The sequence below is a fragment of the Podarcis erhardii genome, assembly GCF_964252035.2.
Source record: "Podarcis erhardii genome assembly, chromosome: 5".
Taxonomy (NCBI): domain Eukaryota; kingdom Metazoa; phylum Chordata; class Lepidosauria; order Squamata; family Lacertidae; genus Podarcis; species Podarcis erhardii.
This window is the reverse complement of record NC_138509.1, coordinates 35,201,611-35,335,559: the sequence shown is the minus strand read 5'-3', so window position 1 is coordinate 35,335,559 and position 133,949 is coordinate 35,201,611. Positions and strand designations below refer to the sequence as shown.

Here is a 133,949-nt window from a genome sequence, read left to right as displayed (position 1 = left end):
AATCACATCCCTATGTTATTTAATATTTGCATGGAATTTCTGGGAGAGATCATCTAGGGATTTGGGGTGTGCTGTGTTCCATCTGCTTATTAGAGACATCTCTCTCCTTTTCAACTTGTAATTGTGGAATTTCCTTCCAGTTGAGGTTAGAAAGGACCCCTCTCAACTGATACTCAACTGATACTTACTGAAGACATAAAAAATAATAATATAGCAGGCCTTTTAATAGAATTCATATTTTATAGTTTTCTCTTGTTTTTGTTTTTATTGTGTTTGATCTCCTGTGGCTAAGCAATATACCAATTGCCAAAACAAGCAAACAGTAAACAATATCAAGGAAGCTGTAAATCTTACGAATCAATTCTTGGAATCAGTAATGGATTGGATATGGGCTAACTTAATCCTTCAGGACAAGACAGAAATGTCATTGGTCAGAAAGCGTTTGGACTCTGGAGTAGGAATGTAACCTGCTCTGAATGGCATAGAACTCCCCATGAAGAAGCAGCTTCACCATTGGGTGGGGGGGGTGTTGCTACTGGGTTTGGATTTAGAGTTGCATGATCAGTGGTGGCTGTGGGTCAGGGGTGCCTAAATCTAGGGAGTCTGTCACACCCATTCCTGAGGCCAGCTTTGGTCATGCCTTGGTTGCCACACGCTCTACATTAGGCTACTTTTAGAAAATCCTTGGACGCTTTAGCTGGTCCAGAAGGCAGCTGAAAGGATACTGGTGAGCAATCCATTCTCTGCCACTTGCAGGAACAAAGAAACTCAGTGCAATGACATTGAGTCATGCATATATCTTTTTTATTAGGTTTATTTATGGTGGGAGAGAGGGAGGAGATGCAGGGCTGCTGCTTTTGGCATCAGCACCACAAGCCTCTCATAATATCTAGTTCCAGCCTTGGGAGCAAAGTTGTCGAACTGGGTAATTGGTTGGGTAGGCAAGAATTTCAAGAAGCACTAATGCAATTAATCCAATAAGAACGCAAATAGGAGTTCCAAAAGCCAACTACTAATCTGCCATTCAGTCAAGAACGCTGCCTTTGGATCATCCCATGTAGTATTGTTTGTTTGTTTAGCTTTATTACAGCTTGCTTGCAGTCATGTAGCCAAGGACATGAAGTCTGCTGGGGATTTTTTCCTTTCTTCTTTTTTGGTGTTGCCTCCAAGGATTCATTATTCTGAAATATAGAGTCAATAGACTTTCCCATGAATGTTTCCAAGCCACTTTTGACTTCACACACGCAGAAGGGGGCTCTTGCACAACTGGGTGGAACTGGTGTCAAAATTCAGTGTGATGCTGGCAACTTGAAAGCAAGGTCTGGGTCATTCTGGGGGCTTATGCAAAGCAGAGGAGAACGTCTTTCAGGTTTAACAGAAGCCTTTGTTATTAAATGAATTTTTAAAAATAGGAATAACAGAGCTCTTTAAAATGTGGATGTTGTTCTTTGTTGTGAATAGTCAGGAGGAGGTGGGATTTGTGCTTTGGGATTCTGTAGGGTTGGACGCTGTACCTGTGCTGTACAATATCTACTAGAAATTGCTGAGCAAGGTTCTCCAGGTGTTTGAAGTGCTTTGCCATCAGCATGCAGATGGCATGGAAGCAATGCTATTTCTCTTATTCATCTGGCTCTGGTGAAGTGGAAGAATATGCTAGACCAGTGCCTGGCTGAGGTCACGGGACTAGACGAAGGTGCGATCCAAGCATTTATGACATAGCACTGTAAATCTCTAGAAATGGTTTAAATGGTTCTTTCGATTGGGGGGGGGTATTTTGTTTAATTTTGATCTTGTACACAGATGCCATGAAGTGCAAACTGAAGCTCAATCCACATAAGACAAAGGCACTGTTAGGAGAGGCTCCTCCACCCAGATGGGGTAGCTGCTTCCTCCACCAGCTTCAGCTGAGTGGCCACATGTCCAAAAACAGGTCACTTCAAGTCATTGTGACACCAGTGACTGACAGGTGGATGACCCCACCCATCTGTCAAACTTCACCTATTTAGGGCAGAGCAAGAAAAAGATCCAATCTGCCAGTTGGATCTAGTTCACCCACCTTAAAGGATCGTGTTCATGGTCGGGGGGTTCTTCAGCTCGTGGATCCATCATTGTCACTGGAGATGCAACCAGCCACAATGCCAGTTACCCCCTCTTATTCTTCCAACACCCATCAGCCCCAGATAGCATAGTCAACATTCAGGGAAGATGGGAGTTCAACAACATCTGGAGCGCCATAAGTTAGCCATTCCTATCTAAAGGAACACCTCTTCCCATATGTATCTCTAACTGTGCCCTTAGGTGGTCTTTGGAGGCCTTGCTCTGAATGGTCCCTCCCAATGAAGTGCAGAGGGTAGCTATGGGGGAAATGGGCCTTTTCAGCAGTGGCTCCCTGTCTGTGGAATGTTCTCCAGTACTTGGAATGAAGGGGATGTGATATTGGTGAGATAAGCACCATGCCTGAAGGAGGCACATCCTATTGCATCTGCTTCCTGCAGCAACTTGAAGCTCACAGAAGAAGCAGCAGCAGGGAGGATACATGTGGTGGTGAGGCAACTGAGCAGCAGTAGGTGGCAAGGCCAGCAAGCCTGTGCCTGTATGCCATGTGGGTGGGAATTTTTGTTGTTGTTATTGTTGCATGCGTGGGAATTGTAGCCGGGCAGAGAGTGGCAGTGCACCAGTGAGTTCAAGCAGCAGCAAATGGCGGTGCTACTTGCATAGATAGGTCACAAACCACCCACCCGTTGCAGGAAGAGATCCAGCGTGGTGTAGTGGTTGGAGTGTCACACTAGGACCTGGGAGACCAGGGTTCAAATCCCCACAAGGCCATGGAGCTCAGTGGGGGATCTTGGCCCAGTCACTGCTGCTCAGCCTAACCTCCCTCAGAGGGTTGTGGTGGGGATTAAATATGGAAAGGGATAGCCACATACACCACCCTGAGCTCCTTGGAGGAAAAGGGTGGGATTTAAAGACCACAAATAAATAACTAGTGGCCTGTATCTGGAGTCTGGAAGAAAATTTGGCCACCACCAATGCCTCTTATTCCAAACTCAGCAACACACCCCAAAACCACTGTGGGGCCCAATTATTCACCTAACACTGTGTGTGTTGGTATCTTTTTCTTCTTCCTGTATTTTTTATACTTTAGCAGGGCAATTTGTAAAATTCTGACGGCTGACAAAGATTGCCAAGCACCAAGACTGTGAATTTAACTCGTTCCCTTTTGGAGGAGGTGAATTAAAGTGAAACTAATTCCTTTTTGAAGAAGGTGAACTGGAAATGGAACTACTTCTTTTTTAAAATGAACTTTCCAAGCACTGCCTAGGACCGAGAAAGCAAACACACATTCCTATCTGAGTACAAACAATAACTATTGCCCTCTTCCAGTTTGCCTCTTTGCAGACTCAGAAAACCACTAGTCCTTTCTCCATGGGACTGGCACCAATTTCCAAAGAGCACCAGCTCAAATTCAAAGTCAAGGGAGTGTAAGTTGAATCAGAAGGACCATAAGCTACATGTTGTTTGTGAGCCACAGATTGGCAGGCACCATACTCCCAGCCAGCTCCTTTGGCAGGGAAGCAGCAACCCTATTATTTGCATTTCATGCCCACACTGTTGAGTTTGCTTGCTCATCTTCAGGATTACAAGTCAAAGCAGGGCACATGCTTTTTAAAGGGCATTTGATATTATCTAATGCAATCTTACAAGTTTCAAACCACAGCTTCAAACGAATTGCTTCCCGTAAGAGATTAACATAATTGGGCTAACTAAAATGTGGCCTATTTACCAAACATAGGGAAACCCACTTTTATTTTCCTCCAAGAAACAAATGTTAAAAAGGAAGATTTTTTTGAAATCAGACCACGTGTGCAAAATATGTAAGTAAAGATGCTTCAGTTGATAATTAGTGGAGACGCATAATTCAACCTACTTCAAATCCGATAGTAGTAGAGCTCCTGGCTTCTATATAGATTTCAAGTATCACGCAATCTGACTGAACATCACTGCCCAAGCATAATTTCCCTGGGACTAGCAGAAACTTGTTAATATATGACACCCATATCCAAAGGTACCTGAATAAATAAAGTACATTTATCAGGGCCAAATAAATGTCTTAAAGTACTGAGCAAGTTTTGAAGTTCCCCATAATGCTTCTTCAGGCTGGATGTTAAACAACTTGGGGCCAGGAAATCTAAGGACCACATCTTTCCCCATGAAGCTTCCCATCAACTATGGCCTTTTTATTATCTGAAATGTAGCAGTACAATAAAATAACTTCTATTCCAAAGGTGTTTGGTCCACATGGAAATTTCAACTCTTCCCACCCCAGGTGCACCCATGCCTTATTTAGAGAAGAGCTAACATGGTGCCGTCCATATGTTTGAACTACAACTCCCATCAGCCTCAGCAAGCATGGCCAATAGTAGAGGTTGGTGGAAGCTGTAGTTCAAAATGTCTGGAGGAGACCATGTTGGCTATCCCGGTAAAGACCTTTAAGTATTCTTCCACCCTCTGAAAGTCCTATCCCTAGAATGCTCAAGCCTCAAAAGGCACAACTGACTAAATTAGCAAACAAATAGTGAAAGAGAAGCAAGAGGGAAGAGAGAAATATAATTATGATAAAATAATAGTAACAGCACCAAAAAAGGGAGAAGGGAATGTCTGATATTCTCAGTTAGCCACTCAGTGTAATCAGAAGACCAACAAGCCCTCTTAATTCCTGAAGAGGTCAAGAAAGCCCTGCCAAGTATCTTCAGATACAGCTAGTTTCTCCCGTTTCATGTAAATCAGTATCTCATTGACTGCAAGGGCTAAGACCTGACCAAAAAAAATTGTCAGTTTTGGTTCCTCTCCATTTCTAACTTTTTCATCCTTAAGTTCAGCTTGCCCTCGGCAGTTTAAAAACTTTTCTTAAAGTTTGCATTAAAATGTGTAAGTATTTTTGAGTACGTTTCTTCTAATATACACATTTTTTAAGCAATTTCCCCAGTAAAATGCATTTTTGCATGCTGTTTTCACTAACACGGGCATATTTGTACAGACCTTTCTGTAATATACCGGTACTTTTTGTACACTTTTTTATTTTTGGTGCAAAATTGGGGAAAATGTGGATTTGAGAGACTAGCTATGTTTTGGTCCATATATGGTTTCAGGAAGTGCACAATAGATACATTTGCATTTAAATGTGAACAAATTCCTCCCCCATGAGACCAGCGATCCATATCTCAGCCTGTTTTTCTTTCTAGCTTTTTCAAAATCAGCCTCTTGGACAATTGTAACAATCTCAAGCTAGAATGCAAGAGGAGTTATACAAACTTAACTAAATCATGCTGGGTGAAGACATACCAAGAGCTTGCTCGCTAATTTGAGATATTTGAATAGTCATAATCAAGGTATTACCCTCCATCACATTTAGATTGCTATTGTTTTTCTTAAATGGACCACAGGGTCACCTGCAATTTTTGTGTCATCCTAAAAGTATTTGAAAGAGCTTCTGTCAGAAATGGAAAACTTCAATATAGCATGAAATATGATTTTATAAATGGGAAATTAGGGGTGGGAAGACATAAACAAGAATACATACATATGAAAAACAGAATTTTGGCTGGTTTCTACTAAACCAGGTTACTGTCCTAGAATGACATGATCTGAACTATGTTGTGCAACCAGAACGGCAAGTTCAGCTAGCTAGAGAGAAGTAAAATGATACCATCATTTTTATGATTGCTTTAAAAGAATTTGGCAAATTGTAGAGATGACAAAATTGACTAATTTTGTGTGAGTCAGAAGTCACCAGCCATCTGAAAGTTTTAAGGATTATGTTCAGCTATGACTTGCTAGTATTTGACACCTGCTGGATTTCTTCTTGTTGTTTTATGTGCCTGGTATGGGCACGTGTTTCTGTGCGTGATGCTGAGGGTGATCCTGGCATATCTGCCCCACAAGCCAATCAAATGTCAACTGTGTTCAATGCTTAAGTCTCCCACCAAAGTCAATGGGACTTCAAAAATGCCTAATTTTGGCTAGATAGTGCTCTTGGAGTTATATTTGGAGTATTTCCTTTCTTGATATAATGCATTCCACATTTGGATTCTCAAGACCTTATTGGGATGAAGTTATATAATAATGTTTTGACTGCCTGGAATTAATTTGCATTTGACTTTCTTTCATGCCTCCTGTTTAATGGCATTTTATAACTACATTTCTGTTGCCAGTGTGTATTCATGTGGTTATGTTGCATTCCTATTATTAAGAGTTCTTGCTTTTGCTCTATAGCTCTAACATGGCTGTTATGTGTTTATTTATTTGTTATTTAATAAATTTCTAGCCTACCCTTCATTGCTGTCAATACCAGGATGGGCTTAACAGCATGAAATCACAACATAAAACAAAAAAAATCAGTTACAACAGACAGGAGCTTCTGTGGCATCCTCCCTCCATAAAGATGGGAGTGAGGTAATAGATTTTTGTGTGGTTTTAAAAAAATGGACCCTCCCTGTCAGAACACTTGAGAAGTCTGTTATTAACTGTATGTGGTAGCATTTCTTGATAATCAGCAGCCAGGTATGGCAATTGTGTGAAAGGGAAACTTGTGACCACTTATCCTTGACTCAGAGGCTATGCTTTGGCACTTTTGAAACTAAACTAGAACTTTACTTTATTTACACTCCAAGAGGGTTATAGCTTCATGGTTACATTGAAAGGGCACAACACTTCATTTCAAGAAAACACTCTTTACAGAGATAGCTAATAACTTTCTTAAAATACACACTTGAAACCTGTCTCTAATTAGACGAATTCCTCATAGAATGACTATAGGTCTTACACCACAATTAGAACACCCCCAGCCACTTCTAGGGTCTTTACTTTCCCCTGAGAGAAATAATCTGAGTTGCCCAGTCTAGCAAACCCCTAATTCAGCCCTAGTCAGGTTCAAAACTGATCCCCATCAGCCCTAACTTGGAAAACACTCAGTGATCGACAAGCCCTATTTGGTAGAAGAACTAACTCCCTACCATCTTCTGATTGGATGACACTACACTCAGCCCTGATTGGTTTCTGGGTCCCCAAGAAGCTCACCCAGGGTCTGGCTGTGAAAGCATCATTGATACAACATTTATTAAACAATCTCTAACCTTTCCACAACACTACACAATTGCACCAGTTTCCATAGGTTAACAGTCCTCAAAGACCTGAGCAGATAAATGTATCTCAAATTGGAAAAAGAACAAGTGCCAACAGAGGGAAAAGGAGTTCAGAAACAGTGGGGTGCCACCACAAAGGAGACCTTTTTTGATTCATAACATTACAAATGTCTCCCCATATCTGGAAGTAGAGAAGGGCCTCTCATGAAAATGTTAAAGATCTGGTGAAATATTTTATTGAGCTTGTGAGAGTTGCTTGATTTCAGTGTGTGCGCGCACGTGTGTGTGTGTGTGTGTGTGTGTGTGCACATGCACGCGCACGCACACACATTGTTTCCCATGAAAACATCTTGAAGCAATTAACAATAAAAACACCAACAATTTCAAATCCAATACAAATACTGTCTGGGGGGCAGGGGAAATCCGTTTAAAGGCTTGTTGAAAAACAAAGCTCTCTAACAGTAGAGATGGTTCCTATCTGCCTATGTATACCTCTTTTGTAAAAGAAACTGTGTTCTTCTACATCCCAGTTAATGTTTAATAAAGAGGGTTTGAAATCCCAAATGTTAATCAATTGGAATTGGCAGATTAATTAAGTAAAGCTGGATTAATCATGCTTACCTAGGAGTCAACCACACTGAATACACTGGAACTTATTTCTAAATAAACATGCAAAGGATTGTGCTGTTATTTGTTTATTTGGTGAGGTCAAATTTTAAACTGGAGCCAAGAGCACTTTATTATTAAAATCAGAGGCTAATTTATCTCTGGTGTTTTATTATGAGAGGGGATGAAATACTAAAGATTGCCTTTCCCTCTAATAAATGAGGCTTAGGTTCTCATATTTTCTTTACTCTACATAAAAATCACCTACGGTATATTGAGATTTGTATAGTACAGAGATTTATTTAAATGTGATTTGAAACAATTCTCTGAAATAAAAGGCAGGCAATTAATCAACTAAAATAATTTTATCTGTAGGCACCATTAAGTGATAACGGAGCATTTGCTTACAATACAGTATTCCTATTCCATAGTACAAATAGGACCATATAAAGCAAGGCATCATCACCTTCCCAATATTTCAAACAGCTGACGCTACAAAGGATCTGGCAGCAGCTTGAGCATTTTACTCATAAACTTGTTTTGGACACAGATTTTCAGAGTAGCCCATGTCAATGAGAGCACCTTGTGCCAAATGGCTGCAGCCTGTAGGAAATTATTCATCTCTGGATAAACACCACCACTTGGAAAAGACCATTCAGGGATTGCTTGCATCACAATGTGAGGAATATCTGTTGTTGGCATTTGGAATTTGGGGATATTCCTTAACTGTACTGTTTGGAATTTTGACACGGCCCCTTAGGGCAAAGCAATTGCTTTAGTTCAGTTTAAGTTTCAAGCCTATTTGTTAGTTTGGTTGATAGTTGTGCCCAGGCAGGAACCAGAAGATTCTTTCTCTGGGTGTAACTGAAGTTCTCAACTCTTGTTCTACTGGGTGTTTGTGGAATTATTACTGTTTTTTAAGGACTTCCATTCACATTGTGGCTCAGGAGCTGAACTTACACTTGTTCCACATGGTATTATCTTATCCCTTAAATACAAAACAAATCTCTGTGCCCTGCAGATTCCACCTTCTCAAGAGGTCCGTCCCACACAATGTCAGAATTGGGTTTTGAGTGTGGCACTACCTAAGCCTTTTGAACTCTTCCCCATTACATATCAGACAAGCCCCATGTCTGCTGTATTTTTTTCTGGCATCTGCTGAAGACTTACCTCTTCCAACAAGTCTTCTAAAACGAGATTTTATTTTATTTTTTGTGTCCCAAGCAGGATATGTGCGGGATTTGTTTTCTATGTGTGCACGCATAATTGTTTTAAGTGTTTTTCTGTACACGTTAAATGTGTTCTAAAATTGCATTGAGGTGCTTCATAGGGAGAGATGCATAAATGAAATGATAAATAATGTGTAAAATCAACTTCATTTATTTGTTTCTCACACTTACACCCCATTCTTCCTTTGAATAGCTCACAGCACCTTAGGTCTCCATGGCCATCTGAAAGCATTTTGCCATGTGAGGGAGAGGAAGAGGAAACATGGTGGCCCCTCCCATTTCCACATACAGAAGTCAACTAGACAGGCAAGCAGGTTTTACTTCACCACTGCTACTAGTGCAGCATCTTCAACAGCATCAGAGAGCAGGTGGCTTACTTAGATACCACAGCCAGGCTATGTGTTGCACACAGTGCTCTAGCCTCCACCAGTCCCTGCCGCTCCCATTGAGACAGCTTAAGACCATTTTTTTATCCAAAGAATAAAATGACAGGTGCAAGCTTATATAGAGAAAGTAGGCTCATGGTAGTAGAGCTTGAGGGAGCAATCCTAATTTATCATACCGGCTTGGTGGGATTTTACAAAGCTGCAAGGCCACTGGCCCATCACACATGGCAACTGGGACAAAAGTTGGGAGCAGGCAGCTTTTTGTGCCAGACTGGAGCTGGTGCAGTGATCAGGCCCAAATAGATGGCAATGGGGCAAATTTGGGATCCGGTGAGAACTAGGGCAGCTCAATCATTTCTCCTCCCTGACCCCAGAAAGCCTGGGGGTTTTTTTGGTGGTGGTGGTGGGGCTTTCTACTGGATGCCACCAGTCAAGATCTGCTGGAAACATTTCTGGAAACATCACATCATAGCTGGCAGCCAGCTGGAGGCCAATGGAGCCCAGCACAGTTGGGTGAAGAGACCCCACTATCCTACCCTACCTCCCACAGCCCAGCATAAAGGATAGAGGTTGCATTGCTCTGCCCAATGGCCATTGGAGAAATTCTGGTGCAACCTTTTCTTTATGTGTCCCTTTCCTTTATGGGCTTATCTAGGCCCTGATCGGCTCCTAAGCCCAGCATTCTAATCAATTTTGAAACTGTATGTTAATGTCCTGAGTCTGGTCTGCAAGAATACTGAACATCACGGCAGCAAGGCACAATGTTTCTTTCTCCCCTCTGCTTCCCCTTCTTCCTTTGGCTCCCTTCTTTCCTTGTATGTTCATTAGTCTGCTCTACAAATCACTTCCTGGGTACTGCTAATCCTACCTCAAATCTGCTCCACAAATGGTAACAGACACTGTCCCAACATGACATGCACTAAGTGCACGGTCGAAAGGGTAAAATAAGGTTGTTCTGAATACACACATCTTTCATTCCCTCGCTTTAGCTATTCTCCCTTCGTGTTTTCACATCTCACCAGCTGAGTTTCTTGGAAGCCTCTGCAGTTCACTTCTTATCTCCTGTGTTCTTTATAGGCTATGATTTGTACCACGGCTATTTTAAAGAGGCAGAGTTGAGCAAGACTTACCAGACGTTTTATGATCTGTTTCTTAGAAAGGTTAAGTATCTCTCAAGAAAATGTTCTGATAAAGTCAGAGAAGCGGATTAGGATCTCACAAGACTGGATGCATTTGAGGACTCTCTGCCTTGCCTCCTACATGAGTGCTTATGGTGAAGTGTCCCAAATGCTAAGGAGTTGCTCTGCAGTCCTGCTCTGAAGGGGAGGCCTTGCTCAAGAAGCCATCTATAAGAGGACTGGGAGTTCCAGTGGGTTTTCCAGAAGAGAACAGCCCTTTATTAGTCTTATTTAATTAAATTGGGGGGTGGGAAGTTCAAGGTAAGAAACATAATGCTGTAGCCACAAAGTTAACTTGTAGACTCAGTTCCAAGATGGAGACTGCAGGCTGAATAAGTCCTTCCCAGGATCCTGGATTGCCATGGATTCGGTGAAGGATGGCAGCCATTTTGTCATCTTCTATCAGGCTAGATAACCGATCAAGGCACTGAACCCCTATGGCAGTGCCTAAGTAATAACATTAATGACTGGGTGTCCTTAATAGTATGCCTCCACTATAAACATCTAACATAAACTTCCTCTCCAACTCTGTTAAAAATGTCTTGCATAAGCATGATCCAAGATGTTAACATCCTAATAATGATGGTTAAGGAAGTTTTCTTCTGCAAAGCAGGTCTCGAGAGTTATTAATCCATTGGTGAAGAGCTGGGGTGTGTATGTGTTTTAACCACTAAAGCAACAAAACAAAACTTTTCAACCACCTGGACTAGCCTCTTTTCAAGCCTATCCCTGCCTCTGATACTGCTTGAAAAGTGACATGCAATCAAAGAGGTTTTTTATTTATACATTATTATAAACAGGATAATCGGCTGCATAAATGGAAGTTAATGGGAGAAAGGACTATAGGCTTTCACTTTGAGAGTTTACTCAAATCGTACTTTGACTGTTTTCACTAAAAAAAAAAAAAAAAAAGACCTGGTGTATGTATACAAATGCTTTTCCTGAGTTTATTTCTGCTGGTGCAAAGTAGGCGCCAATTAATAAAAACTATTGGCTAAATCCCCATGTGAATACTTGGGTGGGTGGGGAACTGGAATATGCTTCTCGGCAATGATGGTAGCAAGCATTAAGCAGCTGCCAAAATGCTACTGGTTTGCAAAAAGGTGCTGGGCAAAGAGGAAGGCATTTTCCAACCTTTCACTCCACCCTCTTAGCCAGGCTCATGGCTCAGTGCTACCAGCTCCAAGAATAAATCAATACAGCCCTCCGCCATGCCCCAGATGTCATCTTTATGGTGCATTCATTATTATTTGTGCTATCATAGAATCAGGGCAGTCATACGGGATCCCACTTTCAAAACTGTGTGTGCGCGAAAGTATCAGAGGTGCTGCTCCGTTTCCAGTCGGTGCACGTCCTTTAACCTTCTGCTGAAATCCTGTAGCTTTCTACACCACAGATATCCCTGTTTTAGTGCAAGAGTGCCCCTCCAGATGGCAAAGCAGTAATGTTGGGAAAACATAACAGGACAACTCATAAAGTGGAATGAGGTGTGGCCAGTCCAATATAAATTCACCACTAATGTGCTACAATTGTGCCAGTGCTGCTGCACTCCCAGGAAAAGAAAAGAAAACCCAGTCTGGGTTGGTCCTATACCTTCTCTACTCAAACCAGAAGTTCCTAGTTGTAGGGGCTCTGAGAAGTCTCTTATGGTGGGGGGGGGGATTTGACTTGGAAGAATGGATTGGCTGCCACAGACAATTCCCCTTACCTTTCAACTGCTAGGAGATACAGCAGTACCTCGGGTTACAAACACTCCAGGTTACAGACTCTGCTAACTCGGAAGTGGTACCTCAGGTTAAGAATGGTTTCAGGTTAAGAACGGACCTCCGGAACGAATTAAGTTCGTAACCCAAGGTACCACTGTAGTTCTCCTCACTGCAGGAAGTATTCTGTTGGGTGGGAAATTGGGTTCAGAGCTCCATCCTCCCCATTCATACAAACCCTGCTTCAGCTCCCTCCCTCCTGCTTCCCTGAGTTTCCTCTTCCCAGTTGTTTAAAGGTACTGCTGAACTTCCTGCCAGGGAATCAAATGGTGTCTTTGTGTGATAGGGTAATTGCATTTTGGCAATGCTTTTGCCACATACCTTAGCATTCTCCCCCACCAGAAGCAACGACATCCTGCGTATTCCTCGAGCTCTTTGGCACCCAGTGTATCTCCATATGGTGCACCCAGTTTAAAAATGGCGGGAAGGGTGATAGAAACACAAATCTGGCCATTCCTAAAGATCCCTTGCTCAGTTTTGAAACATCCAGAGATAAGATGGCCTTTCTTTTCATTAGCTTCTTGTTCTAGAGGGACATTGATCTGTAAGAAGCAGGGCTGGGAGGTCTTCAGTGTGATTCATTGCCATGTAGCCTCCATAAAGTGTAGGTGGCAAGAGCTGACACGCTAGGGCTTCAACATATGTTGAGGAGCAGCACGGAATAATAATTTAAACACATCTTTCATCCCTCTCGGCAGGGGATCCATCTGGACCTGGCACTTTCTCACAGTTCTGGTTCTTAATGGTGGATGTTATTGATCTAGCTGCATAAAGTGAAGTCTAAGACCTGTCAAGGAAAAACTTGAAGATCATCCGTGATACATTTCCCTTTGCAACGGTCCCATACGGGACTTCCAAAAATAACATAATTGTATAAATCACTCAGATCCAAAGTGTCTCTCTCAAAAAATGGGAGAAATAATTCCTTGCTTTCTGGAGACCTGGCCTGGAATATACTGGACAAATCTTCATTGCCCAGATGTGAACAAGTCAGTTTAACGACAACAAAACCTCCAGCTACTGTAATTGCCAGGTGAATGGATTCCACCCTTTGTTTCTTTTTCTTTTATCAATCTCTCTGAGGGTGACTAGACTTTTAGTGGCCAAGGAGCCTCTTTTAATAATAAGTTGAACTTTTAAAAAATTTGGTCTGACACAAGTACCCAAAGGCCTCATATGGTCAAGAAATGGAGACTTCATGTGCTGATATTTAAATGCTGCATGCAGTTTCTGCCTGCTGCTAACTTTGTCCAGATGCGGGTACTCTGTGTGCCCATGGAAATTAGACAGATCTCTTTCTTTTCAGCTTGTCCAAGAATCTTTGCACTCTGACTCACTCCCAAAAAGAAAGAAAAAGAAAGAATGGAAAGAATGTGAGGCAACAGCATTCAGTACATAGTATTTTATTAGTGCAAGGTCTACTGGAAAGTGGGGATCTCAGCACGCAAACAGCAAACAATTGGATATTTTTCAAAACAATTGGATATTTTTTTTTCAAAAAGAAAAGAAAAGATTATGACATGAAAAATATATTCCCTGAGATGGGTAGTCCCCAAGAAGGAAGGTGACGCCCAATTATTGATTTCTTATTCATGTTTTCTTACTCCTGTGTAGAAAAAAAATTTGTATGGAAGTCCCCTTGAGACTGTATTGAATATTGAATGTATTTGCCCTTCCTCCCAAAGGAGTGTATGGCAGTAAGCACATATTTAGGAAGAATTTGAAAGAATCTTAAAAATATTTCCAAACAATAAAACATTACAACAAGTGTAAAAGCAGATAGGCTGCTAAAACCTAGAGGTTTTACACAAGCATCTATAACAATATTGTGAAGGTGCCTGCCTAATGTGAAAAGTGCAAGAAGTGAAAAGGTCAAAATGGACCTCCCCATTGAAAGTGGCAGCTGAAAAGGACATCTGACTATTCGTTGCCCGTGTTATGATAAGTGGCCTGGGGAGGTGGGCCACAGGTACAATAAGGTCTCAGGTGATGGTCTGAGCATGTACATTTCTATGAGCAGTGGCAATCCTGCAGATATCCTGCAGGTAATTATTGGCTTCAACAGCACTTAGATCAGTGGGGGAACACCAAGAAGTAACAAGGAGTTACTGAGCCCTCCACCCCCCAAATATTTCCCATTACCCAATTTGCCCTCCCAGGTGCGAGTCACAGCATATGTATATTTAATGTACAGAGCAAATCCTTACTCCCCAAATCTGCCAACCTTTTACTCCCCTTATCTGCAACCTTCCCCATCCAGAATTTCTGGAGTTGCCGTGATAGAAAGATAGGTAGACACACTCACGCACAAGTATTATGATGAGAGGGGTCAGGAAAGTAGATGAAATGTCCATGTTACAAGTAGTTATCTATGCAGCAGACTGATAACCTATTAGAAGCAGGTTGCAAATGCTTTGAGGAAGATACTACATGGAACAGCAGGAAGATACATTAGTCACAGTCAACACCATCAAAAGTCTTGGCAGGGATTGGCGAGTGCTGGCTCACAATGAGTGCGGTTTGGAAAGCAATGGAAATCTAAAGAGTGCAGAGAGAGTCCATAATGAAACCGATACGCACACAAAACGCGATGTGTAGAACTTCTCGGTGTTACACTGCTTGAAAAAGAAAATGTGAGAATGATGGATTTGACTGAGTATAGCGAGCGAGCTCATTAGAACTACAGAAAATGTGGTGGCAAAGGAAAAGTACAAGGACGGTTCCAACCCGAAGAGCTTGTTTATTGAGCTCATGGCTTAGTTTACAAGTGCAGAGGCAACAGATACTAATAATACATAGCACTTACATAGTAGAAGTGTTTTATATACATTACCCTAGTGAGTCTTACAATAATCCTGTTATGGATCAGGGAGGGGTGAGTTTGATATATGGCAGCAACCTCAAGGTCATGGGAATTTTCCTCTCTGGAATGTCAAACGTCGACAGATACACTTCTATCGTTACAAAGGCCCCTGAGTAAAACAAGATCCAAACTGGTGAGAGGCAAGCCAACTGGACAATAAGCCCAAAGGCTGCTAGTGTCACCCAAATGGAGGGTGGTGCCAAGGACACAATGTGTAAACTGAGAGATGAACCCCAAGCATTGTACCTGAAACTGAAAAAGAGGACCTGCTGCTGTGCTGTTTAGAGGCCTGGGGTGAGTGGGTAGACTCTTCGAAATAAGAACCAGGACTAAAGCTATGGTTGTTGTCTGAAGAGGTTTATTTTAGAGTACTGTCTTTGCTCACAGCTACATGCAGACTGGTGTTTTTCCTTACAGAATTCTCTGTAAGATCTGGTTGGAGTCATCAGTGCATAGCCCAGAACAGCTTTTTCTAACCTTAGGTCCTCAGATATTGTTGGACTACAACTCCCATCAGCCCCAGCCAGCATGATCAATTATCAGGAATGATTGGTTCAAAACAGAGTACTTTAATTGCATAACACAAATATGTGAAACTAGTAATTACTACAGAATTGTGGACGCTAAGAGAATTGTGACTGCGGATTGAAATATGTTATTTCATGTGCGCAGGAGTTGCACCATCACTGCCAAGACCCTCCAAGTGTCCCCATTTTCCAGGGACAGTCCCAGCTTTACAAAAGCCAGCCTGGTTTCTAATTTGATCCCAGAATATCCCGTGTTTCCTTAGGATATCCCTATTTTTATCAGAGAAATGTTGGAGGGTATGTACTGCACCTTCCTGTGCCTGAAGTCACATCCAAAGCTGCTCATTTCAGAAGCCAGTGGTATCCCGAGTTAGTGAAATGTGGCTTCTGCTTAAGGAGGCACTGTTCCCATGTGGTCCAGAATGTCTTCTGTTGCCCAGGCACAGCAGCAAAAGAAAGAGCAGCAATGCACATTGAGGGAAAAGGCTGCATGCCAGTTCAAATGTATAACAGAGATCAAAACAGAGAGCCAGTGTGGTGCAGTGGTTGGCGCATAGGGCATGAAGTTTGCTGTGTGGCTTTGAGCCAGTTGCCTCAAAGGGTGGTTGTGAAGATGAGGGTGCAGGGAGAGAATCATATGCAGGACTTTGTGGGAAGTTAAGATATAAATGCCATACTACTACTACTAATAATAATAATAGAAATAAATCAAGCTGAAATACCTGCAGGAGATCCCCCATCCCCCCGCATTTAAATGCATGGCCCTCTGGAGTCATGAGAATGGTTTCTAAAGCCCCCAACAGCCCAACTGGAGTAGACTTTTATACATAGAATTTGGCCTTTCCTGCAGCCTTCCAAACATAGGGATATCCTTCTTTCGTCTAAAGCAGATCCATGAAATTTCATGGTAAACAAAAGCGCTCTTGTGCCTTACGAGTCAGGGCGAAACATGCCAGCTAGAAATCTGAAGGTTAAAGTGTAAATTCCTTTTGCACAGTCACATGACTAAACTTTTCTACAACCGCATGTGAACAAGCTCTGCAAACTCACGAGAGGCAGTTTGCTCTGACGGAACCTCTTAACTTTTCTGGGTTTTGCAAGGATAGGTTTAGCCGAGGGGCTTTGGAGAAAAGTATGGGGGGGTTGCATGCCTTTGGATACAAGATGTGAATCTTTCAGATGCTTGTGTTCAGTTCAGAATGTGAGAGATTAACACATTTTAATAGTGTGAGGGGGTTTTTTATTTAAAAGTTTATACATGAGGGAACAGAAAAATAAGGAAGAAAAGTGGTGGCGAAAAGAAGGAGAGGAGGAGAAAGATGAGCCTGACAATAATAAACAAGTGGATTAAAAATAACAGACGGCAAGGAAAACACCCCTGGCCCTTCCAAAACCACCATTACAGCCTCCTACACCCTGGCCAAATTAAAGCGAGTTTGACATAATGAAGTCAAATGCTGCATTTGTGAGAGATATTTTCAACAAAAGAAGCAGGGATTGTAGGGGGGCAGGAGAAAGCAAACAGGCTGGTTCTCAGTGGGGCTATTCCAGAATGAATAGTTTGGGGATCTGAATGTAAGTAATGAATGATCGGGTTCCCACATAAGTTTTGATGTGTGGGGCTATGTGGGGCTTTGAACTTTTCCTCTGAACCCAAATCGCTCTTTTGTAGCTGCACTACAAAGCGGCATTAATTGTATTGTTACATGCCACCCCTATCTCCACAGCAGTGCGAGATTCCAGGGGACCAGCAGAGACTTTGGTCTCTTTATGATATATGGTTTATGGTGCTGGAGGAGACTCTTGAGAGTCCCATGGACTGCAAGAAGATCAAACCTATCCATTCTTAAGGAAATCAGCCCTGAGTTGTCACTGGAAGGACAGATCGTGAAGCTGAGACTCCAATACTTTGGCCACCTCATGAGAAGAGAAGACTCCCTGGAAAAGACCCTGATGTTGGGAAAGATGGAGGGCACAAGGAGAAGGGGAAGACAGAGGACGAGATGGTTGGACAGTGTTCTCGAAGCTACAAACATGAGTCTGACCAAACTGCGGGAGGTAGTGGAAGACAGGAGTGCCTGGCGTGCTCTGGTCCATGGGGTCACGAAGAGTCGGACACGACTAAACGACTAAACAACAACAACAACAAGATAGAGAGAGTGCGGAGCATTCACATCCCAAGAGCATCCTGTTCCTCCTATTGCCACAGCCTCAGATTCCAAGAGGCCCCAAACATCATGTCTGACCCTCCCTGAAGCATAAAACTGACTGATTGCCTTGTGCTCTGCCCTCTCCCTCCAGCTTGCAAAAGGGGCTCTTTTTTCCTGTTCGTTTACTTTATTACCCACTGCAGTTCTGGAAACTTCCCTCTCCTGACTCTGGTATTATCTTTTGCTAATTACCCAGGTCTCAGGACAGGGTCTCCCTGCTCTGTGTCCGGGAGTCTCTTACTTTGTTGGTGGCTTTCACTGATGGGTTAATGACTGACCATCATCTTCTTTTGCCCTCCTAACAATCCATACTCAGCGAGCTCTACCAGGCTGGCCTGCTCATTAGCACAAACAGAGCCCATGGATTTCAGTGCTTGGTGCAGTTTAATCAAACCTTGATTAACTCTTTTACTAAATACAGGAATTATGAGGAAGATCTGGCACCCAGAAGCTTAGGAGATCCTTGGGCCCCTCAAAAACTTAAAACAGTATACATGTTTTAATTGTCATGGCTTTGTCTCCAAGATGTTAGAGGGTATGCAGTTATCTTTTCAGCAGTAAGCTGAAACCCTTCATTTGCCCAGAATGTTTATTACGACGGATAGGTTTATCTGGCTTTTAAAATGGACTTCTGTTGCAATTATGTTTAGTTGTACTTTGAGACAACACCATTTCACAGTTTTTAGACTGTTTTGGAAGCTGTGCACCTGAAAAGTGGTGTGTGTGTGTGTGTGTGTGTGTGTGTGTGTGTGTGTGTGTACTTCGAATAAGCAGATAAATTAAATCAAGCAGCATCGGAGTATTTTCAGTTCATCATAACTCAGTCTAAATGCCCAGGGGGCAGCAGGGCAGAATTATCTTCATGACACATCAAGACCCAAGAACTAAGTGATGAGTCACAGAGCCAGACAACCTTTCCAGGAAAAGGGAGTTTCAGGGACAAACTAGACATTTCTTAGATATGCAGCATTTAAGTACATATCTTAATTGCTGGCATGGAGGGTGACTCTTACTGGAAAGGCAGCATATAGGGGTGAAGCCTTATTTCAAGGGAACTGGAGATTTCTCACACACACCATGAGACTAGGAGCCTTGCCAGTGGGATTCTCCATTGGTGTCAATGGCTCTCTCCATTCCAATGGCACTTATTAAATAACAGATAGATATGAAGCTTCATGCTACATACCTAAGTGAACATCTTCTTTGGTCTCATGGCTGTGTGGGAGCAATCACCGAAAAGTCCCTGCCTAGCCTGTGTGATCTCCTGCCTTACATCAGATGAGAGGAAGGGGAGCATAAAGCTAAGTGAGGAGCTGAGTAAGCAGGCAGGCTCATATGGAGGCCATATTAACTCAGGGACTAAGTACATGTTACCTGCAAGTGTGTTGAAAGGCTCTGTGTGGTAAAACAACAACCATGATTAGTCAATTAACCAGTTCCCTCCTTAAGAACCCTCCTTAAACAGACTTTCTCATGAGCTATGGTTTGCTAAGAAGTCAAATTAAGTGGCCCATTTCTCAGCAGATCCTTGAAGGGAGTAAAAGGGATGGAATGTAGGATGTTGGAGTAGATGGACTGTCTAATACGCCATTCCATTCGCTGGAACGCCAATTCCCACTGCAGCATTTCGCTGCAGGCTCCACTTGTTGAAGTGCAAAATATCCTTACATTGCAACAGGAGGTTAGACTCAATTATTTTGAGCCATTTCTACCATTATATATTGCTTTTCAATCAGTTAGGATTCCTGTATGGAGCCTCTAAACCCATGCCGCCACAGGGAGAACCAAAACTCTGGGAGTTTAGGTAACTTGCAGCTTAACACACATTCAACTTTACACGCTTGGCAAAAAAAAAAAAAGTAAACAATTAAAAAGGGTCCGGAAAGGAGGGGTGTGGGTGGGTGGGTGTGTGCGCGCACGCGCCCAGGATGAGTTGAGAGTTGCCTGTATGATGGAGAGGATTGCCTGAATTGGCACTACTCATGTGTAGATGTACATGCAAAATATCCACAGCATCCTGCCCTGATGAGAGGCACCTGCCCCTTTTGTTTTGCTGTAAGATTCCTTGCAGGCTGTGTGTCTGAACCAACCATATATATATACGCCACTTCTGCCCATGTGGTTGAGAGAGAACAATATGAAAACCAGTATGCAGTGCAAATGACTGACTTCCCTCTAGGAAGTCATTGGCTCAGTGGCTCAAAGGCATTGGCTCAGTGGCCAAATATCTGCTTTACATTCAAAAGCTCTCAGGGTTAATCCCTAGCATCTCCAGCCAAGGTTAGGAGAGAACCCTGACTGCAACCCTGGAGGGGCACTGCCAGTCAATTGGGGGGGGGGATAGTGAGCTAGATGGAATAATGGACTGATTTGGTATAAGCTAGCTTCCTGTGTCCCGAAAGCAGGAATACTAGTAGTAGTACTAATAATTTAATACATGTATATAGCCGCAATAGAAATAGATACAAACACAACATTAAATTATGGTTTTTTAAAAAATATTTGCAACTGATATGAGATTTCTCTGGAAACTTTCCTTGTTATTACGACATCGTTGCAAGCTTGCGAGCAGATGGTTGTAAGCCTATCTGCTAATGAAGTTGCACAGGACTGTGGCGCCAGTCACTATTTAGCTATTTTTATATATAATCAAGCCCAAAGAGTTAAGATTCAAAAATGAAGAGGTCAAGATAACCTAACACTGAAGTGTGACACAGCCCAGCCAACTAAACACTCAGCTGAGATGCTTCAGTTTAATCCAGCATAATCCTACTGAAATCAATTATTTTGCTTAACTCGTTGTTTTTAAAGTGCTTTTATCATTCAAGAAAATTTCCAGTTCACCAGAAGTCTCAGTTTTCATACAGATCAACAAAAGGTATAGTAAAATGATATATTTATTAGAACAACCCAAAGTTCAGTGTTTTAATTATAAAGTTAAATAAGCATATTTCGCTCCTACTGGATTCAAAGGGAGAGAGAGGCGCATCTTTCCTCATTGAAATTGGGGGTTTCCAGCTTTGGCTCTTAAATCAAAGTATGCTGAATGTGAGCTTTTAGGTTACACAAAACTGTTCCGCAAGCTGGATGTTCAAAACAATTCAATAAGGGGAAAATATATTTCTTGATTTACAGTGGTGCCCCGCAAGACGAACGCCTCGCAAGACGGAAAACCCGCTAGACGAAAGGGTTTTCCGTTTTGGAGGCGCTTCGCTAAACGAATTTCCCTATGGGGTTGCTTCGCAAGACGAAAAAATCTTGAGAGTTCCCGCGGGGTTTTTTTGCTTTTTTTCGCCCTTTCCCTAAGCGCTAAGCCGCTTATCAGCTGTTCCGCTGATAAGCCGCTTCACAGCTGATCGCTAAAAGCCGCTAGACTGCTAATAGCGCTAATCCGCTAAGCTGTCAATGGGCTTGCTTCGCAAGACGAAAAAACCGCTAAACAAAGAGAATCGCGGAATGGATTCTTTTCGTCTTGCGAGGCACCACTGTAGTCATATATACTACAGTGGTACCTCAGGTTACATATGCTTCAGGTTACAGACTCCACTAACCCAGAAATATTACCTTGGGTTAAGAACTTTGATTCAGGATGAGAACAGAAATCACGCGGCGGCGGTGTGGCAGCAGCGGGAGGCCCCATTAGCTTAAGTGCTGCTTCAGGTTAAGAACAATTTCAGGTTAAGAACGGACCTCCAGAACGAATTAAGTACGTAACCAGAGGTACCACTGTATCTGTTGTGTACTATCTAGAACACACAATGTATATGTTCTTGCAGGATACCAGAGAGAGTGATATAGTTACTCCACACTGCTGAAAAGAAAGTACCAGAAGCCTGAATAAATTTTGTTGTTCTAGAGCAGCGATGGGAAGCCTTCCACGTGGTGTTGGGCTGCAATTCCCATCATCCTGTCCACTGGCTTGTTGGCTGGGGATGATGGGTGTTGGAATCGAACACATCTAGGGGGCCAGTGGTTCCCCACACCTTGTCTAGTGACAAGGTGGTGTTGGCCTGTTCTTATATATTGGTTTGAGACACAACATGCAGCTTGTTTCTGTCTCTTAACGTATTATGTTGTTTAGTCGTGTCCGACTCTTCATGACCCCATGGACCAGAGCACGCCAGGCACTCCTGTCTTCCACTGCCTCCCACAGTTTGGTCAGACTCATGTTTGTAGCTTCGAAAACACTGTCCAATCATCTCGTCCTCTGTCGTCCCCTTCTCCTTGTGCCCTCAATATTTCCCAACATCAGGGTCTTTTCCAGGGAGTCTTCTCTTCTCATGAGGTGGCCAAAGTATTGGAGCCTCAGCTTCATGATCTGTCCTTCCAGTGAGCACTCAGGGCTAATTTCCTTAAGAATGGATGCATTTGATCTTCTTGCAGTCCATGGGACTCTCAAGAGTCTCCTCCAGCACCATAATTCAAAAGCATCAATTCTTCGGCGATCAGCCTTCTTTATGGTCCAGCTCTCACTTCCATACATCACTACTGGGAAAACCATAGCTTTTACTATACGGACCTTTGTTGGCAAGGTGATGTCTCTGCTTTTTAATATGCTGTCTAGGTTTGCCATCGCCTTTCTCCCAAGGAGCAGGCGTCTTTTAATTTCGTGACTGCTGTCACCATCTGCAGTGATCATGAAAGTAAAAATCTCTCAAGAAAGTAAAATCTCTCACTGCCTTATAATGCAGTGCAACTAACTTGAAGTTTATTGAGAAAGAGAGAGAAAGAACAGATTTAAGAGCTTTAAAAGCACTAATATTTCATTTCTACTCATTTTGTTTGTTTGTTTGTTTGCAGGAGATTCTGCAGTTTCTTTTATAGCAATAATATTTCATTTCTGCTAATTTTTGTTTGAAGGGGAGGAGACTCTGTAGTTTTTTCATCTCCCTCCTTTGCATGCATTTGATCGCGACAAGCTGTTTTAAAACTGAAGAGTTGTACATAGCTATCCAGTGGGAATGATAACATCAAACTCAATCTGAACATTGATGCAAAACATTGGTTTTCAAATAGCCTAAGGAGTCACTAATGTTCTCGGCTGGATGGAATCTTGCAAGAAATTATGTACTGTCAAATGGAAAAAGAATAGACCGAACCTGTCTTCTGCATAAGCAGCTGTGAGATATTCTAATCTGGGCCTGGGCCCTTAGTGTATATGCAGATGTATCTTGGATAAGCAGCTAATTGGTGTGCGCATGCTCTGTATTTTGCATGTGGTTCTCCCTTGAGCATCCTGGCAGGTCTTTAAACAAGCTAGAGCATATGATATTTTGGGGGTTTTAGAATCAGCACTTCCTTAGTGTTTTTAAAATCAAAGAACTGAATTGCTGTCTCTGAATCCAGCCCCCCACCCCCAGCCGCCGCCAGAAACCAAACTTTGTTTGGGCATATCTGAACTGCAACAGAGAGAACCAACAGAGTGATAGATGGAAAAAGATCCGAGTAGGACTGTGGGGTGAATACATCAGGTAAAAAACCTCTTACCTATAAGCCTTTGGATTTAAAACTTTTCCAGGGAGAGAGCAGCTCACTATACACACCCAAATAGCAAACTTTTTTTTAATTAAGTTTGAATATTCTATTTGTTGATTTTAAAAAAAGAACCTCCTAGCTTAAGATCGGAGTTAAAACTATCTCGTGTTGGTTCAAGCCCGAATAAAGCACATTATTAGTTTTCACCAAAACTGAAAAGAAATGCAGAATATACTTTCTTAAAAACTTGGGGGGGGGAGAGAGGCTGTCATTTTCAGCACTTGATTTGCTGGATTGGGTTTGAAAATTGGCACTTTTGTAGATTTTAACAGGTGGGTCATGTCTGCCAAGTTTCAAGTTATTAGCCCAACAGATGCAACTCCTATAATCTATAGAATTTTTATCCTTACAGTGACAGAACTTGTTGTATGCTCCTAAAGCAAAACAGCTTTTCTTCTGGAAGCAATGCATCCACTACATATTAATTTCGAACTAAAGCCTTAGCTGTACTTGGAACTAGGACTAAAGTATTGTAAAGATAATCCTGTTGCATAGTGCCAAGTGAAGAAGAGATCATCAGGCCCTTGTTTAGGTAATAACTAAAGATGGGCGTTAATGGCTAGAGAATGCCATCTTTGTAGACTTTGACACCTACTAGTTACTGGACAGGGACGCCGGTGGCGCTGTGGGTTAAACCACAGAGCCTAGGACTTGCTGATCAGAAGGTCGGCGGTTTGAATCCCTATGACGGGGCAATCTCCCGTTGCTCCGTCCCTGCTCCTGCCAACCTAGCAGTTCAAAAGTACATCAGAGTGCAAGTAGATACTGTAAATAGGTACCACTCTGGCGGGAAGGTTCGCCAGAAGCGGCTTAGTCATGCTGGCCACATGACCCGGAAGCTGTACGCCGGCTCCCTCGGCCAATAAAGCGAGATGAGTGCCGCAACCCCAGAGTCGGTCACAACTGGACCTAATGGTCAGGGGTCCCTTTACCTTTACTAGTTACTGGACATGCAGCTGGAGACATGGAGACATGACTGGTCAGCACTGGAGAGAGGCTGAAACCAGACATGGCAGCTCCCAAAGCTTTCCTAGTGCTACGTTTTAGCAAGTAGCAAGGACAAAAAACATCAGCACTGCTTTAATTAGAGACTAGTTTGTTAAGCTATGAGCAGACTGACCTGGGTTAAAATATCCACATAGCCATGAAACTAACTGAGTGACCTTGGACTACTCATTATTCGTCAGCCTGAAAGGGATTAGACCAGGCATAGACAAACTCGGCCCTCCAGGTGTTTGGGGACTACAACTCCCATCATCCCTGACCACTGGTCCTGTTAGCTAGGGATGATGGGAGTTGTAGTCCCAAAACATCTGGAGGGCTGAGTTTGCCTATGCCTGGATTAGACAAATTAAATGGAGGACAAAGCTGTCACTGACTACTAGTCATGATGAGAATCAGTGGTAGTATGACTCTGAATGCCAGTTGCTCAGGGAAGTATTCCTTGCTCCCAGGGGAGGCAGTGGTGGCCGCTAACTTAGATGGCTTTAAAAGAGGATTAGACAAATTCAGGGAGGAGAAGGCTATTGGGGACTACTGGCAACAAGGGCTATGCTCTGCCCTCACAGGTGGAGACAGTAATACTTCCGAATACCAGTTGCTGGAGAACACAGAAGGAGAGAGGGCTTTTGTGCTCAGATTCTGCTCATGGGTTTCCCACCGGCATCCAGTTGACCACTGTGAGAACAGAATGCTGAAGTAGATGGGCCATTGGCTCTTATTATGTTATTAGTGTGTTCATATACCGCTTGTTGTCTTCCAGTAGGCACCTGGCTGGCCATTTCAAGAACAGAATAGTGGGCTAGAGAGACCTTTGGTCTGATCCAGCAGGGCTTTTCTCACATCAGGCAGCTAGAGGATTCAAGAGCATTGCCTTCATCCTTCGGGTGGGACTGAGGCCAATGGCACTGATTTGGGATCAGTAGCTGCAGCAGTAGGAACCCTGGTGTAAGCAGTAGAAAATGTGATTATAGCTACTACTGGTTAGGGAGCTTTAGGACATTAGAAGGAAAATAAAAAGGGAGTCAAGGGCAAAACTCAAAACATCCATAATGCAGATTATACCATTACTTCAATTGATTAAGGTTGCTTTATGGTCCCTCTGATGGTACCTATTTCTATTTGGCTTTAAATCCCCAACTCAAGAATAATTCGTTTGGCTAAAGTTTATGATACAGATCAGATCAATGTTTGTCAACTAAGTCCGCAGTCTTGGGGTTTTCTAACTTGCAAGCAAGTTCAACTGAATAGCATCATGATTTGATGACAAGGTGTGTAGGATCTTAATACAAGAGATAAGAGAGAGAAGGCAGCTGTACATGTGGCTGTGATGAACAGACAACATTACGCTGACTGAACATCCAAGACCTCATATCTACACCACACACTTATAAAAGTTTTATATCCATTTAATTGCCACCCATTCTCAAAAATGAATTATAGAAATTGCAGCAACAGACAGCATCAGAGATGTACAGGAGAGAAGAGACAGGATCAACTAAAACCCTCAAAAGGAGGGAAAATAGAGAAAGAATAAAGGTCAAGTAAAAGATGAGCAACTGGAGAAAAGAATCTCTGGAGGAAAACAGTCAGCAGCAGGTTCTTTGTGGTGCTTCTCTTTGTGGCAGAAGGAAGAATCTGGACAGAACAGAAGTTAGCTTGTCCTCTCAGCCAGGCTACGATTTACTTGCTACAGTGTGCATGTGGACAGCTGGTAATAAAGTCATATATAATTTTGCCAATATGTATCATTTTCACATGGACTGCTGGCAAAGCCAGGTATCCCCCAGCTTATATTTGTGCAACTAGTGATTCCTGCTTGAGTACCTAACAAACCTAACATTTGTCCCTACTGAAATCATTTTGTTAGTTTTGGCCCAGTTCTCCAATCTGTTTCTGGGGAATTTGGGAGAGAAAATGAACCAGAAATCAGAAGATGTCAAAATGGTGAGTGCTGCAGAAAAAACTGGACTCCAGGAATAAAAAGAAGCTGGAAGCTGCACTATATCAGCGGAGTGGGATGGGCTGACATTGCTAAACCTTGGCTTAAATATGAAAACATTAGCCCAGGTTTCAGGGGATGCATTTTTCCATATCCCAACTGTGTTTATGGTTAATTACTATTAAAGTTGCAGTTAAGATATTTCTGGGTGGGGAAGTCAAAAGCAGTTCTAGCAATCAGTTTAATTGCTGCTTTTCAAAAATTTTAATAAAAACTTGGTTTGTTTTCCCTTGGCCGGATGCCTTTCTTTTTCTTCTTCACCTCAGCCTAATTGTCTTAGCACACTAATACAGAAGCATAGCAATCCAAACCCGGGGGGGGGGGGGGCTGGGAGGGACCAAATGACAGAACCAGCACTGCATCTATCAGCCAGGGAGGAAAGTGGCAGTGTTGTTGTTTTTTTAAATATCTGCTGTGCCAACTCCAGGCTAGCATAGCCAAGGGGCCCAAGGATCAAACCCTTTGGAGAATCAGTGGGACTACAGATGACTATACTGTCTGGACTCTGTTGCCTGTGGGAGAACCACCAGCAGAAGCTTACCACTCATTTTGGTCTCTGCTGCAGAGAAAGCCATTCACTGGTGCTGTGCCTCCCTCCCAGTGAAGGCTAGCAGATAGAAACCTATTGCCCATCCTGACTTTAGTGGAGGCATGCAAGAACTAGCAACATCCAGTTGGTGACATCCAGTGAGAATCATAGATGGTGCTAGGTTAGCTCTCCAGTAGCCAACATGGTGCTCTTCAGATGTGGTGGACCACAACTCCCATAATCTCTGACTATGGCCTATGCTGGCTGGGACCAGTGGAAGGTATAGTTCAAAACATCTGTAGGGCACCACCGCATTGGATATTCCTGGATTAGCTGGCTAGCTTGCCTCCTGTCCTTCTTACTAGGCAGACTACAACCCATGCTGTCACCTCCCCTCCTTTTCTTAGATAGTGGTGAAAGCATCAGACAAGTTTGTTCTGCATCTTAGTAGCATGCAGTTGATCACTAAAACCATGTATTTGTTGCAGTGACTAACTAAACAGAAACTTAAAACCATGGAGAAACCTGGTCTGAACAAAGACCTTGGATTCTTATCTCATTATACATGACAAAGCCATTTTTCACCTTTTCACCCCTTGCTTTTTCCTGTAAGACCTATTGCAGTCGTTAAGAGTCGTCAACAGGCTCATCACAGCTATCTGCCAATCACCCATTCCCACCACCCTTCTGAGTAATACCCCTCCCCACCTTCTCACTATATAGAAGGGTCTGGAAACTTCTGTTTCAGTGTATCTGAAGAAGTGTGCATGCACACGAAAGCTCATACCTAGAACTAACTTAGTTGGTCTTTAAGGTGCTACTGGAAGGAATTTGTTTTGTTTTAACTAAACAGAAATTTTAAAATCTTATAGCAAAATGTTTTGGCTTTCACCTTTATCAGTTGCTCCAATAAAAATGAGGATAAATGATATACGTATGTATATTTTCAAATGGAAACCAAATCAGAAAATTCATCTTTGCTCGACAGCATTATAAGCAGCCTAGAGATTTTAAAGTTTTCAATACCATTCCATAATATAAAGCTGCACACGGAAGAGAAGTGCCATAATAAAATAGGTGCTACGAAAGCACAAAGGAAATCAAAATACATTTTAAATCATTCTTATTTTTATCTTTTTGCAAACTTTCCATGACCTGCAGAAGCAGCTTTAAAACTAAAACAGATCTTGCCTTGGATGGAATAATAATTTGGCTGACCTATATAGGCAGGAGGGGATTTGAGAAGAACATAGTATGATACCACAACCTAAATCTGGCACAAATGTCAACAAACACAAGGGAAGTATCATTCACAAGCAGATCCGGTCTACTATTTGAAAGACACACAGTGTAGACAGTCTTTTGAGGGATCGTGGCCAAGAATAACTGTAGGCTTCAAGCCGTCCAAAACACGAACTTGAAGGGCAAGTCATGCGCACAGCAGTAGTTCAGGGAACATTGGGGCGCCACTGAACCTTATTCAGGTTCCCCTGAGGAGAAGATCAAGAGCAGCAGAAAGCTGCCCTGAGCGTCAGCTTGACCAGTGCCCATCATTACTTGTCCTCCTCAGGGATGCACAGTCACGAGAGAATGTGTTGCGCCTTTTAGAGTGAACTCTCAGTTCATGGCAATAGTATCGCTTTCTGGCTTCTGCCATGTGTAATTGCAGAGTGTGCCCTACAGTGTTTACCAAAGTTCTCTGTAATACTCAGGCTTCCTTGGCGTATGTTTAAAGTGCTCCCAGAGAATAGGACATTTGCCCTGATCCTCCATCATTTTCAAAGTCAGGAGGAGCAAAAAGCTATTAGAAAGTAAATAGCAACATACTAAAAACTTCTTTAAAAAATTAATCACATCTCCTCACACCAATAGGCTTTCGTGACACTGCCCTTTTCTGCCTATTTCTCCTGCTCTTCATCTCTGTCTTTTTCTTCATGTGCCCTATTCTTTTCCTTCCACTTTCAGCGTGTACCTCTAGAAGTAGTTCAGAAACCACTTTTGACTGTGTAAGGCAGGCTTGAAATGGGACTGCATTTTTTCCTCCCATTAAAAAAGATTCGCAGCACCATCCAACTCAGACTGTCTACTCAGAAGTAAGTCCTACTAAGTGCCAAGTACGTGTGTAGGGGATTGCAGCCTTGCTGCACCATTATATGTTCTTTTAAAAATCGGATTATTCAGAGTTAACATCCCATTAATTGCCCTGTACCGTTTGCTGCCAGCTATTCAACTTTTCCATCTGAAGTGGTAAAGTGTAACCTATGAAAGTTGATGCTGTATTAATAATTAGTCGAAAAAGGCACAACTCAATTACTTTAATACTGCAGCCCAAAACTATTGTGGCTGTTGGAATACACTTCTGGCTTACAGTAATTCACTAGAGGTGAGACTGTCTTAGGGACAAACTGACATTGCCTCTAGTGTAACATGAGCACACGTAGGTGTATGGCCACTGCTTTAGGATCAGCATTTCAAAGCAAGGTATTCATTCATCCTAAAGCTGCAGGGGTCATCCAGAATAAGTCGGTTGCCAATGACAGACAAAACCACCCTCTGCTATCCTTCTGCATCTGTTTGAAATTGCCCATTCATCTCCATTACAGCACAGATTTCATTCAAATTATCTACGCAAGTATATCCGTTTCCTTTCCACAACAGAAAAATTTATTTTATTGCTTATTTGGGCTCTAGTTCTGCAAGTGTAAACCTAGACACTACGTGCCTAAGCACATAGCTGCAGCAGAAACACAATCCTAGTCTATTGCATCCATGCAGCATCTATTATCCCAAATAACGTTTAATTTGCACGCGCTGCTCATCTAACACCAAATAAATGCTTGCCAAATGACTGAATCTGTAAGTAAACGTAATTTTGAAGGGGCTACATTTGATCTTGATTATAATTAAGTAGACCGTTCCAAGCGATTAGGGCTTGTAGTGACTAGAGCCTTGGCAACCCACAGCTAAGGAAAACGCAAGATGTGTTTCATAATGTCTACTCCTCAAAGGGGTTGGATTAACCACAATGCTGAATAAGCTATAGTGGAAGGCCCAAGCCCAATCCAAGTTTCTGCTGTGGCATAATTGTGGGAGAGTTTCCCATTGTGTGATGATACTACTCAACCTTATCCTTTTTTCATCAGTCTCATGCAAAACACTCTGCAGCTTCCTTATTTATTTGTGGCATTACTGGGGTTCTCAGGGTGATGTACAAATGAGATGGGGGGCTGGGATAATGTGTGTGTGTGTGTGTGTGTGTGTGTGTTTGTGTGTGTGTAATGATTGGCTCCTCCTTCATTGTGAAAAATGGGAGGTGCAGCTGTTTGCACCGTCCTTCAGCTTTTCAGCTCATACATCCCACCTCTACAGCTAATAGCAATACTTGGGGTAGGTTTGGACTGTGGGGAATAAAAGTTAAACTCTCCTTTCCCTTATGCCATTGCCCCAGTCCAAATCCCCCCACCTCTGTAACTATTTTTTGGAGGGGTGGGAAAAGAGATGCTTCCAATGGGGCACTCCCTAGTCATGCCGCAGATGAAAGTACTGATCTGTGTACCTTTCAGGACATTAGATAAACAATGCTGGAGCACAGTTTTAATTGTGATAAGATAAATATTCATTGAGAGAATTGCGACCACCAGGATGATTGTTACAAGCAAGGTGTGGGATATGCTGCGGCAGTTAGTTGTTCATATTGTGAGGAGTGAGAAGGGAAATTGTGCTGTCCACAGCAATCCTCACGTGAGGCGGTCGTGGGGTTTGAAATTCTGCACTTGCACCTCACAAGTGCACTAACCAGCAATGGACATCGCTTTCAGCATCCTGGGGATACTAGCCTTCTTTTAAAAGTATTGGGCTTGTAGATTTTAAGAATGTGAAGAGGGTTTTCTCTTTCTTTTTCTTTTAAGCCTCAAAGTGAAATGCTAAATTCCCAGGGATACTAATTTATGTGCCTCTTCCTGAAGACTTGGGCCCTCAGCTATAGTTTATTCAGCAATGTGGTTAATCCAGCCCTGCTGAAGAGCTGACATTTTATAGGCAACACTTGCATAATATTACATGTGAAGTGTTTAAGAGACTCCGACAGCTTTGAAACAATTGGAATCTTACACAGAAACAGGAAAGGGGCTGTGCACTAAAATATATAAATATCTTGTCATCATATATCAGTGCTTTGGGATTAATTCATCGGGTTGTTTTATGGCGGGGTGTGTTTGCGGGCATTTGCCCTGGACTTGTAGAAAGCTCCATAAGGCCAGGAACAGCAGAAGGTTGGTGGGGGAGTTTTAATGTCCTGTTCTTCACCATCTCTCTTAACTGTCCTCCATCAAGACAAGTTAATAGCTTTATATTGAATGGCATAATCTGCTTTAAACTGCCTTGGGGATCATTTAAATACAGAGGCAGAGTATTCATCTCCGTAATAACAACTATTTCACAGTCAAATGGCAGCCGGGGTGGGGGTGAGGGGAGTGGAAATATTAGAGATATTAATCCCTAAAAGTATTTGGCAGTGCATTTTGACAAAAGAGGCCAAAACCAGCACCATGTATGAATATCAGAGTAATAATGTAAGTGACAGTGGATCAAATACAGACTTTCCACATTAGTGTACATGATCCAGATGGGGGAAAGGTTTTATTCATTGTTAGTCAAATGGTAGAAAATGCTTCTAGCAGGGGAGGTTTGGGAACCTCTGACCCCCCTGCCCCAGATATAGTTGGGTTGCAACTCTCATGATCCCTGACTATTGGCTGATGGGATTTGTAGTTCAACAACAGCTGGAGGGCCACAGGTTCCATTTATCTGTCCTAGACCCTTTATTTTTTCTTCAGGACGATATGCATGGATCTGTGTGTTCCAAGCATCTTAAAATGGTCTGGAATTTGTCACAAAGGTCACCATAGCTAGTAAAAAGCCAAATTCTGATTGTGTGGATTAAATTTATTTGAAGCTTTTTAAGTATTGTGCTCTGAAATATTTTGATGAAGGGGTAGTTCAGGAGTATTTTAAATGAAATAAAATACATAAAATAACTTCCTTGGTTGAAACATTGCTCAGTCATAACATGGTGTATTGCCAAAATGTAGAAAAAGTAATAAAATATACACATTTATGTGGCAATGCTATGCCTTCTTACCTGGGAGTAAACCCTACTGAACTCAATAAGACTTACTTCTGAGTAGACACATATAGGATTGTGCTATTAATAGATGGTAAGAAGCAAACAGACTTTTTGCAGGATGCCATTCATTTTATGAAGGTGAAGAATAAATTGGATCCACATATGCAAATAAGTCTTTTTCTCTAAATCTGTTTAATATTGGAGATATTGTCTTACAGTCTATATTTTCTGTTTCCTGGGAATTTTCCTACCTTGTTAAGTTCTCTTTAGTGCATTTTTTTTTTAAGAGTAAATGTGAGGAGGTGAGGGCTCCATGTGCACAGCTGTGCATTTGAAGATCTCAATTCCAAAGTTTATTGGTCAGCCAAGTTCAAGTTATAGCCAAAAAGGGGGGAGGGGAGGGGAAAAAACAAATGAGCAAACAGATTTTGACAGACAAGCAAAGATAATAAAAACATAATAAAACACACACACATAAAGCATACAAGCACGTTTGGAGATCCAGCTTGTGCAAGTCTAATCCTTTATGGATGGTGAATGAGTGTGTAAATCGCTCTGTGGCTTATAGTCTTAATGGCTGAAGTGACTTTGCGTGGCCAGCGTAGAGCAGCACATTCCACTGCCACCTCCATACAGAGGGCAACCAGGTAATAGTTGTTGCTTTGGCATCACATTCACAGCCATCTTAGATAAATACGTGGTCCCTACTGCACAGCATGAAAATCCCATTGTTCTTATTTCTTTTACACTCATTGCTTAAGATAGCATTTGAAAGTTCAGCAAAGGACTCCGAGACCTTAACACACAGCCGAGGTGTGCTGGCATGATTATTCCTCAACTAGGCCAAGATACAGATAGCACAGTATTTGCAAAGTTTTATGTAGTCCCCAGTCACTCCTTAAAGCCTACCTAATTTATATCATGCGTATCTTTCCCTCCCTTCCCTGTTCCTCTTTTTGCAAAAGCTAAAAACAACACACTGCATCCAGAGAGAGAGAGAGGGGGAGAAAGGGCAGCGAGGACTTGTGCGTTTCTCTAACCACTCCAGCAGCTCCCAGCAAAAACTGGCATCAAACCCCACAGAAGTATGCCCCTAAAACCCAGTGGCACAACTCAAGACAGTCCACGGTGCCTTATAAGCTGTCGGGAGGAACATTCTGCCCTCAATTTTTCCTCACCGGGTCTGTTCTAGCGCAAGAGCAAGCCACCAAGACCACAAACAGATGTCAGATTCTGGCATGCATTTTTCTGAAAGCAGCATCTGTTTGGCATCTTCCCATGCTTGTTGTTTGGCTCCACAGCTGGCTGCTGGGGTGGCTTCAGCCCTACCCATGGGGCTTCCACAAGCTTACCAAGAGTCCAGATTATTGTGCCCTACTGAATTGTCTATTTCTTCCCATTCCCCCCACCCTCTCCAGTGAATATGGCAGGAGCCTTCAGAACATTTATCTGTCCTTCCAAAACGGTGACTTGCCAGCTCATTCATAATTATGAATTCCCCCAACCCCCCCACCCCCCACAAACAAACTGCAAAGTAAGAATCCCAACAGCAGTTGGTTGAGCAAACACACGACCCCTTAGAAACTCAGGGCAAAAGGTTTAAGATGAACACTGTCACTTTAACAAAGTTTTATTCCTGTTATCAGACCCATGCCAAAAGCTTACAGCACTGGAAGGTTCGTAAACATTAACACATAATAGGCTTGAAAACATCCCTGTCCGCAAGCAAAGCATGGGCAGAACAAAATAACATGCGAAAGATTTTATAGAACAGAGGGGGAGGGGGGATAAAAGGCATGGACTTCCGTGCACCTTGGGTTTCTTGAGGACTCCAAGATCTAAAAACTGAGAAGCAAAAGCTTCATGTTATATTTCTTGGCTGAGTCATGTCATTTCATGCTGCCACTGGTGGAGGATCAAGTGTAAATTGTCCCCCACATAAATCCTTTCCACCTAGGCTCACCCAAGATGCCTGGGGAGAAGGGCAAGATGGGATCCTCCTCCTTCCCCTTTAGAAGGAGACCAGTCTGGCACCTGTATCTGGTGTGGGGAGACTGTTCTCCTCCATTGCATGTGAGGGATGCTGGCTGAAATAAGGGGTACAGACTGCTCTATCCCACAAGTCCTCACTCCTGCTGCCTGAGGCAACTGTCTCACTCTGCCCAATGGCCTGGAAAGGGTTACATTAGAAACTCCCCCCATTGTGCTAGTTTTGTAAGAACATCCAAACTGCCCGTCCTTCACATTCAGTATGAAATGGCAAAGCCTCGGATCACATTGTTTGGCTAAGGAACATATGCCTCCCAAACCCCCTAAAAACGGGGCTTTCCCCCTCTCCCTCAAAAGCTCAACAACTTTGACCTGAACCCCTAAAAAACAGGGGTAGATCACTGCCAGTTTTTAATTTTGTGAGTAGATCGCAGTCTATTGGAAGTTGTCCACCCCTGTCCTATGGTACCCACAAAAGGGCTTATTTTTCCAGTTCCAGCACCTCTCAGGTGGGCACCATTGCCATTCTAAAAGTGTCCAGAACCTCTAGCCTACCTGGCAGCAAGTTAGTAGGTCCAGTCCAGGGTTAAATCCACATGTCCAAAGTCCCGCAGAGATCCTGGCACACCCAAGCTGAAGTCCTTCAGCATGGGCTATTGAGCAGACACAGCACCTCAGCTCTGCTTCACTTTTGCACTTTGCCTGCTGATTGCAGCATCTGGGCTTGACGAGGCATATGACCCTCACCTGTTCCAAGCCTACTCCAACTGAGGAATCTCTCACCTGCTGCCAAAGCTAGCGAGACCCACCTGGCCAGCTAGGGAGCTGGGCTGTGGGCCCTTGCCTGCCTCAATCTACTGGAGTGCCCTGTCTGCTGCTCCCTATGCCTCAGAGCCCCTCTGGCTCTTGTGATGGGTCCTGCTGCCCCAGTTCCTGTGCACTGACACCCCCCATCCCCTTATCATCCTCCATCACCCTGTACTTCCTCTCCTTCCCCATCCCCAGCTTGCTCTGGCATGTCCCAGACTTGGCTACACCCATGGCTGGGATTCTCTTCCTCCTCCCCATTGTCCTGCCAGTTCATGACATCAAGGGAGGAGTTTGTGGTGATTTCCGGCACTTCTTTTCCTAGAAACGTGGCACTGGTTTCAGTAACTATCACCTCAATAACCCGCCATGCACAAGAGGCTGTTTGCTCCTCCTGCTCACTTCCTGTTTGTTCTGGCATGGCCTTTCTTTCATTAAACGTGCCCCTTAAGCATGTCCACATTTCACTGGATGCCAGGACTTGACAAGTTGCAAAGAACTTCTTTCTGCAAGTGAGCATAGGGATGACTGATGTAGATGCCTTTTTTACATGGGTGGGTGTACGCATTGAGTATAAAGACCCCCAAGACCTCACAAAGAAAGACACAGTTGACACCAATATTAGTTTAAGGTTATTGGCATAATGTTGGCCACAACTTTATTGATTAGAGAATGTGAGTGGTTAGGGTTAGGCATTGGTTCGACTAGCTGCACCTACACTGCCGGCAGGGCAGCACTGACAACTGGCAGAAGTCAGTAAGGGTAAACATACTGGGGGAGCATTGGCCCTACCACAGACGCAACCTCACCTCAAAATGCTCCCAGGTGCTCTGGTGTTACCCTAACCCCTGGAAAGGAATCGGACAAAAGCATGACGAGCACCTGGATTCCTTTAACGGAATACCCTATCACACATTGGGAGGGACAGGTGTGACAACCTTCCCTCATCACACCTTGAACCAATGCCTAACCGCCAAACCTTACAAAGTTGTGAAGATTTGCTACGCGGCAGGAGAAACCCAAGTGGCACCAGCCAATCAGCCAAATGGGAAAATTCCTACTGGGGCCCTGCCCCAAAAGCAGACAACCCACAACGGCATAGCAAGGTCATAATGAACCCTAAATATAGGGAGGGTGGGCGGGTGATCCAATGCACGATGCGAAAAGAGGAAGCTGGACACAACGTACAGCAGTATAAATAGGTCCCCGTCTGCCAATTCTCTCAACCCTATTGGCCAGAATTACCCCAGCAACCGAGGGACCCAATCGGGTTGTTGTGGCTATCCAAACGATCCCACCCACACAGACAGTGAGATCAGTCTTAGTGATCTCACCGCAACACGTGCCCACCATGAAGAGGACACGATTATTCACACCTTTTTGAGTCTCTGCTCTTTTTTGTTTTCTTTTGAAATGGGGCAGCCATTTTGTGTTATTCTGCTGTCCCCCTTAGCAGACATTTGGGGTTATGACACACACACACACACACCCTATGGCAGACATTTTATGTTGTGGCTCATCCCCATGGCAGCCATTTTGTGACTAGCACCCATAGCACTTTCTCAAAATTCCAGATATATCCACTTGTCCACTGAACTTGAAGCATAGGAAGCCCCAACAAAAAATTATAATTTGGCAGAATATTTAGACTATATGATATGTATTTGTATAATTTGGAATACTTAATGTGATTTGATTGGATTGTTAAAATGGAAAATTTAATTTAATTTTTTTTTTAAAGGGTGGTGAACCATAGCTTAATCAATTAAATGCCGAGATCCAGTTGATCCAAAACATTTAATTAACAAAATAGGTGTCCCTCATGGATTGGTTTGTTTGTTTTTCAATTAATAGCCTCTGTGAAGACACTATCATTTTAAGAGGGTTGTGCCTAAATAGTATTGCCGTGTAATTTAACTTGCAGCCTCTTAGTTGTGTGATCAAACATCATAGAATCTTAGAGTTGGAAGGGACCCCAGAGGGTCATCTAGTCCAACCCCCTGCAGCAGTCCTGTCTATTTTTAACCTTCATTAATGACTCCTTATTAATAATGTAAATAGTTAAGAAGGTTTTACAGTTGGTTTGCCTCCTTTTTGGATCCTGAAAGGTACAAAGGCAAGAACGCAACACCATGTTGAAAGAGGCATTATTCGCACCTCTCCCGCAGATCAAAAGAATGCCTCTTTTGAGATAACCTGGTGCTACAAACTAAGAAAGAAATATGCATCAGAAATACTTATACCCATATGCAAAATTTAAGTCAATGGGTTAATCAACTAAACCTCTTCTGACTGATTAACACTTCTTTAAATTGGGTTGAAGCCTCGTAGAGCCCAACAACAGATTCATCACCTGGGGCTTGTCAGCTGCAGCTCTTTATTCACTTTTCACTGCTTGCTAAACAGAAATGACCCAAATACTAATAGAAAAGCATATGCTTTGTATGCAGAAAGCTCAGGGTCTAATTATTATTATTCGACAGTGGAATTTGCTGCCAAGGAGTGTGGTGGAGTCTCCTTCTTTGGAGGTCTTTAAGCAGAGGCTTGACAACCATATGTCAGGAGTGCTCTGATGGTGTTTCCTGCTTGGCAGGGGGTTGGACTCGATGGCCCTTGTGGTCTCTTCCAACTCTATGATTCTATGATTATTATTAGAATTAGAATTTATATACCACCCTACACCCAGAGGTCTCAGGGCAGTTCGCAGAATAAAATCAAAATATAAAACCACAAAATACATAATCAAAATAAAAACAACAACCCAATAACCCCCCCCCCAAAAAAAAAAATCCACATTTTAAAAGGACATAGGATGTCAATCAAATCAACCAAAGACCTGGTTAAAAAGGAATGCTTTTGCCTGGCACCTAAAGATGTACAATGAAGGGGGCAGGCGAACTTCCCTGGGGAGAGCATTCTGCAGATGGGGAGTCACTGCAGAGAAGGCCCATTCTCGTGTTACCACCCTCCTGACCTCTCAAGGAGGAGGCACACGAAGGAGGGCCTTAGAAGATGATCTCAGGGTCCAGTTGGGTTCGTATGGAAAGAGGCAGTCCTTGAGGTATTGTGGTCCTGAACTGTTTAAGGCTTTATAGGTCAAGACCAGCACTAGGCCTAGAATCTAATTGATAGCCAGTGCAGTCAGACCAGGATCAGTGTAATGTGCTCAAACCGTCTTGCTTCAGTGAGCAACCTGGCCACTGAATTCTGCACTGAAGATTCCGAATCGTCTTCAGAGGCAGCCCTATGAATAACACATTGCAGTAATCTAACCCTGAGGTTACCAGAGCATAGACAACAGTAGTTAGGCTATCCCTGGCCAGATAGGGGTGTAGCTGGGCCATCAGCCAAAGCTAATGGAAGGCATTCCAGGCCATTGAGGCCACCTGAGCCTTGAGCGACAACAAAGGATCCAGGAGTACCCTCAAGCTATGAACATGCACCTTCAGAGGAAGTGTAACCCCATCAAGAGCAGGTTATCTCCCACCCATCTTCTCCCACCCACTAACAGTGTCTCAGTCTTATCTGGATCGAGTTTCAGTTTGTTGGCTCTCATTCAGTCCATTACTGAGGCAAGACACTGGTCCAGCACTTCCACTGCCTCACCTGCAGATGTAAAGGGGAAATAGAGCTGACTGTCATCAGCATACTGCTGACAACATACTTCAGACCTCCGGATAACCCCACCCAGCGGTTTCATGTAGTTGTTAAACAACGTAGGGGATAGGATTGAGTCTTGTAGGACCCCACATTGAAGCTTCCATGTGGCTGAAAAGCATTCCCCAAGCAACACCCTCTGGGAACGACCAAGTAGGACTGGAACCACTGCAAAGGGGCGCCATCCACCCCTAGTTTGGACGGTCACTCCAGAAGCATATCATGGTCAATGGTACAGAGAAGAATTAACAGGGTTGAGAAGAATTAACAGGGACATGTTTCTCTTGTCTCTCTCTCAAAACAGGTCACTATACAGGGTGACCAAAGGAGTTTCTGTGCCAACACCGGACCTAAACCCGGATTGAAATGGATCCAGAAAATCAGTTTCTTCCAAAAGCGCCTGGATCTGGTCTACATATCCAGCATCTCTGCTTAAAAGGCCCCATATTGCAGGGCTGGAGACTTAGCAGGCCTCCTCCCCATCAGAGTAGATGGTGCTGAGCTTAATGACTGCACACTCTGATTCAGTATAAGGCAGCTTCATGTGAGCATTTGTCCTGCAGTTGCTTCTTGCAAAGTAACTGCAACCACATGTGGTTAGCTGTAAAACTGATGAACTGATAAGGAGGATAGTGGGGAATTTGTAAAATCTGACCCACTTTGTGCCTGGAGCCTCCAGCTGATGACTGGCTCCTCTTACATTACCAGTTGCCTCTCGGTGAACTTTTAAGTGGTCAGCACGGGACGAGCTGTCGCCAGGATCGAGCAATTGAGACACAATGCTAAAAAATTGCCCCAGACATAAGAGATGTTAACATAGAATGCTTCAAGTTAAAAACTGTGCTCCAGAGCCAGATATTCAGTTGGTGGGGGGAACACTGAGAGGCAAATGAGCTTCTGGGGTAGAGTTCTGCCTCACGCATGCAAACTATTAAGAGAAACTCATCTGCTCCTACAGTAGCTGCCAAATTCCAGTTGCACCTCTGTGACTGTGCCATCAACCTAAGATACCAGAATATGGGAAGTGAGCAGCACGTAACGACAGCATAAGCAAAACCAGGAAATTCAGTGGTGTGGTAGCCACAGCTTGAAGGCTGGTTCTAAATTAGGGGTCCTGCCATGATCCATGAGTTCAGGACACAGGCTGGGCACTTGTTGTTCTAGCTCCATAGTTTAAAGTGTCAGGCAGCACTATGCTTGGATAATTGGTAGCAGCCAGTCTTCTGTCCACTCCTGATATGTTAACACACAGCTCCTAAGCCAGTATAGGCTCAGAAGTGTCAGAGAAATTAGGACACCAAGCACGCACACAGGGAAACTAGCCCTAAATCTGGAATTGGTATGCCGCACACACTAACTTGGAGAATCACGGAAACATCTGTCCCTGTCAAACACCCTCCAGAGAGCAAGCCTCTTGGTTCCAGCCTAGCTTACCGTGCATCTGTGACATCAGAGCAGCTAAGCCAATGGCAACAAGAGGGACTTTGAAATCTATCTGCTGATTCATCACTATGATCAGTCACTCTTAGATGACTCTGTTACCCCACTGGCCTTTTCAAATGGCACCAGAAACATGACCCTTTTTTAAAAATGGAAGAACATATATGTAGCCCACTGACTGGCAGCCCCTTCGCTAGTAATTAATGCCAGCTGTGCCACAGGGGAAGAGGTCCATACTGCATAATTGCCTGCTACCACTTCTGAAGCACCAGCGCCTTTGCCAAATGCCAGGCATGTCATGTGGGCCCCCCTAATACTCCGCTGGCCAAGGCACATAGAAACATGGAGCCAGGATTGGTTATACAGAAATCTCATGCATTTCATGATATAGATGTGTGGGACTACAATCCAATTTGGAGTTCAGTGAACTCTTAGGTTTGGGAAGGAAATTGCTGTTAATGAGTTGCAGCAAAGACATAGGCTCGAGGCCAGTGCAAGGAAAAATCACTTTAATGGGCAGAGCAGATGTTGCTTAAACTCATTGCAAAAGTTAGGCAGGCTAAGAGCCAAGAGCTGCTTGGAGAAAACAGAGAAGCCTGCTTTGTTTTGTTTTTGTTTTTTAAAAAAGTAGTACTTTGTACAAGGAGTCCTTTGATGTGAAGCATGATCAGATAGGATGACTAGAAAGGATGGAAGGCTCAGCTTTCTAATGTCACTGGACATACTGCAAAAAGTTGTAGTGCAAGCACAACAATGCCAACTTGGTTGGTGTGCCTAGAAGGAGGACCTCCTGTGCATTCAACATCCATCTCACGCAGAGGTGAGGAACATGTAGCCCTCCTGTTATTGTTAGACTGCAGCTCTCATTATCCCTGATCATCACTGGTCACGGCGGCTGGACCTGAGTGGCAATGGAGTGTAACACTATTTGGAGGGCCACACGTTCCCTATCTCTGCTCCAGCACAAGTCTATACATTACTAGCCATTGCTATGGCACTCTTTACACTCCCATCCTAAAGAGGTTATTTGGGAAATCTTAGTCATTTCCATGGGATTTAATTTCAAACAACATACTTCCACCGTGTGAAAATTTGTCCCTACAATAATCCTGTGGATTGAGGTCATGGTTTTCCCCACATGGCTGTTATAAATCCCAGGTTTGCCCAGAAGGTCTATGGGTTGGTTCCAAAATGCAGGAAGTCTTAGGGAAGTTCACTGGAACACACAGAGCCATAGCTGGGCTTGAACAGAGGTGTGAACAAGCACCAACCCAGAATTTATTTATATGCACGCATCTCAATCCACAAAATTGCTTTTGCTCACATTTATGGCTTCTTCGCTTTGCTACTTGCAAACTCTCTTTTGGCTTTATTTTTTTTCTCATCTGGCCCACACTCTCTGGGGGTAATGTGCTGTGTGCTGGTGTGAGTCAGGCCTCACCCAAAAGTAGGTGGGGCCAAAGCCCAAAGGGAGGATGCCGTTCCCTTTATCTCCTTCACCTTATTTCCTCTCCCTCACTCCACCACTTTCCCCTCCATTCTTCTCTCCTCACCACCCACGTAAACTGATCTGAACACACAGTGTGCAAAGTGTGTTATTATGCAATCCTAACAACTCATTTTACTGCAGCCCACAAGGCCTGAACTCAACATAAGTCATTACCCAAGGGAAGACTCAAAATGTAGTAATAAAAACATGGGTCTAGTTAATTAGAATATTAGACAAAGAACGGTACATATTAAGAGTATGACAAAAACAGAGAAAACTCCATTCCTTTAAGGCAGAGTTGCCTTTATTTTTCTCTCCTACTTGGGCAGGGGTGGGGAAATAGTATGTTTCAAAAAAAAACTGCTGCCATGACAAACGGCCGGTCAGCTCTTCTGGATTCCATGACAGCAGAACAAAACTCTTTACTTTTTACCACACTACCACAGCCTTGCAAATAATGGCACCACAATTTATCAGACCACGTTACTTGCATGTGTGCAAGTTTCACAGTGTCTTACAAGTTACTTTCCCACAAGGAATCCTTAGCATTTCACTTTCCTAACGAAAACAATATGCATGGCTGCTGTACTCAGTGAAGGATGCCCACAAATGTAACACACACCTCTTGTGTGTCTGTGTTTTCCACTTAACATTTTATTGATTTTGTTAAGAAATGTAAACATAACAAAAAGAAGAAAAACAAAGAATAAAAAAATTCTTGGAAGGACAAAAGTAGAAAGGTACAGGGCAGCTCCAAAGAAATAGTCTGATTCATAGAAACATTCCCTTTACAAGTAACAAAGTTATGTAAAAATAAAAGTATCTTCCACCTGTGAGTGACATCATTATTGAGAGCAAACGTTCCATTAAGTCTTGGACGAGCCAGGCGTTTGAATATTATGGTGACACTGAGAGACCTTGTGCCTCAATATTTTTATGAGAAATAAAATCATGCCATAAAGCAAAAAAGGAAAAGGGGATGAAAGGTCATTCGAGTCTGCCCTTTAGATATTTTTAGTTGATGCGGCATATTTCTAAGGAGGGCCACTTGTGAGTCATTGTGGACAAATGCACCCAACTAGCTATGGGTCTCCCCCTGCCAGATACTCAACATTCCCCTCACTTCTGTAGGTGCATCAGAAGCTGCCTTATACCAGGTCTGACTGCTTGGTCCATAAACCTGCTGACTGATCCTTGTGACTGGAGATGCCAGGGATTGAAGAAGGGACCTTCTGCATTCTGTTGTGGGAATGATAAAACTACAGGGCCAGGAGATGAGGTGGTTGGAAAGAGCCACAAACACTCTCCAAGAGAGAATGGAAGATTTGCATCCAATGTCAAGGTAGCAACCCTTACCATATAAGGTTTGAGGTTCCAACCCATGTGCCTGAGGTAGAGACATTACTTTTAAAACAGGGTTTGCAACAGGCAGTAGGCCTTCCATGGCACCCAAAGGGTACCTTCACCCTACTGAAATTGAAAGAAACATTCTGTTGTAGCCAATGAGTGTAGCTTGTGGTGCGTGAAGTATGCCCAAATGTTTCTCCAGTGCAGAAATGCGCCCATGGACCCAGAATGGTTGGCGGACTCTGCTTTAATAGCATTGCCCAACTTTGTAAGCAAACAATGCTGTTCTCAAAACACAAGGGCAATTCTTCAAGGGTGAAGAATGGCTTGTCTTCATGTGACTTTTAAAAGACCCAGCCTCAGAAGTACTTAGAACTGTTTACAGATTTGCTAATCTCAACTAGACAGTCCATTGGTGCTCACTGGAAATCGGTCAGAACTACTCATACTTCATACTCATACTTGGGGTCTTTTTTAAATAAACTTGCATATTTTAGAATAGATGTATAGTGTACAGACAGCTTAACAGAGAAATTTAGTACATTTATAGATGAAGCAAAATCATGATGTCTACCTGTATACTTTATTTTCCCTTATTTACTTGGCTTTTAAATATTTTAATCTTTCTGATCTAATTTCCATGTATTTGTGATTTCTCTGTATGTGTATGTAGGCACATTTGCCCTTGGTACATATCAATGAGATCTTTAAATATGTTGGCTAGTAAGGCGATATTTCTCAATATCTTAATAATAAAGATTGGTTTTAGAATAACTTAGGAGTGCTGAACCCACTCTAAGCACAACATCAAAGAAGATGGGGGGAAATCCACGCTGACCAATCTCAAGCCAGTACTTCTCTCTCCATTAAAGGCTGGGTAAGGACTCACTTGCATTCCTAAATGACTGTGCCTTTGATCTACTGTGTACTATTTGGTTTTGAGGCATTTGTTTTGTTTATTCATTTGTTTTCAACTTTCCTGGTCAAAAGGCATTTTCCCACATACCCCAATCTGCCTCCAATAAAAACCTGCCTGCTAGCATTCATTCCAGTCAATTTTTGCTCTTTCCCCCTCCCACACCCTTAAATCTAATTTACAGGTCGTAACTCTAATATCTTGTCTGAAATTGCCTGCATACATTGGCTAGGCCCATCTCAAATAACCACTTTCAACTTAAAAAACAAAACAAACAACAGCTAATTTAAAAGTATGGAAAGCTTGCCATACTTGAATCCTCTTGCCAGACAAGCAAGTTCGCAGTACTGAGGAAGCAGAACATTATCTATTCTGAGCAGCAACAAAAATAGGGACAAGGACAAGGAAGATCTTGGGAACAGATGCATTCCATGAAGTGTCTTCAGTGAGTGAGCTGGGATACTAGAGCTGGTTAGGTCAGGGTCACCGCCATTGCCATTTTTCTTGGCTTTATTATTATTATTTTTTAAAACCCTTGTAACTCAAGCATAAACCCAGCCTGAATCCTAAAATACATCAATATTCTCAAAGGGTTAGTGCCTTTCCTCTCTTGTGAGAAGTAACCTGAAAGAAAATGTATATGTGGTATTGAAAGGTCTCCTACACAACACACTTGGCCTCAGAGAAATACATTATGCCACCTGAGGCAAAGGGACAGATGTCACCTTTCCCATTCCACATCTGGACTGGCAGCTGAATTTTCCATTAGCGGTATTGAAGTGACACCATCCATCATACCTAAGGGAGACACTACCTTACAGGGCACAGGGAAGGCCATGGGGTACATATAGCTTTTGGCATCCCTACCCTCCAGTTTATGGCACTTTACTCTGCCCGATGTTAGAGGCTGGCCCTGTCTCAAAAACCAAAACAGCTATCAACACATGCTTATTGAGGAAATTCTCCCTCCTGTCAACATGGGGGGAAATGCAACCTCTGTCTTCTTGAAGTGATACAGTCTGAAGAGCAGCACATCTAGTGCAGAACCCAGTACACTAAGGCCTTCCTCTTTCAGAGATTAAGTGCAGAAGGGGCCTTTTCAGTGATGGCACCCCAACTCTGGAATAGCTTCCTAGGCTTCCTATACCTCTTACTGATTTGTGATTTACTTTGTTGCTGGTGAATCATTTTAGATGCTGACAAAAAGCTACTCAAATGTTTTAAAATGAAAGTCTCTCCGCAAACAGAAGTTTATCACTTCTTTTGCACATTCCTAATTGATAATAAGAGCTTGTGAGACAATGTAATCATTTGAGAAGTGTAAAATAAAAGCCCTTTGCAGTTTCCCAAGCATGTTTAGCCACTCATAAAAAGCACTACCGTCACTCTTTTTGGGGCTGGACTAATGTTGCCAAGCAAGAAACTATTCAAAAATTATCTGAGGCTGCTTTTGAACCTACCCTGTGCCATGATGAGATTTGAGGTTTCTTCTAGATTGCTCAGAGTTATACTGCCTTGCTTTTGTACTGGTTGGAAATTACAGCATAAGCAAGGTACAAAGGTGCCCCCCAAAAAAGGCTATTTGGAGCAAATTGCTAATAGATGTGCACAAAGCTGGGTTAATAAATGTCAAACCCTCTTCACTCAGCATGGACCATTTCCCAACCTCCTTAAGGTTGCAACTCCTATAGCAAAAGCAGTGATTTAAAAATAAGGTTAAAGAGTAGGATCTCTTGCTAACTAGATGTGATCTTCAAGCGATGCAATTTTCATCATTTTATTATTCTCAGGAATACGATTATGGTCTTTCAGATTACTTTTCTGAATTATCTGCTTATGCGGTGGGGAAAGCATTTACAGCTTTGAAACTCCAAACTATGCCCACAGGGGAGATATACTAAAATACCTGTAAGCTGGCATTTGTGCATTTGCAGTCAGAGGATTGGAAATGATTGTTCCACAATGCATTATATTGTTCTCTCCACAGCTTCTCTTTGAAAGAGATTCTTCAGACAGTTTGACTATGTACACATTAGCAGCTTGAACTGCAGCGAGGGCACCTGTTGCATTTCAAGTTGCATTTTTATACTGATGTTCACACCAGAGCATAGGTGGGGAGGCCTTCACCCAATGCCCATTCGCTGATTTATTTCCTTCACTGAACTCCAATTCAGCGGAATGCTGTGGACATAGTGTATCTTGATTTCAGTAAGGCTTTTTGACAAAGTCCCCCATGGTATTTGTGCGGAGAAGATGGCAAAATGTGGGCAGGACGAGGTTACTGTTAGGTGGTTTTGTAGCTGGTTCATTGGCTGACAAGTGTTCACAAATGGTTCCTCATCATCCTGGGGAAAAGTGACAAGTGAGGTGCTGTAGGATTCTGTCCTGGGCCTGTTGTTCAGCACCTTTATAAACAATTTGGATGAAGGAACTGGGGGAATGCTCAGCAAATTGCTAGATGACAGGAAACAGGAGGGGTAGCTACTGCCACAGAATGTGGAATCAGGATTCAATATGACCTTAACAGGTTGGAGAAGTGACACACACACCCCAACTAACAAAATGAATTTCAATAGGGACAAATGTAAGGTTCTACATTTATACAGGAAGCACCAGCTGCACAAATATAAGATGGGGGAAGCCTGACTTGCCAGTAGTACACGTGTAAAAGATCTAGGGGTCTTAGTAGATCATAAGCTTAACATGAGTCTACAACATGATACAGCAGCAAAAACACACAAAAACAACCCTAATGCTATTCTTGGCTGCATCAACAGAAGTATAGTGTCAAGGGAAGTAATAGTACTGTTCTATTCTGACTTAGTGAGACATCACCTGGAACAGTGTGTGTAATTCTGGGCCCCACAGTTTAAAGACACTTGGCACTTGGATATTGACATGCTGGAACGTGTGCCCAAGATGATCAAGGGTCTGGAAACCAAGCCTTATGAAGAACAGTTAAGGAAGTTTGGTATGTTTAGCTTGGATAAGAGGAGGCTGAAAGGAGATGTGATAGCCATCTTCAAATGTCTAAAGGGCTGTCACATGGAAGATGGAGCAAGCTTGTTTTCTCCTGCTTTGGAGGGTAGGACTCAATCCAATAGCTTCAAGTTACAAGAAAGCAGATTCTGACTAAGCACCAGGAAAAACTTTCTGACAAGAAGAGCTGTTTGACAGTGGAACAGACTCCCTCAGAAGGTGTGGACTCTCCTTCATTGGAGGTTTTTAAGCAGAAGTTGGATGGCCATCTGCCATGGATGCTTTAGTTGAGATTCCTGCATTGCAGGGGGTTGGGAGTAGATGAGCCTCAGGGTCCTTTCCAATTCTACAGTTCTATGACCTTTGGACTGTGACCAAGTACATCATGTGTTTTTTGCATCAAACACCAGTGGCAGAAGCATGCTGAAACCTGTGTAAGTAGCAAGGCATACATAGCCTTAGTTTGCTACTGGTAGATAGCAATAAATGTGTTTACATAGGTTTCTATGTCTGCTGCAGCGGCCCAACTTTGGGTTTTCAGAAATCACTTTTATGAAGGTGAAGGCTATAGCTAATAAAGATTTTGAAGACAGTAAAAGGAGTTCTGCTCACTTCTATATCACTTTCATTTTGCATAGCTCAATAGTCTCTTTTTCCACTATTCTTCCCCCGCCCCCATATTAAATATTTTGCAACTTATGAGAGGAATTTAAGTCAATTTCATGCAGCTTTGTTCAACCCTTTTAATGCTGGGGTCAAATTCAAGCGCTAGGCGAGCGAAAGTATGTAAACTGAATCAGACTGAATTTATGGACCTTGGAGTGGACAGTTCTTTCGCTCAAGAGATACACCCAAATATCTGTCAAATATGGTGAAGCTCTAAAATGAATAACGAAAGCTGATTGTACAAACTATCCAATCCAACAACAATAATTATCAGGCGTAAAGGAACAGTATATGAATAAAGCAAAACTACACAGGCAAGAAAAGCATCCAACATGCTTTCTGCCAAAGCTGGTGGTAGGATGCCTAAGTTTTCCTTTTCCTCTGGCCTGAGAAGAGCTGAATGGGATATAAAAGAACAGGGGGGGAAAGCAGCTTATATAATCCTTAAGAGGCAAGATGGCCTCCTCCATATGCAACTGAATGCATCAACTGAGAGCACAGCAACTCAGGTTGATCATTTACCAGAGTGGTGGGGAACTTCAAGCCCAGAAGTATGTCCCTCTGGACTCTTTCCAGGCCATGTCCTCTATTCCTAGACTTTGTCCCTCATGGTCCTACTCTGTACCTTCAAGTGCTTTTTTCTGGCTGGAATGTGTCCTTGAACTGTGGCAGTGCCCCTTGCTTGCCTGGCTGGAAGATGCTGAGGTATGTGTGGGATTTCACTGTATAAAGGTAAGACTCCTACCTAAAGAAAGGAATTTTTAAGATGAGACAGAAGGGATTCTATAGTAAAATAACGCTATCTGTAAAACAATAATGGCATTAGAACTCACTCACTACATCTTATCTAACTCAGCATCTCTCATTAGGTCTGATGGAACATTCCCAACATCAGTAAATTATGAAGTTTACTCAAGACAGAGGAAGGACTGCAGCATTTGCTAAAATCATGGTTAACAAAAGAAACTACCTTAGTTGCAGAGAGGGGAGGGAAAGCAGACCTAACATAAGAGCCAAGCTCATGCAGCAGCAGTGCAGGAGAGACCCACCAATTATGCAGGACTGTTGGCTGCAGTGGACTGCTTTGCTGATGTGTTCCTGCAGTGAACATGCCAGCATACCAGCATCCAGCAGGATTGAACCATTATGCTCTCTACGGTTCATCAGGAGGTGGGGAAACAAGCTGCAGTGTCATTGTCCCCCAATCCCTAATGAAACATTAGCCCCATTCCCAAACTGATCTGGAGCTGGGTTAATTATTATTATTACTTAGCTAATGTTTATTAAAGCTTTTTTTTTGATACAGCAAAATAAAAAAGGGGGGAAAGAAAAAAGGAGAAAAGAAAAGGGACTTCCGATTCTCCATCTGTCAATTACATTAAAATAATTATTCAAAACATTTGCTCCATGACAACATCCAACTATTGCATTTTCCATAAAAAAGTATTTCCCCAATCTTCAAATCCAAATATTGCACAAAAGGGTACCCAATTAATAATATTGATATGTCCCTCTAATAGTTTCTAATTAAACATAACAATCTTGCTGCCAACCATTTCAGCAACCATGCCTCTATGTTAAATTATGATAAATCTTTCCTGCTCTGTTCTGATAAGTCTCTCTGCTGTGAACACATCGAGACAATATTCCATATCCATTGGTCCACACTCAGTTCTGTATTGTCAATTTCCACTTCCTGTTGTATTTACCATGTTTTTCCAGCCTTCTCTTTTCAGTTTCCATATGCAATTCTTCCATTCTTTTTCCAAAAAGAATACCAGGGATTTAATAGCTCTATCCCCTGGGATCACTCCCAAGTCGTAGGTAAAACTCTTCCTCCCTCAATTCTATAGATGTCAGATTATCAAAATATCTCTCCATTTTTAACTTTGTTTTTCTTTTCCAGAATCTCAGCTTTATCATTTAGTTTCTTCATTTCGCCATACATTTGTATAGTGGGTTCTTCCACCTGATCAGTTGCTCCTTCTAGCTTTGCCAGTTTCATCCCTCAGTCCTACCTGTTCTTTATCATCTAGAGCATCTATAACATTTCTGATCCCTTTTTCCATTTCATTCATCTCCGGTTTAGTTTCATTGCTCATTTCATTGACTGTTCCTTCTAATCTTGTCAAATTTTTATCTATTTTTACCCTCTAAAACCTCCGTTTTTGCATTAAGAGACTTTGTTTGCTCTGTTGGCATCTGCTTAATATCCACAGTAAGAAGGGTCCCTGAAGATCTCCTTTCTTCCACCGTTATTCCTTTTGCCTCCTTTTTTCCTTTTCATTCTTGTGATATTCTGAACTTTAATGCTTTCCCTGCATTTTTATAGACCCCATATTTTTCCGTGTATAATACACCCCCATGTATAAGATGCCCCCTACTTTGGGGGACCCCAAATTTAGAAAATGGGCATATGCACTATCCGTGTATGACGCCCCCAGATTTTTAACCTTATTTTAAAGTAAAAAAACCCTAGTCTTATACACGGAAAAGTATGGAATATTACTTCTGTCTCTAAACAGCTTCCATCACTACAACAATTTCACAGCTTGCACCTGCCTCATTTTGAAAGAAGCATATTCCATTCCCAGGAATAGTGTCAGCTGGCAAAGTAACTTTCAATTTCCTAAACACACATAAAAAATAATCCACTTCAAGCTGCATAGATTCCCCTTGTCAGGTTAAAACTTTCTCATTCCACGCCATAAATCCAGCTTTTCGTCACTTTTACTTGACGCTATAAGCAGTAGCTTTTTCCTTCTCCTTTATTCCAGAAAGCAGTTAACCTACCAATTTTCACTGGCAGACGCAGAAACGCTTCCGAGTTGTAAATTATCTTGTTCTGAAGATAATTAAGAAAGGGACGTGTTTGCGGTCAGTGTCCATAATAGGACTGCAGCATGGTTTGGGCAAGATGAGTCCTTGGCCTCTTGTCACTCAAACCACAAGGCAGGAAAAATTGCAATCTCCCTATCTCACAAAGAACAAACTTTTTAAAGCAACAGTTCCATTCCTTCGTTTCAACTTCTTTTGACAAACGTGTATCTGGCTATCATCAGAGGCTACACTGATATGTCCATCAGTAAGAAGCCGATGAGAAACCTTCAGTCTGCCATAATCCCTCCCCTCTGAAACACCCCAGACCTGGGCTTTGTGTATAGCCCAGAAATCAACAAATTAAACAATCCATTAATAAATCTTGGAGGCTGTTGTGTTGTTTTGGTTTCTTACCATTCCCAAGCAACACTGGGTTAACTACCAGTTAATTTCATATATTTTGCATACCGGTATTTTATACTTGAAAAGTCTGCAATTTTATCGGGGCAAGTTGTTTGTTTACTGTTGCAACAATTGTTTTCTCAAAATGTACTTCCTGTACCATGAAAAACAAATAAAAACATTTTTTTAAAGTATGCAAGAACTTCAGATAAATGTGTCATCAATGTAGCCCTCTTCACACATTATGTGCATGCAGAAGGAAAACCATGGTGGAAATGGCAGAGTTTTTAGCCCAGACCCCCAGAATTGTGTTCCTCCTCCTGCTCCCATCACCGTGCTAAGCATACTTTCTGCAGCAGGGGATCTTTTCTGATGGAGGCTCCTTATAGGGTTTAGAACCTTGATAGAACATTCTGCAGTTGTTAATTTTTCTTACATTTATATCCCGCTTCTTCTGTCATGAAATTCAAACCAAATGTGGCTTCCAGGCAGTCACCCATTCAGACTAAGGCCTGCTTTGCTTTAGCGGAAGGTAGGCTTGTGCACTTTCAGACCATACTCTGGGAATTACATTCATCACAGTGGCAGTGGAAGCAGGAGAGGTGTGACTTTAAAGATGGAACTTACAGAGTGTCTGAAAAGGACAATTGTGTCCTCATTTAATTTAGAATGTATGTTTCCATATGATGAAAGGGGAAATGAGCAATACATGGGTCCTTTTTCTCTCTTCTTCAAGTGTTACTATCAAAAGCTTGACTACTTGTAGGAAAGAACTGAAAGGTTAGGGATTTTTAAACCAACAGATAAGCAAGCACTCCAACATGATTTTGGGACTATGCATCACAAAATGGAGAAAATCTGAAATGTTAGTGTATCATAAGGCTCAACTTTTCAGTTTTCATTTCACGTAAACATGGAACGGTTACAATACAAGACTGCTGTGAGCCTCCATTAACACTATTCTGTGGTTTTAGAAATACATTCGTATTATTCTGAAAGTATTGTACAAAGGTCTAGGACAATTAGGAGCAATCTTTGCCCCATACAGATTTTCACAACTTAAGGTATTAAATGAACACTAACATGGCAACACTAGAAATTAGACAATCTTGCCTAATTTAACAAAAGCATACAGTTTCCTTTCTTCACGCTTTATAAAAAATGGTAAAGCAATATATAGTGTCCACTGTAAGATCTGAATAGGCTATCTTTTGAGCAGAATAAATACAAAAAACTAGCATCAAAAACCATTCTGGACCAATGGGAAAAAATTGATTGTTCAGTAGCAGTCACCTCTGAAACAATGCATCAAAGCATTTGATTTCTTACACAGGAACAGGTTGATATAAATACTTGTTTCTGGTGGTAATATTTTTAAAGCTACAAAATTAACCCATCCCGGATGTTCAAGTTTCATTTACGTATTCAGGCTGACAGTTTACCATGAAAATAGCTAGGTGTGCAAATTGTCCTGTGCTAGATGTATATTAGAATGAACAGGAATAGTTTAATTGCTCTAGATCTGCACAGATATAAAGGAGCTGCCAAATAACCATTTTAGACCAATGGCCTATTTCATAGAATCATAGAGTTGGAAGAGACCACAAGGGCCATCGAGTCCAGCAGAGCACTGTCTTTCTTAGCTCTAAGGTCTCAAACAGGTTTTTCTCGTCCTTGCAACTACAGTACTAAAAACAGCCATTGAGGATATGCTCTGTATTAACCTAGAACTTTATTATGTAATGCTTGAGCTTTACCCCACTAAGCTATGCCCTCTTTCATGAACCAGAAAAAAGTTCACCATACTGAAGTTATTACAGAAGATTCAAAAATACAAAACCAAATTATGTAGTCATATTCATATTCCTACACTAGCCTAATCACAAATTGTCAAAAACCCACCAATTTTTCCTCCTAATGTAATTTGGGTATACTTTTGAACGTGTTCGCCTCTATTAAGCAATCACCGGGCTTTTAATCACATGTGCTTTTCATTATTTTACTGAAATATAAGTGATTTTATTCCATGTGCTTCCATATAATAATACACCCAACACAGTGACAAGAATGAGACTTTAATCAGTTTTAAGTGGAGTTTTAACACTACGATAAAGGGCTGTTAAACACAATAACAAACGGACATCTGATTTGTATGAGACATTATCCTGTACATGTCATTTTCTTGTTTTGTGTATCCTCGGTGCATAGCATTACACACAGAGCCACTGTTGCACAGCACAATAGTATCTGAAGAGGCTGAATCAGAATAAGGCTGCTTAACAGACTTTTTTTCTTAGTGTATATATATATGTATATATATATAATATTCTATATGAAAACAGACTGAGAATTTTGAACTGGCGGAGTAAAGAGGCAGCTCTACCAAACATTGCAGTTAAAGCCTCCTTTTAGTGCACAGTTCCACCCCTTCCATCTGCATGCATGACACATTTTAACAGTATTTTAAAAAGGTAAACGAGGCACTTTGTGGCAACCACAGGCATCGTTAACATATTGCACGTTTGCTAGAATTTTAAACATGGAACTGCACACTGGCACCCCAAACTCTTTTTCCTTAAAGCTGAAAACAATTGATGCTGCATGTAAACATCCCTTCAGTTTACAATTTGTGCCACAGCATATAACCTTGGTGCTATTTTATACAACTGCCCTTTAACTACTGTGACAAACTATTTTAAATAGGGCTACAGATGATGAGGGATGGCACAGGGCCTAAGAGTAAGCTCCTGTCAAAGTGATGCCTTCAAGTAATTTCAGACATGTAAGCTGATGCACATCCAAGAATTTAAGCACACAGTCCAGAAACTCAAGAAATTACCTACAAGAATGCATTTTCAAGCTAAATGATGAATACTGTCATAAATAAAGTTTTAATTAGGACTCAAACCTTTCAGTCATAGTAATTCTTGCCATGTTCTATGGGGATGGTAGCTGAAATAAAGTATAGGAGAGTATGCATAATATATATTATATATATAATATATATATAATACCATTTTCCTTTTCCAATGACTATACCATAAAAACGTAAGCAAGGCTTCTCAGAACCACTGACACATTCAAAATCCAAACCCTCATTCAGACCTTCACATTCCAAAGGAAGAACAGTGCAAAAGGCCACTGAAATATTTCCAATCTGACCCTCCCATGTTACACAGTAGAACTGTACAAGACACCGAACACTGTCAACATCCAAACATTTTAAAGCACAAACTTTTTAGGTGGCTAATGTGGCTTTCAAATTGTCTTAACACAAATCAGGCTCAACGTAAGTTGCAGGAGAAAGTCAACGGTGACACGGTTGTCACCTCTCGCCAAAAAGGTCCATCTATGCTATGGTACTGTAGAACTGGATCGAATCTGAGGAAATCTTAACATTAGCTTTGAAAATAGTTTATGTAATAGATGAAAGCTATGATCCTGTGCAGTTACACGCAAGTTCCACTAAAAATAATATGAAGTTATAGGCACGCAACTACACAGATTAGAAAAGGGAGCAAATTTACCAATGAATGTTGAAGCAGCATGCTGCCCCTTTGTTCGGTATTCAGCCTGAGTTCTGCCTTGACTAGTTACCATATATACCCTTGTTATCAATGCTAACAGACTAGGAAAAATGGATTATTCCAAATTCTTTTACTCAAATGGGACAATAATAAACAAGTTTAACTCCAATAAACCAATGGGATTTTACACCATGAAATTCGAAATAGCAGTTCCAAATGTTTGAAAGACAAGGATTTTTTTTATTTTCTTTTTTTAGAAAAAATATTACTTCAACATTTATCATCCACAGCTGGGGGCATGGCAACTGTAACACACAAACAACTGTGTAAGCCCATTTCTGGTAGACAGCCTCCACATTTGTATGGTTAAGTCATTGTTACGGTGTCTCACATGTAACCAAATTTTCATATCCCTTCATTTGTAGATCTTTTAAGATGCTGTAGAAGGTTCATTCCTGTACCCCTAATACAGAACCACTCCCTCTAGCTGCCTTTTCTAGCACCATTATGCTTTAAAAAAAATAAAATGCACAAACAAGCAGTGACAGCGGCGATTCCTCAAATGTCCAGGATTTATTACTGTAGCATGCTAAAGAGGTGCATGTAAGTAAGCTGGAAATGGTACACGGTCCAGGGTCCAGCACAAAACAATCCTTTCTGAGCTTCTCTTTCCACTCTCCTACCCATATTACATGCATTTGAATGTAGTAAAACCCGTTACTTCTCCAAGCCAACTGCAGACTTATCCGTTGCCACATAAGTGCAAAGAAAGGGGCAGGATGTGAACCTGTGTATTAGAAAGAGCTTTACAGCCACTTCAATTGGTGACAGAACACAAAAGGAAAATTCCCTACGTATACACATCAGATCTGTCTCCACTTTTATAAAACTGGAATCAAATGGGAAAGTGCCATCTTTGTGTTTTCCTAATTGAAGTTTAAATGTTCTCTTGACACGAAAAGGTATATACATAACATAGCTACGTAACCTTTTTTTTCAACTGGACAAGAAGTGTCAAGCCCAGAGACTTCATAGGGCAAAATGAGATTGGTCAGGAAAAGAACTGTTCCTACAACTGATAATTGTGACACAATGTCCTATTGCCATTTCAAAAGGTCCATAATTCAGTTTATTCAAGTTTTCTTCTTTGTGGTATTTTTTCCCAAATAAAAAAAAATATTCAGACTTTTGTAATTTGCGTATGCTGATCTTCGTCAAAAGGTTCATTCTCTGGATCAGAGTCAGTGGTGTCAGAATACCTATAATGATCAGGTTCATTATCACTAACATCCGGTGTTACTGAAGTTGAGCTGCTAGCCTCTGGGTTTGATGGCTCTTCTACTGTTTTTGTGAAAAATAGCTTCACCTAGAAAAAAAGACAAAAGGTATCAGTCCATATTTGCTTGGAAAATAACAGGTTGCTCCCTGCATCTGTAGTTCTTTGTGTGGTCATCTGTGCACAGCACTGTTATGAACAAGAAAAGTGAATGCAGAATATTATCACAACCTAGGCATTAACACTAGACAGAAACCCAAATAGCAAGTACTTTATCTGACTAACTGGGGATCTTTAAGGCAGCACCAGTAATTTCAAGGCTTATTAGTATCTTACATTTTTCATTTCTTCTAGAGTGACTGATCCAATCTTCTATTAATATGGCAAAGCCCCTATTTTTAGCTTCTTCGTCGTTATTCTAACAGTTATTCTACTCAGGATCTGGTCACTATCTACTCTATCAAAAGATTTTAGCAAGATCCTGGAAACCTTAAGAAAAGCCTAACAAAATACTTATTAAGTGTGTGCTTCTGAAATAGAATTGTAAAAGGAAGCTATTCCCCCCCCCACACACACACACATACTATAGTCCAAACATCAATTAACAGAATTCAGCTTGGGTTCTGCCAAAATCAGCTCTTGCTGTATTTGTATGCAGGTACGGATAACACAAATGAAAGAGGAAACCAAGTCAGTGTAATAGTAGTTTTAACATACAAGTAAAACAGTTTAACACAAAATTCTCTCAAATTTGAACATCTTCCTGTTATTGATATTCAGCGGTAAGATTGCCAGAGTAATTCATGCTCTAGTAACTCCCAGTTAGATTACTATAATATGCTTTACATAGGGGTGCCCTTGAAGATGACCCGGAAGCAGTGCAGTCTGCTGGAAATCTTATGATACTGATTCTGAAGCTGCCACTCTCGTTTTATATTTATTGGGCAGATGGGTGTTATTTTTAAGTTGTGTTTTTGTACCATACCCTGGGATCACTTGTGATGAAGAGTGGACTAAAAGTATTTTAAATAAATAAATTCATTGCTGGGTTGTCACACATTTACCCTTAAGGTATACAGTGGAATCTCGGGATGCGTACCGTCTTCCTTACGAACGTTTCGGGTAACGAGCTCCGCTAACCCGGAATTAGATGCTCCTGGTTGTGAACTTTGCCCCAAGATGCGAGCGGAAGTCGCGCGGCAGCAGCGGAAAACCCCATTAGCGAAAGCGCCCCTCATGTTAAGAACAGTTTCAGGTTAAGAACAGACCTCCGCAACAAATTAAGTTCATAACCAGAGGTACCACTGTACAGTAAGACCCCAGATTTACTATGCATGGCATACTTCCAATCTCTCGGAGTACGCTTCAAGTTTCTTTGATCCCTTTGAATATACCTACCTTAAAGTTTGGAGAAAAGTAACGATTTGCCTTGTCTTTATTTGCCTTGTCCAAATCATTTTTTGTTAGTGTAAGTATTAGATATTCCTTATCGTTATCTGAACGCTCTGTACTGAAAATCCCATCAAGTTCCTGATCTCCAAGAAGACTTCCGTTTTCTACTTTGTCAGAATTTTCTTCTGGTCCTGGTATGAAGAATGTATTTACCCAGAAATGAAACATTTTGTCCTAGAGACAAAAAGAAAAAACGTTTTAACATAACATAAACATGGCACAATATGAATATATTCTATTGAAATTTGGCTACACGAATACATACACAGATACACAAGAAGTTTTATGGTGGGGAGAGTTTTCCCCATCTTCATTTCTGCACTGACACATATACCTCCATTGCCCTCCTTTCTGGTAGAGCTGCCCCAATGCCTAGCATGATTATTCGTTCAAATTTTGTTGAGTGTTTAATTTCAAAAATCTTTTCTCCTCTTTTTTACCGCTTGAAAATCGACTGCAATAATTAGCTTTCTAACTGGCACAAAGACCAGATGATCAGTGCTGCATATAAGGCCTTCTCTGAAAAGAGGGCAGGTGACACAATGGATATGAAAAATTGGGGAGGTTACCCCTAATTCCAATCTTGGGGAGAAGGCTGTATGTGTTAGAATTCGCTGCATGCTCTTCCCACTCTGAATTTATGTATACCTGTATACGCAGCTGTTACATCCTGAAATCTGGCCAGACTAAATCATGAGATGAAACATGTGAATTAGGAGCATGCTGTCCCCCTAACTGTAACTACCATGGCAAGAATTTTAACACAACCCCACCCCACCCCAACTCTTTATTGGCCTGGGGAACTGAACTTTTTCTTCCTCTTCTCTCCCACTTCCTTAAAAATTGAGAAGTGGCTTGACATATTTCAGGAGTAATTATAAGTTGAACTTGTGATCATTGCATTGAGGTTGTGATGGGGTCACATCATCCTCAGCTTCCCTCATTTTTCCAGCAGAAGGTAAGCTGTATATCCACTTTATACAAGTGCTGGTACATAGTTTACTGGTACAGCATGACACCAGTGTCACTGGAGGAGCAGGAAGAGATAGATCTTCCTTTGCTACTGCTGCAGCAGCCACCACTGTCAAGTGAATGGATAGGTGCAGAAAAAGGTATGGATGGCAGTTGGAAGGGAAGGAGGAAGATTTGAGTTCTTCTCTCACTCATATTCAACCATGAGCTAAAAAAGAATGCAGTGACTGTAATGATCATCCTCTTATTAAAAAGCGAGCACTATAAACCAGGGTTCATAATCCAGGCCTGGAGGTTACAAGATGTGGCAGCATCAGATGCAATTCATTAGAGGCCTTTCCAACAATTAAGGGTCACGTCAACTAAGTACCACCACTTTGTACAAGTGCAATTAAAACAGGCCTAGTACAAAACAAAACATTCACAACCTCTGATATGTGTGTCTACTGATGTTAAACATCCATGAAAGTCTGTATGGTAGATTAGACACTGCTAGTGGTAGCTGCAATTGGTAAGAAACGAAAGTACCCATTAACCGAGGACTAAAATTAACCACAATGGGGATACTGAAATTATCCATTGCTACAGTCAAATTTCCTTCAAGAAATGTTTTCCATGATATACTTCCTTTAAGAAATTGTTCGTTTTCTCACATGTATATTCTGCCTTTTAAGTTGCAAAAGGAGAGAACCTGCTTTTCATCAGTGCAAGGAAAGCATAACAAGTTGCCATATTAAAGAAACATTGTTTCTATTAGGAGTAACTTTGCTGTTACAGTAATGTTAAAGTAGATAAAGAACAAGAGATTCTGTTTGTTGCCTTACACTCCACTAGAAAGCTATTGCCATCCCGTCCCCCCAAAAAAGTTTGTGCTGATTGTTTTAGTCAGATGTTTCATAGTTCTATACTGAAAGGATCATAGAAAAAACAGAAATGATTCTACACTTCTATATTTACTTTCCTGGTCTGGGGATTCTATGAAAAGGCTGCTAAACGGAGCACCTGCTCAATCTACAACTGCTCAATAAATTGTATCTGCAAGATTTAGAAGTCTTTTGTACTGCTTTTCTATATATATATAAAGGTAGTCATGTATGCAAGAGGACAGATTACATTCCAAGTAGTTATGTGTATTAAGACACCATTGTGATAGTCAGGATCATAACCTTCTAATGTCTTAAATGCACACTCATCTGTGCTTTCAGGGCATAAAGCCAGGTAAGTCCACAAATCTCTAAAGGCAGACCAACATAACTAGATTCCAGAATTATTTAGGAACTACTTATTTGGATAACTGTTGATGATCTGGGTGAAAGATGTTGGCTGCAACCATATCTCATTATTACAGTGGCAGAGGACACTCTGGTATATAGGATACAAGAAGTTGCTAAAAATAGGAATGAAACTTACTAGAAATGCAAATTGTATTCTATTTGTGCTGAAGCCGATTATAGCAACATCTTTTAAAAAAATACTCTCATCGTGCAAAAACCAGCAGCAAAGAAAGCTTCCTTTGCAGGTGGTACAACTGTACCAAAGCACAGTTCAAAAGTGCTCCCAATGACCTAGCGCAACTGGGCTGCTTCCATCCCAGAACACATTCTGTTCATGCAATACATCTGAAGCCAGTTCAAAAACAAAAGTTACTTTTGTTCAAAACAGCTCAATTAGCACAGGCTGAAAAACTGGCTACAGTTGAGCCAACCTTGTCCTACAAAATTATGTTTCAGTGTTTTTGCTCATTTCTGTTAAGAAATGCTGACTGGTAGTTAGAAAAACTAACTACCAACTGGTCAGCTTGACATCAATACTAGGGAATGTTGTAGAACAAATAATTAAATGGTCAGTCTGTGAGCACTTAGAAAAGGATGCTGTGATAACTAAGACCCAGCATCAGTTTCTCAAAAACAAGTCATGCCAGACAAATCTCATTATTATTAGTAGTATTGTTATTATTAGTATTAGTATTATTATTTATAAAGTTACAAGCTAGGTGGATCAGGGGAACACTGTGGATGTAGTGTATCTTGATTTCAGTAAGGCTTTTAACCAAGTCCATCTTGAGATTACTGCAGAGAAGCTTGTAAAATTGCAGTATCTCATGCCAATATCCTTTGACTACAAAGAACAGCTTTTCCGTGACAAGGGGAATGGACTGTAGCTGTGGGAAAAGGCTGGGAAACCCCAGTTTACAAGCCCAGTTCTACTGGTACCACTCTGGATTTAACTTGCAATGTTTGGGCTTCAGCCCTGCAATCTCATTTTTCACAAAAGGTTGCTCAGATTGTCCCCTTTCACACAATATACACAAGCAATGACAAGAAAAGCATAAGTGAGTCATATCTCCTTCCTTATCGCTTTGGCAGAATGTCTAAAAGCCACCAATAGCACACTGAACTGTAAGGAATTGGGGGGGGGTCAATATTTTCTCAGATTAAAACAAACACACCTTTTTCAACATCTTGTTTTGTTTATGGAAGAATTCCACCTTGATATCACCACACACTGGCAATGGCTGAGGGAATTCGAAGTACATGTATTTGTCTTCACGTCTTGGGGGTCCTGAAGAGGAGGTGAATATCTTTACCTTAAGTTGGTAGACCACAAACTGAGGATCTGCATGATAAAAATAGCCAAGAAGTTTAAAATTAATTTAAAGTCCAGAATTAGAAAGACACTTACCTGAAGCAAGTATTTTTAAAGCGTTTGAGTCATGACTATCAATATGAATGTTGCTATACTAAGCAGTCAACCATTTCCAAGTTAAGCCTGTTGTGAACAGTGACATTTTCAATACATACATCAATCTAGCACTGGATTACTTAAGAGCCTTCCATAGAAGAATGTTTATACAGTGAGCCTCAACTAGAAGGCAAGTGACTGGCAATTTAATCAGCTGAATTAGCTAGAACACGTCTAGCCAACCAAGGAACAGAACTACTCAACAGAACCACAGATTTAACATAATGGCCTGGTTTGCATAATGGCAAGCAAAGCTATGACTTACTGGGACTATGTGAAGGCCAAACTAGTTTGTTCACTTCAGACTCATAGCAGCAAAGTATTGTTAAGAATCAGTTATGCTTTTCTAAACTGGGAAGAAAGTTTGTTCTATATACTTGATCACATACAAGTTTTAATTAATGCAAACAGTTAATATAATAGAGTTGAAACAAATTAAGCTCTTCTCAAATTGTCAAATTACATGTGTAAAGATACTGAATCTCTTAAAAATTAGGTATTCTTGCTGCCAAGTATCCATGTGGTGGGGGAGCTCATTCCTTTTGCCCTTCTAACACAGCTTGTGCTTACTGAGGACAGAGTTTAACTATAAGCCATGGGTTAGACGACACACTAAGCCAATTCCTGGCTTGGTGCAGCAGCAAAAAGGACCAGGGAGTAACAAAACAGCTGCAAGCTTCTCTCTTGAGAGCCCATCTTCTCACCTCTAAAGCTACTCACCAATTATGTATATTATCATATGATGTTAAGTTTTTAAAAAACCAGAAAATACAGTAATGAGAATTTATGGCTTGAACTAAAGGCTAGTATGGAAAGGTCTTACCTTGCCTGTCCAAGAATTTGAGCAAAAGCAAAATAAGCTTGCTGACCAAGACAACAATCCTATGCATACATATGTGGGAATAAGCTCTATTCAACTCATTGGTACTTATTTTCGAGCAGCTTAAACATGCATATGATTAGGCTGTGTGCCTCTTACATGGAATGTAGAGTGGGAATTTCATAATTCATTCTGAATTACAAACTAAACTAGAAAGGAGAAGCGACAGGAAAAAAATGTAATGAAGCATTTAGGTGAACAAATGAAAACTCCAGCCAATTTCTTTTGCAGGCAGGGAGGGAAGAGAGAAAATGGAATTCAACGTTGTACTAATACGATAGTTCCATCAACACAAGAATTTTTACTTGCCAGACAAATGGCCTCCTCTCTCCTCCCATGTGCTGTTTTAGGTGTCTCCTGACCCTCCAGAGAGGATCTGAGGGAGGTGGGGGGCACAGAGGAGGAAAGCCCTATTGTGCTAGTATGAGTCCTTACACTAGCTGCCACTGTGCACCAGGCTAGTTGACTCTGACCCTTAGTCTACAGACATGGCTAACTCTGCCAAAATTAAAGTGGTTATGAAATGAGAGCAACAGTGAACAGATGTAAATACAAATATTAGAAGACAATCTCTCAAAGTAAAAATGTTTAAAAAGATACTTACTGCAAGTGCCGCCACTAAACATCGGAATAGTTTCAAACATCATCTTATGAAACAGGAGGGCCACTGGTCTGTAATCCAGATGATTCTTTAACAGGTAGCTATAGTAATATACATAGCGCCTCTGACTGGGAATAGTTACTCCCTAAATAAATAAAAAAATATCTATAAGATCAAGAATACTAATCATGTATGCCATTTTCACACTTTGTTACTTGACTTTCATAGATTTCTGAATATGAATTTTATCTCTCAATTAATTCCTATGCTCCTTAATATGTACACTTCAAAGCCAGTATGAGAGCACTTAAACATTGGCAAGCCTGTAGCATGTTATAAAATTAACTGTAACCAAAAAGAAAAGAAAAAAGCTATCAGTAAATGCTTTCCCATTATGTAAATCTTGGAATGGTTTTCTATGTATATTCAATGTTTCTTGAACTTCTTCTTTTATAACAGTTTAATTCCATATTCTGTCACTCACTTCCATGATGCTGCATAGAAGACTGGTTACCTACAATAGTTGGTTTTTATTATTATTAAAGATCTTCTTGGTTTACAAAAGTACGTCTTGTCTCTTTTTACAAGTTGTACAGTCTTTTCTACAGATCATTTACCTTTGTAATAATAATAATAATAATAATAATAATAATTTTTTATTCATACCCCACCCTCCCCAGCCAAGGCCGGCTCAGAGCGGCTTACAAGCAATAATAAAAACAAGATGAATGATTACGACTTAAAAACAAAATAAAATACAACATTAAAATAATGGAACATTAAAATATTAAAATGTAGCCTCATCGCAGGAGAAGGAAAAGAAAAAAGAAAGAGAGGGAGGGAGGGAATCAAATTGGCTCCAAGCCAAAGGCCAGGCGGAACAACTCTGCCTTACAGGCCCTGCGGAAAGAAATCAGATCCTGCAGGGCCCTGGTCTCATGAGGCAGAGCGTTCCACCAGGCTGGAGCCAGAGTTGAAAAGGCCCTGGCTCTGAAAGCTTTTGCAGATGACCTAGTTTTGACCCTGCAGGAGCCAGAATCTAGTACGATAAGAGTACTACAATTGATTCAGGACTTTGGTCGGGTGGCGGGATTTAAATTAAACAAACAGAAAACCAAGGTGTTGGGAAAAAACTTGACAGATACAGAGTCAGAACGGTTTCAGAGAGAGACAGAATTAAATGTGGTTAAAAAAGTAAAGTACCTAGGGGTAAATATAACAGCAAAAAATCTGAGTCTATTTAAGGATAACTATGAAAAATGTTGGTCAGAAATTAAGAGAGACTTAGACAGTTGGACAAAATTGAAACTTTCTTTGTTAGGCCGAATTGCTGCTATTAAGATGAATGTATTGCCAAAAATGTTGTTTTTGTTTCAAACACTACAGATTGTGGACAAGACGGAGTGCTTCCGGAAGTGGCAGAGAGATATTTCTAAGTTTGTCTGGCAGGGCAAAAAGCCCAGAATTAAGTTTAAGATATTAACTGATGTGAAAGAAAGAGGGGGCTTTGCCCTGCCAGACTTAAAGTTGTACTACGAGGCCGCAGCTTTCTGCTGGCTAAAAGACTGGCTACTTCTTGAAGACACTGATGTACTGGATTTGGAAGGTTTTAATAATGCTTTTGGTTGGCATGCATACTTATGGTACGATAAAGTTAAGATCAATAAGGCCTTTAAGAACCATATTGTCAGAAAAGCAGTGTTTAACGTCTGGACAAAATATAAAGACTTATTGGAAAACAAAACTCCAAGGTGGCTATCACCTCTGGAAGCTAAGGCCCAAAAAAGACCCAATATGGAGGCCAAATGGCCAAAATATTGGGAAATATTAGAAAAAGATGGAGACAACTGGAAATTGCAGAGTTTGGAGAAAATGAAGGATAAAGTGCGAGACTGGTTACACTACGCTCAGATTAAAGAAGTCTTTAAAAACGACAAAAAGTTAGGGTTCCAGGTGGAGAAATCGAAATTGGAAACAGAATTGTTAGAACCTAAGACTAAGGTAATTTCAAGAATATATAACTTGCTGTTAAAATGGAACACACAAGATGAAATGGTTAAATCGGCTATGATAAAGTGGGCACAGGATATAGGCTATAACATCATGTTTGAGGACTGGGAAAGGTTGTGGACCACTGGGTTGAACTTCACTGCATGTAATGCTTTGAAGGAAAATGTAATGAAAATGATATATAGATGGTACATGACCCCAGTTAAACTTGCCAAAATATACCATTTGTCTGATAACAAATGTTGGAAATGTAAAGGAAATGAAGGAACATTCTTTCACCTCTGGTGGACCTGCCCTAGAGTGAAGGCCTTCTGGGAAATGATATATAATGAGTTGAAAAAGGTATTTAAGTATACTTTCCCCAAGAAACCAGAGGCCTTCCTCCTGGGTATTGTCGGCCAGAGGGTGATAAAGAAGGACAGAACTTTTTTCCTGTACGCAACAACAGCAGCTAGGATACTCATCGCTAAGCATTGGAAAACTCAAGATCTACCCACACTGGAAGAATGGCAGATGCAACTGATAGACTATATGGAACTGGCCGAGATGACCGGCAGAATCCGAGACCTGGGAGAGGAGAGGGTTGAAGAAGATTGGAAGAAATTTAAGATGTATTTGCAAAAATACTGTAATTTGGTTGAATGTTAAGAAGGATGCTAGATCATAAATAATTGAGCACCACTAAACTAGACGGAATTGGGATGACAAGTGAGAAATATAAACCTTTTGGAGAACTATTAGATTATATTTAAATGAACGGGGCATAAGAACGTAAACAAGATGATAAATTGCTGGTAAAAATTTACAATGATGTAAGTGGGAGCGGGAGACGCGAGGGAGTCCAAAGAAGTTATGAAACTATGTTACGATACATGTTATATTGTTTATTATTTTTACACTTGTATTTAAAAATTTTAATAAACTTTTTTTTAAAAAAAAGAAAGAAAGAAAAGGCCCTGGCTCTGGTTGAAGCCAATCTAACTTCCTTAGGGCCTGGGACCACTAGGGTGTTGCTATTTATGGACCTTGAGGCTCTCCGTGGGGCATACCAGGAGAGGCGGTCCCGCAGGTACAACGGTCCTAGGCCGTGAAGGGCTTTAAAGGTCAAAAGCAGCACCTTAAATCTGAACCTGTACTCCACCGGGAGCCAGTGCAGCTTGAAAAGCACTGGGTGAATATGCTCCCAAGGCAGAGACCCCGTGAGGAGCCTCGCTGCAGCATTCTGTACCCGCTGGAGTTTCTGGGACAGCTTCAAGGGCAGCCCCGCGTAGAGCGAATTACAGTAGTCAAGCCTGGAGATGACCGTCGCATGGATCACTGTGGCCAGGTCGGGGCGGGAAAGGTAAGGGACCAACTGCTTGATGCGGCGAAGGTGGAAAAATGTCGCATTTTTGAGATATGAGATATTAGTGTTGAGAGTACAGTATAAGGTCAGGAAGAAGAGCGGAGAGAGGAGGGGTGGTGGTGAAATTTATATTTTTTTACAGTGTACGTGGTTTTGTGTCAGCATCAACTAGATAGGTTATCTTTCTAGTCACTTGTTACTTTTCCTTGGTAGTGAGAGTTTGGAGGCCCAGGGTGTGGGTGGTTGTCTGTGATTAGTTGCAATGGGGTGTGTTTGCATGGGGGGCGGCTTGCTGGGTCAAGTAAGCCAGGTTGATTTGTATGCTGTTGGTGGGTTCTTATTGTCTTGCTGGGCTTTGTATGTGATGAAGTGGAGGCGCCCTCTTCTATTTGTCCCCGTGTCAGTTCCACTTTATAGATTAGCTTTTCTAGCAAGGCTGTTTCCCATATGATTTGGTACCACTGGTCCATGTTCACCCTGACAAGTCTCTCCAGTGTCTGGCTATGAGGCTTCTGGCTGCTGAGAGTAGGTGGGTTATAAGCTCCGTATAATGTGAGTGGTCATTATGGTTTTGGAAGGTGTTCTGTAGTGCCAGTTCTGGGTTGAGTTCTAATACTGGTTTAGCTATTTGGCATATTTCTTGTAGGACTGCTTCCAGAAGAGTTGGATTTGGGGGCATTCCTACCACATGTGGAGGTATGTGCCTGTGGAGGTGAAATCTCTCCAAAATTTTGGTGAGGTTCCTGGGCATATCAGCACCTGTTTCCATAGTGTTAAGTACCACCTGTAGGTGAGGTTCAGGGCAAGTTCCCTTCTTTTGACTGAGATGGACTAAAAGGGAGATTTAGACCACATTCTAGTCCATTGGGTGGGGTTAATTAAAAAGTGGATTATCCAGGTCCTGTCTTCCATTGCAGCAAAGTTACATGCAAAAATACATAAGTAGTTCATTATAAGAAGTAGAAATATAAGAAGAAACGGGCAGAAGGAGAAATTTCAGCAGGCCCTGTAGTTCTGATATTTTAAATGGTAGCAGGAAGTATCCACAGAAAGCATCAAGATAACACTAATTTATTCTACTAGACTCCACTGATCTTCTGCTTTTCTCTACTTTACCATGTATAAAAATACTAATACAGAAGATTAAGTTCCAGTTCAGTTGTTCAAAACAGACTACACATCACCAACTATCACTAGTCATCATGCTCCTGTTATTGTATGGAAATAAGTACCAGTCCTTAAAACAAATAAAAGTGCAGTCAACTGTTTTAGTCATGGAAATCACAGCTGAGTTGTCATAGTTTATCTGAATATAGGCCTAAATTCATATATATTCCACACAGAGAATAGGATGGATTATTTGTACAGGTCCAATTCTGATCATGAGAGCTGAAAGTTATAGTATAACCACTATCCTTTTCCTTTGCAAACCAATACTGAGAATCGTAAAACTGTTTTCAAAACCAGGACTGTACATTATTTTTCCATTCTGCACTATACTTTGATCTGCATGAACATGAAAGCATCTGCATTGTAAACTATGGAGGCTTTTTCTTCTATAATGAAGTAACTATTTTTCAGAATTTTCTATTCACAGACATGTTCTTTTCCAGTTTCTAAACACACTAGTCATTTTTCAGAAGTTTGGAATATAGCTAAATATATTAATGACCGAACTTTGCAACACATACAAAATATTTTGGTATACTGAAAACAATTTACTTTAAACAAGGGATAGTTCTCGTAATCTATGCCATATTTGTTCAATACTGTAAGCCATTTACATGGTACAACTCAAAACAAATGTTGATTCTATTCAGCCCAAAATGAAACAAGGTATTTATTGAGATTAGAAACTAGAAAATCATGTTGTTTGTTTTTATTAAATTTTCTGTTTTACAATTTCAAATACTCATTATAAATCCTTAAGATATCAGTGACTTCCGTTCTTCTCTTTCCATGGTTCATTTTACATATCTTAAATCCCTGCATATTTTACAAAAACCATACCAATCAGTATTCCATTATTGCATCCTTCAATACTTATTTACACTGTTGAATTTATCTTAATGCTGCCAGCGTTTTCAGCTGTAAAGAATTATTTTACATATATTCAATAAACGTTTAGAAAATCATTTTGACCTTAACCAGTGCTGAGCATCAATACACTCAGGTATAGTTACGTAAAGTGTTCAGACTCACTCTTGCCAAACTGCATCCAAATGAAACAAAAATCACTGGAAAATTTCTCTCATTAACTTTCACAGTTCATAACATTTCTATCCTCCAGATTCTTCTTCACATGTAACTGATTTCTTTTTCAAGCTGTAAGTCATTGTTGTTGTCCCCAAACATAAATGCAACACTAAAACTTCAGACAAAAAAAACCCTCAAGCCAGAATGTTGAACCAGGGATATCACCTGTAGAAAACCACTAAATAGCAGTACATTAATGTACTGAAAATAACAACTCAACTCTGATAACACTGAGTTAATCATCCACTTCTGAGGGTATATACACAATCCAACTCCAGCAAGGTACCCTCAATTCTGCATTCCAAATGAAGAGAAAAATATTGATACCTGTACATTCAGAGATTTTCCATTTGTTTTGATGTTCAGCCTACTAAAGCAAGATTAATTCTGAACCTTTTTAGGTGCTTTAAAAAGCAGGTCAATTCTGCAAAAACCTCAAGGCTCCAAGCAAAACACTGTATTTACGATAAATTCCTTATGTCACAATACCGAATACATAGATATCACATCCCCCCTCCCCTCCCATGAGCAAGATCAACAGGAAATGAATTCAACTAGCACTACAGAGAACAGGGACCTAAGTGAAAGCATAAAAATGTTACTGGACCCCATGTGAAAAGAAATAGTTATGAAGTTCAGAGCTACCAGGGGATGGGAAGGTGGAGAGAATTAAAGAGCTTCCAGGTATGCATCCTATTAAGAAAGGTAGCTTGGAGGATTAACCCTGTTATCCTCTGAAATATATTGCAGTGGAGAAGCCCTTCATAGGCTGCAATGCTGTGGAAGACGAGAAAGTTAAAGAACTCCAGTTACCTCCTGAAGCCCTTGCCTGCTCAGAGATCATGGATAATTAAATATGGCTCCTTGGGTTTTATAATGATAGTGCAATTAATATAAGACTTTGTACAAGAACACTAGCACCATGATGCCTCATGTTTTTCAAGGTGAATCTGAATAGAGTTACTGCTTTTCCACCTCTCAGCAGCTCTATAAAGATTGATATACTATGACGTTCAAGCACTGCTATTTCACACACCAGACCATGCCCCTACCAGCCTAGGTCTCTCAACTTGCTAATGGAAAGTAGCCATGTCCAAATAATACCGAATTGATACAAGAAGCAACCATGCAAGTTCTGTACTCTAAGAACAAAGTACTGCAGCACCCAAACTTCAAAGATGCTTACAACTACCTCTGTACTGATCAGATACAGTACAGGCAGCTCTATCAAGATGCAAAAATGTTGTTTAGAAACAAATAAAGCTGATCAACCAGTAAAGATAATAACAAGTGGAAAGATATTTCAGATATAAGCAATTAGGCATGTTAGTGGCACAAGCAGTTTTGGATGTTAAAATTGAGCTGATATCCCTAACAGTAGAAACATATGCTAGTTTCCAAACTCTACGGTACTTACAATCAAATGTGTTAAGTTTTGCCATTGCCGTAAGCAATAAAGAGGGAGTGAAATTTAAGGAAGGATCTGATTCTATCAATACTGCTGGCTAAAACTTTCTGCAAGTTCAAGCACAACAGCATGTTCTTCTCCAGAAACCTTAGAGGAGGAAAAACGTTGTGAGTAACTGTTGTGGAAATCATGAAATTAGTGGATTAAAAGCAGGTAAGAGTTAACATGGGACGTGGGTGGCGCTGTGGGTTAAACCACAGAGCCTAGGACTTGCCGATCAGAAGGTTGGCGGTTCGAATCCCTGTGATGGGGTGAGCTCCCGTTACTCCGTCCCAGCTCCTGCCAACCCAGCAGTTCAAAAGCATGTCAAAGTGCAAGTAGATAAATAGGTACCGCTCCGGCGGGAAGGTAAATGGCATTTCCGTGCACTGCTCTGGTTCGCCAGAAGCAGCTTAGTCATGCTGGCCACATGACCCGGAAGCTGTATGCCAGCTTCCTCGGCCAATAAAGCGAGATGAGCGCCGCAACCCCAGAGTCAGTCACGACTAGACCTAATGGTCAGGGGTCCCTTTACCTTTAAGAGTTAACATACAAAGCTGAAAATTCACTAATATGACTGGCTGAAGTAAGTGCCAAAGCAACAATATTGTAGGATCACAATTTGTACCCTATCTTAACTATAGGTTCCAAGAGTTTACTTATGACTGATGGAAGAGCAAACTCCAAGTGTGGTACTCAAATTAAATATGACAAGAAAGTTTTTCACTATGGCATATCAACCACAGCATCTTGTCCAGAGGCAAATGGGAAGCCCAACCTGCCAGTGCATGTACTTTGATCAAAGATCAAGATGATTCACTACTAAGTACTATACATAGAGGCACCCTAGGAGGAAAATAATCAAGAAATCCAGAGAGAGAGAGCAGTTTGCACTTAGATAAGCAAATCTTGTGGGTGGAAAGTTTTCAAGCATTAATAAGTATATCCACACTCCCCTCCACCAAACATGAAAGGTGGACAAATAAGAAGTGAGGTGTATTGAAAATAGTGGACTTGAAAGAGAAGTGCTTAACTGCAATGGTTACATGACATGACCAAAGAGGTTATGTAGGTGAAGCCACTAAGGTCACATGGTCAGGGCCATTTGGTTTTATCCCATCCTTTCTTGCAAAGGTGTGGACACTAAAGCATTGCAGTTACATACTTAGTGCCTAACCAAACTGAAAAGTGTCCAATCTTCATTTAGAAGGGATCCCTGCTGTCACAATTTTGAGTGTGTGTTAATGTCACAATAACCATATATTGCTCAGAAGTAAACCAACTAAATTTCATGGGGATGGCTCCCAGATAGGACCAGAGCCTGAACTGTTTAAAGGTGCCAATCTGAACTGCTAAAAAAGGTAATGCCCTAAACTTTCAACCCTACTGATAATATAATCCCCAACCCAATGTATTCACTTCTTTGCCTTTCCAGAACATGGAAGGACTAGGATATAGGAGACCAGAGTTAAAATCACCACACAACTATGAAGCTCCCTGGGTGACCTTGGGCTACTCACTATCAGCCTATGTCTCAGTCATAAGGATAACACGTGGAGGAGGAGAATCATAAATTCCAACATAAGTTCCTGATAGGACAGAAATACAGTTGTTTTTATTTGATGAGATATATCTTCAAAGAAGAAATTACAAACTCAGTGCAACCAACTACTGTAGAGCCAGATGCCATTTCCCAAATCATAATCATTTGAAAGTAACCTTGTATTTGCTATCAAGGGAGATTTAGCGGCCATGGAATTAGAAATAACAAAGAAGGAAGGTTCCATAGCTTCAGATCTAGAAAAAAAATATCTCAATGCCAAGATATAAAAAGTAAAATATCTCAATGCCAAAAATTTAAGGCTAATCATCTTAAAAGTGGAAGGCTTGAATGACAACTTAGAGGACAGATGATAAGTCTTTGAAGAAGTGGACCCTGTAGCTTGCATGAACAACACAGAATGAGTGACCGTCAGAAGAGAGTGCCAGAGGGTGTTGAACACAAAGTGCGACCACATGATAGTCTAAAAGTATTTGTCCAATAAACGTTAAGCTTTCTGGGTTTGACCATTCTTACTTGTGTCAACAACAGGATCCTCTCCCAAGCAGATGCCATGTACCATATTTTTCGCCCTATAGGACGCACCGGCCCATAGGACGTACCTAGTTTTTTGGGGGGGAAATAAAGGGGGGGAATTTATTTATTTTTTCCCCCAGCCGCGGCTTCAGCGCGTTCCGGGCAGCAGGCTGCTATCCGCAGCCTAGGGAGCCCTACAGGAACTCCCGCAAGGCTCCCTAGGCTGCGGATATCTGCCCGAAGCAAAGAACTCCCGCGGGCTCCCCAGGCTTGCTGATAGCTTCCTGAAGCCTGGAGAGCGAGAGGGGTCGGTGCACACAGATTTCCCCTTCATTTTTGGAGGGGAAAAAGTGCATCCAATAGGGTGAAAAATACGGTAAATGACTCTGAGAATTTACTACTGCATTTTCAGCATGTCTTAGAACTCATTTTGTAAGTTGCTTTGAGAGCCCTTCTGGCTAAATGGCAGGGTATAAACGATGAAAACAATTAATAAAAAATACATAATTTCTAAAGTAAGGTTTCAATTATTACAGAAGCAAGATGAAAGCCACTATGTTGATGAAAAGGTGAACTAAGAGATTCAAACACCACAACCGACTTACAGAGCTCCCAAAGGGAGGTCCCTTTCTGATGCTACTTCCTGTGTGGTCAGGAAGAAACTAAAGCGGAAATCACAGCCTCCGATCCCCATGAGAGAGTGAGTTTACTGCATGATTGGTAGGCAATGCTCCTAATTTTCGAGAGCTTTTTAGGTTCCAATGGCAATCTGTACAGGTGTATTCCTACATATAGGACTGCACAAAGCCAATTAGTATTTGGATTAAAATATAGTATGACAGAACCTATAGGGTAACAATTTAAAAAGGTAGAATGTCAAAACACCCTTAAAATTATTGTAGTCAAATCAGTAATGTTTTTATTATATATTTCTCTAGTGGAGACTGGTCTATTAGGGCTAATGGTCCTTTCCTGGTCCTGCCTACCTGCTTACTTGCCTCCAATCAGAAAGGTGGCCCTGCCTGTCAGTTTCCTCCTCCTTACTCTTAGTGTTGCCCTTCTAGAACACAGCTGGGAGAAGGGTGGGGAAGAATTAGTTGGCTCTGCCCTTCATTGGCTCTGTCTCCACCTACTATGGAGACTGCCAGGCTTCTGTCCTACCAGTCCCAATGGGCACCAGCAACTACTTTATTTCTCATGCTTCATGCTCAAATTCAGATTCTGAAATAAGTAATCATATACCAATTATATTACACTCCATTTGACCATTTGAGCTGCTATTGGAAGGAAGAAGAGGCTCGGCATCTGTGAACTGAAGACCTATCTTCTTTTGGCAGAACTTGTGTAGATGCTATAATAATAATAATAATAATAATAATAATAATAATAATAATAATAATAATAATAAATTATTTATACCCCGCCCTCCCCAGCCAAGACTGGGCTCAGGGCGGCTAACAATCAATAATAAAAACAAGTTGATTAAAATACAATTTAAAAGATTAAGATACAATATTAAAACAATTAGGGAGCAATCTCATCATAGGAAGAGAAAGGAAAAAGAAAAAGGGGGAGGGAATCAAACTGATTCTGAGCCAAAGGCCAGGTGGAACAACTCTGTCTTACAGGCCCTGCGGAAAGAGATCAGGGCCCTGGTCTCAAGAGACAGAGAGTTCCACCAGGCCGGAGCCAGTGTTGAGAAAGCCCTGGCTCTCGTTGAGGCTAATCTAACTTCCTTAGGGCCAGAGACCTCTAGGGTGTTGCTATATGGACCTTAAGGTCCTCCGTGGGGCACACCAGGAGAGGCGATCCCGTAGGTACGAGGGTCCTAGGCCGTGAAGGGCTTTAAAAGTTAAAACCAGCACCTTGAATCTGACCCTGTACTCCACTGGGAGCCAATGCAGCTTCAAGGGCAGCCCCGCGTAGAGCAAATTACAGTAGTCAAGCCTGGAGGTGACCATCGCATGGATCACTGTGGCCAGGTCGGGGCAGGAAAGGTAAGGGACCAACTGCTTGATGCGGTGAAGGTGAAAAAATGTCACCTTGGCGGTTGTTGTAACCTGCACCTCCATGGAAAGGAGGCGTCAAGGATTACACCCAAACTCTTAACGGAAGGATATGGCACTAATTGGGACCCCGCAAGAGAAGGGAGTTGGTCCCTCATCCCCATACCATCCCGACCCAGCCAGAGGACCTCTGTCTTCAAAGGATTTAGTTTCAATTGGCTCCCACGAAACCATCCAGCCACAGCTTCCAAACATCTGGTCAGTGTGTCAGGGATCGAGTCGGTATGGCCATCCATCAGCAGATAGAGCCCAGTGTCATCAGCATATTGGTGACAACCCAGCCCAAAGCTCCAGATAATCTGGGCAAGGGGCATAAAGATGTTAAAAAGCATGGGGGAGAGGACTGCGCCCTGCAGCACTCCACACACCAAGGGGTGGTGCGCCGACAACTCCCTCCCTAGTGCCACCCTCTGTCCCCAACCAGAGATAAAACAGCACAGCCATTTATGGACTATGCCCTGTATCCCCACATCGGCAAAGCAGTGGTCCAAAAGATCATGATCGACCAGTTCCCATAGAGTCTAATGCATCTCTGCGATGTTACATTATTGATGCACACTTTAATATAGGAGAGTATAGCACCTGTGTATCTATGCAGATCTTGATGTTCAAACACGCTCCAATCAGTGCTCTCAAAACAATCCTGGAGCTGACTAAGAGCACCCTCTGGCCAAATTCTAACTGTTTTTCTAACTGACTGAATTCTTCTCCTGAGAGGGATGTACTTCGGACATAGAAAAACTGAAGAATGGTTGGATGAGCCTAAGTGGGGGGAGGGGATTGCCCTGTATGCCTGTTTCAAGTTGGAATACGTGAGATCTAGAATATTCTGTCCTCTAGTGGGAAATTTCACAAACTGTTCAAACTTAGGAAAAACCGTCTTTAGGCAGGCTTGATTGAAGTCCCCTGCCACAACAACGGCACCCTTTGGGTGGATATGCTGCTGCTCGGAGATGACGTCATATAGCTTAAAAAGTGCCGCACTGACATTAGCATCGGATAGAATATAAACAGCTATAATAATGACAGTTCCTTCTCTAGGCAAATAAAATGGCCAACATGTAACTGCCATCAATTCTAGGTCTGGGGAGCAATACTTGTAAGCTACTTTGCTGTTAGCGCACCAACCATTGTGTATGTAAATACAGACTCCTCCGCCCCTAGCTTTACCAGAATTACCATTTCTATCAGAGCGATAAATTATTCGATTTATCAGCTCAACTGCCGCAGCCGGTACTGCTGAATGTAGCCAAGTTTCTGTAATAATTACCACACAGCTCTCACAAAGAAGCTTGTTTGCTGCCATCAGCAGCTGCAGTTGGTCAATTTTGTGGACGAGAGATCTGGTGTTGGTCAGGAAGACGCTTGGCAGCGTCTTGGTCTCGTGGGTCTTTTTCGAAGCCGGGTTAACAGACCAGCTCTGCAACCACATTTTTGCTTTCGCTCTTTTCTCTTTCGGCACTTCCCCCTCCCGTCGACCATCCATAGAGATCCTGGAGGTCTTACTATGGAGTTTGGTATACAGTGAGACCTTTGAAACTCTCTAGTTATCTCTATTTTTCTTGTGAGCCCAATGTTTACCAGTTTTGTGCGTGAGTAGGTGAGGTATTGGGAGCTCAGAGCTGCAGCATATGAATGCGCCGCCATCTTGGAACGGAATTCCTGCCCATGACTGCCCATACCTAATTACAGGTAGGTAGCCATGTTGGCCTGCCATAGTCGGGGGGAAATAAAAAATAAAAAAATTACTTCCAGTAGCACCTTAGAGACCAACTATCTGGAGGTATCTGGAGGTATCTGAAGAAGTATCTGAAGAAGTGTGAATGCACATGAAAGCTCATACCAATAACAAACTTAGTTGGTCTCTAAAGTGCTACTGGAAGGAATTTTTTTATCTTGCCCATACCTAAGACTGAGTTTCCTCTCCCCCAACCTTTTATTGGCAAAGGTTGCTGACTACATTTGTGCAAGAAAAAAATCTAAAAAATGGTACCATTTTTAGAATTACTGTACATTCATGGCACAAACATAAGCATGTCAAAAAAGCAAACAAAAAACAAACCACCCACCAGTTTCAAGATACCCTACACAATTGATTTACAAATAAAGGCATAATGCATATGTAGTAAAATCAAGCTTCTTACCTTTTTATCTCTGGTCCTTACTTCCCCATAGAAATCTAGGGCTTCTTGTGCCTTCTGAAATCTTCCTCGATGTAACAAATATGCACAAATCATTACACCAGTTCGTCCCTTTCCAGCTTTACAGTGGATTGCTGCAACATGACTGCCATCTTCACTAAGCCACTGGTCAAGATCTTCACAAAAAGGTTTGATAAGCTCCAGCTGCGGCGGATTATGGTCTTCAAAAGGATACTGTGCAACTATAAAACAGAGTGTACTGATTAGTCAAGAGTCAGATTACTGTTAAATCTAACATATCAATATTAGATGTTTTAATCATTATAGGATTTACAGTATACAAATTGCATAAGCAATCATCTATTAAAGGCTTGTGTAATTTGTCACATACCATGGCAAATGCAGCCCATCAGGCATTTATTATGACCTGCCAAGTGTTTGGGAATCCCAGTAAGGCAGCAAAAAATTAAGTCACACGTGGGCTACTATATGCTGTTCATGGCCTACACAGAGTTTGGTATGTCATAATTTGGTCGTGGAATAAAACAGAGCCAGCCAAAAATCAGTAATTTATATTATCAAAAATTTATAAAGAGACTGCAGTACATAGAGCAGCCTGTTATAGCCATACTGTTATATCCAAAAAGTCTTCACTACTGTTTAACACAGGGTGGGGTGGGGCTCCTTTTTGGCTGGGTATGCCAGATTTTTATCTTCCTCCATTCCGCGGGTCAACTTGACAGGTGGGCAGGGCCCACAAGTAATCGTCTGATGTCATAATGACATCAGGTGACTGACACCTGAGAAAACACAGTGCTTTATGCACAGACATTGTACTTAGTATCCATACATGGGAATGTCAGTCCTTGCCAAGTACAAGTCTCTTCCGAATAAATTTTGAATGATATAGAACAGGAAAAAGTGATTCATTGAAAAGATAAATTCCTTTCCTAATCATTATTTACTGTCTGGGGCCAACACAGAAATTACTGGATATCAAATTCACAGGAAATCTGTGGCTTGCTACATTAGCAACATCCCTCTCTAATCACTTGCAATCCATTTTGCTTCTTAGTTTAGGAGAAATAATATGAAAGAACAGACATACCTCTGCAGTTAAATTTGGCGGTGTCATAATGTCTTTCAGCACATCTGAAATAAAAGTTGCAATACATTAACTACAAGTTCAACAAAACTACTCACCAGGGAGAAAATTTATCATTTTCAAATACATTTTTAACTAATACTATATCCATATTAGAAACAACACTTCCATTAAGCTTAATATATATGTTTAGCCAGAAGTTTCAGATGTTCTTCAAGCCATATAAATAAATATGTGGTGCATGTAAGTCCACAGATATGGAAGGGAGGGTGAGTCTGTAACAGTGAGGCATCAGACCTGGATCAGAGAGAACCAAATCCACATTTCCATGCTCTCATGAAGCTCAATGGGTGACCTTCACACTCTGTCAGACCACCAACTCCTGGCCTAATAAGCCTACTTCAAAAAGTTGTTATGAAGACGGATTTAGATGGAGGTTCCCTTTCTATTATATTGCCATATGACATTTTAGAAGATTCCTTTATTTAGTGAAATGTTCCTTTTTTTCTTTCCTACAGTTTTGGGGATCAATTCTATCCCTACTGGAATGACTGAGAAAACTGAAAACCATACACAGATGTTCCTGTGGGTCTATGTGACCCTGCAGACTGCTATGTATTAGGTACTCATTATGTCTACAGATACTTAGCACAAAACTAGTTCTTTAAATTTCTTGTAAAAGAGGAGCATAGAGGGTAAAAACAATACTTTGAAGATAGACAACTTTTTCAATTTCCTTAAGATCACTACAAATGGTACTGTGAATTTAAAAGTACCCCATAGGTTTACAAAACCCAATGTATATATTTGGTCCCCAAAAACTAAATGCTGTATTCCGTCCTCCAACCGCAATCAACAGGCTGTTGGTAAACTGCTTTATAATAGTAACATTCTCAACTGGCCAGCAAGCTATTTCTGAATTTTAGATTGAAATCTGCCCTGGTGAAAGGCACATTTTTGAGAGTGCTGGGAGCACTAATTATGGCAGTCATGGAAGGAGCATGGCATAACACATTAGAGAGACACACCACCCCTGACATGCTCATCATGGGAAGTCAGCTATATGCTGCTGGTCCTGATTCCTGATTCTAGAGACCACATAGACAGAGAAAGAGAGAGATGCTGTTGCTGTTTAGTAACAGGGAGCATTTCTCACTACCGGGGGGGGGGGGGGGGATGAGGTAGCCACACTAATTACTTTAAAGATACCTGCACATTTTGATCCACAATTTTCCTCTAGGAGGGCTAGACTTTTTTTAAAAAAAAATGAAAGCTCGGAGTCTGGAACACCTACTGGGTTGCTGATCCCTGTGCTAGATCAATACCACAGCTGTCATGAAGCCAGTTACTGAAAAGTGTGCAATTTCTTCTAAAGCTAATATGGTTGGAATTGTAAAAAAATAATAATAATAAAATGCTTCCATTGCAAGTTGTATATATTACATTGAAGGAAGCCTATGAAATGCAACATTTTGAATCTACCATGGAGTTATTTAAAAGTTCACCATGTACAGTATCCAAGTGACAGTCCTAAGTACCACATAGGTAAAACATTTAAAGCCAGTAGAAATAGGTGAAGTTAAAACAAAAAGAAGCTCAGCAAATCAAAATACCAAGCAGATTATTCCACCAAATTGAATTACTATTAATGAGTAACATTCTGGAGAAGTAACAGATATTACAGACTTGAACAATAACATGAACCTGTAACACAAAAAAGGAAGAAAGCTTTACCAATGATATTCTTAGTTAAAACCAATCATTTTGCAGAATTTGGATGTCACTGTGATTAGTTCTAGAGGGAAAGCTTTAAATTTTCTCTGTGCATGCACAAACTAGGAAGACAGACAGGAACAGTACAAGTCTGAGGCTTGTGTAGGCTTATTCCTGTAACACAGGGTGGAAAACCTTTTTGGCCCATTGGGCCAGCTCTTTAGCTGACCCCAAACTGCCAGCTAACTTTGACGGAGGGGCATGACAATCAACCTGTCAATCTGATCTCATTATGACAAAAGATGGGTGACAGGTAGGTTGTCATGCCCACATAATGTAGCTGGATAGTACTTCTCAAGTGCCCGACAGCCAGCTGTTTGTCAGGGACCTGAGAACTGCAGCATAAGAGCTTTGCTGCTCCAGTAGCACCAAGTGGTTTGCATTGAAACTGCTGCTAAAACTGAGCTTTCCCCCTCTATTTTACCAGCTGTTTCAATGGAAACCACTTGACACTATTAGAACAAGACTGAGACATGTTGGTCTGATCATATTACATCTGGGCTGAAAAAGTTTTATTAGGTCCTACTGAGTTCCCAGGCACAATTCAAATGATTTTGACCTTAGGTACTTCAGGGATCACTTTCTCCCATATGAATGTAAATTTATGTTGTTGTTTTTAATGGGAAACTGATGGCTGCTGCTCTTTTTATTGGTTTTCTTTGCTCTAGCTGTTACATCAAGAAATGTTACATCATTTCTTTTATTAAAAATCCTAAACATTTAACAGCTTGAAAAACATAACTTTTTTAAAATGGTAAATGTTCTGGATTTTAAAAAATCAACTGTTCAGTTGATTAAAAATCAAATCTGGAACATAAGTATCATGTGTGGATGTAGTCATTCTTATGTTTTTCTTTATATATATTTTTCAATTGATAAAAATGTTACTCATACATCTGTTTCTTTCTAGTTTACTATAAGCCCTAGGATCCTTGACATGAAATTTAACTATATAGCAAAATCTGAAAGAATTCAATATATAAAATGTACCCTGAGAATAGCAAACTAAGGCTTTCCACAAAAAGTTTAATGAAACACATAACAATTTTGCTTCACTGTGATGATGTCATCAAATCAACAAAAAACTGCCGGAATAATTTCACTTTATCATAAGGTTACAAGCTGCAAGGTAGGCATTCTACCATGTTATTTAAAGCAGCCCAAGTAACATTAAACTGCACCATACCACCACCCTTACAAAATAAGTTCACAATGCTTACATTCAGCATTTTTTCATGTTTAAGTCTGTTGAATATCTTTGAGATCTACCTCTCAAATAAAAAGGAACTTAACTTCCTCTGTTAGAAATATTTGGGTCAGTATATGTAAGAAGCAAAGTATACTTACAGATTGTATATCTTGTAATGGTTTTTATGTTTTGAATCCAAAAACCTTAAAGAAAAACACACACAAGTCACACAAACATATATTTGACATCATTATTTTACATAGTTGCTCAATAAGACGTATCTGTCTCCACCTAAATGTTGATATCAATTTTGATGTGTATGTAGTAGCTACTATTGCTGCTTCCCTTAATTTGCACAAATGTTTCCTCACAATTACTAATGTGGGAAAGTGTGTGAAATTAAAATTGCAGTTTACTCCACGAAGCATTTTTATTGAGAAACTGAAGCAGATGTTGTTCTAAAGATGGCCTTATTGTTCTATGCAAGGGTAAGAATTAGTACTCTTTAATACTAGCATTTAATTTTAGATTTCATAGAATCTGCCTCAGAATAAGGGATTCAACCTCAATTTAGATGAGGAAAACTAAAGCAGCTAAATGAAAGTTAATCACAAACTACATTAATTGCCCAATTCCAAATAACTTGCAAAATAAATGCAACTGAGAAAGTGCAAGCCTTAATCTCATATAATCAATCCCTACTCATTGCATAACCAATGAAAAACACTGCCTATTGTTCTATGCACACTTTCACTTTTGCACAATTCCCCAGTACTCTGCTCTCACAAAACAGGGAACAAAGCAAGGTCACAGTGAGGAAGCAAACAAAAATTTAGCAAGGGTCCAAACCATGGGTAGGCAAACTAAGGCCCGGGGCAAGATCCGGCCCAATCGCCTTCTAAATCCGGCCTGCTGATGACCCGGGAATCAGCATGTTTCTACATGAGTAGAATGTGCCCTTTTATTTAAAATGCATCTCTGGGTTATTTGTGGGGCATAGGAATTTGTTCATTCCTTCCCCCCAAAAAATATAGTTCAGCCCCCACAAGGTCTGAGGGACAGTGGACTGGCCCCCTGCTGAAAAAGTTTGCTGACCCCTGGTCCAAACCTTAAGCAGAAAGCATTAGTTATTGGCACTATGCCACTTTTGATATACAGTAGCTCTTTCACTTACAGGGTAATAAAGGCCACTGAAACCAACATCCCTGATAAAATTCACCAACTTATTTAGATAGATACAAGTATATCTTGCAAAAACATCACCTACCTTTATGAATCAATACTTCTCAAACTCTTTTTTTTAAAGCCCTGATACTTGCATATCACTTAAGTATATGCTATTTCCTTGACCATTTCATGTTAAAAATATGACAAGAAACTCACTCTATGGTTTCAATAGCAGCCAAATTTTCTCCCTCCCCCGCTCAACTCCATTGTTCACCAAGTAGTCTGATGAAGAATTCTGAAGAACTTGAAAGCTTGCAAAATATTTTAATATGAGCTGTTTTTTGGTTGGTCTACTAAAGTTGTTAATAAAGGTTTTGTGCTAATATTTACAATTTTCTTACCTTTACTTTTTGTGTAAAAAATTTTTTTAGAATGGTTTTTAAAAAGAATTAACTCATATGTGGCTATTCCTTTCTAAATATACAGAAGTGCTCCATTGTAAAGCTATTAGATAACCAGCATATCAAACCACAACTAACTAATAAAAATCTAGGGAACTGCATAGTAGCCACCAATATGAGGACATGCAAGCTCAGTAAGCTATCATGATGCTCTGCTCCATACATTTTTCTCACACAATCAACACCTAACCTTTACTGGCCATGAACATTTTGTGTATATGATATGTGAAGGAGGTATGTGCTAGAGATTGTGGTAGGTAATGAGAAATTGGACGAAGGTGGAAACACCTGAACTACTTTGTGAAAGGTTGTAATTTTATGTACAGATGCAACTGCAACATCCAAAGAGTTCCAGGTGCTTATACATATGCCAGTGCAATGCATTTTCCTAAACGCCCCCCCCCCCCCATTTTTAACAGGTGAAAATGAAATGCCTATGTTGGAGATAGAGCATGAACATTCATATTTCAGAAATCATCAAATTCTCCTTTAACTCAATTGATCTCGTAGAAGCATCTACTTAGCTTAAAGATTAGTAACAGGACTTACATGCTTATATCCATATTTAATACTAGACTAGCATGTAATATGATCCTCCCCCCCCAAAAAAGTGGGTTTTCTTTTAAAATAATGTTTTTATTAAATCATTGATCTTATTTACCCTGGTTTTAGATGAGTTTCACCTTTCAGCACTAAAATATGATACTTCTCTATCACCAGAACTTTGTGTAGCTGCCCTCCCGCAGCTTTTAGATTATAACGCTAAAATAAATTGTTATAGTCACCCTAGAAGTCATTTACGGTGGAAAATTTTGGGAGGGTAAATACTTGAATTACAGTTTCACAAAACAATGTCAAAAAAAGGAACAAGACTATATAAAATCATCATGAGGTCATTCCTGTTCTGTCATCCCCCTCCCTTTCTTCCATCTATTGTACGTGTGTGAACTGCTATCTGTGGGCTGGCATGGAAGGAGAGGATTAGAAAAAAAGTGAAGGGGATTGGGATTGGAATCTGTTAATGTTACACCTAATATGCAGATTTCACATACTAGCAGAGATTAAAATTAGAGAGGCAAACGTTCATTGAAGAGAATTAACAGCCAAACTTGTCAACTAATTTCTGCCTTACACAATATGGCTATTAAGTGCATAGATGAATTCAGAGGTACTAGATTTGCTGAACTGACACCAAACTGCAAAATTATACAAAAATAAAAATAGTAATGATGAATGCACTAGCTAGATTAAACATAACGCTGATATATTGTCATGTAAAAAAGTAATACTTCAGTTAATTACCTTAAAACTTCAAATCTTAATATTTGCTTTTGTTTCAGATTTGGCAGAGAAAAACACACTGCATTGTAAAAGATACCAAAACATTGTTTTAGTTCTCATTTGAATAAAATATGTGATAATCTCAGAAATGGGGAAACCTGTGGAAGGGAACATACAGAGGGATGTAACATTTTGTCCCCAAGAAATCTCATATTTATACATTTACTCCCAGATGACATTAAGATGCACAGACACAAATTCTTACCTCACAACGTCATCAATATTGTTTCTGTATACTCCTTCAAGTCTTTCTGCAGGAAAACCCATTGCAATTATATTTGGATAAATATCTGAATAGTCAAGTTAAGAGAAATATTTACAGAGCAACATTGTGAAATAGTACATAAAGTGTTAAATATTTCAAGTAAGTAACTATAGAGACTGGATTTAAGCAACCATTTCAGACACTTTCTATAGAGAAAAAGGTTCTAGTATTCCACCATCAGGGAAACAACTGTTTGGCAGGCTAAGAAGAACAGGACTGGGAGTACAGAGGGGCACAGGCGGTGGTTTGCCAACCCATAGGGAAGGTCTTTGAGGGCCTTGGATTGCTCACATGTAATCTTAACAATTACTTGGAAGCAGAATGGTCTTGTTTTCAATAGAGAGAAATTAATATCTACCATTTTGAAAGATCAAGCAGTGTAACAACAGTATTATATGTCATATAACTCACAATTTTATTCAGTCTACCCTTCAGCTTGAGGGTCAAGAAACTGTTTCATACCCATGCAGTCCCTATCATCAAAACAGCCACCATGGATCTAGTGATTTATGCGTAGTTGACCACTAAGTTTGACTTAGTTGCTCTCTAGTGTTTCCTAGCTGCCAAGACACAGCCTTGCAAGGATCAGATTACTGAAGAGCTACAGAATCTCCACATCCAGGGCGCTTCCTTCCCTTCACCAGAACCTCCCAAGTTGCAAGCTTGCTCCAGTCAGACCATCTGTGGAGTACAAACAGAAGCAGTCTGTCCATTTGGGCTACTTCGGCAAGCTCTGAGTATTCAGAGACTGGGTAGCTGCATATGCTGCCAAGAGATATAGAACATCTCCTGTTCCTGTACCACAGCATCATATGGCTCCAAGCCTCTCACACACAACACAGGGGAGAAGAATGCAAGTCCTGGGAGCTTGAAAGCTGTCTTTCAGCTCTTTTGTATGCATGAAGGTACATATAAATCTGCATATAAACACAGGGAAAAGAAAATGTTCTGATTTGTTAAGATCTAGTCTCTACTCCAAAAGCCATCATCCTGTCTCTCACCAGAATAATGCACTCAAATCCAGCTCACACTATTTTATGTACTCCAAGTTTTACAATTTGTTAAACTCTCATTGTTATATTTGTTCATAACCACAAAACTAGACTGACACTTGCCTTTCCATCATCTGCAGCAAAATGCACCTGATCAACAGATACCAGCTGTTATCTCCAGAACCTTCTGTATAGTAATATCCACTGAGCCATGATGCTCACTGGATTACCTTGGGTCAGTTATGGTCTCACCTACCTCACAGCCTAACCCACAGCATAGGGCTGTTGCAAAGATAAAATGGAAAGGGAGAGACCTGTGTAGGACACCTTGAGCTCATTGGTGTAAAGGCAGGATATAAATGTAACAAAAGAAAAAAACGTTTCCATGCATGCCACTCATTTTAAACTGATGACAGCAACTCATTTCACCCAATCAGAGAATTGTGATTATTATACATGGTAGGAAACAAAGCCAGGATCGTGAACCATATTTTGAAGTTGGCTTGTTTCCCAAAATCATAGTCAAGTCTAACCAAACGAAAGCAAAAACCTTCATTTGCACCTGCAAGTAAACAAAACAGGTAATTACAAACCAAAATAGCACTTATCCAAGTGGTAAGCATCCATGTTGTTTGGTTGATCATGCTACTTTTTTAAATTTGCAACAATAATTCATATAGACACACACAAACTGTGTTATGTAAGTAAATAAATAAATACACAAACCCCTTGTCCTCAGAAGTAATTTTTTTTAAAAAAAAATCTTCTACACAGAAATTCATATTGTATGCTTGATAGAAATGAGATTCATTTTAAGGTAAATGCAGAATTATCTGATTTTATCTTTAAAAAAAAACAACCTGCACACTATCTTGTACACTAGTAACTTTTGTGTTGGAGTAATTTGCAAGACATCCAGAAAGAGAGTAAGTTCTTCTATTCTACACTTTTCACCAGATTATACATAATATGATTTTAAATCAGTCTTTCGCTGATTTCTGCACTTCATTGGGAACTTATGTAAAAGGAAGTGAAATCTTAATTCCACTGAAGCAATTTACATGATCTAAGTACAGGTATAGTTCAAAAATAATGGTAAGCTACGTTCTGACATTAACATGCCTGGGCCTTAGCCTTGCTGACATGGGATATCCCTTTCTCCCCTCCTGATGTAAGGTAGCCATGATGTTCCATTTAATCCAAACCAGCAAACATATGGTTTGCCCTTGCCCTACTAACTAGGAAAGAAGATCTAATTTTTAAGTGGGTTTTTTAAAAAACAACACTTACCGTATTTTTCGTCCCATAGGATGCTCCGTCCCATAGGACGCACCTCGTTTTTTTTGGGGGGGGGGGAAATAAAGAAAAAAAAAATTCCTTTATTTTCCCCCCAAAAACCAGGTCGGGGAAACCGAACCAGGTCAAGGAACAGCGGGATGGCGGCACCGGGCGGCAGGCTGCTATCCGCAGCGAGGGGAGCCCTGTGGGGAACTCCTGCAGGGCTCCCCACGCTGCGGATGTCTGCCCGGCACGAGGGGCGCTCTGCTTCAGGGTGCCCATCGCGCCGGGCGGCAGGCTGCTATCCGCAGCGTGGGGAGCCATGCGGGGAACTCCTGCAGGACTCCCCACACTGCGGATGTCTGCCCGGCGCGAGGGGCGCTCTGCTTCAGGGCGCCTTTCGCGCCGGGCGGCAGGCTACTATCCGCAGCCTAGACAGCCCTGCGGGAACTCCCGCAGGGCTGCCTAGGCTGCGGATGTGTTCCCGAAGCGCCGGGCGCTCTGCTTTCAGCGCACCCGGCGCTCCGGGAAGCAAGCTGCTATCCGCAGCCTAGACAGCCCTGCGGGAACTCCTACAGGGCTGCCTAGGCTGCGGATGTCTTCCTGAAGCCTGGAGAGCGAGAGGGGTCAGTGCGCACCGACCCCTCTCACTCTCCAAGCTTCAGTGAAAGCCTGCATTCGCCCCATAAGACGCACCCAGATTTCCCCTTCATTTTTGGAGGGGAAAAAGTGCATCCTATAGGGCGAAAAATACGGTAACCAGGTTGAGAATTTTATTTAAGTATAGTATATACATATATATTAAAAAATAAAGCGAGGGTGGAGAAAGCAATGAGGCCAAGAGTCCAGTCAGGCTCATTTGCATAATTTCAACCATCACGGGCTATACACAGCCTACATTCCTACAGATAATTTTCTATAGGTTCTCATACTGGATCTTTTTATAGCCATCTCATCCAGGAATTGAAATAGCATAAATTCAGCAAACAAATAGAAGCCTCACGTTAACATTAGATTGTCAGTAAGTACTGTAATAAAGAAGCAAAGTATCATATATTTAGCCTGATATACTGTACTCTATCAAATTACCTTTGCATAAGCACTTAAGCCTACTAAAAAGGAAAGGAACCATTTTTCTTGCCTGAAATACGTTTCTCAGATGGCATGGTGGGCTATGCTACCCATTTTTGCCCAAAGACACAAAACACAGACCTTTCTCTGTTCCTTGCTCCTTCATCTCTTGACCAGTCTGTTTCATTACTCATATACAGAACAAATCACCAAAGCAATGCAGCACAGGAGAAAACCTAAGAACATAAGAAGAGTCTGCTGAATCAGGCCAATGGCCCTTCTAATCCAGCATCCTGTTCTTACAGTGGCCAATCATTTGCCTGGGGAAAACCAGAACCTGTGCTGGACCTGAACACAAGAGTATTCTCCCCTTTTGTAGTTTCCAGCAACTAGTATTCAGAAGCATATTGCCTCCAACTGTGAAAGCAGAACAATCCTCCCTACATTCATTCATTCAATTTATATAACATGCTTCACTATAAGATCTCAGGGCAGTTCACAGAATTAAGCATTTATGCAGCCTGCCAGTCATCCCCAAAATTCAAGGACCTACCATGTGTTCGATGCCTCTGAGAAACCCCTTTCAAGTGAGAGCAAGGGTTCCTTCTCTAGAGGTGCTAATATATGGTATGGTGAGATGCACTAAAGCTAAAAACCTCTTAGTGGGAACCATGCGACAGTTGCCTATTAAATAACCTGCTGGAGGACTTCCTCCCCAAAGCTGCCTTTGCTGAAGAACATTTATCAATTTTGTAATGCCTAATGAATGCTGTTGGTGTAGCCTGCATAGCCACTCTGCATACCTTGCAAAAAGGCGCATTTGCTGAAAAAAGCTGCTGAAGTTGTCATGGTTGAATATGCTGAGATGTTCTGGCACAAATAACTTCAGTGATTCATAAGCTAATGTGATGCATGCTTTAATCCACCTAACTAAGGTGTAGCTTCTTACTTTCTTTCCCAAGGTGTTAGGGTGGAAAGTGTTTGTTTGCCTCAGTAGTTTGTTCTATTAACGTATGCTCTAATAGCTCTTCACACATCTAAAGAATGCCAAGCCTACTCATGGAGAAGTGGGATAAAACTTTGGCAATATCAATTCTTTTTGTTGCTGCAAAATTGAATTTATTTTAGGCATGTCCTTAGAACCACCCTGCCTGAATGAAAATACATACAGATGTTTTGCTACTGAGAGCTGATACATCTTAAACTCTAGAAGCAGGAGAGACAGGGTACAGCTAAACAACTTTCTCTTCAGAGAAGCTGAGTGAAATGAAACAAACAAGAAATCAGATTGTCTGAAAGGTTAGGAACAATAAATTAATATCAAAAAGTCCTGCACACATCAAGAGACCGCCACCATTCTCAGAAGGTCAGGATGTGACCATGTGGAGATTCAACAAACTTTGTGTAGGGTATTATTTGCAAAAACTGCAGATACTACCACCAATCTGCAGAGTAAGTCATAATGTTAGATGGAACAGGTAATTTAGAGTAACCTTTCCCAACCCTATGTCCCCATATGTTGTTGAGACTACAATTCCCATCATCCCTGACCACTGAGCCATGCTGGATGAAGCTGATGGGAGTCATAGCCCAACAACATCTGGGGGAAAGGATGGGAAAGGCTATGTCAGAGAATATGAAAGCAAGGAAAATATAGCCTTTTATTCACCTTGCTCTGGTGGACGCTCCCCCTGTCATTTTGGCTGAAAAAGATTAAAGAAAGCCTCTGACTGCCTAAACTGTTTGGTTCCCAAAGCAAACCTCAAAGCTCTTCACACATCCAGACAATACCATGCCCTTTCCAAGGCTGGAAAGCAACAGGTTGTAAGGACAAGTTCCTGCTCCTGCTGAAAATGGAAGCATGTTTATGAGATGAATGACAAATTTGTGCAAAGAACAACCACCATGACAGACTGAAGTGATGACAACTAGGGGTTAAAAAAACCAATCTGAGAAACAACAAAGAGACACAGATTTTAACAACTCAAATGGCAGCTTCTGCAATGCTGACAAGGTAGTATGAAGATGCTGCAGTAATCCCAGCATTCTTTAAATGCAGTTGACCTTCTTTACACTGTCTAGGAAGACTGATCATGCAGAATGATAAATGCAGAGCATGGAAGGATACCTGGATGACAGAACGGTACCTACCACTTTAGGTGGGTGGCCTTTAGGAGCCTTCTATTCAACTTCCAGGCAGAGACATTCAGCCAAGGCAGACTGGAATGCAGAAGCATACCTTGAGACATGGTCTTCTCAATAGTGGCATTGGTGGAAAAGTGAAAAGGAGACCTGATGGCTATGGTGAGTGCAGAGCAGTGGTCTAGAATGGTGCCTGCCTAGAGAGTGTTAAGTTTTCTTAACTATACAGCTAACTCACAACTTACATGCATTTAACTTGCATGCATCCAGCTTTACACAGTAGGCAATTCTTTATTTTTAGAAAATTGAAAAGGAGGCAGAAAGAGGGCAGGTGTCCAGGAAAAAACTATTACTTTGGCAATCCCACCCACCACTGAACCTAAAATGTGTTTTGACTATATGAGATTTTGGCTTTATGCACTACCCCTGGAATGTAACCCGCGTGTAAGTTGAGTCACCTGTATAGGATTCACTCCTTTACAATCAGCACTAAGCTCTCCCTGATAAAGAGGCATGGAACCTGACAGATATTTGACTACTTGCTGAAGAACCTATTAAGCACTGCACTGCAGGGTCACCTGAAAACTTCAGAATTCTACTGAAAGTATAAGCCAACTGCACTGTTTAGGCAACTAGAAGTTGAAAGTGCACAGATGAAGTCTTGAGTCAGATAAGCAATCAGCACTGGAAGAAATTCTTAAAGTTGAGCACTTTAATGAAAGTAATGTTCTAGCGCAATTGTCTTCAGAAGCCTATCAGAGTTCCTTGTGGAGCTTCTGGAATTGGCAGAAAAGACAACACACTTCATGGAATCCACGAATGGTGGGGAGTTCCCTTCCTTGACAGCCTCTATTATTATCTTGAGGCTTCACATGTGTTTACATACTTAAACAAAGAAAATGGAATAAATACTCCAAAACATTTCTGGCTCAGTACCTGAACTACAACCAGAATACTGGAATAGATATATCTGCTCAGCATCCTGCAATTAGAGGACGTAGAGAACCACTAATGGGCAAAAGAAACAAAGCCCCACTTTAAAGTCAGTGAAAGAAAGTAGTATCTTCTCAAACCTCCAGGCAATGGCAGAATATTGTCATGCAATAAGAACTTGCTCAGTGCTAGTCATCTTACTCTTAAACTTCTATTTAAGTGGACACAAAGGAGCAGTATAAGACCCAGAAACGTTATTTTTGGTTTAATTATACAATATAGAAAGACTCATCTATTTGTCTTTGATTCTAAAGTACTGACATCTTCAAAAACTATCCAGAAGACTATCTGTCAAAGAAACGATTAAAGCCAATTTCACTTACATTTAAAGTATACTTACTTTATTATTGTACTGTCCATATATACATAGTATCTCAGCTTGCATCTACCATCCTGTGTAAACCCTCAGCCAAGTCACTCAAATTCTACCAAGAACTAAGTACTATCAAAGGTGACATTTGTTTTAACTGTTTTAATGATGAATTTTAAACTGTTGTAACCCACCCTTCGGACCTGATGGTGAAAATCAGATAATAAAAGCTGGAAAAAAGTGATGTTGTGGGAAAACACCAGTAAGGTAAAACCTGGAGGGGGGACTTCTGGCAAGCAATACAAAACACAGATCAGACAAAGACCAACCACACACACACACACCGACAAAATGTATTTAAAACACCAACCACAAGTCTGAGGAGTAGGCAACTGAGGAGTACACACACACCTCTGCTCCTGGTCAAGACAGGAAACAGACTGGTCAAGAGGAGGAAGGGAGCTATTAATGGACAAAGGTATGTGTTTCCTGACTTTCAGCACAAGAGGGCAGCATAACCCACTATGCCTTGTGTTCACCACCTCTGCACAATGAGATATTCAGCAGTGAAATCTATTACCGTAAATTACACTCCTAGAGATTATTCCAATTTCTACTTATCAAGCTTTCCAAAAAATTGTGGGGGGAAAGATTAACAGTAGCATTGTAGCTTCCAATGAGTATATGCATGAAAGAGCAGCACAAACACTTCTGAAGACTAGAACTCAAAAATATTATATCTATAGGTACACCTAAAGTGCAGTTATGACCACGAGAGACAACTGCTAATACCTGTGGGTATGAGGAGAAAGACCAGTGAAACAATTTTACTAAATTGCATTAACAAGGAAACACAGATAAGCAAAGGCTACAATCAAAAAAAACTTTAACTAGCCATCCAGTCTGCAACTTGCGAGGGAAAACCAGTCACTGTCCCCAGTCTTAGGTTGCATCATACTTACTCACCCTACCCATCCACTATTGCTGATATTCCTGAAAAGCTATTTTAGGAGTCAGGTGTCAAAGTTAATTGTGATTCGAGGACCCGATCCCCACTTGGGGAATAAAGACACGTGGACACAGAATGTAAGGTTAATGGGTAAGGTAAAGGCCACAACTTTATTGATTACAGCATGTGAGAAGGTATTGGCTTAGGCATTGGACCACGGAACATTAGACTCCACCCACTCATAGAGGGGTGAGTCTGAGGGGTTAACCACCAGTAGGGGAAGCCTGTTGATGCTAATCCAACTATAGGCTCTCTTCCTGATGTCACCGAGGGTCGTGCCATGGCCCCCCACCACACGGGCATCAGACAGGATCCACGACCGCCGGATTCCTTTAGCGGAATACCCAAAATTGTCGGGGAAGGCGATGGCCACACCTTGCCACCCGAAACACCAACAACACATTCCAATGCCTAACCGCCAAATACCACGAAAGTTGTGACGGTTGCTACAAGGTAGGCGGAAAAAACCAAGAGGCCGGGCCAATTTAGCCAATTGGAAAAAACTCCTACCAGGCCCCCTGGTTAAACAGGGCGACCAACCAGAGGTCCATAGCAAAGTCTCAGGAACAGCTAATCTAAAGGGAGTGGAGGGTGGGTGACTCGAAGAAAATGTGTGTGCAATGGTGGGGATCGCTGGCGCGGCTGCATTTGAGCAGCAAGCCACACCCCCATCGAGCTTCCCTATTGGGTGCCCAATTGGGGAGGGGCGTGGCGCCAGCCCTGGAGTTGAAGCAGGGGGCAGAGCGCCCCCTGCATGACGCGGGAATCATCTCCCGATCACAACCCCTCCCCTCCTGGGAGGAGGAAAGGCTTTGCTGCACTTCTCTACCTTTTTCATATTTAAGGGCCAACTAATATAAAAGCCTGCAATAGAGAACATAGGCATGCAAACATACTAACACCACAGTTCTATACTGTTTCACCTAGTTAGGAAAAACTGCAGCACAGTGCTCTATTACCTGTCAGTTCTACCTCAACATTCTATCACCCATCTCTTTCAACCACAAGTGTTAAAGACTTACGAATCTAGATATCCTAACCATGTAGATTTGATACTGAAGTCCAGTTATCAATTAACCTGACTTTTAAGCTCATGGTGAAGTGTCGCAGCAACAAGAAGATAGCACTTTTATAGTAGGGGTACAATAGTAGAGGCAGGATGGGAAAGGATGAAGGAGCAGCAGCACAAAGTATACAGGGTTAGTTAGGGCGGGCAAACATTCCCTGTGTAATTATTTGCAAAGCTGCTTAAGATGTTTACATAGACTAAGGAGCAAACCAGACATCATGGCAGCAAACCAGTGTCCGAGAAATCTAGTCACTGCTGATTTCCAGGGGGCGGGGGTATAAAAGTGCAACAAGGGCAGGAAGGAGGTTTTTTCAGTCATAAGAGCTGCCCAGCTGTTCTTCCCCAGGTGTGGCTGTGTATAAAATGGAAGGACCAAAAAAAAAAGAAGCTAAAATGTAGATGGTTTCCAAGAATCACTCCAACCTATTGTAATTTTCTACCAGAGACTTACCTTTGCAATAAGAAGTCTAAACCAGTGGTTCTCAACCTCCCTCGCCCTAAGAACACTAGAAAACAGCTGATGGTTTTGGTGGACAGTTTAATGGTTTTTCTGCCTGTTGTAGAGAGTGTATGAGATATACTGTATAATTTTTTATTGCTATTTTTTTGTTTCTTTTAAAAGAAGCAATAAAAATGCAATTAAAAATCAGTATGAATATTTAATGGTGGACATACCAGACCACCTGAATGAAGATCACAGACCATTGGTGGTCCATAGTTTGGAAAACCCCAAGCCTAGACTACCACAGCCCAGTTTGTGTGGGACACTTCAGGGACTGGTCCCTGGCTTATTTGAATGGGGAGGGTTTACAGGTCCACCACATCAGATAGCTTGAGAAGCACTGATTTATATAGCCTATAGATGTGGACTGATCTCCAATTTACAAATAAACTACTATCAATTTTAGGAGGTTTAATGTAATAAATAATTAATTTATCAGCACTCCTGGAAGAGTAAGAAAAAATAGTTGTCACTGCATAACCTCAGTGTGCCTTAACATTTTTTTAATGCTGTTTCAGCACAGCTATAATGCAAAGAAGTTAAAAGCTTGTTTTAGAAGTGGAAGCAAGCTACAGTTGAAGACTTATGGCTTATTAGCTATTGGCAGTGAATTTGGTTTTGCTATTCTACCTCTTTGCTAACATTTTAGTACAAATTCCTCTTTGCTAACATTTTAGTACAAAGTGATGGAATGGGAGAGCAATGAACAGAGCAGGAGGGGAACATGACATCAGAAAACATAAACTCATCTTTCAGGAACAACAAGTTCTGACTGACCAGCTTAAATATGCAAGTATTAATCTCCAGGAAGAAATCATATGTGCACACCCTTAGTCACATGTCCTATTTCTTTCTCTAGCACTTATCAACCCTGCAAAAACCTCTTTGTAAAAGGCCTCAGCCATTGCATACTTTTAAATACCTGGCATTTTAGGAGAGATCTTACTCCACCTCTCTGCAGTTGACAGCAAGATATAGTTACATTCTGGCTGGAGGTGTCCCAAGTAAAACATACAAAACCAATACTCTTATGTTGAAGCTGCACAGTACAGCATAGGGCCTGCAGAAAACACAAACTTGTGTCCTATCCACACCTATTTCAGAATAGGTCCCATTGAACTCAATGATATTTTCTTCCTAGAATTCTTCAGAAAAAGACACCAAAGGATTTATTATCAGTGTGCACTTAACCTCTGAGAATGCTGATCTAGGCACAGGCTAAGGAACAGCTTTTCCCCCTCAAAGGTACCAGCCATCTCTGTACAGCCATTAATTTAAAAACTTGCCTCCTTAGTATCTCATGGTTTGATAAAAACAAAAGCCTAGTTTCCCCCATATTGTTTCTTCTCTAGTAGAATGCAAATTACTGAAAAACTCATCTAGCAGCAGCGAATTTCTAGAAAGCATTGCTCAAATGCCTAGGAATGATTCAAAAGAACCAAGTACCAAGGAATGGTTCAAAAGAACCAAGTACCAAGTCATATGAATTAAGCAAAAGGTATGCAGTGCAATGTGACTTAATTATGTAAGGAAAGCTATTTATAAAAAATAATAAAACATAGGATATTTCACAATGGGGAGGGGGACCAAGGGAGAGGAAAGGTCACAGATCACGAGTTTTAATTTTGTTTTAGCCTGTTCTATTGTGCTTTTAACTTTTTGTATGTTTTAAATTATGATAATAATTTTAAGTAATAATTTTTTAATCTTTTTTGTAAACTGCTTTGAAGTTTTTTTCAACAATCAAGCAGTATGTATGTGTGTGTGTGTGTGTATATATATATATATATATATATATATATATATGAAATAAATAACTTCACCATACTCTTTTTGTCACCTGCTAAAAACACTCTTGTCTGGACAAGCCTACTGAGATACTTAGACAGTTGAGGTAATTTTTTATTTGTTTTAGTATTTTAATTTTTCTAAGTATGATTATGAATTTTTCTCAATGTTATTGTTTTATTTTTTTGCACCCTGCTTTGAGGGGGAGTTTTTTACCATCAAGTGGTATATAAATAACCAAAGAGGAAATCAAAGAAATATTGGAGAATGTAAGCATATTCAAGTCAGCAGGTCCTGATGACATTCACTCAAGGATCCCATGGGAGTTACGCTGGTCTCTCAGAACCACCAGTAATTATGTGTGTGAACTCATGGAAAATGTCATAGTCCCAAAAGACTACAGAGCAAAAGTAAAGTGCATCTTTTTTATTTTAAAAGGAAAGCAGAAAAAATTATTCTGGCTTCTGCATTTTAAAATTGGAGCACATACTGAAGCACAGAGAAGAATATGAGTGACTAGCGTTCAATGGTTATAAATTGTACTGAGCCAAACGAAGTTGCTTTTTTAAGAAGCCAGACTGGATTAGGTAGAGAATAACCCACTGATATATCTTAGCTATGCCGAGGCTTCTGATCTCCATCTTCATGACAACCACACCAGAAAGGTTATTTGGGAGGGTAGCAAACAAACAACAAACTATTGCAAGAGGAATGTAATTTGTTGAAAAACTGCACAAAGAAATAAAATAGATCAATATCAAATTGTAAAGAGATTTCCTGCCGTGCTGGTAATTCTCTCTTCAATTTCTTAATCAACACAGCGGAAGATGACCATAGACCATGTTGGATCCAAAATAAAGGGATTGCAAACACTAAAATGTTAGATGTATCTATGAAAAGTAAGGTACACAGCAATATGATAAAACCAAAAAAAGTTGTATATTTAAAACAAAGAACTATACAGAAACACATACAATACTGTGGGCAGGGGAGACGAGGGAGAAAAAAATTAACTGGGTGAACAGCTGCACTTCTAAAAACTTCAGCTTATAGGGAATAAACTGAATGTGATGTAGTGGAACAAAACAGCAATGCCATTATAGACCACATTAAGAGCAATACTGTCTTTAAGATACAAATGAATAACCATAGCATTCTATTCAGCACTGATGAAGATCTCATTTGTGTTCAATTCTGGGCAACAGAAGTCAACAACGATGTAGATAAACTGCAAAAGATTGATAATATAATAAGAGCAGCTTTGCTGGATGAGAACAAAGATCAATCTAGTTTCGCATCCCACTTCTAACACTGCCTAGTCAGATACATCCAGAAAGCATACTACCAGGTCATGCAGGTAACAGCCATCCCCTACTGTTCATCATCCCCCAGCAACTAGTCTTTATTAGTTTACTCTGATGGCAATATTTTCCAAGTAAAGAGATAAAGGCAAGTAGGAGACCATGGGCCCTCCTACATTATATTCAAATTTAAAATGACAGCACTAGTTAGGAACCACCACTTTCTAACTGAACTAATACATCTTATGGCAGACTTACTTGGCAGTAAACCTCACTGAGTTCATTGATATTTATACCCAAGTGTGCATGTATAGATTTCAATTAAGTTCTTAAAAACCTTAAAGATCAAATTCCAGTACATTAGTGCATGCATGTAAACACCAACTTCTGGGAGGAAAAAGGTCTGGGCATTACTTGTTTTGAAAATCACTCAGTTGGAAAGTTCTATGCATACATCATGTGAATAAGACATAATAAAACACCCTTTTAGGTGTTTTTATTCTACTGTCCCCTATCAATGTAAGGATTTTAAATTTGCTAGAGACTAAGGACTCATTTTCATTTAGTTGGGAAACACACAAATGGCCTGTTAAAACAAACAGCAAAGTAGTAATGGATTCTTACTGTAAAAATGGCATTTCTCTGAATTTTCAATCAAGTCTTCTTAAAGCTACTGAACTGTACCATTAGAATATTTACCAAAGCAGCAGTATGATGTTATTAACCACTGAAAACTCATATATATCTGCATAACACACACACGCAAAAAAAAAAATCCCTGCCAGGAAAAATACACTTTTTAAGCCAAACCAGAACTATTTTATAACTCATTATTCCTTTTGCATATTTTTTTCAGAGTCATCGCTACTTTCCCTAAAAATATGCACTACCACAAGGAAACTTTTCTGCATTAAAATATTACTGTATTCTATCATTGTTCTTGAGATAGGTACAGACGCATTTTTTTTAATCCAAAAAAATACAATCCACTGAGGATGTCAAATATATGGTCTTAAACTATAATACTGCTCTTTTCCCAATGAACATCTGGCGCAACTTTCAGAACATTTATGACCCGACTTAATTTATTTCATAGCAGAAAAAACATTTACTATCTACCCATCAAAAAAGCCTGTCCAGGGAGGAGGCCCCCCCATAATGGTTTTTCTATGGCAGAAGAATAAAATTCCCATTTTACGTGAAACTTGTTATATTGGGTAATATGAACTTTACCAAATTCATAAAAATCCAGGAGGATTAGAAGCATAAAAAATGAGTAACAGCTTTCACATACCAATATATGGCATGGGATGACTGTATTCATTGCACCAAAGGAATCAATTTATTTATTTTACTTACTTATTTATTCCATAAAAATTTATACACTGTATGATTGTAAAAAATCTCAAAGCACTTTACAGAAAACAAAACTGTAAAATAAAATAAAAAATTACAACCCTACATTAAAATCTACAAAAGTTAAAGTAATAAAACAGATTAAAATTATCTCAACTTTCTAAGTATTTTAGTAACCTTGTCTAAACAGGAATGCTATTAGCAGGTGCCAAAGAGTATGGTGAAGGTACCTGCTTTATCTCAATAGGCAGCGAGTTCCAAAGTGCAGCTGCTGACAAACTAAATAATTTTGTTCAAATAGCACTGAAACTACCTTTTTAAAGTATTTAACCCCACTGCTTTTTAGGTATTAGTAACAATATACAACAAAAAATGTGAGCAAAGGACACATACACTGCAGGAATACCAAGGGACACAATGCTTCTGTAAGCTATGTTAGCTTACAGTTAGAAGAATACATGACATTCTTCTGCAAGAACCATGTTAGTGGGGGCCAAGTCACATAATATTAAGAGAAACTGTGCTTAATTTGCACTAACTAGTGTTGCTAAGTACAAAGCCCATAGGAAAGGCATTCAGCAGTTTTCAGGAACTAGTGGGAAATGGAGATAAATATCAGATTTACAATAGAATTATTTCTGGTTTCTTTGCTGCCAAGAGTAAATGCACATTGTACATAGTATCGAACTTTATGAAAACGACGCATCCTTTCTGAGAGGAAGTGTACAGATTAGAAACATTATTTAGCCTTGTTTGCCCAACCACTGGAGAAATGGGAAGGTTCTGCTATTCAGAACTCTTCTTCCCCACCCCATTTTCTTTGGCACCACAAAACTAATGCCTTTACCAGTGTACCCCTTCTGGATGAAACTTCATCTACAGAACCAATATTGTTCATGTACATCACATACTTGCTTGATACACACACACACACACACACGGGGAGAGGGAGAGAGGGAGAGAGGGGGAGAGAGAGAGAGAGAGAGAGAGAGAGAGAGAGAGAGAGAGAGAAACACTGTATTTTAAGTTAGATATATCTTACAAATGGAGCCGCTAAAAATCTACAATCTGAAGCATTTTGTTTTAAGACATATATGTATGCGTTTATCTCTGTGCGCACAAATAAACACAGAATGAATCCAGTTCTCAAAGTGAATATCCTTACATAGCAAAAACAGGATCATACAAACTCCAGAGAGATGCATCAACAGGCTTGGGGGGAAACCAAGTTGTGTAGAAGTAAAAGCAAATTAGGAAATCCCTAAGGTGGGGGTACTCAAAAATCAGGACAATGACTGAGCATGCTCAGCAGCTATAGAGTGCAGACTGACTGTTGCAGGGGGGAAATACAAATCCTAGCGGTAGGCTAGAAAGAGCATGGTGGTTGGCTGACACCCTGAATGGGAGCACTCCATGCTGCAATCTTGTGTCTTCTATTTTAAGTACCTGTCATAAGAAAGCGCAAGTGCATACATGGAAATAAGCATCAAAAGTGGAAAGGTCTTCCAAACACTGCTTCCATTCAAACCCTGCCTTTCATTCTGGAACAGATTGTATAGCACCCTATCTGTCAGAAAAGACATACTACAATCACAAAAGTCATTGTGGTATAGTTAGTGGCAAGGATATCTGACTTACAGGAGAGAAGACATAGCTTCAGATCTCTCACTCAAAAAAGTCACTAGGTGACCTTGGGCAAGTCTTTCTCTCAGCCTAATCTATCTCAGATTATATACTACTCTATACTGCTAAAGTATAGCCAAGTATTCACAGAAACATGCATTCAATTTAGCCAGTCCAATAAAAAGGCAGGTTATTTCTGGATCCGTTTTACACAGGAATTACATTTTAGGCTGGTCCAACCTAAATCCACAATACCAACACTTATAGGTTGATTTACAATATTTTGAACTCTTTAAGCAAGATAAAATTGACATACTAAGAATAATATTTCATGATCTTCACAAATACAAAAGTTAAACAATCTTATTGAAGTTAAACAAAATCCTATTGAATCAGCTAGCCAAATATAGCCAAAAGGCAGTTCATAGCTGCACAGCAGCAGTGTTGCCATTTTGATTTTGCCTTTTGTGGTAGGATGCAACCGGCTAAACCATGATGCAGAGAGAAACTAAACTCTCAAGACAAAAAGCAGGATCTGTCTCTAAAGGCTAAAAAAACCTGAGAATCAACCACTCAACCACTCAAAATGCACCTATCAAGACTGCATGACCAACAGTCCATTCAAATGGAAAGCTTTGCTACTGGGGGTGGGGGGAGTAACTACCTGTTGAACCTATGCTGAAAAAACAGAGACAAAGTGAAGGGAGTTCCATCTCTCTGGAAAACTACAGTAAGCCACTGAGCATTCCCAGAGGCAGAAAGAAGTCCAGATAGAGAAGCAGTCTCCCAGAAGCCTGCATTATATTCACTAAATTAAAAAAGGATGAAAAAGATTATTACTAGAGATGATGTGTTTGTGTTATATAATCCAACTGACAAGGTACACTCCATTGCAGACTACCATCTACTTTGTGTGGTACTTGGCTCACCTCAAAGCAGGTAAAACATTATTTGAGACCCAAGACAGCAAATGAAAATGTGCAGTTAACACCCTGAATTTCTACAAATTTTCCATCTTTGAAACACTTGTGTTAACAAGGGACGCTACTGACAGAGTAAGCCATTCTACCTTCTGCACACCATAATCTGGACATTTGCAAACTAAAATGTTTATTTTATTCCTAAACTCTTAGGAATATGGGTATAGGGAAATCCTGGGGAAGACTCAGCTTTAAAGCACTTCTATGCAATATCTAAAAACCATGATATTTATAGGTATCCATTATATGCATCATTACTCTGAAATAGTGGTTTTGTGTCAGAATTAGTGAAAATAAACTGTAGATGCTAAAAAATTATTTTCAGTGGGACATGGGAAGTGTACTCCTTACCCACCAGAAAGGACAGAAAGTGGTGTTTTCCATGCTACTTGACAGATGCTGAAGATGCTTATGAGTGCACAGATTGACTTGTAAATTACAGATATTAAATGTGTAATTTGTAACACAGTTCAGAATCTAAAGAGATTTAAAATATTGCTGTAAAAATGCATTGTGTCTCCTACGTCTAAAATAAAGCCTCTGATTAATCTATCCTCAATATGGGAGGAGATACTTTAAAAAGCAGTTTGAAGTGAGTTTATAAAGACGGATGCACAAGCATCAGAATATAACACATTTTGCATTCATAAAGGCCCAAAGTTCAAAACCTAGAACTCCAATTAAAAGGTGTATTCAACAGTAAGGCTGAGAAACACCTTCCTGAGGTCATGGAGTGCCACTGCCAGTCCAAACAAGTAATATTAATCTAGGCAGAGCAATGGCCTATCTTATACACACTCACAAAGTCATAATCAGGAAAAAAAACAATGCCATTTTCAGTGCAAATTAATGTATAAGTTACTCACCATTTCAAAGTTTCTACTAAAACACAGATCATATAGGTACTGCTTGTACTACAACTATTACTGACGAAAAGAGGACCAAAAGTTGAGACTTAAACTGTGTACACAGTAACACTTGTTAATTGTTAACTTCATGTTTAACTTGTATAACTTTACAAATCTGCACATTCTATATACAACTTTCTAAAACACAAGTTAAGTAATTCCAGCTGAAGGGGATGCCATTCCACATCACTTGAAAGAAATGAGGAAAAATCAAAGGAACTACAACAAGAATCAATCAGGTATTTAAATTTACCACTATGTACCAAAACTATATGATCTCAGACGTACACACAATAAGAGAATCTATTAACTATCTATTTTAATGACTTTCAAATTGGCAAAATAGAATAATTACACCTTTTGCAAATAAAATGTAAATCTTAAGGAAATTAAGGTAAATTCTACTACCTCTTTCAGGATCAAATATCCACTCTTATTCACATACTATGACTTACATTGTACTCATATACAGAGTAACAGCTAATTTTTAAAAAGCATGCAATCTTTCAGATTAGAAATTCTACCTATATTAGGCTGCAGTCCTAAACACATGAACATGTAAACTGCATTGAACACAGAAGATCTTACTTCCATGAAAATATCCACTATTACTCCGTTTATCGGGTATTTTAAGTGCACAGCAATTTAGATTTTGATAACAATGCCCCTCCTAAAAAGAAAGGATGAAAAGACAGATATACTACAGAAACAGAATTTAAAATATACGAAGTTATGTCTGAGAAATCAAGACATCCCGTTCTGTTTTCATTAAAGCTAGGTACCGGTAACTAAATTTACAAAATCCAAACTACAGCACTGCCTTAATCATATGTACTCTGAAGTAAGCTCTATTTAATTCAATGAGACTTATTCACAGGTACATGAGTTTTGGACTGAAGTCTCCCAAGCCCACTTACCTGGGAGTAAGCCCCATTACATTAGGTATTACATTCCACTGAAAGCAATGGAAGAGGATTTACAATACGTAATTCTAAGCATGTATACTCAAAAGTAAAGTCTCCCCAAGTTTAAACAAGCTCAACCAAGTATGAACAGGATTGCAATTAGCTGCAACTAACTTCTGTTTGATCATGTACACTGTCTTTCATATTAGCGAACAGGACATATAATTACTTGTCTCATCAAGTTAAGTAGGAAGTACAATTTTCTACAAATGGAAGAAGTGAAATATTTCCAGGCTACATCTGAGGAAGAAATACCCATGCCACAGCACAACTACAATCCTTAGGTACCATAATTGATTCCAGAGGAGTAATTCTGAAATAGGTATTTTCATTTATTGCTTTTTGTATATATGACTAAGACATGCCTTGTACAATATTTCTATGCTTACCAATAGGTTATTTCTATATATGAGTTGATTTAATTTAAAATCTATTGGCTTAATAAATGGTTTGGATTATTTTTGTTTGTCTAACAGCACAGCCATAGGTATGTTTTCTCAGAAATAAGCCCATCTAAGTTCAATGGGACATGCAACATAACACTATACATATTTCCTTGGAAGCAATCTGTGTTCAGCGAAGCTTATTCCCAGGGATAAGTTTGCAACCTCAAGCTCCAAGAAATGTTGCTAATATTGCAGCCTAAGACAGTGGTGAGCAGACCTCAGGTTTGCAGAATCTACTTATTTTTTACCTTAACTCCAAGACCCAACAACTAAAGCCAGGTACAAAAGACATTCACTTAGAATTAAAGAAAAGGATGTCTCTGAGCAGCTACTGATCAAAAGAACCAAAAATGAGTTCAGTTACTTCCTACAAAAATCTATTCTTGGTTACCCAAAGGTTTGCTTATGTCAGCAACTTATTTGGGGAGGGGGGCACTTTGTTGTTCTTATTGTTAAACAATTTGAGACTCAGATCTTTGGATTATTGCAGTAGAGCAAGAATATCTGTCAGTAGATTCTGATCTAACTTCTGCCTGTGCCTGGCCTAAGAGATTCATTTTAACCTTGTGATGTGTGAAGAGATTTCAACTTATTAAATGGCTGGAGGATTCTCCAATACACTGGTGACACTTTACTGTTCCAGTATCAAATATATAACCTTTGGATTCTCCGTGCTACAACTTCACACACACTGTCCAACAGTGAGTTAAAAGAGCTGTCTTTCAATTATGTATTGGAATAAGAACTAACTAGTTTTCATTTTTTAATATTTTTTAATGCTGTTAGCAGAAACACCAGTGGCAAGATAATTTGAATTTTCTTGCTCTATGATCAAAAATCTTACAATGTAAAAGCAGCTCTATTATTCATATATTTAAAATAATCAGTGATATAATTAAGTTATCACTTTCGTGCAGTGTGAATTGCTTGCTACAATATCAGCAGCACAAATATACTATACATATTTACCTGGCAGTAAGCCCACTGAACATAGTCATACTTCTGAGGAAACATACCCAAGTACTGCAAATGTGGTAAACTAATTGAAAGATGGAATGTAATTTGAGCTAATAAAAAAAAAATTTAAGTTTTGTTGCTTAAACGAGTATTTTATTATAAGAATATGTATCTTTCACCAATTAAGAATACCTAACATTCAAAAGATTAGAAAAACCACCAAAGGGTTAAGCAGATGTAACAAACTGTTTGGTAAGCAGTTCTGAACACTTGAGATTCCAATTAGAGAAATATAGAGTATGACCACAGAGCCTCTCAATACAAAATCTTTACAAATTTAACAGCCTCCCGCCCCATAAAACCACCTATCTCATCAGTATTCCTTCTAAAGAGATATTAGCCTAATGCTGGTATACTGTACTGAAAAAGTGTTCCCACTTTCATTGTTTCTCAAATTTACTAGGCTACAATTTAACACAGAATCACTTCCCTATAACATGCTGTTTCTATTGGGGGAGGTAAAAGAATTCACAATGTTAAACAATGTAGGCATTTGCAGATGCAACATAAACTATTGGATGAAAGTTTTGTTAAGAACCAACTTCCCAGTTCTAACTGCTTTGGGGTCATATTATCAATGCAGTATTTTAGGACTGTTAAAAGAAAATTGTCTTCTCATCCCTATGTATTTAAAGTGATGCTGCCATCAACCATGGGTACATCAACCACACCAACACTTTAACAGAAAATAGTTACTGCAGTAATAGTCTGAAGCTTATTAGGTACTTTTAAGTAGGATGTAACACCCCACATTAAATGCATGTTAAATAATGCCACGCAATAATTTTATTCCAAATGACCACTAATACTCTTTGCTTAAAACATATAAATATGCATTAATCTATGTGGCATTATCATTTAGGAGTTTTATTTTAATAGCTATGATAAAACACAAAAATTGCAACTTATGAACAACCCTCAATCTACTCATTCTACAGGCAAGAAAAGGAACAACACTAAGTACTGTAAATTGACTCAGTGTGCATTTTCTATACTCCAAAAAGGAGCATTTTCCAGAAGACAAAAGGCATTACAAACTAACCAACCAGATCTTTGTCACTGTAACTGGTAAAGTCTTAAACAGACGAAGCTGCAATCCTAGATTGCACTACACCATGTATCGCATTATACAAAAGACACTGAAAGAAACATGCTAGATAATCGCTGCATAATTCTGATGCAACAGCTGTATGTGCACTACTGCTTTCCACTTGAATTTCATCTCTACCTTTTAGTGCCAGGCCTAGGCCTGAGCCTGCCAGATTCTAGCTGCTGCAAATCAGCGAGGGGGGGAGGGGAGGCGAGGCGAGGGGGGAATCACAGCAGCTTTTTTGAAAGAATTACCTAAGGGGGAGAGAGAAAGCGATGAGGGACAGGGGGACACAGGTCTCCCTTTGACTGAGGGTGGGGGTGGGGAGTACAGGGAGGGTGGGGGGAATTTAAGACATATGGGTTCCACCTCCCCTAAGGAAGAAGAAAAAATGAAAAGCGTCCCCGGCCCAGCCAGGCCAGGCCTGCACAAAATTTGGGATACAGGTCAGGTCTAAATCGAAGCCATCCTCCTGGTATCGCCTTTTGTTCCTGCTGACGATCTCTTTGATGATGGCGGTCATGTCTGGGAGCCGGGAGCCGCTCAGGAACAGCGCGGATAGGCACGGCGGCGGCTGCAGGGCGCAGATGGCTCGGAGCCTCGGCGGAGGAGGCTGTTCCCCCACCTCTCCCCGCCGCCGGTGATGAAGAGGGCGGCCGCGGCGGCGGCTGGAAAGCGATGCTGCTGCTGCTGCTGCTGCTGCTGCTGCTGCTGCTCCTTCTTCGGGCGCTGCGAGGACGGCGGCACCGCGGACAGGGCCCGCTGCTGCTGGTGGTTGCGGCGGCAATTCAGGCGAAGGCCCCGCAGCGGCACAAGGGCCCTGGCCAGAAGGCGGCGGCGGCTGCGGCTGCTGCAAGGAAAGTCCTCCTGCCGCTGCTGCAGCTCCCGCCACTGGCGCGGCTCCCCTCAGCTCAGGCAGGCTATACCTTGAGCGCGGCGGCGGCGGGGGAGAAATGGGGCCCCGAGTCTCCTTAGCGCTGCTGCTGCTGCTGGGCGAGAAAGAGGAACCGCCGCCGCCGCCGCCGCGCTCCCTTTCCCTCTCGCTCGAACGGCGGCGCTCCAGCACAAACGGTGACAGCAGCTCCGCGGCCGCGGCGGGGCTCTGGGCCCCCGGCTGGCTTCCTTCTCTCCGCGCCCCCCGCCGAGCACCGCACCCCGCGTGAACCGGGGCCGGGCGGGCGGGCGGGCGGGCAGGCGAGCAGGCTGAGGCTTTTCCGCGGAAGGCGGCCGGCTTGAAAGTTTCGGTGCTCCTTTGGCTCGCACCTCCGGTGGTTGGGGGGGGGAGGGCAGCAGGCGGGGAAAAGGGGGGGAAGGAAAGGGAGGGGGAGGCGGCTGGGCCTGGAGGGAGGGAGGGAGGGAAGCGGAGAGGGAAAGAGCAAGCTCAGGTCCTGAGGGGCGCGCGGGGCTGGAGGCTGCCCCGTGTCATTTTCCTTTTCTCTGCTGCCGCCGACGTTATAGTTCCCTCTCCCTCAGTCCATCGGGGCGAGCGCGCTCCCTCGTCGCCTCAGCGCCAGATCTCTGTCACCGCGAGCGAGCGCCACCCCCCCTCCCTCCCTCACACCGCCGCTCCCGCGTCGTCGCCGCTGCTGCTGCTGCCGTCTCCGCCGCGCGCCCGGCTTCCACGAGCGTCACTGCCGTCAGTTCGTTCGACCGTTCCCCGGCCGTTGGGCTGTGGCTCCCGAGCCCCAGCGCCAACCGCCTGAGCTTCAAACTGCCATCATGGCTGCAGTTTCCGAGAGGAGGGGGGTGGAGGAGGAGGAGAATGAGGGAAGGGAAGCAGGGAGGGGGGAAGGGAGAAGAGGGAACGGCAGCGAGAGAGGGAGAAAGAAGCGGGTGGGAGGGGGGGGGAGAGACTCAGAGAGAGAGAGAGAAAGAGAGAATCGGAGCTACGGCACCAGTCCTCGCTTAGGTCCTTCCGCCGTTGCTGCCGCCGCGTACGAAAAAATTAGTTCTCTACCGCCACATCACCGCCTCCTCGGCTCCAGCGGGCTCGCTGCGCGCTCTGGCCAAGTAGCAACCCCCTCCCCCTACCGCCGCCGTCCAGGTTCCTTATAGCGCTTAACGAGAGGAGGTTTGGCTCTTCTCACACGGAAGGGTCTGGCCGAGACATAACCGATCAAAGGGGGGGGGGAGGGCGGGAGGAACAGGGAGAGCGCGCGCGCGCACACACACACGTACTGAGTGGCGGAAGGATACAATAGACTATTGCCTCATTGCAATGACGGGCTGATTCCCTGCGGAGTCACGTGACGAGCGCTAGGAGCGGGGGGACTTCCCGCTTCCCTGTCTTCCTAACCACAGCCGCTGCCAGCTTCGACCGCGCTCCTATGCAGCGACGGGGCTTTTTTTCCTCTTCTTAAGTGGTCAGGTTTTTTGTACTTTAGTAACAGGGACTGGAGATATTAGACGTTGGCCGTTGCAAATCTTGTCGCTTGAAGTCCGGGCCGTTTGCAAATATGGTAGCCAAAGTGACGGGGGGGGGTAGCCTGACCTCGCCTGCTCTTGCGCTTTTTGCAGCAGTTTGGTTTTTGTAGAAATCGGCAGGTGCAAGTTTGCAACGGTTATCGCCTGATAATGTCTGCAGATATGTGCGTGTGCGCGCTTTAATGTTGGTAAAATTAACAGATTGGGCCTTGGAAAGCTGGTTCCTTCAGCAGCATTATTCGATAGAAAGCGGTGGGCGAAATGGGTGGCTGCGTCGTCCTTTCAGCAAAGCTGAGCGTTGGATCCCTGCAATGTGGCTCTTAACCTCCTGCCTGGTGTTGGATCTTTAAAAAATAAAAAAGTGTTCTTTCTCAGTCCTGTAGACACCTGTAAACTTTTAACAGGGAAGGGTTGCCTTTCGTGGCTTTGCGTGCCTAGTTGCTGATGTCACCCGGCGCTCAAAAAACTGACAGCAAAGTCGCCCTGGTCACAAGTGGCTGCAGGAAAAGAGAAGCCAGGCCAGGCGAGTCGGGGCGATCGTGCAAGAGCAAGTAGTGATCAAAAGCAGCGGGGCGAATACAGGGAAGTGCCAAGAGCAGCCCTGAACGCGGTGGCCCCCAGGTGGCTGCAACGCAGCGCGAACTATCAGCAGCAACCCTTCGCTCCATGGCTTCCGTCTGAGCTTGGTCTTTAACAGCGAAGCATGGCAAGAAACGGATGCAGCGGTCGCCAGGGCTGCTGCGCCACCTATTGCCTTGGAAGAGGAAACCGCAGTTGCAATGAGCGCGCGCAACGCCCGCCCTCACCCCGCCGCTGTCCTGCTCCTCAAAATTCCCAGGGCCACCGGCCCAGTCGGCCCCACCCACCTCTTGTTAGGGCACCCAAGCTATGCTTCAGTGCTTGCACGTCAAAAAAATAAAGAAATACATGGGCTACTGGTGGGGTAATACTCAAAGCCAAACAGCAGCGAAAAGCAAAACTGATCACACACCTCTGCTTTCCCAACCTTTAAAAAATGTTCTCCATTATGTGGGCTAGAGAAGACATTAAAATATTTATCAGTCCCTTAGGATTCCATGGTCTTATGTGGAAACTTATCTTGCACATGCTGCAGATTTAGAGTTGCCAACCGATAATTTTTAGCAAACTATATCTTGTGTCTTTTACAGCATTGTACAGTACTTTGCTTTGCATCAGTTTACAGTCTCCCCCCCCCCAGGCTGATGAACATTTTTCAGCTGATGGTCCTTCACCTTTGTGAGGACAGATGGGGAGAATTCATTAGCTTTTCTGCAACGTTCCTGTCTTAAGTGGTTGTCTCATGCCTTGGTGCTCTGGTGGCCTGGCTAGTTCTTTGGTAATTTTCCTGCCTTTAGTGAATTTTAATGTATCTATCATGAGAAAGTATGAGCACTTGGACTTTACTCGTTTTAGTTATTCTGTTATAAACTGTGGCTGTGAACCATTAATATGCACACTTTAGTTTTCCTGCTTCCCTTCCAGGAACTCTCTCATCAAACATCCCTAAAAAGCTTTTAAACTAACTTGAATTTTAAAAAGGCTCAGGTGCTTCTAAAAGGGTTCACAGAACACTCTAGAGAACATGCACTATTTTTAAACTCTGATTACTATCCTACCATTTTTATTACTAAACTCACATCAGAATGTAATGAAGATTGTGATTTCTCCCCTTTCTTCAAAAGATGTAGAAATGTATTTTATTCATTTATAATAATGGTTGCAACTTCCTACCAGCTAATAGTTTGCTTATGGAATCCACTCCACTTGGGGCTCCGATAAAAGGGGGAGGGCACAATGGTTTCCTAAACAAAACAAGTGGAATTGCATCTATTTCCTTATTTTGCACATTAGTAGTTATTTCATTGTAACTACTTTCACATAGTTCACTTTAGAATGAAGGAGAAACCTTTAGGACAGTAGATATTTAAGTTGATGCTACACCATTTATGAATGCCATGCCATGAGACTGCTTAGTACAACAACAATATTGCTGCACACCAATCCCCGAATGGTGCAGGATTCCAGGCATTCCAGGTTCCATGCTTACACGGGGTGCATGTTTCCTTTTGGAAATGAGACATAGTGGAGACTGTGGTGTCTTTATGTTATGTGGTTTATTTACACATATATACAGCCCAAGCCTGCAATGGAGGGGTTCACAGCATTAACACCTCAAAAGGGTCTTGTTTCTCCCATAGCTGCAGCCTTGCATTCAGCCACAGCGCTCTCTGCCTTCATCAGCCAGCAACCTTTTTTCCCCTTTGGGTCATATTACAGCCAACTCTCAACTCTGACCTTGTTGTTTTCGCTATTTAAAAACTGGAGGAAGGGCCCTACTCATTTGGTGTCTAGCACAGAGTCCCCCCTCTCCTTTGCTCTCTTAATGGCCTATCACTTTTCCTTTGCTCTTTTCTTAATGGCCCATCATTAGGAGATTGCCTGAAGCTTGCCTGGTTTATATTTTTAGCACTTTTCGATACAGGGATTTAAAAGGTCTGGCACCCAGTTTAACATCCCAAGCCCTGATTAAATTCTAACACTTCCTGGATCCATGTATTATGGATGTCTGACACCCACATAGCTATTCTAAGTATCAGTCCACCAGTCTTTATTATTGCACTAATACCCCAAGTCCATTGTTACTGTCAAAACATCATTGCTATAAAGGAATTGTTTAGACAATAACATTTGAGTTCGCTCGCAGTCCAACTTTATTGGACTTGTAAGTAGAGTTCTAGGAATATTTTTTGGGAAAGCCCATGAACTTAAGCTCTTGAGAACTGCATGTAGATGCTACATGTAATAACAGGTTCAAAGAGAAGATCCAACTCCAACTTCTGTGCCTTGAACATATCATGTGAAACTTCTTCACCATGCATTTTGGAAATAATTGCATGCTCACATGCATTTTGTTTTTTCTAAGGCAACTTCAGCTATTCCTAGGGAGGTGTTGGTTCTCCTACATCCTTTCTACCTCCAGATGCTTACTGTGAGAATTGTGCAATTGTGTATTCATTGAAATCATTTGTACCTGCTTTAATTAAAAATGGTTTTGCATTTTCAAGGTTATTTCCTATCTAGGAGCCTCTAGAGACACATTTAATGCATGCCTCAGATTGCACGAGGGTAGAAAAGATTGGGAGGGGGGAGATTGCTTCACCTTGGTAACAAGGAATCGTTACGGGGCAGGAACTAAGGAGGGGGCAAGAACAGAACAAGCTGGTCACAGATGAGGCCTCTGGTGTCCCATTTGCATATTTTTGTCTACAAACATTTCTGAAGTGTTTGAAGAGGGGAAGCCCCTATTCACAGCCATACTGTCTGATTTTCTTTGCAGCAACACTGCATGTTGACATCACAGCTCAAGCAAGGCGGTTCTGGTACATCATTTATAACTACCGTAGCTCCAAACAGCCAGCTGGTTTCAGAAGGAGGTGGAATGCACTCCACATCCTCCTCAATGGTTGTATATGATTACTGCAATAGAATGAAACTGGCCTATACTAGGTGCTTGGCTCATCTGTATAAGTGCTACATTTTTTTCATTCTTTGCAAAAACTCAGCACATCTACAGTGAGGATGTAAAAGTTAAGTAACCTCCTAGTGCTTGCTTCAACCTTTCATCCTTTTCAACTGTTTCACTGTTAGGCCAAAATATGTAACCCAATTATTGCTATGTACACTTGTATTCGCTGCTTTTTTACCTCCCAATTATTTCCCTATATAAAAACTAAATCCCAAAACAAAAATGATGGAACAATGCCACCAGTGCAAGCCATGCTAGGTAGCATGTTCCAAACCAGCAGCTGAAGACCATTAACTGATAGTTAAGAAAACTGAGGTACAGTGAGAAAGCAAATACTTCAGAGACCTATAATGGGCTATATAGCTCGCCACTTGAAATGTGTCTCAGTACCCACATTAACAAAAGCAAATGGCTTTAATTTCTAGGCCTGCTTGTCTCAGTTTAAATATATTATCATCCAACAGCTCAGCCCGTGCTGGACATTAGCTGCAAAACCATGAAACAATAGAACAAACATTAAATCAGATGTACAGTGTAGGGACTTACTACACATACTTGCCTTTAAAAAAAATTAACTTTGCTAGGGGCAAAATTGTATCAACTCAGGATTTTCTCTTACAAGTCACCTTTAGCAGCAGCTATTTATATAGCAAGCTCTTCAGGGTAAAGAACACATCTTAATCTGTGTTTGCAAAGCACAGTGTAAATTTAAAGTCCTGTAAAAGTGGAATGTCCGGGAATAATAAAGCTGTATGAGCTTTATAATGAACTGTTTGCCTCTCAAGTGGGATGAAATAGAATCCTCCAAGCCAGTTTTTGTTTGGTTTGGTAACAGCTCCCCCATCATTTTCCCCCACCCACTTTACAGAACACGACAAGATGAGTCACACAACTCTCTTTTCGGGAATGTCAACAAAAGAGACTAAAGACTGTGCAAAATTACATAATAAACTATATAAAACAGAAATTAGCTTGCCATTTGCAAACTGCAAGGCTGACAATTTTCATACAATAGTAAGACCACTGTAGTTAAACTAGTGTTTTCATTATTAGTGGCGTAATATGGAGTAGCCAGGAGTAGCCCTCTGGATGTAGTCTAGCAGATGTAGACCAGTGGTATGTAGGCTTGGTCAGATGGTAGGTAGTCCAACAACATCTATCAGTCTCTACCAAAAAACAGTAAAAAGTCTGCCTGATAAAAGCCACATCTTAACAAGACAGCAGAACAAAACAGGAAGGCTTACTTGAGAAGGGTATTCCATAATCCTGACATGGCAAATGAAATGGCCTTCTTTCACAAAGTCAATGGTGGAACCCAGTGCAGGATCTCTTGAGTTCTCAGGAATGAATGTATAGAATATGGTCCCTAGGCCATTCAGTGTTTTTCCAGACACCTTGAATTAAGCCACCAAACAAGCAGAAAATCAATGGAAATTACAAAGGGGCATAGTAACGTGCTCTTTCCAAACAGCCCCAGACAAAAACCTGACAGCAATCTTTTGGACCTCATGCTTTTCAATGGCAGCTCCACGTAAAATTTGGTAAATGTGACTAGTTTGGAGTTTTTAAAACATGGAAAAATCATAAAGGTTTATTTATTTTGATTTTCATATCCTACTCTGGTTTGGGGAGGTTGTGGGAGCTTATTACAGAATTAAATTTTATATATTCCACGTCTGTCACAAGACTCAAAATTGCAGTGTATAAATTATCCCAGAAGGAAAAGAGGAGACTAAAAGTTGGCCAAGGTCCAACTCTCATTAGTAAAGCTGCTTAACTAGTACTTGTCCTAGTTCACACTGTGGACTCCATAGAAAACTCCATCTTATTGCAGCTCAAGTAAACTAACAGTCCATCCTTCTGATTCTTCAAATTTCTGCCAATATGTTCAGTAAAAAAAAAGACAGGTCACGTGATTACAAGGTCAGAGTTAAGCAAGCCTACCTGGTATGGGGAGGAAAGAGTTATGGTGGATGCAGTAACAAATCTGAAATAGATTGGGAGCAGGCAGTGTTTTTCCTCCCCCCCTCCCCTTTGCATCCGTGGGCCCCCTTCACTCAGAATGTTCCCTGCAATGGTCCCAGTGAGAGGGAAAATTAGTAAATCAGCTGGTACTTCCGCCCCCTGTTTCCCCTTCTCAGGATTGAGAGGACTTTGGGATCCAGCATTCCCTCTTTTTGCCATTACAGCCAGCATGACAGCAAGAAGAGTGAAGGGCAGTTCTGAACATGCAAGAGGGAGATTTCCAAGGACAAACGTTTTCATTCATGGGTCTCCCTCTTCACAAGCCCCATAGGATCGTTCTATAAATCTCCTATTTAAATAAATGGGACTTAACTTTGGCTGCATTGTGCCCATACTGTACATAATATTCATATCATAATATATAGCTCTAACAAGGGGATCTGCAACAAAAGTTGTTGTGTATAGTACTCCTGTTCAGGGCACAAACCACTCAGGAAACCCATCTGCTGTGCCTTCCGCCACCCACACTTCTGCTTTTCCTGTTCCCCACCCACCCAACAGACAACCAGCATTTCATAGCCACTGAGCATGCTCACTGAATTGGTATATTTGGGGTAGGGGGGGCTGCCCCCTTAGGGTCTTTTTTTCTAAGGGGGGGAATATTTCTGCAAATCTTGGGGCTTGTAGAAGTCTGCTGATACCTCTCTCTTGTACCTGGTGTCAAGGATTAACACTCAGAGAACGAGTTTGCTATTCATATATCATATGAATTTGCAACTAGCTGGTACATTGTAGTGGTCAGACAGTGTCAAATTCAGATCTGGGGGTATCTGGGTACAAATTCCCACTCAACCATTAATTTCACTGCTTGATCTTTGGCCAGCCATTGTCTCTCAGCCTAACCAACCTCACAGGGTTGTTGTAAGGATACACCGGAGAGGGGAGACAGACATCTATGCCACCTTGATTTTCTTCTACAGTAATAAAGAATATATATAAATATGATTAATGCAAGTGTGTTGCAATAATTCTATAATTACTACCTAGTTCAGTTTGCCATAGCTTTCCAACCACTCAGAAATAAAATGAAGTGGTGACATACTGTTTTACAAATACATTCAAGGGCATTCTTCCACATGCAGGTAAATCAGAAGTTGCAGGTGGCCTACTTACAATAACATAGCTCCGGGTTATAGAGATAGGGAAAGCGAGCACAGCTGAACAGTTAGGAAAACACAGCATCTGGAACCATTTTATGCCTCATCTATCAATCTGCTTTATGGGACTGGAGAATTAACATTTCAAACCACACATCATTGCTTCATGACTGATATATCCCAGAACTGTGGTCATTACTTCACCCCAAAGCAATGCGGATGGACATCTGCAGAGGTCACATTGAAGGATCATGGGTAACTACCTTCCAATGTCTTTCAATTAAAAGTTGCAATAAAATTTTATATGTTATAAAGTTAGCAGAGACTGTAAGAAATATTCCAATATAACCCCACATTTCCACATCTCCAAAGGTCTTTTAAACATCTCAGTAAGCTTATATTTCTCAGTGACAGCAGGGGGGCAAAAAAACCATGAATACCTTCAGATAAATGCAGCAGTGTTTTTTTAAAAAGTCATTTCAAAGTTAAGAGTTTCTGCACAACTTAAGAGGCTTGGTGTCCTACAGTGTAGCTCTTGTATTATTTGATAATTCTACCCCCACCCCCTACCCCCCCAAAACGAAGACACATTTAGGAAGTGTTGTATTAAGAACTATTTGTCATGCTGGAATAGATTGGCCAAGCTATAGGAAATATATTCGATATACTGCTTCATCCCCAATCCCAGCCCACAATTTCACCAATGTAGCGTTAAAGTTGGAGAAGAGAAGAATCTACTCATAGGCTTTTATGGTTCATTGAAGCTGCAGAGATCTGCACAGTCCTGCATCAGCCACAGGGACTGGAGTTTCCAGAGAAGCAGGGCAGTCTCAACTCGCTCAGCATTGAATTCACCTTCACTGGCACAAGCCACTACTTGCATAACAGCAGCTTAGGCCAATAAAACAAGGTCAAGGTGCTACATAGAAAGTTATCTCCCAACGAAAGGTTTGCAGAATGTAAGGGTTTGTCTAAACGGCAGCAAGTCACGTGTCAAAATTGGGTACAGTTGCAGCTGATCCCAGTAGTTATACTTGATACTAATCTGGGAGGGAAAATACTTATACTGTACCATAAGGACAGTGTAGTGGGGGCAAACAAAGCACCCACAAATCTGTAGACAGTCTTTTTCATACTAGAAAGTACTGATTAAGTCATAGGGCAGTATTCTAACAAGTCCTGTCAGGATTTCCTATTGTGCAACAGAACTTCCCTTTCTCTCCTGTGGTGAGGCCTATGATGATAATGAATGCCATTGTTAAATTTTATGCCACATTTACCCACTGCTCAATTTTTATTATTGATTCTGTGGGTCATTCTTCAGCCTTGTATTGCCTGTTTGTACTTGGGAGGAACCCTGAGAATACTTTGGGTGCTTTTCAACTAAGTTTTACTCAGAGTAGACCCATTAAAATTAATGGACCTAACTTAGCCATATTCATTCATTTCAATGGGTGTACTCTGAGTAAAACGTAGCTGATTACCAACCTTTATGTTGATGCATATGCATCTTAGAAACAAAGTTATGATTTTAGTTTATAGACTGCAGATTAAAGGCTCAACCTATCTCTGTAAAAGACTGACACATTAGTCAAACTTTAAAGATATTCAAAATACTACTGTCTTATGTCTGTGCTGCTCCCATACCTACTGTATTATTATGCGTGTGGTAGTCACAAGACCATTGTATTATGCCTGTACAGATCACACATCCTTAACATGTGGCCTTGCTGATTTTTTTAAACCTGTTCAATGCACTATGTAAATGTCTTGAATTTGATTAGGTATAATGTACTGTGACTATATAAACAATCTAAATTTGCAAATAAAGAAGAAGGATGGGATGAGGAGCCAAAACAAGAAAATGGGAGGTGGAAGAGGGGATTCACTAGTTAGTTTTCTCAACTGTTAAGACAGCAAGTGATTATACCACTTAGAAAAACATGGAATCTTTCGGTAAGGCAAGAAATATCTGAAATATTGTTTTTTCCCTTTTACTGTATCATTTACATACGGGTAGCAAAGCCGTTCAATCTTTCTGAGTTGTATCCAGGTAAGTCAGATTAGACACACTGATTACGTTAGTCAAAGCTATTGATTTCAATGAGACTATTCTGCATGTGACATAGGCCGCAATCCTAAACCCAGTGATTTTTTCCTGGGGGCACTCAAGGGTACGCAGCACCTGCACCTTTTTTCTGGAAGAAAAGCACTGGTTTAAAATGTGGCACTTAGTGTAACAACTTCATGGTGAGTACTGGCACCTCCCCCCTCCCCCAGAACCCCACCGGTTTCCTAAACCCCACTGGTTTCAATAGGACGTCTGAGTAGACATGATTTGGATTTTGCTGCTAATTGGCTACAACGCTTTGATTGTAGAAGCACTGCCATGAGTGCATTCACTTAATATTGTTGTACACCAACCCAATCTCTGAGCAGTGCGAGATTCCAGGGGCTTACCCAGGGGCTTACCTTATACTTCAGGAATAAGGCATAGTGGAGACTGGTGACTTTTAAAATACATGGTTTATTTACACATATATACAATTGGAGCCTACAATGGAGGGGTTCACAGCATTAGCATCCCAGCAGGGACTTGTTTCTCTCATAGCTGCAGCCTTGGATTCAAACAGAGATCAAACATTACTCTCACTCCTTCTCCAGCTTGCTGCTTTGCTTCTAGGTCACATCACTGCAACTCTCAACTCCAGAATCTGGCTTCCTTCTTCTAACTAACCACAAGCTGGGGTCCCACCCATTTGCTGCCTCACATAGAGCGCCTTTCCTTTGTTTCTTTTAATGGCCCATCACCCGGTATATCACCTTAACACAGGAAGATAGCCTGGGTTATATTTTAACACTTGCTGGATCCAGGAGTTAGAAGGATCTTGCATACAGCCTACTTCCTCTACCCCAAACTCAAAACAATATGCATATCCCACCTCATCTAATTTGTTTGTGACACCTCAGACTCCTTACATTAAGACAAGAATGAGTTGACAGAAAGTAGATTTTGATGGTGAGGTACCATGAGAATCAGGACCATGTTAGGCAAGTTCAATGAAAATAGATTTCTCTATAATATCTTATTCTGATGGGTAGTTGTAATCTTTCCTTAAGATATATTTAAGGTAGGCTACAATATTGCCGTGGGACGCAGGTGGCGCTGTGGGTAAAAGCCTCAGTGCCTAGGGCTTGCCGATCGAAAGGTCGGCGGTTCGAATCCCTGCGGCGGGGTGCGCTCCTGTCGTTCGGTCCCAGCGCCTGCCAACCTAGCAGTTCGAAAGCACCCCCGGGTGCAAGTAGACAAATAGGGACCGCTTACTAGCGGGAAGGTAAACGGCGTTTCCGTGTGCGGCTCTGGCTCGCCAGAGCAGCGATGTCACGCTGGCCATGTGACCCGGAAGTGTCTCCGGACAGCGCTGGCCCCCGGCCTCTTGAATGAGATGGGCGCACAACCCCAGAGTCTGGCAAGACTGGCCTGTACGGGCAGGAGTACCTTTACCTTTACCCTTTTTACAATATTGCCAGGTAGAGTCTAGTTCACAGTAGAACAACTACAAATACAAATGTCCATATATTTGCATATATAAACATGCAGCAAATGGTGTGGTCCTCTTGTAGAAAATCTATTTTTCTCTCATGATTGTGGAGAAATGGTGGGAAACGTTCACAAAACCCAATCCATGTCATGAGTCCTTATAATTTCATTCATTATTGGGCCCCCCACTGTTAAAAATACAATTCCATTTTGGAACGTCGTGCCTGTGCAATATACTGTGTAATTAAGGTCATCCAACATGTTTGCTGGAACTGTGATATTTTGAAAGCAAACCAACTGTAAAATAGGGATTTCTGGAATCACATAGCACTCGCCCCAGGTTGCATCTTTGTATCATGTACACTGTCAGGGTATGAGACTACGAAAGCTTAAAAGGAATGAATTACTTCCTTTTAGAGACCAGTTGGTAAAGTATTGGTATTGCTCCTGGGAAATTTTGACCTAATCTCATTTCAGACAATGACTCATTTAGATAAGTCACTTTCAACCTCAGTTCCTTAATTTGGGTGGGGATTTGTAACATTAGCCAACCTCACCAAATTGGGGTTTTTTTCTCAGGGCAAGCAATAAAATAATGTAACACTCTTCATAGTAGAATCCTAGGCATGATTACTTAGGAGTAAGTTCCAACATGTCCAAAGGAATTTAAGGTTGTAATCCTGTGTACACTTACCTGAGAGTAATCTCCACAGACACAACAGGACTTCTCAGAAAACATACAAACAACTGCAGCCTTAGATTGTAGTGTGCATGTACAGGATTACACCCTCATCCTATTAAAAATATAAATACTTTGTGATAATTAGCATTTAACTAGAGCTCAACTCAATAGCCATACAGTTCCTACGCAATCAGATCTTGTGCCTCATTCTAAAATATATCCTCATTCCATGCAATTTATCACCTGACCTGTATTTATTAAGAATATCCCACTGAAATCTAGAGGATGTAGAAATGAACAAAGAACACCAAACCCACCCCCAATAATCTGCTTTTAAAATCTGACCAAACTCTAAAAGAAAATGTTTTTTAAAATAATAATAACTTGCTTGTTTGATAAAAGGCAGAGTAGAAAAGATGTGTGGGTTACATAGGGTTGCCACAGCTCCCCACCATAAAGCCAATGATTCCCATCAGCTGCCCGAAAGAGACCGCTTTTCACAACTTGGAAGTACAGTGAAAGTAAGAACTTCACCTGCTGAATTTCTGCTTGTCGGTGCCAGTGTGGTGATGTAGTGGTTAGACAGGGTCTGGTTAGAAGACTAAGGATGGGAGCAACCCAGGTGTGAACCCCAATTCAGCCACGGTATCGTGAGAGTTGTGAGAATAAAACGAAGGAGAGAAGGGGGAACCATTTGGGAAGCCTCGACCTCCTTGGAGGAAAGTCGGGATGAAAATGATTTTTGGATTTTTTTGTGTGTGCACGCTCAGGAACTTGCTACGAGGAAAACACCCGCCAACTTTCCTATCAGTTGTGCTGCCATTAATTCCTCCCAAAAACGAGTACTGCGCAGGATTGCAGTTCATTTAATCCCCCAGAACGCTGCGGTGTACTGACAAATAAGCAAGGACAGGAAGGGGCTCCGCATGGGAGCCAGTCCCATGATGCTTAGGACTCAATAAATATATCTGGGATTGTGCTGCCTTTACATCCGAAGAGGCAGTTCTGTATAGGGAAGCCTTTTAACGCGTAATGTTTATATATACATATATAGAGAGCGAGCCGCCCAGAGTGGCTGGGGGTGACCCAGTCAGATGGGCCCTGGGTACCAATGATAAAAAAATATTATTATTATTATTATTATTATTATTATTATTATTATTATTATTATTAGCCTGGGCGCTTGACTTCCTGCCTCAAGAATGCGTGTCCCCACCCCGCAGCGCGCGCCCAAAGTCAGAGCAGGGGAAGCCCTAGTAACGAAACCACCCCCGTTCGCCGTTGCCCCAGCGGCAGCTCTTCCCCCTTCCGTCTCGAGCGGAACCATTGCGACGAGGCTCCGGGGCAGAAGCGGAAGGAATTCGCAGGCGGCCCTGGGGCAGGCGGGGAAAGAGGCGAGGCCTACAAGGCACTGGTGGCTGCTGCTGCTGCTGCTTCTGTTGGTGCCGCTGGAAGCCGCTTCCTTTCTCGTCGCTTGCTGGCCGGTCGGGGTGAGTGTCCCTCGTGCTGCAAGCCCCGTCTCCTTTGGGGGCTCCGCGCCCTGCTCCTCCTTTGTCCCGGCGCCGAGGAGGAGGAGGAGGAGGCGCTGCAAGGGGAAAGGAAGCCGGGCGGGAAGGTCACCGCGAGGGAGCCCGGCGGCGGCGGCGGCCGCTCCTTTCGCTTTCGTATTCCTTCACGGGCTCGTCTGGACCTTCCTGTGCAACCTCTTTCGAGAGGCCTCAGACCCTGGGTGACTTTGCGGGGAGGAAGGCGAGTCTCTGGGAAACCCAGCCAGGTGGGCGGGGTATCAATAATAAATGATGATTATTAATATATTGTGTCTCCTCCCCTTATGTGGTCTTGCTTTCCCTTTTGTGCGCTTGCCAGGCTCAAAGCCCACCCACCCCGCTTTATGGTCAGTCTCTCTCCTCTCGCTGACCCAAGGTCACCCCAGGCATTGGTTTCTCCATTTCCTCCCTCCGCATCCCTCCACAAAAGCTGCCTGTACGGGTGTCAGAGCACTTGGCATCTATGCATTGCTTTGCAAGCGGCCTTCCCCAGCCTGGTGCCCTCCCTGACCAACTCCTACCCTCCCTGACCATTGGCCATGCAGGCTCGAGGTGGGGCAGGGGGCGGGTAAGGCATCCCTGTTGGTAAACAGGCTCCAAGCTTTTATGGGGATTTATATACTGATAGCAACACCTTAAACTGGGCCCGGTAGCCAAATTGGCAACCAGTGCAGGTTTCTGAGGAGAGGTGTTGTATGCATGCATGCATGGTCTCATTCCTTTCAGCAATCCTGCTACAGCATTTTGCAGCCATAGAAGCTTCTGGTCCAAACATGAGGGACGTCCCATATAGAGTGCATTGCAGTAATCCAGGCTTGAAGTAGCTAATACAAGAACTACTGTGGTGGTAGTTTACCAGTTGCAGATAGTAAAAGGTCTTCTAGCCACTGAGGGCTCATTCACACTTGTTCTCTGCTTTCTAGGCACAGGTTCGAGCTGTCTTGCCTTTGCCATGCTGCTTCCTCCCTGTGGAACACACTGCCAATGGAAATTCAGTGGGCGCCTTTTGTAACAACTTTTAAACGCCTGCTGAAAACTTTTCTAGTCTGTCAGGCCTATGCAGGCAATTAAGAGTACATCCCCCATAATTGTCTACTGAAGTTTGTTTTTAATTATTTCCCTTTTTATTATTTTACTGTATGGTTTAACATTTATATATTGTTGTAAACCACTGTGATATTTCTGTGATACAATGGTATATAAATATTTTTTTTACAAATAAATAGCACTCCCTGCCTTGCTTCTCTAAGTTTCCAAATAGTTGTCCAAGGCTGCAGTCCTAACTCCCATTTACCTGGAATAAGTCCCATGGAATTCAGTGGGACTTCTGAGGAGATAGGGTTAGAATTGTGCTACAAATGTTGTAACACGCTGTTCATCATGTCAGTGCTTCTCACTGAAGTTGGAACTATCACAACACAGGTTAATAGTACTGTGGTCCTGGCTCTTTTAACTCAGCTTTTTAAAGAAACTCAGAAAGCAGGTAGAGAATGTCATACAATGCCTATGCACTTGGCACATCTTAGCTAAGCAGCCTGGCAGCACAGGACACTGGTGATATGTGAGGTCTGTCATGTTCTTGATTAATCCAATTTTTTCCTGAGCAGGCAACAAGAATTGACTACAATGCACCTGACAGGCCACAACTTATTGATAATATTCTGTATATGGCTTGAGGGCTTCAGCTTTTGGCTGTATGTGGCATACTAGCTATGGATGCTTGACCACTTTCTGGCAGATAAATAGTACCTCTTGTAGTCTACTGGCCTTACATTTGATTTGTATTTGTGTCTATATAAATGTTCCTATTTAAGAAAAGAGAAGACTTAAGAGTGGTAAACTTAAATGTAACTCTTTAAGTCAATATATAATATTGAGTGATGTAATTGGCTCAACTTTAATGAAACTACAGTATTCTTCTTTTCACTGAAGAGCTAGGAGAAGCAATTAGCTGTTTGTTGACATTCCCATTATGTTATGGACAAACATTTAGAGCTAAGTTAACTCAGTTGTTTTGAATGTAAGAAGAAACACTGAGATAATGTAAATTTCCTTCTGTCTTCTCAAATATCCTTGTTGTGGGCTTTGGTGCTCTTCGGGGGGGGGGACATTTTCCACTGAAAAAGCTATTTTTAGTACCAGAAGTTCTGCTTATAGTAAATTAAGCACTGTTGAAAGGGGGGGAAATGACGCATGTTATGAGAAAAAGATAAAAAGGTTGTGTTTAGTTGACACAAAATCTCAGTTTGAATTGAGATTAGGAAATATGTTTGGGCATCAGGATTCAGTCTCTGTGTGGAATTGCTTTGCATTAGTTCAAAATGCAAAATTATCAGTCTTGTTGGTTGCAGGGAGGGAAGGGGGACCATAGAGCAGGGTATGAAGTAAAGTGACAATAGATGAATAATTCTGATCAATAAGTACTTGTAAGAAATGCAGGCATAATATATCCACAGGGCAAATAATCAATTTGACCCAAATACCAAGTTGATCGCTGTGTGCCTCTCTCCAGTTATCCTCTTCTGTTGCAGTAGGCTCTGGGTCGGCCTACGGCCTGAAGCCATTGAAGTTGATGTGTTTTAATTGCAATCATTAGTTGGAGCATAAGCTGTATGGAAGCAGAGTGGAAAGTGAGAGCAAAGACTCTTAATAGGTGCCTTCTTTGTTTTTCTTGGGCTTCAGCTCCTTCTATGTATGTGAGATTTGGTTGGAACTCCATCCACGTTGTATGACTTTCTTGTACTGCCTCTGTCCCATCAGTGGTGTAGTACATTTTTGTATCAATATCATATATGAAGGTAATGTATTCTCATGTTTTATCTGGAGGATCCATTCTAAGGGCAATGCCCACAGGTCCCCAAAATTATGTAGTTCTGGGGGCGTGTATCAGATCTGGCTTCTGGCAAGAGTTTGTACTTGAAGAAGGGCTGGGACATTTCATGTGTGTGTTCAACTGATACGCGACCACTGATGCGCGAGTCCTTTTGGACCCAGAAAAGGGTAGAACAAGGGGTGTAGCAGGCTTATGCATGCTCGGCCAACACATGCAGAGGCCAGGAATGGAATCCCCATGCAAATTAGTTGCCACCTCTATTTGTAAAGGCAGTAGTAGAAAGCAGCATTTTCACAGTACAAGGCCTATGAATTCAGATGATGTTTGCAGTTTGCAATTCCCTCTAGTATCCAGAACTTAGCAGCTGTAATTCTTGCTTGGTGCATCCAAGGTTGAGGACATTCTGCAGGCTTGCATACAGTGGTACCTCGTTTTGTGTCTGCCGCATTGAGCGTCCATTTTGTTGAATATCCGCGGCAAACCCGGAAGTACCGGAACGGGTTACTTTCGGGTTTGCTGCATGTGCAGAAGTGCAAACTGCTCCGTGCGCATGCGCAGAGCAGCGTTTTACCATGTGTCCTTTTAGTCTAGTGTCCGGGGCTCCAGAACGGATCCCGGTCGCAAAACAAGGTATGACTGTAGTGGTATAGACTGTTTTTAAATACTTTCTATCTTAAGATGGGAACAGTGCTTCAGATGATGGCAGTTCCTTGATAGCAAGTAGGAATAAAGACACATGAGCTGGACACATCAATAGTCTTGCCACTTTGCCAGTTAAACACAATATGAAAACACTCTTTTATAATAACTTTCTCTTTCCTTTCTTTTGTCGTAGGTGAAACAAGCAAAATGGTACATGCTGAAGCCTTCTCTCGTCCTCTTAGTCGGAATGAAGTTGTAGGTTTAATTTTCCGATTGACAATATTTGGTGCTGTGACCTATTTTACTATTAAGTGGATGGTAGATGCAATCGATCCAACAAGGAAGCAAAAAGTAGAAGCTCAGAAACAGGTAGGAGCATATAGAAATATTTCTTCTTAAATATCAATTATTCAGAATGTTCATTTTGGAGCATAAAAGCTTATGAATGGGAAGGCCAAGTGCTCAAGGACGTTTTCCAAATCCTTATTGTTGTCATTAATGGCTGCTAATATTTAGACATGGGAGTGAGGAACTGAATCTGGCCAATGGTGGGCCGTTTTTAGGGGAGGTATAAACTAGTCAATCATCTGATGTCACTGGTGTAGGTGACCAATTTTCCTATGTGCTGTAGTGAATTAAGCCACGCTAGAAAGGAAAATCCAAGCCCAAACAATCAGGGCTTTAAAGTGACTGCCAGTGTTATGCTCCACTTCTTGCTAGATCTCACAGAGCTTAAAGTCAGCACCTGTCAGCTGTGATGTTTGGAGCCTGGACTTACTCTCACTCACCTGTCACATCCCTGGCCTAGGATTTTTTTAAGGAACAGGGTAAGCAGTAAGGCACTTGGCTGCTTTCCAGCTTGACTTTCATGGGGCATTTCCTCAAATTTGCCCTGAGCAAGTGGTGGCAAAGCATTCAGCTCCCCCCCCACCCTTTACCAGGATCCTTTTTGCTATGTCCGCGGCTCAGCATGGTCTGAGACGCAAGAGCACATTTGATTTGCTGCTCCCCTTCAAGCTTCTGGAAAGTACTTGCTACATTTTTTGGATTTGCATCACTAAAGGTGGAAGAAGGAAGGAAAAGCAGAAGCCAATTTTACACGCACACAGTGCCTTTGCTAGAAGCCTGATGTGCTTTCCCATGAATCACTTCCCTCTTTTTCTGATCCACACACAAAAAAATCACGAACCTGCATACGCACACCATCTAACTGATACAAAATCAGCTGAGGAGCAGGAAGAGGTGTGTGCACATACACATGTAAGTGTGAAGTGGCTTCACCCACCATGGATGTGTGGACAACGGCCAACTAGCCATGAGTGAGTGAAGCCCTAGAGCTATAAATGGTCCTCAGCTCCTGGGCTAGTTAGAAATATAGGAAGAGGAGTCAGACCATTGATCCATCTATCTTAGCATCGTGTGCTGACTGGCAGTGTCCTTTCATACAGGAGTCTTCCCAGTGCTACCTGGAGATACCAGGGATTGAACCCAGGATATTCTTCACACAAAGCCCTTGCTCCGCCACTGTGCTATATCCCTTCCCCAAGCATTGATTTACATCTGCCCTGCATCTCTTACGTGGGTGTTGCATTGTTCCTTTTTTGAAACCACAGGTGTGGGGTTTTTTGCTGAGGAAATATTATTTCTCCCAATAGTGTATGTTGCTGTCTTAATTCCTGCATGAAAGTCAGCTGAGGTTTTTTGTCACAGCATCTCCCTTGAATATTGTTTGTAAACAGGGTAAGGGAAATTTGCATCAAGGCTGTTCCCCCCCCCCTTTCCCCCTTCCTGCCCCAATCTGTTATGTTTTGATAGGATGTTGTGCTGCTGCCTTACTCTAACAGCAGTAAAATGCAGGTGGGGCTTGCCTTCATTTATCACAGAGGAAGACCCTGAGACAGTGGCCTCGTTCTGTGTACTTAACCTGTTGAACAATTATCAAATAACAGAGGAGTCACATTTTAACTAAAAGGGGTGGGGGTGAAGTCACGCTACATTCAAACAGGTGAAAAATTTGATGGTTCTGTGTAAAGATCTTCGAATTTCAATTCTTTGGCCTTCAGTGTTTTCAAGTAACAACACACCTCCAAATTATTAACTTTTAAAAGTGAACAGTGTAATGTTATTGAATGTTAACTTCTTTTTAAAAAACCTCTTTATAGGCAGAAAAGTTAATGAAGCAAATAGGCGTGAAAAATGTGAAGCTTACAGAGTATGAAATGAGCATTGCTGCACATCTCGTAGACCCTCTTAGCATGCACGTAAGCATCTCTCTTTCTCACTTTTTCTTACTTATTTAGAAAAACGGTGCTTCCGGGAGACAATAAAGTGTAATATTTGGGATAAAACTTTGTAAAATGCAGCTGCTGTTACTCATGCAGGGATTACACTCTAATAAATGAAGAATCTTCCTAACTTAGGAAACTTCCAAGTGTTCCTGACTGTTTTCTAGCAGGAAATCATCTTATATATTTTACAGAACGGGAAGTGGGTCAGGAGACTTTACTTCAGGGCCAACTATAATCTGCTTTGCATATCACAAAACTAATTATAATTGCAGTCAGATCTGTACAATAGAGATAATGTGATCCTATTCATGTTTACTCAGAAGTAAGCCACACTTAATTCAATGAGATGATTTAGGATTGCATCTTAAATTGACTTAAAACATGATAATCAAAAAAGTAATACCACAAATCTTACTGTGGCTCCACTCTTATCTGCTATATCTGAATACACACAATTACAGGTAGCCATAAACTTCTTTAGCTGAGAATGTGACTGTTTTCTTACTTGATGATGACTCTTTAATATTGTAATTGTGCCTCAGGTAACATGGAATGACATTGCAGGTTTAGACGAAGTTATTACAGACCTGAAGGACACAGTAATTTTGCCAATCAGGAAGAAACATCTGTTTCAGAACTCCAGACTCTTACAGCCACCGAAAGGTAAGTATAGAGAGGTCATAGAGGATGTTTTCTTGAAACTGGCCATGGTAGATTTCAGCTGCATTCAGACACTTGTATCTTATCTTAATAAACGAAGACATGAACAAGCCTTTTCAAGTGCACACACAGAGCCCATTTTCAGAGCAGGTGAGCAAATAAATCGGGAAGTCTTCTCTTAACTACAATGTTCTTTCTTCCGAATCAGGAATCTGGTTAAAACTTTGGCATGATTACCAAGCCATTATTATGATTAACACTTACACTGATTATACATATATTAAAAGGTAAGATAGACCCTTCCTGCAGGCTAGTAATCCAATAGACATACAAAAGGAAAAAGAATGGGAAGGGAAGAGGAAGGCAGGCACTAGAGCAGCCGCTCTTTCACTGGCTGGTGGAGTGATTGTTCTGCCCCTTGCCATGATATTCTTCCGGAGAGGCAGGGGCTAAGATTTCAAATATTCAATTCGTAGTAATCAAAAGGTTTAAAAGATGTTTCCTTAACAAAAAGCAAGAACCCTTTATGTCGAGAGTTGCAGAACCTGTATTTCTCCAGGTGTTGCCAGACTGGATTTCCCATCATCCCATGCTGGCCAGGGCTGATGAGAGTTCCAGTGTAGCAATATCTGGAGAGCCGCAGGATCCTCTCTTACTCTATGTGAACAGAAGAATGCAGATTGAAACGTTACGACCATTTCCTATGAATATTGGTGAAACACAAGGCTATGTGTATTTACATGAGAGCAACTTCCGGTAAACTCGGTGGGATTTATTTCCAAATACACGTTTCAATGCTAAGCTGTATGGAACCAGTGCTCTTTAACTTTCAGCTGAACAGATCTTAGTGACAGTTTATGCCTCTGTTGCTCCCTTTTCTCTTCCATTGAGATCACTTTTGTTTTTAACAGAAGGATTGTAGCCTGAACAAAGTAACATGTTCAGGATTCATTGGGTATGGGAGCCATATATGAATGGCGGTGCTAATCTTGAGTATCCGAAGGCACTTAGAAGCAATCTTATTCATAGCAAATGTGACTCCGTTGGTGTTCATGCTGTGTCTGTCAAACCAAGCGGCAATAAAATGTTAACAATGTGTTGCTTTTTAGGAGTACTTCTCTACGGCCCTCCAGGCTGTGGTAAAACCTTGATTGCCAAAGCTACAGCAAAGGAAGCAGGTTGCCGATTTATTAATCTTCAACCCTCCACACTGACAGACAAATGGTACGGGGAGTCTCAGAAGCTGGCTGCAGCTGTTTTTTCTCTTGCTATGAAGCTTCAACCTTCCATCATATTTATTGATGAAATAGGTAAAATACGTACTTTCTGTATGTAGTCATAGGAAAATATAATTGCATTGAAGTTTTAAAAATTAAATGAATTTCATCAGGTATGCATGCCTTATTTGGCAAAATATCAATGTTAAGAAGGCAGTCACTCTGAAAATAAGGAAATGCTTGGTAGCACAAGTTTATCTTGGTTGTAGCAAAGATCTTTATTGCTAATGCCAAATATACGTGTACTCAATATCTGGTGTTTACTACAGGAAGAAATGAAAAATGCTTTCATTTGGATGCAGATATTGATGATGTAACAGAGTTATCTCACCCACTTCAACCTTCATTTACATTCACTATGAAACTCCAAATTTCAAAAGTAATGTACAAATTATACCTCTTTAAATTTTTGCATACTTTAATTGTTTAGCTCTTAATTTATTATTTACATATTGTCAATTTGGCTATTCCAGGAGCTGAACAATTAAAATATGGTGGGGGAAAATTAAAGTAACATTTGCCTAATGTTGTGCTTAGGTGTGAATATTCTATGTTATATACCACTTAATTCTTACAAGACTGAGGCAGGAGGCATGCTAGAGGGGGGAGAATTTTGGACCAAGCAAATACAATTTATTTGCCCAGAGGAAATCAACAATAGTTTGTGTTAATCAGTTTAGCAGTCCTGTACATTTGCATACTTCATTCTTTGTTGAACTTGCACTTTTTCATTCACTTTTTAAAATAGTAGTTGTGTGTTGGCAGATGAATGTATTGTTTAGGAAAAATGGTTGGAGGTGATGCTACTTAGTAGATATGACAGATTCTTCTTTTTTATGATGGCACATCCAGTTCTCTGAGAGACTAATCCTTTTCGTCTAGAAAAATGAACAGCATTAGGTGAGGCAGCTTGTATTGCAGGATCTGAACAAAATCCACTTAGTTCGACATTCCTTGCAGTCTTCTCTCCATTCTTCCCATATCATAGTCAGAAGTAGTTTACCCTATGGCAAGAGAGGAACTGTGGGCTTCTTGCTTGAGAAACACCAGCCAAGACCCCCCCCCCCTTAAGTATATAGGTTTCTTGGAATCTTCTAGTATTATGTAGTTGGTGCATGTTTCTTCAATAATGTTCAATACAATAGCGGTAGCCAGAGTAATAAGATAAAATAGCCATGAGCACAAGCTTTAATTCAAATGCTCTCTTAAAATTCAGATTCCTTTCTACGAAGTCGTTCAAGTTCCGATCATGAAGCCACAGCTATGATGAAAGCCCAGTTCATGAGTCTCTGGGATGGCCTGGACACCGACTATAACTGCCAAGTAAGTAATAATTTTTAAGAGAAAAGGGCAGAAATTTATATGCATAAAAAGGCCAGGACGATTTAAATGCTAAAGAGCGAGGACATGCAAAATTCATCCGTTTCTGCTAACTGCAGCTAAACTGGTATTTTATTTTACCTTTTTGCCATTCTTTGAGCTCTCTTTTCCTTGAGAGCAAGGAATTAACACCAAGGTTCACTTTCCCATGTGGAGGTTTTGAAAGGTTGGACAGGAATGCCCCTCTCAAGGCAGCTACACAAGGCAGGCTCCTGGGACTTTGGCTTCAGTGTTTTGTAGACGGCCACCGATCTTTCCTGAGATGATTGTCATATTGGGTATTTAATTGGATTCACTCTTACTTGGCTTGGTCGTGTGTGTAATTCAGGAAAAGGGTAGATGACTCTGGCAGTTGAGATCTGTATCTCTGAAGCGTCTCAGATTAAGAAACTTGAGGTGGTGATCTCATAACCACAGAATTTTGTGGTTGCCACCACAGAGATCAGAGAGGGAAAAGGCCTCAAGTCAGCTTTGCAGGAGGGAAATTGGCCTGCAACTTACAGATAAAGCCTCTCTGTCCAGTATAGGCTTACAATAGGAAGCCTCCAAAATTTCAACAAGATCCCATTTGCTCAGAGGCCTTGGTGATATTCTTGGCTCTCACTACTAATGACTAGTGTTCTCCTGTTGGCAGGCCAGTACCTCACTTTCTCCTCTGCGTAAAGGGGAATTCTTTTGGCATGGTTTGTCTTTTCAACTCTAGAGGGCAGTCTCTCTCTCTCTCTCTCAGCAAATAGAGCAGTATTTCGAAGCCAGGCTTCTTTACACATTGCATTTTTCTCTGTATAGGAAAATAGGGTTGTCTGTGGCACAAATGTGTGTTTGCCTCATTGTGGGTGTTGTACAAAAAGTGATGATGCTTGGAACAAATCTAAGCCAGTGGCATTTGCAGGGCAAGGGTACAAGACTGAGAAAGCAGTATTTGAGGATGAATGTTGAACTAAATGAATTAAAAACAAACCACCACTCCACAAAAAGTCTCAGTATTTATGCTTGGTCAAGTTCAAGTTTGGGAAATGGTCGCTGGGAGACACGTAACCTAGAATGGTTAAATATTACTTTGCATCAGTTGTAGAAGGTGAACATCAGAACTTTCCCCCATTTGATCTGATACTATTTTATATTTCTGAAACCACATGCAACTTTGAAAATGTGACAATTGACTCCAGATACCAGTTTTGTTACTAGCAGATAACTTTTGGGGTGGAAGGCTTCTAAGACTATTCCCCAGCAATTTATTGATGGCATCTTTAATCAGCCTGTTTCTTTCATTGTTTAGAGGCAATATGGTGGTATTTTCTCAGGTTTTTGAGACTGACCTATTTTGCTTCCTATTGGGCAGGAGAGCTTTTTAAACCAATTACACCAAAGCACTTTAGTACTTGAGGAAAATTGTGGAATATATTATGGAACATACTGCTCCATAAAGTACATTGAGCTGAGCCAAACCTTTTAGAATCTCGATTGTCGTGCCAAAATTTTCATCTTCGGCTGTGGTGAACTTTTTTTGTCTTTCAAAGCAGGAAGTGTATCTCTACTTTTCACCCAAATCCTGGGCACTAATCACTTTTGGTTTTAAATACTCGTGGGAGCTATATATTCCCTGAGCTTGTCTGGCCTGTGTTGACTTGTGATTCTGATTTATCTTGCAACAAAAAACCTTTCTGCTCTTCCTTCCTTTTTTGACTTCTTTTAGGTGATAGTGATGGGAGCTACCAATCGCCCTCAGGATCTTGACTCAGCTATTATGAGAAGAATGCCCACACGATTTCATGTCAATCAACCTGTAAGTCATAGAAGATTCACAGCCGTGAATTGTATGGCCTGACTCCTCAGTTATCTGTTGACCATTATTATTTATTATTTACAGCTACTTTTCTGACCAAAGGATCCCTAAGACAGTATACAATATACTGATAAAAATGTAATACAATTGGGTAGTTAAGAAAAAGTTTAAAGTTCCTTTCCCTGGAGTTTATTGTCCCAGCCAGTCCTAGTTCTTCCTTGAAGAGGGAAGGGAACTTTGGGCGCTGCTAATGGGGGGAGAGTAAAAGCCTATTGCTTCAAGGGGTAGTCTTCACTTACTTTTGAAGATTGTGAATGTATTACCACTCTGCTGTCCTTCTGTAGGCCCAGTGACACGAATGGGAATTGCACAAGCGTGATGCCGTGCCATTACAACACATCAATTTCTGTTTATCCAAAATCAGTGAGAATGCTGCCACCCTGTTCTTTGTAACAAATGTTTTGTTCTCAATTTAAAGGCACTGAAGCAGAGAGAGGCAATCTTGAAGCTGATTTTGAAGAATGAGAATGTAAGTCGGTTGTTTCTTATGCAGCAGAACTTGGAAAGGTTTGCATTATTGGAAGGGCTGTAGGATCCGTAATGGTTTCAGCCAGCTATTGCATCCCAGTCATGGTGCTTACTTTTCTCTAATGGATGCCGGTTAAGCTGAAAGGGCGCAGCTCTCACTGTGGATTGTGCCCATAGCCTTTTGTTGTTGTTGCTGTTTGCTAAAGTCCATGTTGGAACAGAGTCAGTTGTGATAACGTTTCTTAATCCTTCAATCTGAACCGCTATTAGAACTTGGTAAAATGTTTTCAAGGCATTCCTATCCTGCTGCTTGTTTGCTGGTAGGTGGACAGGCGTGTTGATCTCCTTGAAGTTGCTAAGGAAACAGACGGGTTCTCAGGAAGCGACTTGAAGGAAATGTGCCGTGATGCCGCGCTGCTCTGCGTCAGGGAATATGTTAATTCAACATATGAAGACAGGTAACTTTCATTGAAACTACAGAGATTTTTAATATGAGCTCTAACCCGGTGTCTATCTTTAAAGTGGTTTTTTGAAAAACAGAAATCACAGACTCATAGCATTGTAGAGTGGGAAGGGGGGGAGTACCAAGGGTCACCTAGGCCAACCCCTGCAATGCAGGAATCTTTTGCCCAGCTTGGGGCTTGAACCCATGATCCTGAGATTAAGAGCCCCGTGCTCTACCGACTGAGCTATCTCAGGATGTTGTATTGGAGAGTACAACTTCACATTTAGTTAAATGTACGCAGAGTACACAGAGAGAGTGGTTGCTGAACAACTCCAGGCACGCCTGGAAGAAGCGGACTATTTGGATCCCTTCCAGTCAGGATTCAGGCCTCATCATGGGACTGAAACTGCCTTGGTCGCACTGGTTGATGATCTCCGGCGGGCTAGGGACAAAGGTGAGAGCTGTTTCCTAGTTCTGCTGGATCTCTCAGCGGCGTTTGATACCATCGACCATAACATCCTTCTGGACCGTCTTGAGGGGCTGGGAGCTGGGGGCACTGTCATACAGTGGTTCCGGTCCTTCCTCCTGGGCCGTGTTCAGAAAGTGGTGGTGGGGGATGAGTGTTCAGACCCCTGGGCTCTCACTTGTGGGGTGCCTCAGGGTTCTGTCCTCTCCCCCATGCTTTTCAACATTTACATGCAGCCACTGGGAGAGATCATCAGGAGGTTTGGGCTGGGTGTTCATCAGTATGCGGATGATACCCAACTCTACCTCTCTTTTAAATCAGAACCAGTGAAGGCGGTGAAGGTCCTGTATGGAGGCGGTTGGAGAATGGATGGCGGCTAACAGATTGAGGTTGAATCCTGACAAGACAGAAGTACTGTTTTTGGGGGACAGGAGGCGGGCAGGTGTGGAGGATTCCCTGGTCCTGAATGGGGTAACTGTGCCCCTGAAGGACCAGGTGCGCAGCCTGGGAGTCATTTTGGACTCACAGCTGTCCATGGAGGCACAGGTCAAATCTGTATCCAGGGCAGCTGTTTACCAGCTCCATCTGGTACGTAGGCTGAGACACTATCTGCCTGCAGACTGTCTCGCCAGAGTGGTGCATGCTCTGTTTATCTCCCGCTTGGACTACTGCAATGCACTCTATGTGGGGCTACCTTTGAAGGTGACCCGGAAACTACAACTAATCCAGAATGCGGCAGCTAGACTGGTGACTGGGAGCGGCCGCCGAGACCATATAACACCAGTCTTGAAAGACCTACATTGGCTCCCAGTACATTTCCGAGTACAATTCAAAGTGTTGGTGCTGACCTTTAAAGCCCTAAACGGCCTCGGTCCAGTATATCTGAAGGAGCATCTCCTCCCCCATCGTTCTGCCCGGACACTGAGGTCCAGCTCCGAGGGCCTTCTGGCAGTTCCCTCACTGCGAGAGGCCAAGTTACAGAGAACCAGGCAGAGGGCCTTCTCGGTAGTGGCGCCCGCCCTGTGGAACGCCCTCCCATCAGATGTCAAAGTGATAAACAACTACCTGACATTCAGAAGACATCTGAAGGCAGCCCTGTTCAGGGAAGTTTTTAATATGTGACATTTTAGTGTATTTTTCATCTTTGTTGGAAGCCGCCCAGCCAGATGGGAGGGGTACAAATAATAAATTATTATTATTATTATTATTATTATTATTATTATTATTATTTATTATTATAGTACAAAGGGACACGGTTGGCGTTGTGGGTTAAACCACAGAGCCTAGGACTTGCCGATCAGAAGGTTGAGGGTTCGAATCCCCATGACGGGGTGAGCTCCCGTTGCTTGGTCCCTGCTTCTGCCCACCTAGCAGTTCGAAAGCACGTCAAAGTGCAAGTAGATAAATAGGTACCGCTCTGGCGGGAAGGTAAACAGCGTTTCCATGTGCTGCTCTGGTTCGCCAGAAGCGGCTTAGTCATGCTGGCCACATGACCCGGAAGCTGTACGGCGGCTCCCTCGGCCAATAAAGCGAGATGAGCGCCGCAACCCCAGAGTTGGTCACGACTAGACCTAATGGTCAGGGGTCCCTTTACCTTACACAGAGTACAACAAAAACGGGAATGACATCCTTCCTATCCCTTCACTTTCCCTGATGGGATCCGTGTGCCCCTGAGGCAGGAACAGTGTGCACATCTCTCTGCCTATGGGGGGCAGAATATTCACTAATTCCACATTGGACTTTACAGAGAAGTTCAAAGAACGGGAAGTGAGAGTCATTCAAAGCACTCACCTTTTATATGTACCATGTTCTTGGTGTGTTTCCTTACTGAGGATTAAACTACCATACTTGTGTTGCACAGCATTTAAATCCTCTTTATGCTTTTTGGGGTTTTTTTTAGTAATGAGGAAGATGAAATTCGACCCGTGCAGCAGAGGGATCTGAACCGGGCAATTGAGAAGATGAGGAAGTCCAAGGATGCTACAAATCAGAGTGTTCTAATGCACGTTAGTTTAGATTAAGGCTAAGGAATGCCCTCACACGGTCTCACTTGGTGACTGTTTTTTTGTCGTTTAGATAGTGGAAATGAATTGGAAGCAGAAATATCCTTTTAATAAGTGTTGACAGAATTGTTTTTTTATATGCAGATATCTTAAGTTATTGAAATCTGATAATATTGCAAAATTGGATATGGCCTCTGTAACAGATCATGACATGGGAGAATGTAGTCTAGCTCGAAAACAATGTCTTGCTTCATGGTTTCAGCCTTAAAAGCCTCTTGGTTGGTTCAAGTATGGCACATTGTTTCTTTGGGGAGGAGCAAACTCAGTTCATGTACATATATGTATGAGTGTGTGTATGATATGTGTATATATATATATATATCCACACAGTTTTTATATATAGACATAATGTGTAGATAACTTGAATATGAAAAGCCTTCTCTCTCTTTTTTTCTTTTCCCTCGTTCCCTTAAAAAAAACCCAACAACTCATTTTCAGGGTCAAACCAAGTCAGGGGATTAAAATATTTCAGTAAACATCTAATTTTTGTGTAGTACCTTAATATGAAGAAAACCTGCTTCAGGAAAATAAATTTCTGGAACGCAGGCAAATTTGACTTCTTCCATTTAACTTATGGTATCCACTGGTGCCAATCAGTTTAGGTAGAAAAAACACATAATGCCTCGTGAACCTTTTGATTTTGTATGAATCCAATACTTTTTTTTTTAAAATAACTTTTTTTATATGATCACATGATAACCATTATGGGACATCAGTAACTGCATATTACCAAAATTTATTTTTCTATTTCTGAATTTCTGAACTTCAAAGACCTGGAGGGCTCCTATTGCTGAAGTTCCTTTATCACTGTAAGACTATATTGTCTCACTTGCTGGTATCTATAAGTGGTCACAACATTATAACATTAAGTACAATGATCTTAAACATTTGCTTCATTTCATTTCTCCCCTACCTTTGCTCAATTGAGAAGCTGTCCACCGGTCTTCTAGTGGATAGAGGGAATGTCATAACATTCAGATATTCTTCAGTAATGGTGAGGTAGCATTTCAGCATTAAGAGTAAAATTTTGTTCACCCTTAAAGCTGTTCAATGGTCATATGAATCCACACTAATCAAAGTAGCCAGTTACCCAAAACAGTCACAGCCTTCATAAGCTTTTTTTTTTTTTTTTAGTAATTGAAATGAGTGTTGAAAAAGATGCGTAAAAAAACTGATGAA

At 41.5% G+C, this 133,949-nt stretch overlaps 2 protein-coding genes and 1 long non-coding RNA gene across 4 annotated transcripts; 2 read left to right on the top strand and 1 right to left on the bottom strand.

Moving 5' to 3' along the window:
• Window positions 1-52,665: 52,665 nt before the first annotated feature.
• Window positions 52,666-104,805, bottom strand: PTEN (phosphatase and tensin homolog). Its single transcript, XM_081861876.1, has 9 exons — window positions 103,984-104,805; window positions 82,640-82,724; window positions 79,624-79,668; window positions 76,507-76,550; window positions 75,402-75,640; window positions 62,060-62,201; window positions 60,283-60,449; window positions 56,808-57,035; window positions 52,666-55,499 (listed from the first exon to the last, which is right to left on the bottom strand). The coding sequence occupies exons 1-9, from the start codon at window positions 104,060-104,062 to the stop codon at window positions 55,314-55,316; spliced, it is 1,215 nt and encodes a 404-aa protein (XP_081718002.1). The 5' UTR covers window positions 104,063-104,805; the 3' UTR covers window positions 52,666-55,313.
• On the top strand, window positions 97,499-101,338 carry LOC309341996. The gene is made up of 2 exons (XR_014156645.1): window positions 97,499-100,260; window positions 101,136-101,338. It is a non-coding gene; the product is annotated as an uncharacterized lncRNA (long non-coding RNA).
• Window positions 104,806-114,368: 9,563 nt separating the features above from the next.
• Window positions 114,369-132,824, top strand: ATAD1 (ATPase family AAA domain containing 1). 2 transcript variants are annotated; one of them, XM_081864677.1, is made up of 10 exons: window positions 114,369-114,588; window positions 122,071-122,246; window positions 124,040-124,138; window positions 124,708-124,828; window positions 125,935-126,135; window positions 127,319-127,425; window positions 129,179-129,268; window positions 129,747-129,797; window positions 130,121-130,254; window positions 132,608-132,824. In XM_081864677.1, the coding sequence occupies exons 1-10, from the start codon at window positions 114,576-114,578 to the stop codon at window positions 132,726-132,728; spliced, it is 1,113 nt and encodes a 370-aa protein (XP_081720803.1). In that variant the 5' UTR covers window positions 114,369-114,575; the 3' UTR covers window positions 132,729-132,824. The 2 variants fall into 2 exon arrangements, with proteins under 2 accessions (XP_081720803.1, XP_081720804.1); XM_081864678.1 differs by lacking the exon at window positions 114,369-114,588 and adding an exon at window positions 118,186-118,345.
• Window positions 132,825-133,949: the final 1,125 nt, after the last annotated feature.

Coding starts and splice junctions, on each gene's coding strand:
- ATAD1 (XM_081864677.1), top strand. Junction 127,426..129,178: donor ACACCGACTATAACTGCCAA/GTAAGTAATAAT, acceptor GACTTCTTTTAG/GTGATAGTGATGGGAGCTAC. Junction 129,798..130,120: donor TGATTTTGAAGAATGAGAAT/GTAAGTCGGTTG, acceptor GTTTGCTGGTAG/GTGGACAGGCGTGTTGATCT.
- PTEN (XM_081861876.1), bottom strand. CDS start 104,062: ATGACCGCCATCATCAAAGAGATCGTCAGCAGGAACAAAAGGCGATAC. Junction 57,036..60,282: donor AAAACAAGATGTTGAAAAAG/GTGTGTTTGTTT, acceptor TTTTGTCTCTAG/GACAAAATGTTTCATTTCTG. Junction 55,500..56,807: donor ACTTTTCTCCAAACTTTAAG/GTAGGTATATTC, acceptor CTTTTTTTCTAG/GTGAAGCTATTTTTCACAAA.